Genomic DNA, 144,179 nt, shown 5'->3' with positions numbered 1-144,179 from the left:
CCATATTTCAGATCCCCATAAGTCTCTTTTGTCATCATAAAAATTGTACAGTATTCGTACCATAATAGCAGAGCAGAGCTAGTTTCACCAGACGATCAGACACCATCCAATTAGCCAGAATGAATTATTCTGCCTGCAGTATTTCACCAGTGGAATCTCTTCTAACACTTGTTAGCTTCGTGGACGAGATGTCTGAACACCAGATCATACTGACCTGAGAAGTGTTGGAACAAATGTAGTGTGTGTGTGCATGAAGAGGGGGGTGAATGGACATAAGGTGGAGAAGAGGAAGGTGTGGGGAGTGTACAAGGTGGCAGAACAGGCAAAAGAGCAATGTAGTGGGAGAGATGGTAACAATAAATGACATGTGAGTTGGTAGTGCCCATAGCAACTGTCACCAACAAGCATGTCTCTTTAAGAAGATGCACTGGTTGCAGGGTTCTTAGTTTTTTTCGCATTTGGGAGAGAAAGAGAAAGACCTGTCGATGCCAAAGCTGAAAACCACCTCCACACAATGCAGCGAGCCCAGAGCTTTAACGCTCACTGCACACTGCTCAAAACAAAACAAACAAAAATGAAATGCATATACTGTAGGTCATGTCATCAGCATTAAGTAAGTTGAATGAATGACAATAGTATGCAAATGTATTCAAATTTATTTTATGCAAGTTTGTGATATCTAAGGAACAGATTGAATATTTATAGAACCTTTAGAATAATACTTTTGGACAAAGAGAATGAATCCTATTTATAGATACAATTTTGCATTCCAAATACAAATGTGACAAAGCAGTGCCTTGAAACAAAAAGGAAAAACTATACACCATATACACTATATTATACAGTAATAAAGTACTTATAAAATCATCTGCAAACTTTTATTTTTTAATTAAAACATACTTTATAAAATGTAGTCTCCACATAATAGTGTACATTACATATAAACACACATCACATAGTACATTATGTTGTATATTTTAACTAAATTTTGTGTCTGTATATTTTTTCTGTAAATGTGTTGCTGCTGCATGAATAGAGATACATATTTCTTGTAACATATCTAGGCAGGTGGAGCTGGGGGAGGTGGAGGGTTTCAGAGCACGCTGCAGGACTATCTTACAGCCAACAATGAACCAAACTATATGAATGTTGAGCAAGCAATCTCATTCGCTATAGGATCAGCAGAGGCCAATCAGCTGATGCCATGCGGTAATGATGTGATTGCTGGCAGATTGTAAAGGACCTATCAACCTGAGCCCTCTAGATTTTCAGGACTGAAATAAATATATATATACTGTATATATATACTACTGTAGATATACTATAAACTAGTAGTGAATGAGTTGTTAATGGTTCATGAAAACATTAAACATGTATTAATAGTAAAGAACCATTATGATATTGACATTTTAATTTCTAATAAGGTAGGTTTAAAGCACCTAATTACTGTCAATTTTGTATTTTCTGCACCATAATTTATTTTAGAACTCACTATTAGTTTATAGCCTATTAATGTATGGGACTAAAATGTATAAACTATGAATGAACTCATTTGCAAATGATTGTTATTGTTTCCACCCAAACAATACTTTTGTTTATTTATTTTTAATTTTTTATCATTGTTATTTTTTATTAATTGGGGTGCATTAGAAATAAAGTTAAAATGATGATAAATAAAGTCACAATTACAAGAAATTAAGTAACAGTTGGCTTTTTTTCTCTCTCTGTAAGTGGGCTTCCATAATTGGTTACTGGAAATGCGTTAAAAAGGGCACACAGGTATTAAACCTAACATTCACATGGTTCACACTGTTCAGGAAGTTAACCTACAAATGGCTTCTTTATAGTTGTCTTTACACATTACACTGGGATAGGAGAAAGTGTTTTAACACTGAAAAAAGAGACACTTCGCCTTGAAAGCATGAAAATATTACATAATAAATCATCACATTTTGAGCAGAAATTCACTCTGCGTATGTGCCACATCTGATGTGATCTGATCAACTGTGCCTTTAGGGTTTTCTGTACAAATGAAAGTTGCTGAAGTCTTCTTTAGATGTACCCACAAAAGTGCAAATTTGAACAAAATGATTATTTTCTTTGGGAGAGGAAATATGGAGAGGGTGAAGATGGCAGCATGTGAAAGAGAAGGATATGCTGAAGTAGCAGTCTAATAGACTTGAAACGGTTTCCTTGCTGAAAGCTTGTCTGTCTGTATCGGCTCTCGTTTTGAGCCATTTCTTGCTTGGTTTTGATGTGACTTGTTTGTTTTGCAGGCGTTTTTTTTTCAGAGATCATGGTTGAAACATGATGCAAGGCAGGGCCGGTCCAAGCCTTATGGGGCCCTAAGCATCATTTTATTTGGGGGCCTCTCGTGCCACCAATACGATTGACTTTTGTCAATTCTTGATAATTCGCACACTAGGGGTGGGACAAAAAATCGATATGCCGATTTATCGCGATATTTCCGGCCGTGAGACGTTATCGGTACTCTGGCTCCAAGTATCGATATTTTTTTAAACTGAATATTTAAATTAATGGCTGGTTACCGCTTTGGCTCACCGGAGTGGCAGTACCCCCAGACTTCCTGTGGTGGCGGCGTGGCGCTTCCCAGATTGCAGATGATCAGATGAACGGAACAGTGAAGAAGAAATACGAGCGCAATGGCGGGCCGACAAAAAAAAAAATCACAAATGCACCGCGTCTTTTAAATCAAAAGTTTGGGTCCATTTTGGATTTTTAAGTGACGATACAAAAAAAGCTGTCTCGGAAAAATCAAATACAATGGCAACACAACCAACATGCATTCCCACCTCGTGCGCCATCAGTGAATCAGCCTACACTGGATGACATTTATAAGGCAAAGCTACCTTTTTCGATAGAACTGCTTGTGCTTGGTTTGTTACCACAGTTATCTGTGTGCTTCCTCAGCGATGAAGTTCCACATTCACGGCTATCTTTTCTTCAACTCCTCATGATCCATCTCAACGACTGCAGTGCAGGCAGATCACGCGCGCGGTTGTGATTCTTCAGGGAGCGCGCGGCCACAAATAAACTGATATGGATTTGAAATTATTTTATCAACTTGAAATACAGGCATATTTTTGTAGATGTGTTCCTAAAAATATGTATATATTTTTTAGAAACACATCTACAATATACATGCGCATATATATATTCGTTTGCACGTGTTTAGACCCGTGTTTCTCCCTTGTCCTACTACCCGACCAGCACCCGTATCCGACACAGTAGGATGTTCCCCTTCGAGGGAACTCGAACTGCGTCATCGTGACGACACTTTGAGGGGCGTTCCCCAAAGTGTCGTCACGATGACGCAGTGTCTCGTTCCCCTTCTCGGGGAACAAGGGTTATAGTCATAACCCGAGACGTTCCCCTTCGAGGGAACTCGAACTGCGTCATCGTGACGACACTTTGGGGAACGCCCCTCGCGTAAAGCGTCTGAAGAAACTGTAAAATCAGCCCAATCCGATTGGTGTTGCGTGATGACGTCGTATGTGACGGCATACCCGGAAGATACAAAGAGACGTCTGAACGAAACAGAGATAGCGTTCTTTGCGATGAAGCGAGCGCTCTGATGATTGGGTCGACACGAGACGCAGTGTCTCGTTCCCCTTCTCGGGGAACAAGGGTTATAGTCATAACCCGAGACGTTTTTCACCCGTGCAGGACTCTGGCACTGTGTACATGTTTAAAAGACAAGTTTATTATTGTACCGCTTGGTACTCAAATGTGACCATATTTTATTATATAAGGTTTTATACTGTGTGTTTTTGCACATTTTTAGTAATGTGCATTTTGCAATTTCCAAATATGAAATGTTGCTGCTATGAATAAGTTAGAGATGTGACCTTTCTTTATTATAAATCATTTAGTCACAGAAACTGTTCTCTCATGGCTGTTTGTAGCTTTATATGCACTTACTGTACTTTAATGCTATTTCAAAACAGATGAAGTTTTAATAAATTAAATACATGATCATATGACTTTTTTGATGCTTTTTTCCATTTGCAAAATGATATCGTGATATACCGTGGGTGATTTTCTTGCAATATATCGTCTGTCACAGAATCGCTGGTATCATGATATATCGTTATCGTTATATATTGTTATAGAAATGTTCTAGAACTCATTCAGTTTGAGTTCTGTTTCAGTCATTGTGTCCACACAACATTCTGTTATATTTGAGTGCAGTGAACTCATTTTTATTTAGTACTAACAACTGTTAGGTTATACAGTGCAGGAAGCATTACATTTTAATTTATTAATTAATAATTTAAAAATTAATTTTAAAAACACATCTTTTATCATTGAACGTGGGTAAATTTCATAAAGAAAGGCAACATTTTAAACAAAAAGTTTAGAAAATCGCATTTTTGTCAAAGACTACTCCTTGATCAGCTTCAGAACGATGATCAAACACAGATGGAGTAACTCGAGTTCATCAACACCTCCAAAGCTTCACAGTCGTTTCCTCTTCATGGGTTTGAAATTTCATTTGGTAACATTAGACGGGTTGGATTGACATGCTGTTTAATGTTTGATGATGCCGTTATTTTACATTTGCATGAGCAATCTTCTATCACTTGTTTCAGCTTCTTCTTCTCCTGTATTTTGATCCGGAGATTCTTTACTAGAAGATGTGCCATAGTAGCCTAGAAATCTAGACGCACCCTAGTGGTAGCAAAACTAATTTACAACCAGGGTAGTCTAGCAACTCTCCGTTGGCTTCAGTGGCGCCACCAGGGGGTGGCCAGGGGTGGCCGTGGCCACCCCTGGCCGACTCCTGGCCACCCCATGGCCAGTATAAATTTTAGTAGCATCAGGGATGCATTTCATCCCTAATGCACAGCCAGGCAGGCAAGCCGCTCTAGACCTTCGATCACACACAGCCCGCCACGCCCCTCCCCCGATGCCGCTGTTGCGCGCTCAGACAGCAACAGTACAGGTCAGCGCGTGCCCGTCAGTCAACAATTTCAAAAGAAGTAAGAAGACGAAGAAGAATACCGTAAATAAGTCAAAAAATATTCTTTAGTAAAAGAAGACGGGGAATTATGTGTCGTGACGTGCTTTTTAAGTGCCAAATGGTTACAGTATACTGTTACAGCAGCTTTTTGATGTGTCTTTGACACGTTTTGACAAGAGTTAACGTTACCTAGCTAACGTCGTTAGCTGGTGCATGTTATGTCAATTTTCAGACAATGAAGAGAAAGTCCACAGACATCTCTTCTTATTTTAAGAAGAAAAGTACAAAAGGAGGAGTGAAAGAGATAGCAGGGGAGCAAGAGAGGCTTAGTAATAGTGAGGATGAGGAGGAGGATGCTTTTATTTGTATCTGCCAGTATCTGCTTTTCCCCAGTAACTGTTTTGTTTGCAATAAATGTACACCTTATGCCAAATATAATTGCAAAATAAAACAGAATTGTTGTGCAACTCAAAATGTTAACTGTACTGTTATTAGTCTATGCACATTATATAATTAGTAACATTAAATATAACACAATAAACCAAAGTATATCAGTAGGAGTTTCCTTAAGTCTTTCTGATAGTTTTCTACAGGCCGGTTTACTACACCAGTAGAATACAATTCTGAAATTATGGTTTCTAGTTTTGGTGTGCCACCCCAAGATTTTAAGTGGCCCCATCTGGCCACCCCTATGAAAAATTTCTGGAGGCGCCACTGGTTGGCTTGCGAGCTGGAAAAACCAAACTCTGTTCAGGCCAATCACATCGTGTATAGAATCGGTGGGCGGGCTTAACACATTGTGTATAGATTCGGTGGGCAGGCTTAACATAATGACGGCAGAGTTGCGGCGGTTCCACGTGCTACTTGTAAAACAAAGAAAATGGCGAACAGCGGTCTTTCGAATTGGCTTTGGCTGTGACTCTGGAAGACTTGGAGTAAAGCTTTTCTTTGAGAAAAGAACAAAGAATGGCACTGAAGTCATTCTTAAGAAAGGAAGATGTGTTCTGAGTTTTGCCGACCGGATACAGCGAAAGTTTAATCTATCAACTAGCTCCGCTTCACCTTCTTCGTTGCTCTGGTTGGTTGTAGCGCTATCCTACTGCGTGTAGAGGGAATTCGAAAGACAACCGTTTATCCCACCCCTCGGATTGAGCCCTGCCAATGGTGTGTTCCCAGACCCAACATCTTGATGTGGGTCTGTCTTGTCAGGCTAGTGTCATAGCGCCCCTACCATATAACAGTGAAAACATGGATAGCTGGAAAATTCAGTCAATGGTGGGGAAAGAGTAAAGTAGATTTTAAGTATAGGCCAAATATACTTAAGACTTTTCCGTCAGTATGAGTCAAGTATACAATACAATGCAATTTTAAGTATATTTCTGAAAAGTACATAAAGTTTTTTTCTGAGAAGTATATAAAAACTAGACTCAAAGTATACTTTCTTATTTTTAGTTTAAAAGAAGTATACTAATAGAACACTTGAATAAACTTCTTTTTCGTAAGGGTTTGGAAATAGAATAAGATCAGATTGCAGTGTATAACAATAATACAGACTCGTGGAAAGTTAGGCAACCTTATCTGTGCTTGAAGTGCTTATCTGTGCTAAGAAAATGAACTGTAGAATAACATTCACATGAAATAGATCAGAAGGATCACTTGAGCTTAAAGGGCTAGTTTCCCCAGAAATGAAAATTCTGTCATAATTTCCCAGAGTATGTTAGCCAAGCGGAGAGACAGCAATTCTCTCCCTCTCACTCAAAGTGCTCTCTAATCACTCTGTTCTAGCTCCACTCCAGGTTTTCCACTTACCACTCATATTTTATGCACGTAATTGTGCAGAATCGGAGCGATCATGGAGCGGATGAGAACACCAACGCTCCGTGTGAATTACTTTCTTCTATGAAACCCAAATCCAGCCCACTCTGGAGCGCTCACTTGTTCCTAACCCTTGTGAATTACTTTCTTCTATGGAACCCCTAAAGGCATGCTTGCGTACATGCCGTCACCGTTTTCACAGACTCGCCTTTTTGGGGGTTTGCGCGGGGAGGATGATGGTATAGTTTCAAAACTATTTCAAACCTATTTCATGGTTTCGTTCTCTGGCCACCAGGTGTTGTTGCTGGTTTTAGTTGGATGGTGTTGTTTACATGCCGCCAAATTAAATAACGAATCAGTTTTTACAACAGAAATTAATCAATCAAAAACTTACTTTTGTTACATGTCTGTTGTTTTCATTGTGTTTTAGTTCAGTCCCTGTGACCTAGGGTGCGTCTCATTCAGCTCCCTAGTTCAGTAGTCAGGGCACTGATCAGGGAGACAGACCATTGACTGATTCCCTGATCAGTGCCCTGACTACTGAACTAGGGAGCTGATTGAGACCCAGTTTTCCCCAGTCTGTCTAATTATTTATTTCAATCAGCTGTGACTTGTTAATTATCTCATTTGCCCTGTGTATTTAGCCTTCAGTTCTCCCTTAGTGTGTGTCCGTCGACGTCAATGTATACTTGTGTAATTTGAGAGGTTCCTGAGGTTTTGGTTAAACGTATTCAAGTTCCTGTTTCAAGTTCTTCCTTGTCTTTGTGAGTTTTGATCAACGCGTTATGTGACAACTTTAGCTTTTCTTCTAAAACTAAATTAATGTCCTATTATCACTGAAAAGCTGCTTTGAAGCAATCTGTGTTGTCTAGATAAATGAAGGTGACTTGACCCAAAAGGACAAATTTGTTTGTGCTGCACTTTCAATACAATGAAAGTATGTATTTATATAATGTTTCCAGCACAAAATTTGACTGGAAGGGTAAAATGTTTATTTTATCTACAGGTAGATATGTAAAGTAGGGAGGTAAGACTACAGTTATTTGAATATAGAGATTTAGCAAGCGAGAGATAATTCACACACGCACTGGGTCCTTGATTCATCTCTCGGCTGTGAGTTTATTTACTTTGAAAAATGGCACTGTTACCATCTCAGTGATAAATATGACGTAGCTTTTTAGTAGTGAAGCTACTTTATTGTGTATATAAAAAATGTCTAAAAGTACGATAAAAGTAGTCTTTTTTTTATTGTTTTCCAAGTCTTCTGACGCCATACAATTATACTGTAGCTTTTAAATCTTGTGTTCACTTACATTAAAATATGCTGTGTGGAATATTGTTTGGATGTTTTAATTGAATGGAAATTCTACAGAAATGTTGTGATCCGTGGAAGGAAGAAAGTCAACAAATGATGATTGAATTTTTAGTTTTGAGTGACATTATCTCTTTAATGTTTTGGAAAATGGAATGAATCACCTTTAATGATTAATTAAGCTGCTTGGTAATTGATTGGTTCATTAAATAAGTGTCTCCAGTCATTCACTGATTCACTCACATGTTCAGTTATTTATCTCTCCCATTCATTCACTGGTGAAAAACATATTCTGTCATGGAAACATGCAGTTAGTCTTTAATGAAAAAATCATTATTTGGAAATGTCTCTGCCTCTCATCATCATTTCCATCGGTCTTTGTAGGATTTGACTTGATCTTCAGCTGATGCTTCATGCATTTAATTGGCTTATGTGCTGTATTCATTTAATTGGCTCTTAGGTAAAGTTGGTGCATGTAAAATTGTTTGTGTGTGGTGGTTTGAGAGTCTACTTTTTGTGTGTGTGTTGTGTGTAGAAGACTTTGAGATGAATCATTAATGAGAATTGTTGCACTTGCAGAAACATCAGACAAAAGAAAAAACATTAAGGAAGATGTGTCATTCATATCAATGAGAGCAGGGTGAAAAGTGGGAGGATGAGAGAAATTGAGAGATGAGAGTAGAGGGAACGGGCCCAGTAATATAAAAAAAAACATTGGAGAGGAAAGAGAAATTCGTTTTTTGAGTGGATATAGTAACATTGAGAGTATGAGTAATGGTCTTACACTCTGAACAGCTGTTTCCTAAAGAATCACATTAGAAAGAAGTATACAGGATCTGGATCTCACACATACTTCACGCTCACATGGATCAGAGTTAGAGTTGAAGTGTGTCATTTTCTTCTATCCCAGCTTAATATGCAGAGACAAGTGTAAGTAAGCCTTTTATAGGCTGATTCCGCTCAAAAAAGTGTAAACACTGTGGGTCTGCGACTCAATCAAACCTTTGCTTAACCAACTGGGTACTGGGTAAACCTGTCACTATTGTTGCTTGCTTGGTGGCGGTAGTTGTGCAGATATTACACACAAACATCGCTATAAAGACCCGAGGTGTGTAACAGTGTGAGTATATTTTTCCTGCACAACAATAATTGAATCTTGAATAATTGAATCTGATGACTGAATAAGGGAATTTCACATTTATTCTACAAGGTGGCAATGTCTAATACACAACGATGAAGTGGCATTTCACAATAGTTACCACAGACAGAAAACAAAAGAATAGGAAGTAGGGGTGTAACGGTACACAAAACTGACGGTTCGGTACGTACCTCGGTTTTGAAATCACGGTTCGGTACAGCAGTTTTACAAAATTGCTTTTTATTTATTTTTATTAAACAGTGGTTTACTGAACTTTTTATAGATTATAACTAAAAGTTTCTTAAAGATAATGCTGTAAACTGGGGAGCCCTTACACATTACTATTAAAGGTTAACAACAGAGCCCAAACTTTTAGCCTAAATTCAGTAGCTATTTATTTTTAGATATAATAATCAACACTCATAAGCTTCACATGAGGCAGTTTTTGCATTAACTTCTAAATCTAATTTATTTATTTTTTTCTCCAATTCGTTGTTGAAAAATAATCATTTATACACAGTGGCAGTCATTTTCATGACAGATTTATTTAAACACACATTAAATAAATAAGACATCACTAACAGGCTAAGTAGAATAGAATGAATAAATGCTAATATAGTGCATATATTTAGCGAAAGAGTTGATTTATAGTGAACTAACAGCTGTGGACACTGAATGACTTCTGAGGTAACAGTTAAATGTGATGCTACGTTTACAAGCTGTTTTATTGTCTTTCCGTGGTTGAAACACAGATTGAGCGATTACACAACACAACACAACATATACATTTCAGTAAGTTGTAATGTATCCTCAACATACCTTAAGAGATATTAATTTATGTTTATTCATTAGGAAGAGATGATCTCGTTCACTCGCGCGCCGCGCTGCCACTTGAAGTTGAACTGACGTGTCTATACAGCACCTATACAGTCACGTCACATTAAAGAGTGTCAAAACGGCATTTATCGTTTGAATTTCATGATAAAATGGACTGAATACTTAATATGTTCATGTGGGAACTCGGATTGAAGTGTGTTCCGCGCTTAAAACAAGCCGACTGTTAACCATTAAAGATTGCATTTGGTACCGTTCAGTACAGGGCTTTCTGTAAAAAAGCCCTGTACCGAAACGGTTCGATACGAATACGTGTACCGTTGCACCCCTGTTGCAGGAAGTATCATCAGCAAAACTGCAGAGCAAGTACTGAACGCAATCAAATATTTGTGTCACTGTCTTGATGGTGGATCTAGTGAAGAAGCTGTCAGCAATCAAAATATTGATTTAGAAGATTATAAGATTTACAAAATTATAGTTTTGAGAATATGTTTGAGATTGCGAATATGAGCCAGATGCTGAATGTACTGAGTAATTAGCTCTTACGAGGACAGTGATTATGATATAAAACATCTGCTTAAACTGAACCCTTTAGAGCCCCAAAAGGTAATAAAATATGCTTTATTTTATTCTTCTGTAATTGTTACTCTAATATCAGGAGAGTTTTATATTATCGTGACAGGTAGAGATCCATCCGTGTTAGATATAGATCCGGGTCACTATAAAGACCTGAATATGTAATAAAGATTGGAAACATTCATGCATTTAAGGGTTAAGAAAATGAGCCGTGAGTTAAAATTAAATCTTAAATTGACCCATTAATCAGTAATTATGAGATTGCAAAAGATAACATTCGCTTAACATTCGTGAGAGTGTGTTTACCTAGTTACATGCTTATGAGCTGAACACCTTCCAGTAAAGCGCTCTATCACACATGCACACATATGCACATGTTGAAGAGGGAGGAGTAAACGGAGCTTTGAAGCTTAATGGGGATTTTGCGCTTGAGAATTGCTGTGACCGCCTTTGAAAAGCAGCAACAAAAAGTCAAGATTGAGAGAGAGAGGACTGAGTGGGTAGATGGATAAGGATGACTGGAAATCCAAAAAGAGGGATAAAAAATGTTTTTTTTTGTAAGTTTGAGCTTTTATGCTGTGATCTGAGGGTTTTCGCTGTACTGGGCTGGATGAGTGTATCAGGGGGAATCTGGACAGCGTTTCAAGCATTCAACATCAAAGAGTGTCGGCATCTATTCCTGCGATACTTGACACAAACTCATACTAAAGCCAAAGCGCGAAGTATATGGACAGGGCCTTGAATCATCAGCCCACTGCACGTTATCACGTTTATTACATGGTTACCTACCAAAGAAATAAAAAACCGGGCATAAGGAGTCCACTGAAGCACTGGTGGTGATGGGTAATACTATATATATTTTTATATAAGTTTGCATCAATATTCAAATGTTTTCCTCTCTAAAAGTATTTCAGATACACCAGACTTGCGTAGATGTTCTCATGGGTAATCAAAATTATATTCCAAATGCAAATGTGAGAAAAACATTTGCTGAAGCAACCATGGCATTTTATCTTGCTTCTACAAGTCTTTTAGCTCTTTTGTTGTGACTCATAGTTCCCAGATCCGTACCCTATAGCGCTACACATCGTAAGAGTGGTTCTGTACCAGGGGAGCTACTGAGCAAGTTTGCTATGTCAGAAAAGCCACACATTTGGAGCTAGTTATGTGATGCACAGGCCTGTCGCGATAGTCAATAAATCAATTAATCGCACAATAAAAAAAATTAGCTCGATAATTTTTCCGGCCGCGATACTTTACAGCGTCCGTTTTTATATCCATTTTTGCAGAGCGTTATGATCACGCTCTTATAAATGCTTCTAAGCGCAACAAGACACAAGAGAATGCGCTGTATGTCAATGTCCTGTCTGTGTCTGCGTCTCATGTCAGCTAATCGAGGGACACTCTGACACACACACACACACACTCGACGCACAGACAGACTCGCGTCAGTCTCCTGCTCACATCGAGTTCTCTTTTGCTCATGAACAAACAATAACAACAACACAGAGAATTTTGAGTATTCTCATATTAGGAGTCTTAAATTAGTTAAATAACGTCTTAAATGAACTTAAAGAGTTGTGAGGAAATGAGATGCGCGGGACAGCGCGTGAGATCCGCGTCATGTTCGGCAGTGGCTGTTCTTAAAGTGACAGGAGCACTGATGATGCCTGTCATTAATGTTCATCAAAGAACAACGGGAACATAGAAAATTGTAGCTTTAATGATGATTAATCAACATTTCATTTAATTTTTATGCAGTTAAGAAAGGTGTTTGATAACTATTACATTTCTGTATATGTCTAACAGGGAAGGCCACAGGTAAATATAACATTTATTATAATGGGGTTATGTAAAGATTGTTTTAAGTTCACTTAAATTAAAAGTATTTTTTTAAGCCTAATAAATGTTGAAATTGGTAGCTTTCAGTTATACTGTAATATAATGTCATTAATGTTTCATAGAGACATCAGTGATACTGGCCTTCATTCATAAAAACACGACAATACAACACATTTAAATTATGTCAATAAATTGTTTCTACATTAATTTGGAGAGTAACTGAAATTATTACAATATAAAAACATTAAAAACGTATTAATCGTGATTAATTACAGAAAAAAAGTGTGATTAATTAGTTAAGTTTTTTAATCAATTCCCAGCACTACCTAAAACACAATCATTCGTTGCAGTTTTCCCAGCTGTTTATTCAGTGCATTTTTTTGTTAACAGACTGAGAGTCCATTGCTTTTTTTGTTTTGGTTGTTTTGTTCATTTATTGTGGATATTTAAAATGCTTTCTGTTTTCAGTGTTAAATAGTCTTTAGAAATAAAAGTTTATTGATCTTTGAAAAGGTGTACCTGCATTATTATGCCATTATCATTATTTTAGATGAAAATGGTCTCAGAACGACAATATTATCGTTTATCACAATAATTTCTTGGCCAATTTATCGTCCAGCAAAATTTGTTATCGTCACAGGCCTAGTGATGCTAACAACAAACCATAGTAAATTATGCACTACTTTATTGTAAAAGTGATTCGAGGACATAACGTAGTATTGTGCAAAGAACCTTGTGAAAATAAAAAGTTGGAATAAAAGTTGTTGCTGTTTTACTGTTTCTAGTGTTCACTTCATCTGGAAACTGCAGTGATTTGTAGGCAGTAGTATGTGTTTTGAGTTTGGCAAAAATGTAGGTAGTGGCATGTTTTTCAAATGAGCCTGTGTTGCAACAAAATGCACCTATGGAAATGTTGTTTCTATATTTCATAATATTTTCTAAATTAACTTTTGTAGAAGTGCATATTACTTACAGTGCATTAATGGCATTTAATGGCTTATATGATCTTTAGCTTGCAAAATGTTTAATCTAGATGCCAAAATGTTCTTAAGACCCACATTGTAGCACCGCCAAAAACATGCAGGTGCCAGAGTCTCTTTTTTACATCTGGTCAGGTTTACAACCTGATCCAAAAGCAGGTTTGTTTGTTTTTTCATCACCTTTCATCACACGTGATGAGATATCCAGAAGGACATTAATGAAGTGCAAACTTTTCAGTATTGATTGTGGTGTTTTAATTTTTACTGAAGCTTAAGATTTTATGTCTGGGTTGTCAAGGGGAAGGCCTAGACTGAAAATATAAATAATTGTAGTAGTGTTCCACAGCCAAAAGAAAGAGAGCTTATTTCAGCCTAAGGTCTCAGGACAGTAGGAAGGTAGAGATAGGCAGAAAGAAAAACAATGGAGATGGAACCAAAGGTGAGGTTAAGAAAGAGAGATAGCAGTTTTAATGATCTTCCTTTTATATCTACAGCTCAATTATACTCTCTACTGCAACTGCAGACACAGACAAGGTGTAGGAGATCATTACATCGCTCGGCCTTAAAGGTCGACCTCCCACAAAAAAAAACACACACAAAACCCCTTGTAATCTCCTCTCATCCTCCATAGCTTCTGCTTCCTGTGGCTTAGAAAGAAGAAGAGGGAGCCAACATAGAATTCATAATGAATACATTAGTGATATAATTAAAAATAAAAAAGCATGCCCTTACACAAAAAGGAAAACAAATCCTTAGATGTGAGAAAGTATTCTAATAAAAAAAATATGAGGCAACAGAAAGGTGATAACAAGGCCAGATCAACTGTGGACACACACATTACCCCGAGTAATTACAGAAAAACAAAGACTAAATGCTAGAATGGATAGAAAATCATCAGCTGCATTACAGCCAGGATGGAGAGGCACTTCAGTAAAAACCATCTAAACCCCAAGACTTCCTGTGAAACTCACATCTGAGAGTGGCAGAAATCCCTGGACTGTGTGCACAGGCGTAGCAAGACTCTTTTGTAGAAATGGAGCATAATTGGTCATTTCATATTCAGCACCCCAAGCATCACCTCATAAAAGAGAGATATGGCGAAGAAGATGTGAAGAATGAACCAAGCATGTTTCCTACTGCCACAGACGGTATTTAGAAAGTGAATATTTATCATCAGTATGTATTGCATGTCCTTGAGGAAAATCATCTAAGTATATTTAAAACATGGCCTGAAATTGCTCTCTAGTAGATTTTGCAAGTTCAGTTTTCTATTTGTACAGAACTATTATGATTTATTATGTGCTTATATTTTAAATGTTATATATTTGGTGTTACTTCCACCCAGTTATGTCACATTCCATCATTTAGTTCACTAGCGTAAAAATAAAATTAGGGTTGTTAAGATTTTGTAAGACGTCTCGGTAACACTTTCTATAAAGTCCATGCTAATAATGAATTAAAGCCCCATTTAAATGTATCTATAAGTAAGTACTGCTATTCTATAAATATATTTATAAAGACTCATTAAGACCTATACTGCACAGAACAGTTATAGCTACATTTATGTTATTTTTTATATATGAGTCATGCATTTGCTTTTTCAATGTGCATGCTCATAATCCATTATACACTGATTTTTAAATGATCAAATATAAAATAGTTGACACTTGTTTGCTGTACCAATTAGTTATCAATTATTATCTTTAATGGCTAATGTTACCATTACATGAATATCTCCTTAGCCATATGCATGGTATTACTTATAGTAGTTTGTTTAAATTATACTTTAAGAAATATTGTTGCAGTGTTTTGCTAGTAAAAAAAACTGTTTGTATTAATGATTTCTGTGTTTTTTATTTCATTACTGGAATTTTTGTTCATTAGTTACATTTACAAATAAACTACTTTTGATTTCTTAGCATTTTTAGATTTCTTAACATTTGTTTTATAGGAAAATTGCATCCTACTGTATGCTTTTACCTCAGTTAAAGCCATCAATGATGCGTTTATAGAGTTTAGTAACTGTATTATTTCTTAATATAATACAATAAGTATTTATAAGAACACAAAATAACATTATATTCACTTATTTGACAGAAATATTTCTTAATTGCTAAAAAAGTCATTGTAACTATAATATAATAACTTTATTGCAATGCTGGTTGCATCTTTGTAAATACATTTATGGAACCATACAACTGACTAATTAATACTTATAAATCAGTGTATAATGGATTATGAGCATGTGCATTGTAAAAGCAAATGCATGACTTAGAAGTAGTTATAAAAAAATAATATAAATGTAACTATAACTGTTCTTATAAAGCAGTATAAGATCTTAATTAGTCTTTATAAATATATTTATAAAATAGTAATACTTACTCATAAATGAATATAAATGGAGCTATAATTCAGCATGGACTTATTTGGATGTTATCGATGTCTCTTATGCTCACCAAGGCTGCATTTATTTTATCAGAAAAATTGTGAAATAATATATTTATTGTAACTTTTGATCAATTTAATGCATCCTTGCTCATATAATACTTTTTTTTATTTTTATTTTATTGACCCTAAATTTTTAAACGGTAGTGAAGTAGATAAAATCTAGAACTCTGCTGCTTAAACTTGTTTTTCAACATGCCAGGAAGTCAGAAAGGTCATTCATGCAAACCATAACCTCTGCATTTCCTTTATGTGATTTTAATATTCTTGTTCAGATTGTATTGCAAAACTACTCAACTCAAAATAAATAGCATTCATTGCTTTCTTTATTTTCAGTGTATATTCTAGCCAGCGACAGATGATAGAAAATAGCAAATACAAGATGAACGTCGTTCTAGCACAACATCTGTAATGTAAGTTTGTAACTAATTAATTTGGTGCCTTCCCAGATGCATGGGAAGTCTTTGAGTAATGCTGTTTTGCATGCACACTTAGGTTTGTACATGACTGCAGATTCACACACAACCCACACATCAATCATGTGTTGTACTGTTTGGGGGGCATGAACATGTAGGAGAGGTTATGGGGCCACAGAAAAATGTTAAATGAAAGAAAAAACCCTGAGACGATACCCCAATGATTGTTGGTGCTTCTGTTTTGCTATGGCTAATTAAATTGATTGCGTTTGATCTCACACTTGTTAATTGTCAAGGCAACAGTTCTTGATTGAAATGGAAATGGGAATCTCTTTCCCTGATTTTTTTTTTCTTGTGGTTTTCATTAACATTCTTCTATAGCATGTTCATCCAAGAATTTACTTCTTTTGTTCTTTGTTTTTTTCTTTTTTTACAATTTACATCCAAATTATTTGTCCTTCTACTCATTCTCTAACTGCTTTCTCTTCTTTTCCCTGTTTTTGTGATTAGTCTTATTTGTATCCAGTCACAGCTGTCGTCTCTAAATGATGTATTTTTGCTGGACGCATGTCCTTGTTTTATTCATTTTCATTTATTTATTTATTTAGTTTGATGTGGCTGCTAAGTGCCTCTCTGTCAAACCCTATGTTATTTGCTGTTAACAAATTACGCTAGGCCTCCCAGAATGCTGAAAGCCAGCACAAACAAACCATTAGCTGACAATATGCACAGTGTGTGGACTTGTAGTTAAGCAGAGGGTTTTGATTAAAGCACCCTGTCTAGTTCCCCCCCCCCCCCCCCACTATTATGGTCACATCTTAAGGCATAAGGGCTGCTGGCATTGGAGCTTGTAACAAAGAGAACGTCTCGGTTACGACTGTAACCTTAGTTCCCTGATGGGAATGAGACGCTGCGTCACCGCTTTGGGAACGCCCCTGCGTGATTGCGTCGTGAAGCACGTATGTCATCAGTCCAATAGAGAGACGGAACGTCATAGGCGGGTGACGTCATAGACCCGGAAGCTATAAAGCACACCAGCAAACACACGCCGTTAGCTTCTGAAGAAGGCCTGAAACAAGGCGCTTGCGGGCATGCGAGGAGTATGGCCGGGTGACGCAGCGTCTCGTTCCCATCAGGGAACTAAGGTTACAGTCGTAACCGAGACGTTCCCCTTCAAGGGAACTCGAGCTGCGTCACCGCTTTGGGAACGAGAATACCCACGTCCCCATGCGAGTCTGGATGCCCGCCTGTAACAGCTACGAGGCGAGCACCCGAGACCCCGGAGTAGCAGAAACATCTAGTTCATAGAACCTGACAAATGTATGCGGCGAGGACCACCCCGCCGCATCACACACTTCCTGCAGGGAGGCCCCTGCCAAGAGAGCTTGAGAAGCAGCCATACTCCTAGTGGAATGGGACCGAACAGCCAAAGGAGAGGGCTGTCCGGCCGCCACATAAGCCAGTGAGATAGCCTCGACTACCCACTTGCTCATCCTCTGCTTTGACACCGGACCCCCACGGGATGGAGGTCCGTAGCAAACAAACAACTGATCAGTTTTTCTCCACAGGGCAGCTCTGTGGATATAGGCGTCTAAGGCGCGAACTGGACAAAGCAGATTTAACTTTTCCTGGTCTGACGTCACAAAGGGAGGAGGACAGAAGGCCTGGAGCACAATAGGTCTCACAGGATTAGTGAGGACCTTAGGAATATACCCGGGCCTCGGAGAGAGAAAGGCCTTAGCCATACCCGGGGCAAACTCCAAGCACGAGGGTGCGACAGAGAGGGCTTGCAAGTCCCCAATTCTTTTAAGAGAAGAAATAGCAAGAAGAAAAATAGTTTTGAAAGTGAGAAATTTCTCAGGAACTTCCTCGAGCGGCTCGAAGGGAGCCTCGGAAAGGCCTCGAAGGACGATGGATAAGTCCCAGGCCGGCACCCTGGTGCGTGTCACAGGTCTCAGCCTCAAGGTTCCACGGAGGAAACGAGTTACTAGAGGGTGTCGCCCTAATGAAACACCACTCAAAGGAGTGTGGTAAGCAGCTATGGCCGCCACGTACACCTTTAGTGTGGAGGGGGCTAACCCAGCAGAGAATCTCTCCTGCAGGAACTCCAGCACCACGCTCGCAGGGCAGTTAACTGGATCCCGCAGGCGATCTCGACACCATAAGGTGAAGAGTCTCCACTTCAGGTAGTAAAGTTTCCTCGTAGAAGGAGCTCTGGAGTGTAGAATGGTCTCAACAACCTCAGTTGAGAGACCGGAACTTATGAGCTGGGCCCCCTCAGAGGCCAAGCCCACAGTTTCCACAACTCCGGGCGGGGGTGAACAAAAACTCCGCCCGCCTGAGAGAGAAGGTCCCTCCGGAACGGAATCTCCAGGGGAGAGCCGTCGAGGAGAGACACCAGATCCGAGAACCATACCCGGCCCGGCCAGAACGGGGCTACTAGAAGGAGACGGGCCCCGTCCCGGCGCACTCTCTCTAGAACTCCCGGAAGCAGAGCGATCGGGGGGAAAGCGTACAGGGGCAGCCTCGGCCACTCCTGTACCATCGCATCCAGTCCGAGAGGAGCTGGAGGCGACAGGGAGAACCACAGATGACAATGAGAGTTCTCGTGAGTGGCGAACAGGTCCACTTGGGCCCTGCCAAACTTCTCCCAAAGGAGCTCCACCACATCGGTGTGGAGTCTCCACTCCCCGGGCCTTGGCCCCTGCCTCGACAGGATGTCTGCTTCCACGTTCAACCGCCCAGGAATGTACATAGCCCTGACTGACAGCAATTTTCCCTGAGCCCAGAGGAGGATAAGGCGCGCCAGCTTGTATAAGCGACGAGACCTCAAGCCCCCCTGATGGTTGATGTAGGAGACCACCGATGTGCTGTCTGTGCGTACAAGCACATGATGGCCCCTGAGATGCGGCAGGAAGTGCTTCAGAGCCTGAAACACCGCCAACATTTCCAGGCAATTTATATGCCATGAACGCTGGTGCTCCTGCCACAGACCCTGGGCCGAGCGACCACTCATGGTCGCCCCCCAGCCCGTCAGGGAGGCATCCGTGGTCAGAGAAGTACGCTGACACGGTGCCCCCAGCGACGGGCCCTGGGTCAGGAACCTGGGGTCCTTCCACATAACCAAGGTGCGGAGACACCGCCGCGTTGCCTTGATTACGCGAAAGGGGTTCCCCCTCGGGGAAAAACCCCTGGTCTTGAGCCACCACTGTAGCGGCCTCATGAACAGCAGGCCCGAAGGAATAACATTGGACGCGGCTGCCATCAGACCCAACAGTCTCTGAAACTGCTTTACAGTGAGCGGCTGGTCTAGCTTCACCCCTTTCACGGCTGAGAGGATTGACCCCACGCGAGGCTCCGACAGACGAGCCTGCATAGCGACCGAATCCCAACTCACCCCGAGATAAGTGATCTTCTGCACAGGAGAGAGAACACTCTTCTTGGAGTTGAGCCTCAGCCCCAACCTCCTCATATGCGCGAGAACAACATCTCGATGCTGAACCGCGAGACGCGCTGACTGTGCTAGTATCAGCCAGTCGTCGATGTAATTGAGGATGCGGATCCCCTGCAAACGCAAGGGGACCAGAGCAGCGTCCACACACTTCGTGAACGTGCGGGGTGAAAGGGCTAAACCGAAAGGAAGCACCCGATATTGGTACGCTTCTCCCCTGAAAGCGAACCTCAGGAACTTCCTGTGCTGCGGAAGGATGGAGACATGGAAATACGCATCTTTGAGATCTATCGTGACAAACCAGTCCTCGGACCTGATCTGAGACACGATCTGTTTGAGTGTCAGCATCCTGAACTTGAGCTTTGCCACGGCTCGGTTCAGGACGCGAAGATCCAAGATGGGGCGCAGCCCACCATCCTTCTTTGGCACTATGAAGTACCGGCTGTAAAAGCCTGACTCCCTGTCCGGGGGGGGAACCCTCTCTATAGCCCCCTTTTGCAGCAGAGTCTGTACTTCTTGAGTCATCACCAGAGCCTGCACCGGGTCCACCACAGTGGAGAGGACCCCGTTGAAGTTGGGGGGACGGCATCTGAACTGAATCGCGTACCCCAACTTTACACATCGCAGGACCCAACGAGATATGTGAGGCAGATTTTCCCACTCTGACACAAAATCTACTAAGGGAACCAGCCCCTCGAGGCTGGTCTCTGATGTACTCTGCACCGCGAGTGCAGCGCCCTGAAGCGGCGAACCGGCAGGGAACGACTGACTCGACGGCATAATTTCCCTCCGAAGAGGGTGCGGGCCATCCTTGAATGACCCGCGGGGCCCCTCCGCGCCCCGGCACTCGGGCGGGGTTGGCGGACTGACCCCGTGAGGGTACCGCGGACGCACGGGTACCGTGTACAGCGGTAAGCACCGTGCGCCCGCGGAGGGGACCACCCTCACTGTCCTGGGCCCAGAGGCGTCAGGACTTCTTTGACGCAGCCTTCCTCGCCACAATGACTGTCCTCAGATCAGCCCTGGGGTTAGAAGGCTGCGCCTGTGAGCGCCGCGCACCCGACGACCCTTTCTGCGGGGGTGTACGAGTGGCGACACTCACTTTTTGCTGCGCCCTGTGCGAGGAGCTTGTACTCGGCATCTGCTGCTCCCGCCCAGCAGCAGACGAGACCTGGGGCTTACGGGGAAGGAACTGCTTGAGCGCCGCTGCCTGTTTTTTCGCCTCCAGGAACCTGTCGGTAACCGTGGTGACAGCGTCACCGAACAGGCCCTCCGGAGACAACGGCGCATCAAGCAAAAAGCTCTTGTCCCTTTCCTTAATATCTGTAAGGTTTAGCCATAAATGCCTCTCCGTGGCCACTAGGGCTGCCATAGAACGGCCGACGCATCGAGCCGTCTCCTTGGTGGCACGGAGAGCGAGATCGGCAGTCGATCGAAGTTCATTAATAGTATCGACTCCGATCTCGTGGCTTTCCCCCAGGTCCCTTAGCAGATCAGCCTGATATGCCTGCACGATAGACATCGTGTGCAGACACGCGGCGGCTTGACCTGCTGCCGAGTATGCTTTGCCCACAAAAGATGATGTCACTTTAAGAGGCTTTGTGGGCAAAGACGGAGCCTTTACGGTCGACGCAGACTCGGGTGACAGATGGCTCGCAAGCGTCTGTTCAACCCGAGGCAGCTGACCATAACCGTGTCTCTTACACCCCGCGATATTACTATACACGGACGTTTGCGGGGTGAAAATGCGTGCAGACACGGGCCGCTTCCAAGACCTCGACACCTCGGTGTGGAGGTCCGGGAAAAACGGCAGACTCCTTCGGGGAGGCTGAACAGAGCGCGCGGGGAGAAAGCGCTCGTCGAGTCTGCTTTTTACAGCAGCTCGCTCATGATGTTCATGTGGCCAGTCAATGTGAAGTCTGGCCACCGCTCTGCTCAGCACCTCCATGAGCTCCTCACTTGCAGGGGAATGAAGTGACGAGTCTCCACCCCCTGCATCGATGCTACAGACATCAACCTCCTCGGAGGAAGATAGCTGCAGTATCGCGGCCGCTCCCCGGGCGGGAGAAGCCGCAGAGCGGGCTCCCGAACCCAGAGAGGCAGCGCTGGATCTGGCGGGTGAAGGAAGAGATAGGGCGGGGCCCGTCTCCATCCCCTCCGTCAGATCCTTTTGCGAACCCCACGACATGAGTCGCCGCTGAGCCTCAGCCGCAGCGGGACCCGTGCCGTGGGGAGCGTTAACCGGGACGCCCTCCTCGAAGAGCGCCCGGCGGGATCGCAGCACGCGAAGAGGCAGAGCCTCACAATGCTCGCAGCCGGCACCCTCGAGTGCCGACTGCGCGTGCTGCTCTCCCAAACAAACAACGCACATCAAGTGTGTATCCCCGCTCGGGATGTAGCGTGAGCAGGGAGGAACACACTGTCTGTAACGCTGTTCGCTCGTCATACTTTTTTTTCTCTTGTATCAATGTGGTGAATAGTGCAAACGTAACAAAACAGTCTGAACTCAGACACAACACAAAGACACTTGGACAGAATAACACAGAGCGCTTGTTGAAGGCAACAGAAGCTAACGGCGTGTGTTTGCTGGTGTGCTTTATAGCTTCCGGGTCTATGACGTCACCCGCCTATGACGTTCCGTCTCTCTATTGGACTGATGACATACGTGCTTCACGACGCAATCACGCAGGGGCGTTCCCAAAGCGGTGACGCAGCTCGAGTTCCCTTGAAGGGGAACAATTGATATGAACGAGGTGGGATATTTCCTTCCAAAGTGCATAAAAAGCTCTAAATCTGGGCATAAATAAATAAAGTTATAAATAAACCTGGTGTTAAGGTTTAGCGCTTTGCTGTCAATCTTTCAGAAATGCTTGAGAGGGAGTTGGAGAACTACACCTCTGAGCCTTTTATATTATTTTATCATTCAGCTGTAAGACATCTTGCAAAGCTCAAGAGAACCTTAAGAGAACATTACATATACGCGTGCAGGATACGCTAACATCTTTGCCTCCAGTTAGCACTTGGCATTCGCAGTGTGAAGCTTCTTGTGTTAGCACTGGCTGTTATCTCCAGTGTGGGCTTTGCACTGCAGGGGAGATGACAAGTGCAGGCCATGCACCACTGAAAGAGATCAAGACAAAGAGTGAAGCTGGGTGTGAGCGTAGAGAATAGAAAGTAGGTAGCAGAAGCTCTCAGCAGGGGGTGGTCAGTGGTTCAAGAAACTAGAACGATAAAGTGGTGCAAAAGTGAACGTTCTTTCTTCTTTTGCTGATGAAATGTGGAGGGAAACAAACGCAGGAACTGAAAGAACATAATTAATTTCTGTGCATATGCCAAGTGGGGTCAAAATAACCTGGGCTCAACCCATTGTGTTTGAAAATAATGTACTGTTTACACTGTAATCAACTGTAATCTTTAACTTTCATCTTAACCAATAGTGTTTTAAGTATATTTTTTTTCCAAGTCATAAAATATGTGCAAGTAACTGTGTAAAATAAGTCTTTATTAATCAATAATCTGCCCATTTAATCATAATTTGTGTGAAAAGGATTAAAAGTTATTGGTGTTTTACTGCAACTAAGTGGTCATTTCTGATGGAAAATATATATATGTACAAGGTTTTTTTTTTTAAGTAAAGTTTTGAGTTTAAGTAAGGTTTTCCAATTCTTTTAAGTAAAATAAAGAAAGCGTATTGCAATTAAAAAATAGTCTTTTTTCCCCTTAACCTCTTGCTGTTCCTGTCGCTTAAGAATAGAATAACAAAAAACTGATGTGACAAGCCATCAGAACCGAACCGAACCGAACCGAACTGAAAACCGTGGTTAAAAACCGAGGTATGTATTGAACCGTGGACTAACTGTATTGTTGCATCCCTAGTGTATATGTATATATTTATATGTGTGTGTGTGTGTGTGTGTGTGTGTGTGTGTGTGTGTGTGTGTGTGTGTGTGTGTGTGTGTGTGTGTGTGTGTGTGTGTGTGTGTGTGTGTGTGTGTGTGTGTGTGTGTGTGTGTGTGTGTGTGTGTGTGTGTGTGTGTGTGTGTGTGTGTGTGTGTGTGTGTGTGTGTGTGTGTGTGTGTGTGTGTGTGTGTGTGTGTGTGTATAAATATATTTTGAAGACTTTCGAAGAATATTTCAATTGTCCATACGGTATGACTTTCTTCTGTGGAACTCAAAAGAGTCCAATGCAGTTGAAGCCTTCTTCAAAACATATTTCTATGTTACATGTAAGAAAGAAAGTCATACGGGTTTGGAACGACATTAGGGTGACTAAATAGATGACAGCATTTTCATTTTGGTAGTGAACTATTCCTTTTAATGGGCCATCAAAAACACTTTTTCTTGAGCACAGTAAAGAAAATGTTCCAGAGGAATACAGTAGAAGCCAATCCCTTCACTCACTCACTCACTCTTCTAAGGTTATCTAGGCCTTTTGATGGGGCGAACCTTCCCTGTGTACAAATTCATGTTCTACCTTTTAATGTTGCCATCCGAATGATCTTCAGATTTGTTTTCATTTCAAGTGGTGGCATGTCCTTATAAATCACTGCAAACAAATCTATTTGTCATTTTGGCTGGGAACGGCTCTTATTGGCTGCCAAAGCCAGGTGGCATTATTTGTTTCCATGCCAACAAGTTGTTCCGGAGTAATTTATTGGCTAGTGTGGCTGGCAGATTGACAGAATAAGTCTGCTAGTATATTTGAAGTTAACAAGAACACATACAACTGATATTAGCTAGTATCGCAGAACATTGTGTACCATTTAGGTTATCAAAGTTAACTGCATTCAGCCTTGAAGGCTCGTCAACTGAGAGGTTTTAATTTGCCTTGAAATCCATTTAGCAATATCATGAATGGCCAAATTGAATTATGGTTCTAGCAAACCCAGTGTTTTGTTGAAGATGAGACTTTTACATAATGAGATGAATTTCTAAATACTATTTGAATGAAGGGTCATCCACTTTCTTGCAAGTTTAATACAGCATGTCATTCCACGATAATTGTAGATCATACTAGAGTAAGAAAATGGTTGGCTGGCGAAATCTTTGAAATCATTTGGACATAAGAAAAAGAATATCTCTGCCACATGCACTATATTGCCAAAAGTCTTGGGATGCCTGCCTTTATTTAATGATTTGAGGGGTAAATCCATGAATCCATACCCCCCAGTACATTACTCTTACTATCCATTATCCGTTGTATTGTCATTGATAGTATATAATTCCGGCTGATTTGCTCATCCAATTACGATTTTTAAATATTTTACTTACCCTTATGATTTCAAACCTGTTATCTGTGAAACGCATGTAATATCATTACTTGTGTGGTTCATACACCTGATAATATCCTGATAAGTTTGCAGAGGCCTGAAGGAATCCTCTGAAATGAGGTGAGAATGTCAAGGATATTCAGCAGCAGCGACATTTCCCTTATGAGACTACCCTGGATGACAAGTTCATTTTTGGACATCCTGTAGCCAGCCTATTAGAGATGAACCAGTTTATGTGTTTGATTTGGCTGAGTGCAGAAACATTGTACAAATAAACTGTGTATGTGTGTATACATCAATCAAACTGGTTTTAATTAGTCAAATTGGGCCATAATTTGCTGCTGACATGTTAAGTATGGATGTCCTTTATATTAGGCCACATCTCTTACACACGCACACACTGGGGGAGAAATAGCACATTTTCTCATCTTTTCTCGACCCATCTCTTTCAAACACACACACACACACATGGTCATGGTCACAATAAGCACTGAGCCAACTTTAATCTTCTGAAATGATACAGACCACAGGGATCTGATTATGTAATACTGATTACTAAGGTTACGGCCATTCAGTCTATAAAACTATTTTTGTTTTTGTAAATTTTGCTGGAAAGAAAGGGCATTTAGAGGGATGGCAATTATGTCATTTACTCCATTTACACCCTTATGTTACTCTAAACCTGTTTATTTCAATATTTTGAAACCTTTGAAATCTTTGTCTATACATTGAAAGTCAGTGGGGTCCAAAACAACACTTTTCCCCCTTTTTTTACAGTGACATGAGGGTAAGTACATGATGACAGAATTTTTATTTTTGGGTGAACTATACCTTTAAAACTACATGCACAAATGAATGTCTGCATGTTTAAGCATTTTCTAAAAAGACTCACATTTTGTCAGAATTAGACATTAATGAATTCTCCCCATTATTCCCAAGTCCTGGATTGGTTTGGCCAAATATAACTGCCTATTGTGTGTGCGTGTTCCCTGTAAGTTTGTCTGTTACCGTGGGTAAATACAGAAGGCAGAGATGTACACAGTGTCTGCAATCATAGATCCATCCATGCACACACAGACACACACACACACACACACACACACACACACACACACACACACACACACACACACACACACACACACACAGGACAACTCATCTGCTCCCCCTCATTTCACCTAAGCTATTCTTAAATGGGCTTTATTGGCAATGAGATAAATTCTGGCAAAGCACTTACATGACAAAAATACAGCTAACACGCACATTACAGACACAATGTCCTCTCTCTTTTTCTCCATCTCTATCCATTGTGCTCACTCTCTTTAGCTCTCCCTCTCTCTGTGTCCCGCATCAGCACTCTTGCAGACAGCGCTGTCTGTCCTATCTCTTTCCCTCAATCCGTCTCTTTCCCTGTCTTTATCTCAGCCTCACACACTGCCCTTCCTCAGCAACTATCTCAAACAGCAGATAGACAGGACATGACAATGGGAATGAGGGAGAGTAATTTAGCAATAAAGTCTCTTGCCCTCTTTTTAAGGCAACAAAAGAAGGCAAAAAAAAACTTAATAAGTAACTTTTTTCATCTTATCTTTGTTTAAAGCGCTTAACAGTGTTATACACTATTGTTTCTTTTTCTTTTAAAATAAATATTCTGGGTTCAATACAAGGTAAGCTCAATAGACAGCATTAGTGGTGTAATTCTGATTAACACAAAATATTATTTTGAGGTTTATGGCATTGCATCGTCATAATTATAATAATAATAATTTGTTACACTTATATAGCACTTTTCTAGGCACTCAAAGCGCTTTACATAGAAGGGGGGAATCTCCTCAACAACCACCAATGTGCAGCATCCACCTGGATGATGCGACGGCAGCCATATTGCACCAGAACACCCACCACACACCAGCTTATTGATGGAGAGGAGACAAAGTGAAGAAGCCAATCACATATATATATGGGCAATATATTTGCCAATGGGCAAATTTGGCCAGGATGCCGGGGTTACACCCCTACTCTTTAATGATTTTAGGATTTTTTTAATGACCACAGAGAGTCAGGACCTCGGTTTAACGTCTCATCCGTAGGATGGGAATGAGATTTTTAATGTCCTTGAAAGAAATCTCTTATGCTCACCAAGGCTGCGTTTGTTTGAAAATACAAATAAAAATACATTAAATATTATTACAATGTAATATAACGGTTTTGTTTAAATATATTTTAAAATGTAATTTATTTCTGTGATGACAAAGCTGAATTTTCAGCATCATTACTCCAGTCTTCAGTGTCACATGACCCTTCAGAAATCATTCTAATATGCTGATTAAGTGCTCAAGAAAGATTTCCTATTATTATCAAAGGTTGAAACTTTGATAAATTTTTTCAGGATTCTTTGATGAAAAGAAAGTTCAAAAGAACAGCATTAAAAAAAATAGAAAGTAATATTATTTAAAAAACATATTATAACAATGTCTAACATTAGAATTTATAATTATACAATTTCTAACATTATACATATCTTTACTGACATTATTGATCAGTTTATGCATCCTTGCTGAATAAAAGTATTAATTTAAAACATCTTAATGACGCCAAGCTTCTGAATGGTAGTGTAACTTTACACAGAAAAGGTTAGTATAAGCATTTTTTTTACACTCTGAGATAATGTTACACACATATTGTTTACATTATGCAGCTATACTATTGAGAAACATAATTGTTACATTTACGGATTGGCACATTTCACTTCCATTATAAGTACCATTCATTTTTATGGTAATCAACATACTGTATTTCATGAATGCTGTCAATTGAGCTTAACTTGTACTGCACCCAGAATATAAAGATTTTGGCAAAATTAGATCAAACAGATATTAAAATTATTATTAATATCACTGGTTCCCTTATTTTCATTTCTGTACTCAGTAAAAAAAAATATTTTAACGCTTGATGACATTGACATTGAGTTTACTCCAACAAAAACTGAACTTTTTTTTCCACTGCTAGTATCATTCATAAAAGACAAAAAGAAACATGTTTCATTATTGTCCTTTTATCCATCTCCAACACAAATGTATTTTAAAACAGAATTTATTCATTGATTCTGTGGTCTTGGAATGGCATTTTTTTAAAATCATATTTCCTTCTATAATAGTCCAGCATCCTTACACCATAATAGTCTCTTGGCTTCACAGAACACATTTTTGTACTCGATGATGGCGGTCACATGGTACAGTAGATCCAGTGGTGTCATAAAATTACTTTTGATTACTTTTTTTGTGCATTAATCCATTCACACTTTCACACACATTCAGCCTCACACACAAAAACAAAAAAAATCAATTATCAGTCAATGCCCATTTAGTTTCTAAAAGTGTTCCAAATCATGCCACAATTGTTCGATTTGTACACGTTCACTTTCCTTGCCGTTTGCATCCTCTACATTCCACATTTGCCACTATTAATCGATCTCTTCCGGCACGAGTCGGCACGTCTGCTTGTTGGCCCTCTCCCTGTATGCACGTGGCTGCAGGAAAACAAACCATCATATTTCCCCCAGGCCCACGTGAGTTAGTAATTACTGTTTCTTGGTTTTTGTTCATATTGACTTTGCATTACAAAAAGAAATATAGTTTGTGGTTCTCCAAGATTCACTGACAAAGTAGTCTTGTATTTTTAAGGAGTCTTGACTGCTGTCTAAACTCTTTCTGCCTCGACTTTTTTTCTTCTTCTTCTTCTTCTTCTTCTTCTTCTTCTTCTTCTTCTTCTTCCTAAATCAATATTATATGAGATCTTCAACTCTTGAAAAAAAAAAGTCTAAAACCATCTTATGACTTGTCTAAGCTGGTTTAACTGGTCTCTCAGCATGGCCAAGCTAGTCTTCAACTGGTTTAGCTGGTGACCAGCTGTCAAGTAGCCAAAACCCCTTTAAAACCAGCAAATTCGACCACCATTACCAACCTGGAATAGCAGCTCAGACCACCAAACCAGCTTAGGCTGTTTTTCCCCTAGGGTTCAGCCCTCTCATACAATAACTTTACCACATTTTTAGCTCTCCTTCAACTTGGTTTGCTCTTTGAATCGTTTCACATCCATCTCAAGGTCCTAACAGCCTGTCTCTTCATTTATCTACTTGTGTGTCTCATCTGTCTTCTCTTTCCCTACACCACACTCTCCTCGAGTTCTTCTCCCTTTTCTTTGTCCTTTTCTTTATCCTTTAGCCACTGGTTCTTTGAATTTGTTGTAACCTCTGCCTTCGGAGGGTTGGAATTCGAGTTGGTGGTGTTGTAGGCACGGATGTATCCACGTGTATGCTGCGCGTGGAAATCTTCACTGCCACTGCTGGTTGTTGAGGTGCTTGTTGCTGAGGTGCACTGGACAAGCATACCATGTAACGACTGGCTCCGTTTGGTCCAGATTACGCTAAATCTCTTGGCATAACTGTAGCAGGCTGACGTGGCGATTTCACCCATGTCGAACGAAGAGCTTCTCTTGTAGCGCAGGGCGCCATGAGGAGGACTCTCGTGGGACAATGCAGGGCTCTGATAGGCCAGTGAGGAATTCCATTGGCTCTCTGGTCCTCCCCGACGGACTACAATGCCCCCTCCCGTGCTGAACCGCCTGTCACAACTGTAATTAGGGGGCGGAGCCAAGCTTAAACTAGCCCGTTTACTTGTGTTCGTGTTGGTAGGTTGGAGTTTGAGTGGTTTAGCTCCTAATTGGCGTGACGGACGCGGCAGTGTGGAGGGGGAATGATTACTGGGGGTATAATACAAAGACATTTGCCCTTTCTCCCGTGTGTACGGTGGAAGAGGCCTGATGGACCCCATCTCGATTTCTAGTCCTGCCCTAAACTGCTCCAGATTCACCTTGGGTTTTGGGAGGGTTTTGGGTTTTATTTTGGAAGTTGGTTTGGGTGGTGACCCCAACCCCCCCTCTGCCACTTTTCGTTTTTGAACAAGCCCATTGGGCAGCACCACCATCATCACATTCCCATTTCCATTACTCTGAGAAAAGACATCAGCTCCCTTAGCAGGAAGTGATGGGGAGTCTGTTCCTGGGCATCCCACCTCTTCGCCTATTTCATGATGATTGTCATGGTTACTGCACACACGGTGACGTACCATCAGTGCCACGGTAAACACCAACAGCGTTACCACAACAACTCCACCAACCAGAATGGTAAGAGTCCCGCCAAGGAAGTGGGCTTGAAGCGAACGACAGTCTGGGTAATTGTCCTTGGTGCTAAACTGGGTGCAACCAAGGACCTTTGTGGCGGCCATGGAAGTGACTGTGTCATCAAAAATGGCTAGAACGCACAAATTGTAGTCTGAGCCAGAGACCAAGTTTTTCAGTAGGAAGCTGTCACTCGTGGGGGGCAGAATCCTGAAAGAGGAGGGAGGGAGGGAGGGAGAGAAAGAGAGAGCGGGTGGTTAGTAACCTGAAGCAATTACCTTCTCCCCATTCCATCACAATGAAACAGTATTTTACTTAGACACTTATTCCTTTATTCCTTGCTTGAAGCACAAAACAATACACTAGCTAATGTAATGGAAATGTACTGGGCTGTTCTTGCACACCACTAGCCAAATTAAGGCCTACCCAAACAATACCTCTAATATTGACACATAATTACAGGCTCTAGTCAAGACCTTGACACATTACAATACCGCTTCAGTCACACTATTAAAACCTTCTTATCCTCCCACACACAGACGTTTTTGCTTTATCTTTCTCTCATGGAAGAAATGCATCAGCTAATGCCTGTCGTCCACTGGTTCTGATGGGTTTAATTTAAGTCTCAGCTAAAAATGAAAAGACACCTTAAATGATTTACATGGAATATTAGCTGCAGACAAACGCATGATTTGCAGTGGCCATTTTTATTGTCATAATTGTATAATTATAGCCCAGAGTTGTTGTTGTTGTTTTTCTTTTTCAATTTGTGTTTTTTATCTATTAGTTTGTTCTAAAATACATTAAAAATACACGTACAGTGACTTAAATACATATTCTGTAATGAGCTTGTTTTTAATTTCATAATATTTTTATATTTATATAACTTATTATTTAGAAATAAGTGTGTGCGTGTGTGTGTGCGTGTGTGTGTGCGTGTGTGTGTGCGTGTGTGTGTGTGTGTGTGTGTGTGTGTGTGTGTGTGTGTGTGTGTGTGTGTGTGTGTGTGTGTGTGTGTGTGTGTGTGTGTGTGTGTGTGTGTGTGTGTGTGTGTGTGTGTGTGTGTGTGTGTGTGTGTGTGTGTGTGTGTGTGTGTGTGTGTGTGTGTGTGTGTGTGTGTGTTAAAGCTGCTTATACTGGCAGCTGAATTATAAAATAACTTTACAAACTTTACAGACAACTTTACAAATTATGTTTTAATCCTTTTATAAAATGCTTTACAAACAGGTTTCCCAAAAAATACCCCCTTTTATTGTCTGGTAAAGCAGGTAATCATGCCTCAGTCTTTGGAAAACAACACAGTTTTCATTTTTTAACCATTAGCTGGCTTGTTTATAGTAGTAAAAATACTCACCACAACTTCAGGTTTGTTCATATATTAAGACTGAGGAATCTAACATTTGTTTTCCTATATAAATGTGCTGGCACAATTTGTTTATTTAATCAATAAGATTAAAAAAAGACTCTCTCCCACTCTTTCTCTCTCTATTGAGCACAAACACACACACACTGTCTGCATGAACTGCTCTGTCATTGGGGTCGGAATCTATTAAGCCCGGCTGTGCTGTAAATTATGAGTTACAGCTCAGGGTCATTCTGTCTGCCCTCTTATAGCTTTGTATTTCCAGACTCTCTGTAGCTCTGTGTGCCCTTGTTGTGTTGTTTCTGGGCACATGAAGCGATTTACTATTAAAATAAACATGAAACAATGTCTCAGTTGCTGTATCCAAGGCAGTACACTGGAGCTGACATATTTTAGAAGTTACTGACCATGCGCTGGTAAGTAAATCTTTTGACTGGGACATAAAGCTAAAACAGGCATTAACAACTAGATATAGTATGTCTGTAGGTGGATTCCTTTTTTTATCCACATGAGTAGGTGCACTAAGTGTGAATGACAAAGCGATAATGATAGCATTTGTTGCATTAATTTGACATGCATGTCAGGTGAATTTGTACTGTTTTTGAAACCGGATCCACAAATGCAAAAACAACACAAAAAAAGTGCTACAATGACTTATTGTGTCCAATGGAAAAAGGATATAGAAAGGCTAGGATACCTGCCAGGAAAATGACAGGTGTCTGTCTGGGTGATAAATCAGTTCTAACTGCTTTGAATCCCAGATCCACATATTGACAAGGCAGATCAGTATTGACTTGTGTCCTGTACAAAGTGGATGTGACCTTCAGCAGTCTTATTCAATGTGTTTGTGAATGTCTATTTTCTTTTCTTTTCTTTCATTTTCTTTTTTGAACATAAATGTTGTAAAGCCTAATACTTGCCTCAAACTGAACACTGAATTTGCTAAGCCATCAAAAGGCAGAAGTTTCAGTATGAACATTTCTTATTGAATTCCCCCAAGACCAAATTATCTGAGCTATGCTATTCACATTAAAGGGAAAGTTCGCCTAAAAAGTAAAATTCTGAATTCCTTCATGTTGTTCCAAACCTGTTTGACATAGGGATGCAGCGAATCCAGATTTTTGGGGTTCGGCCGAATACCGAATCCACTGGTTAAGATTCGGCCGAATCCGAAACCGAATACCGAATCCTACTCCCATCCGCAGTCCATTATCACAGTAAACACATTAATGAAGTAAACAACGTCCACAGCAGTGTAAGGATGCTATTGACCATTTAACTGTTAACCGAAAGTAAGAACTTTGACCGATTAATACTACCAGTTAAACGATTTAAATGTTTTTAACGCTTTTTTGTTTGTTTGTTTTTTGGTGCATGGTTAAGAAAAATATGCTGTATAGCGTTATTTGTTCACTCACGGAGCGCGTCAACATGTGCAACCACAAACAAGATATATCGTTATATCGCAAAATGAAGCAATGGAAAAGCTTACTGTGTGGTACCATTTCGACAGAAAAATACAGCAGTAGTACAAGCTCCTGACTGGTGGAAGGCTTCCCGAGGCTGGCCACTCTAGCGAGGCGTTATCTCTGTAGCCTATTCCCGGGACATCAGTGCCATCTGAAGCCTTGTTTAATGCTTTTAATAGTGTGGTTTTGGTCAAGTTTACTAAAGTAAACATTGTCGTGTATGTTCTTCTCGCCGCTGTTTCCTGATGGTTTATAGAAAAATAACCCCGAGTCGTCCTCTGTCGTTTCAAAGAACAACACAACGGAGAGCGCAGGAGGTGCGCGTTAGGGTTGTGCCGACATTGTGATAGCTGACCGACATCAAGATGGAGCGCCACCATCGTGATGCCACGCCCCCGTTGAGAGTCTGTTGTGTGCGACACACACTAATCCTCTTCTATAGTATTAGTTAAACTAAAAACTTAGCAGGGATTGCTCTGTAAATTAAATTGAGAATGTAACTAATGCATATATGCTATTTTAAATACTGTAGTCTATGCCAGATATATAGCCTACATTTTGAAATCATTTGAGGCTGAAACATCCATAAGCATGCGTGTTTATTTTAGCACTTCTGTCAGTGAAACAACACAGCCTATAAAACAAAAACGATTTTCAGTAAATAATGGTTACCTCAAGAATATATGAAAATTAAATATTAGTTAGAAAAATATTTGATTCATACTATTTCCCTGCAAAGATGCGTCATATACCGCTCTGTGCTTGGAGAGGAATGTGGGACACAATCTGGATAGACACCTTCTCGAATATCTTCGTCTTCATATCTTCTACTGATGTTGCAAAGCAACACTTGTTGTAAAAGGTCTGAAGAGCGGATTTTATCTTCCACAGGGTCAAGACATTAGGCTATGTTTGATTATTCACTGCCAGAGAAAACGAAACTAAAATCACCGGCGTGTGTGAAATGCGCTATTCAAATAAACCAAACTTGACGCGCATTACCAAGTTTAATAACAAGATCAAACTGTGTTAAATAAAATTTGAAGTAAAAAGGTATTCGTCTTACAGTGTTTTTTATACTTTCCCACAGTAAAGGATGTGAATAGTTATAATAGACTTAATTGTAAGCAAAGGAAAGGAAGAAACGTTTATAATCCCCTGCGAACATGGGTGCGACGTGAGTGAAGATTTGGGAAAAGAAACGAGATGTCCATGTCCATTGGGATAAAATGGACTAGGCCTATTGTTCAAATTCACGGAAAATCGAGTGACCAGATCCAGATCGCAAAACAGAATGAAAAAGTGCTATCTGACCAATATTTCCTTTCTAGGCTAAACAAAGCTTTGTGCTTCACTCCCGTGGTTGAATATTCACGTGAAACAACATTCACATACAAAACACTGGGTTAGTAAAATAACGAAGTTATTTTTTTTTAAGTAGAAAATAGTATTTATGTAAAGAGATATATTAAAATAAAAAGAGCTCAACTCTTAAGTGGAAGGAACCTATTTTTTCCCCCTCACGTGCAACCTAGCGGATGAGTCATTATTTTGGTTAGTAAAAATAACGAAATGATAGTTTTAAGAGAATAGTATATATGTAAAGATATATAGTATATAATCTACCTTACTACCCAGGGGCGCGCATAGTGCAAGCCTAGGGTTCGGGTTCGGTGGAAATAAATTCTGAGGTTCGGCAGAAACCGAACACAGTTAAAAAGCCCAATATTCGGCCGAATCCGAACCCGAACCCTGGATTCGGTACATAGTTTGACATTTCCTTTTTAGAACACAGAAGGTACATTTTTGCATTATAACTTGGCCATATTATGAAAGTGAATGGGGACTGGGGCTGTCAAGGTCCAAAATGCGAACAAAATGTAAAACTCATAAAATAGGTCCATATAATGTATTTTGAAGTATAGCTTTGTGTGAGGAATAGACATTAATACTTTTATTCAGCAAGGACACATTAAATTGATCAAAAGTGAAGGTAAAGACATTTAAATTGTTACAAAAGATTTAAATTTCAAATAAATTCTGTTCTTATTCAAAAGAATCCAAACTAAAAAATCACATGAAAAGCAGCCTTGATGAGTTTTTTCTTTTCTTTTCAAAATCACAAAGAAATATTACTGACCCCAAACTTTTGAATAGTTGTGTATGTAATTATTTTAAAAAATCATGTTATTCACTTATATTCTGGTACCCCTTGTTGACCAAATATTTGACTTAGTGAGAACTTAATAATAAATCAGTCAGACTAAATTAGAGAAATTGATTAACTGATTCACTTATTTGTAGTACATTTTTTGGGAATTAGCTTTCATTAAATGGAAAAGATTGGCCAGGATATTTTCAAAGCTTAACCTTTGTTTACTATGGATAAAGGAAAGTCAAAGGGGTTTGGAACAACATGAGGGTGACCATTTTTGTGGTGAACTTTCCCTTTAATTTTATAGCTCTATAATCTTACTGTACCGCATGTCAACAATTTATTTCTCCTCAGTTGATACATGAAATGAAACCATCTTAGGACCCCATTAGGTCTCCTGAGCTATAATAAAGCAACCACTGAGCAATACAATTTTCTTTTGGATTGTCAGCACTCGTAATGTTTCAGAAGAGTGAATTTGACCTTTTCTTCTAATGCCTTTAATTTGTGTGTCTGAATTTGCGAGATGGAACAGCACAAATTCAGATTTTGTCTTGTCATTCACCAACACACACACAGGGAAATGTTTTGAGAAACTGGTGACACAGAAACAGGCAATTATTAGAACACTCTAATAATAGAGAGAAAAAGAATGAGGGAGAGAGGGGAGGGATGGAGCCAGAACGAAAGAGAAGGAGACAGAAAAGACTTTCATCTTTTGTCTCCACTAACTTAATGGTCATAAACAGACTGCTTTTATTCTCTAAACTCAACCCAGCCTTGTTCCTGTCACACACATTCCTCCCATTCTCACCCAGTTAATGTCAGTCTTTCTCTTGTCTGTCTTGTTTCCCTCTACAGTATCTACCTCTTTCTTGCATATATTCTCTGCATATCCACTGAGGCACATTTTCTGCTGTTTCTTGTTCCTGACAAAGCTACACACCCAGACACCAAACCAAAGTCAAGATAAAAGCTTTCCTCTTACCAGTAATCTCTCTCATTCTCCATTTTTCACTCTCTGCTCCTCTTCCTGTTGTTGTGGTGGCCGTCAGCAAGATAGGTTGTGACATACTTATTGGTACTGCAGTTTAAGCTCATTTAAAGACTTCATTATTCTATCCCTTGAGCCCTCTGTCAAACTCTCTATCTCTGTCCCACCCCTCTTCTTTATTTCCCATTCCCTCTCTCTGTCTCTCTCTCTCTCTCTCTCTCTACCAACCCCCCTGTCAGTTTCAATGTCTGTGGTGTCAGTAGCTTGTAATTCTCCCACACCACATACACACATTCACTCCCTCTTGGTCCCTTAATAAAGGACAGACGGCAAGAGGGCATATGTCACTTGCCATAGATAATGTCTTCGAGAGGTGTAAGATGTATTGAACATGCTCCGAAAATGTCTGACTGCAACTAGGCTGAAGCTGCTACTAGAGCCCCAGACACTGATAACATGAGAAAGCAGTAGGACTGCCTTTGCCTCAGGTTCAACATAGAGCTCATTATTATCACGATTCAAGCTGACAAGAATCAGAGCATTGCATATTCATTATTGCAATGCTGTTAAATGTCATATTAAATGGGTTATATAAGCTGGCTCTAAATGGACATAAGTGGATTTCTGAACAATTAGCTTGTAATGTGACAGTAGATCATATTTAAAAGCCTGTTGTTTGAGCCTACTGAAATTTCAATCCATCACTTGAATTTCAGAGAAGAGTTCTTTAAGTCCCAGATTTAGTCAACATATGCTACTCTGGTTAATATAAAAAAATTGGCTTAATAAGCTCAGTGACACGACTCATTTGTGGTGACATCCTCAGTGACCAGATAAATCACTAGAGAGCACAGTTTTTGCAGTTGATGTAGAAGTCTTGGAGTTCATGTTTGATCTTGAAATCTTACACTTGACAGTCACATTTTCTGCAAATTTTCGCTAGAACTTCTTGCAAGGTAATTAATTGTAGGCCAAGACATGTAACTTTATTCTTGAATGGTTACAATTTGCTTTATTGGTACTGTGAAAACTTAACGCACCATTCGGCTGATCAGAAATGCAGTTCATAATGAAAATAATATCTATATATCTGTCTACCTATTTTGTTTATTTGATTGCCTGTACATAAGGCTGATGAACCTAGCTTTTTTTTTTTTTTCAAAAACTTGCAAACAAAGCTTTGTCAAACCAAACATTCTTTTGATTTTCTTGAAACCACTTAAACTCTGCGGACCCGAACAGGGTCCGGAATGACATCATCATGTATATACTTTCAATTTAAAATGTCTGTGGAGGAGCTCTGAACTCATATGTGGTACCATTTGAAAGCTTAGTCTCTTCTTTCTGGAGATATGCATCACTTTGGCATTTGTTTTACACAAAGTAACTTATTTACACTTAATTACTCTGGTACCATTTCCGTCTGGATTTGGCCTACCCAAATTGAAAAGCTTCCCATACCAACATACAGTGGTCTAAATAAAAAATGTTGGTGTCATTATACAGGAAACCCTTTGAAGTTACATAAACCACTGCTAAAAGTGATAACCCCCAAAAAAGAGACGTTTTTAGATTTGTTGGGTTATAAATTCATTATTGAAAGTGTGTAACACCCTGCAGATAGTTTGGCCAGTTTCCACTAAATTCCAGAAAATATTGGAAAAAAGATTTTTGTGTGGATCATGTATGCAAGATTTAGTCAAATGAATCTGAATAGACGAATATTACCTTTTTTATGTCTTATGTAATTTCAGCCAAAACTGAATATATAAAAAAAAATGAAACTCAGGTTTATGAAACTTCAAAGGGTTTCCTGTAAAATGACACCAAAAATTTGAATTTAGACCTCTGTATGTGGGTATGGGAAGCTTCTACATTTGGGTAGGCCAAATCCAGGCATAAATCCCAAAAATGGTCCCAGAGCTGAAGAGGTTCAAAATAAAAAATAGTTTTAGATTTATTTGTTTAGAGTTCTGATTTATTTAAATTGTAATCAGTGAAATGTAATCACACTTTTTTATAGTTTACAAGGCTTTATTCAGTTCTGAATGATGCTAAAACTGACTCATATATTTCCTTTCCTCAACTGAAATCAACTTGTAAATAGTCTGAAATTGACCCTAATCCTGATCGTGTTATGGTTGCCATGGTTGTGGTCTTACTCACCTGTAAATTAGTGTCTCATCGGCAGTGCAGTTATACTGTATTTGATACATCCACACCAGGTTGGCTCCCATTAGGCGGCCTTTTTCCCATCTCACTTGTGCTGATGTGGACGTCACTCCTTGTACTCTCACCAACTGCTCCTCAACCCCTTCGTTGACCACATCTTCACCCTCTGCCTGACCCTCTTCCAGTCCCTCCTGGGGGTCACTGCTAGTGTCCAGGCCAGGGCTTTGCCCACTGGAGGTCTTCCCTCTGGTGATGTCCGATGATCCTGGGTCTCGAGCTAACAATACCGTTCCATTTCCACGATGAGGGAGAGGGATAACCTTCAGGTCAACTAGCGAGGTGGCCTCACCTGCAGCATTGATAGCAATGCAAGTGTACGTACCATCATCACGAGCAACAGTCACAAGTAGCTCAAGCGTGCCATTTCGGAAAGATGTGGTGCGACTGGAATTGCCGATGATGCGGTCATCTGGTGAGACCCAGTGCACCACTGGCTCTGGATCACCAATAGCACGACATTTGAGTGTTGCCCTTTGACCCTCCAAAACCCAGAGTTTGTGTGTATGTCGGGTAATAAGTGGAGGCTCACAGGCAAATTCCTCCTCAGGAATAGACCAGAAGTAGCGTCCCGCTAAATGAAGGGGTGTAGCACACGTCTCCATATCATCACTGCGGATTAGCCTCCTCAACCAAAGCAGTTCACAGTTGCAGTGTAATGGGTTACCCCCGAAATTCAAGTTGATCACAGCATTGTAGGGTGTAGGACTGATTACCCCTGTCTGGGAGCGAGAGAACAACTGATCGGGTGGTAAAGTCTGTAGGCGATTGGAGGTCATGTCCAATCGGGCTAGTTTGTAGAGCTCGCTAAAAGACCCCTCAGCGATCTGGTCAATGAGATTGTGATCTAGGTTTAATGTGTGCAGACTGGCCATGCTCTGAATGGCATCCCAGGGAGCCTTGCGCAGATTGTTATAGGATAAGTCCAAGTCCTCTAGAGTGAGTAAAAAGTCATCAAAGGCCTCAGAGGAGATATTGATGAGTTGGTTGTTGTTGAGAATGAGATGCTGCAAGTTTAGCATGCCTTCCAAGTCTCGTGGGCCCAGCTCTGACAGTCGATTGCCATCTAAGTGCAATGATCGAAGACTTTCCAGATCTGCAAATGCAAGAGGCCGGATATGACTGATGGTATTTCGGGATAGTGTCAAATCCACCAGTCCTGTCATGTTGGCAAAGTCAGCTCCTCCCACTTCTCGAATGAAGTTGTCAGCAAGACGAAGCTCTACGGTTCTCCGGTCAATGTTTGGCGGGACAAAAAGAAGGCCTTTGTCGGCACAAAGTGTGCTTAGAGATTCCGAGAGATTCCTGCAGACGCAGTGGAAGGGACACGCAGAGACTACGCCCCACGTCTCACCGGCTAGAGCTCCTGGAATCTGACCGAAAAGAGCAGGCAGCAAACAGGCACAAGTGAACAGTGCCAGCCAGTGCAGTAATGGCAGTGGCAGTGTCAGTGAGGATGTGTCTGGGGGTGAGTATCTGCTGGTTAACTTTGGCCACAGCGGAGGAGAGGGTTGACGAAATGCTTCAGAGGGCTTGAGGATATTTCGTCTCAGATGGATGGACGGATGAGAGGGGAATGAGGGGGAGTGCGTATTCTTGTGAGGATGGCATAAAATGTGGGACGGATGTGGTTTTCTGAATGGCTGAAGGGGTGGGGAGTCTTGCATGGTAGATAGGGGGGAGTGATCCACAGACCTAGAAAAAGCAGAAAAAGAAAGACATCAGTCATTGTGTTTTAAGTGTCAACTTTGTAGTGCTGATGTGTGTGGTTTCTTTAGCTCTGAATGAACTCATGCAGTTGCTCTTCACAGGGATTTCTACACTTGGGCACCCCGTGCATAACTGCATATAAAATGACAGCATAAACCAATGCCATAACCACACTCTCAGACAAACTATTCGTGGAAACTCTACTATCCACTTCTAAAAAGCTCGGAAAGGCCATATAACAATAATTGTAGTGCTTTTTTGAAAGCAGAAGCCTGTAACTTCACACTCCCACCTTACACCGTGTCCTAACTACACGCAGCCCGACGCCGCAAGGTATCTTTTCCATGTTAATTCGAGTTTTTGTCCTAACCAGCCGCGACAGCGACACACGATGATTCTATTTTAGAAACGGTTTCTATTTCCGCAATGTCAAGGCTGGAACAACAACACAAAACAAAACAAAATCTCAGGTAATGTTTATGTGCTTTATTTAATGTTAAAAGCATGTAATGTGACTTTGATTATCATTTAGTGCTCCCAGCTTTGTAACGTAGTCGTACTAAAAGATAATTCACCTCAGATCTTGAAATTAAAAAGAATGTTCAAACTGTGAACAAACAAGTATATTTTATGACAAAGATTGTTTTAGTGACTCGTATGTATTTTTAGTAATGTTTAAATAGCGTAATATTTGTGAATTTGATTATGTACTTATCCATTTCCTTTTCCGAGTGCCATCAAGAATAATCTCTGGTGCCGTACACTTGCTGCGAGAACCCGCCCACACGCTGTTCTGACTGGCTGTGGTTTTTAATTGATTTGTCGCATCTCGTAGTCGTGTCATGTCTGGTGTGGACAGACAAGTTGCTTGTCGCTGGAATCTCATCGTGTCGCGTGTAGTTAGGACACGGTGTTAGCGTGTGGCAGGTTTTCTTTGGCAGAAGTGCTATTTGCTTCACTTCAGGAGAAATGAGAGCCCCGAATACACTAGTCATTTCCCTGAAAATTAGATTTTGACTCATAATAGACATGAAGACCGAATTAATCAACGCTGATGGAAAAATTCTGCTAAAGATTGTTTCAATCATAATGACATGGGAGCTACAAACCAAATGATGAGGTCAACTATAGTATAACAATCAATACAAATAAAGTCAGAATGCAGACGTTGTTACTTTGTGCAGTGTGCTTTGTGCAGCACTTGGACAGGAGATGAACATGAGGAAACAGGGAGAGAGAGAAGGTCAAAAGAACGAAATAATCATCACATAACATAAAAAAAATGCTAATTACAGGTTTGAGACTGAAAAATCCATAATATCTGTAATTTGATCTCTTGCACCAATTTGTCCCTTGCATTGGTTGTCATCGTAAAATATGGGTTTCAACCCGAAGATGAATCCGAAGAGGTATTAAGTTCTATCAGAGTGTACATCACACTTCTGTCCTGCATTACCGCATTCAGCAAATGCTTTTTAACAGTGTCGCTTAACACTAAGTGCATGTAATAATACAGGTACAAGCCAAGGAAAACAGCTATCAGAATCAGCATGAAATGCTCCATCTCTGTGGAGTGAGAATGTGGACCCATGCTCATCTGAAATAAGTTACAAATAAAACAATCAGCTTTCCTCATTTTCAGTGTTGAGAAGTAAACTACTAAAAATAGTGACAATACTAACTTAAATACATGTATCATTTGTGTGACAGTTAAAATAATGTTTAGCTTTTCCAACAAGTTACTTTTACACTGTAGCGCAACCAAATGATAAATACAGTAGCTGGTTTTAATGTCGATTAAATCGATTAATCGTGATTAATCGCATCCAAAATAAAAGTTTGTGTTTTCATAATATGTGTGTACTGTGTATAATTACTATGTATATATAAATACACACTCACTCATGTATATATTTAATAAATATTTGCATGTATATGTTGTATATATTTCTATATATTTTTATTAGGTATAAATATAAATATTTTATTTATAAATATATAAAAAAAATCTTAAATATATACATGCTGTCACGTTGTGCTCAGGCAAGAAGAGGAAGACAGACAAATTCAATCCAAAATACTCCTATAGTATATTGTACATCAGACTACAGACAGAGTGAACATAACTTAGCATAACAGAGATCAGATAGAGACTGAAGGAACGGGAGGAACTTAAATAGTGAACACAATGAGGATACTGATGACACAGATAACCTAACAATGATTGTAACCAGGGAGACAGATGAGTGGCGGGAAACAGAACAAAGGAACATGTGACAGATACAAACTGAAAGTCTAATCAAACTGAAACTTAAAGTGACTGTGGCACATGCAGGTTTGTGTATTTATATATACATAATAATTATACACAGTACACACACATGCATTATGTAAAAAAACTTATATTTTGGATGCGATTTAATCGCGATTAATCGATTTGACAGCACTAATAGATTTGTGCTCTTATAGCTTTAATGTATAGTTTGCTACCTGTTGTTATTAGATTTTAGTAGCTTTGTTTCTAAGAAAAATAGCTTGGCTGTAGTTTAATTATCTTGGCAAGCTGCAGCTTCAAAGTAACATCCCCAGCACCGCTCATGGCAGACTCACATCTGTAACAGTGATCTTTAAATAACCATTCCCCACCGTTTGTGTCCATGCAGTATTTCCTGTAAATGCACATCATTAGCGGAGTTTGTGCTTCACCCCTCTTCGGTATTATTAAGAGTGCAGTGCAGTAATTATGCAAATTTCAAAATGACAAGATGATAATTTTTGCAAAGTCATTACACTGTAAAATGCAGATAAATATAACCAGGGAACAATCAGACTTAACTTAATTAAGCTTGTTTTTCAGCACATTACTTATTAAATAGTGGCAGATTCTAATTTTGTGGTTATATAACAAAATTCGATGCGTCCTCTGTGACTTTGCACTTGTAAGTCCACAAATGGGAGGAATCTTGAACATTTGTAATGTTCACATAGAAATGCCTGATTAAACCTCAGGATGAAATTGATTACTGTATTGATTGGGCAACCTACTCTGAAAGATTCTTGCAGAGAGCATTAAGATTCTTCTTAGCATTATGGTTTTGTGATAGTAACAATAACATGCTATAGTTTTGACAGAAGTTTTCATGGTAATTTTTTTTAAGAGATTTTCATAATTCTCACCCTCATGTATTTCTAGACCGGTATGGTTTTCTTTCTTTTGCTAAACATAAAGAAAAGATAACAATTTTTTTATCCTTTTTTTTTTGCCATTCCAACGTTCTTCAAAATCTCTTCGTTTGTGTTCTAGAAAGAAAATAATGCCTTTTTATAAAATAATGTTTTTTAACGACAGTAAATTCATTTTGGGTGAACTATTCCTTTAAGTGATGGAATTCAGTGAGGGCATATTGAGAATGTTTTGCATAAGAATGCACCATAAAAATGCATTTTCTACATGTTGGTGGAGGGAGAGAAAAGTGCAACTGAGTGCAATTTTCAACGTGACTTTTGATGTCTTGTAACTTTGCATTCCCAGAAGTCTGTGGGAGATCGAGCGGAAAAACTCAATAGTGCGATGCAAAAGTATCCGCTTCATCTGTCTCTTTCTCTTCCTTTTGACTTTTCCTGTGTGTGGTATTCCTCTGCCCTCCTATGACCTTCCTTCCTTCTCTTCCTCCCTCCCTGTTTCTTCTCCACGCCCCTCTTTTTCAGTTTCTGTCTATTACCCAAGGTTTTGCTTATCACCTGTGTCCACTCTTCCCATCTGCCCTTGAGGTAACTTGAGAAGTGATGCAACATTAGTTAAAATATCCCTTCTCTCTCTCCTTCTCCCACTCTCACCATCTTTAGCCACCTGAGAACAGACCAGCCGAAATAGATCTTGTCTCTCTCCTCCATCGATCCGCCCGCCCGGGATAGATAGCAGCCCTTTCTCAATATTATCAGGCCTCTTCCTCCTTCCACCCTCCTTGTCCTCTACTCATATTCGTTCCTAGGTTCAGGACATGCCTGTGCTTGTCTTGGTCTAATTTTATCTTCCAGAGCGAATAAGCATGTGTGTGTTGGTAGGGCGTAGATTAGATTAGAATAGAATATAAATTCTGGTAATCCTTTTGTAATCCGTAATGTTATTCATGATTCAGACTGAATGAAAAACTACTGCGAATGCCTGGTTTTAGCACATAATAACCCTGTCCAGTGTGTGTGTGTGTGTGTGTGTGTGTGTGTGTGTGTGTGTGTGTGTGTGTGTGTGTGTGTGTGTGTGTGTGTGTGTGTGTGTGTGTGTGTGTGTGTGTGTGTGTGTGTGTGTGTGTGTGTGTGTGTGTGTGTGTGTGTGTGTGTGTGTGTGTGTGTGTGTGTGTGTGTGTGTGTGTGTGTGTGTGTGTGTGTGTGTGTGTGTGTGTGTGTGTGTGTGTGTGTGTGTGTGTGTGTGTGGGTTTTCTCACTCCGAACATCTCTCTGCACTTATCAACTCCCTCAGCCCTCTTTCGCCAACTCTTTCTGTCCTCAACACACCCCTCCTTCCTTCACGAATGCCTTGCTGCCTCATATTAAATCACACACTGAGCTTTGCTGCTGTTATCAGTGTCTCCACATCTTCAGTGGCCACAAAGCAGATGACCATTTGCTAACGATTATCACATCAATTACATTCTGTACTGCACAAGACTCTGAAGAGAGCCGTCACACACACAAACACACACACACACACACACACACACACACACAGTGGCTGAAAGACTAATTGAAGCAGCATTGACTGAATAAGAATCATTAACATCCTGGCTTAGTTTTACTCTTTTCTCGGTACTTGAGTTGCAGAGCAAGATTTTTTTTTCGGGGGAGGATGACATTGTGTAAACAGTGCACAGAGACACTCTTTTGAAATGTTCTCATATTTTTGGAGCTTTACTTGACTTTGTATTATTATTGTAGTCACTAGTATAAACATATTACAATACATTTTATTTTAGATTAATTTAATTGTATTATTTTTGTTTTATTCATATTATTATTGTTTTATATGACCTCACTCGTACAAATTCGTAAGATGTTTGCTAAATCGTACGTATTTTACGAGTTGCTCAATTTGTATAGGAATTCGTATGAATGGCCTTCCCCTAAACCCCGCCCCTAAACCTACCCATACAAATTCATATGAGTGAGGTCATACAAATTCATACCATTTAGCCACCTCGTAAAATACATTGGTCATGAGATAGCGTTGGTTATTCCCATACATTTCAGTAATAAATGACAATGACAACCACATTCTAATTTAAATGGAATTCTGATTTGATTCAATATTGAGTCATTTGGGAATAGTTTAGTCTGAAAATCTAGTAGCATTTTGTTGCATTTTATTTGTGATTTCACTGTGACTTTATTGTTGTGGCTTCTAGCAGCTGAGGAGGCTTTTCTCATAGCCAGACAGATATAAGCAGCACATTTATAAGCAGTGGGTTGTGGTGATGGGAAGAGGAATATAGTGCAGGGTGATGCCCATAGAAATGTTTCCCACTAGGACACAATTTATTGTCAATGAGAGCGGTCAGAATTTAGTGCAGGCGCAATCTCATAAAAGCAATAAGCGATAGAGAAGCGAAGTGCATTTCTCAGACAAGGAAAGTCTATAATACCTGGAGAGAGCTAACCATTAGCGTTCAAGGACAGCCGCTTGCACGCGATTTTGAAATCAGCGCCACATTTGTGTGCCTTTTAAGCCAGTTATCGGACCCGGAAAGTGACTAATCTCTCTGGAGCTGCAGGAAAAGACATCATGACCGATTGGCTGATGGCAACACAAGAACATACACAGTTCTTGTGTTAAGCCCTTAATAACTATCATGAGTCAATTTCCTGTAAATACGAGCCCTCAAAAAACCAGTCATGAGATAAACATCTGCTGTGCTGTAATGAAGTATTAACAATATATGTTGCTTGCAAAAATAGTCCATCAGAAAATTCTTCTTTTTTTTTTTTAAGTGAATGGCTGTCAATGGAGAAAAGATGATATAGTCACGGCATCCACGTGGCTTATTTAAAGGTCCCATGGCATGGCATTTTCTATTATTTTATAATGTTTCCTGAGGTGTACTTATATTGTTAGTATGATTTTTACATCAAAAAATGTCATAATTTAGAAATAAAAGGCATTTTTTTCTATACTGTTATTACCCCTCTGGCTGAATGCCCTGTTTCAAGGGGCATATCTGCTGTGAGACTTCAGTGAAAACGCCCACTGTTGTGATTGGCTGACATCTTTGTATTTTAAATGAGTGTTATGCTGCGTTCCAGGCAGGTTTTTGAGCCCGTAAGTTACAACTTCAAACCATGACTCACGACTTTGTAGCGTTCCAGGCAAAGTCACGCCAAACTGCCTGAGCGCAAGGAATCGTGTGGTAGCTAGATGTAAAAAAAAGGTGCATACGGCAAGAGAAGCTGCTATACCCTTTATTTAACGTTAATTGTATATTTGTTTCATAAATCAGGGTTTTTCCTACATTGAAAATTTTTTGGCGGCCGCCAAAACAAATTTTTGTCCCGCCAAAGCTTTATTTGATGAGTTATTGTGATTCATGAATGATGTAGAATAGATGCTGCGCTTGTAACCGAGTCTCAGAGAGAACGATCAGAGCTCCTCCCCCGCTCGCACACTCTCTGTCTTCAAAATAAGCATTCTTAGCTTTCTAATATTTCACATATTACGTTAATCAAAATCAAAAGGTCGGAAGACCGAATCCATGTTGCACGTGGCACTATCAGACAATATGTTTTCCTTTAATTACCGCTGGGTGTGAAATATGCTCAAAAAACATTGACTGATTCTCTGACCAGCTGACATAAAGCATACTTTCAATAAACGGGAAACAAATCCTATCCGGTTATGAAGTGTTTTCTGTGTGTTTACAAATCTTTCGCGATGTTCTAACAGACGGGATTCGCACACAACACGTCTGCAAATGTCCGATTCGCCACATAATGACTCCTTTGAACCGAATCATTTCAACGACTGGTTAGAACAACTGATCTGTCCAACACTGAACTCACGAATCAGTTTAATCATTTACTCAGAACATCTGAAATGAGAACACAAGTGTGCTTACACAATTTAGCAAGAGTGGGTGTAAGAGTTAGTTTTAATTATCCACAGTCTTTCAGCTTATTTATGTTCACAATGTGTAGTAAAATAAATAGCCTATAAATCACTTAGTTTAGACTGGAGTGAGGTGAACCCAGAACAAAGTTATTAGCTAACTGATAATTTTATAAAATTGTATATGGCAGAAAATAAGGCTATTTGTTCATTTTTTTAATACTACTTTTTAATATTGATATGATTATATACCAAAACAATTATCAGTAAATAGTGTAAAAATGAGGAACAAAAACAAACATCAAGGTATCCCACATGGAAAAGTACTACAGTATATTATAGTAAACTTACCATAGTGTTTTTGAACCATACAATAGTAAAGATACTACAGTAAATTGTAGTATATTGTAGTATATTATAGTATTTACTACACTTTGTTAATTTACTGTAATATATTTACTATAGTACGGTTCAAAAACACTATAGTATTTACTAGAGTAATTTTACTATAATATACTCTAGTATTTTTTCATGTGGGATCAAAATAAGATAAGCAAAAGTTACAAACTTTCTTTGAATTTATTTAAAATGTATTGTCAGTATTGTGCTTGCAGATCACGTGGGTAGGGTACTTTTTAACTGTGTGTGCGTGCGTGTGTGTGTGTGTGTGTGTGTATGGATGACCATGTCTGTCAGCCCCCACCGAAGACCATTTTTGACCCAGGAAAAACCCTGTAAATACCGCATCCGTACGGGCTGTCATTGTTTTTTCGCGAGCTATGTGACGTCAGATCTCGTAACTGGGAGTACATTGATCTAGTACGGATTCACGGGTGGGAAGTCACGGGTTTGACTGCCGTTCCAGTGCACTTTCACGGGTAGAAGGTTGGAAAAACACGGGTTACGGGTTGCCTGGAACGCGGCATTAGATTATGTTGGGGAGGGGGCGTGGTTTAGCGAGGCACTGCATGCATGAGAGAGAGAGACTGACTGGGCACTCGTGAACCACGGAGAGCTGGAGGAACTTTTATTGTACTGAGTTGTTGAGAGCACTGTGCTGTTAGCGCAAGCTTATTTGTATCTGAGAGTTCTGAATAAACAGTCCCAGTCACGTCGACTCTGGCTTCTTCCACCTTATTCTACGAACTTTGTAACACATGTAATGTACCATAACAGCCGTCGAGATGAACGAATCGTCAAAGTGTGGATTATAGCGTTATTTTATGATCTATTCCTATCACATGAAAAGCTGCAGTGATGAGCATTGAGTAGACAGACAGTCTGTTGATCGGGTGAATGCAGTGATCTCGTCATTGCAATGCGTTTTCTCTCACAAAATGCTTTCACCACAGCTAACAGCAAAAACAACGTCGATATGAATACAGTAAGAGCTTCGCTGTGCTGCATAACAGCGTCATTCATTATAACGGCAGTTTGGGCAAGTGTGCAGATACACTCGCGATGTGTGATTGACAGCTCCGGACATTATAAAGAGTGTTCTTTGATTGCTCTCTGTAGTTTTATCACTTAAAAAACGGATTTGTTTCATGCTACTAACTGAAACGATCGTTTTAGTCACTGGCTTGATTCACTGATGCATTACGCTTAGGGCATCAAGACAGTGATCATTAAACGGTCTAGAAAGAAAGTCTGAGTGAACTTGAATGGTTAGCTACACATCAGAAATCACTGATCACAGATCAGTCATTATTGAAAACAGTTACTCACTGTTTGTGGCGGTGCTGTCGAATCCATATCGAAAAGTCTGTTTGTAAAGCCTGTGCTGACATAAACTGAATCCATTTTCTCCGAATGCTCTGGGCGGGCAAAGCAGAGGAAGGGGAGGTAACCTTTCCTGGTATGACGTCATAACAGGAAAATTCAAGATCAGCTTGTCTGAGCTCTCATTTTCTCAAAGGCAGAGAAAGACAGCCAGAATTTGGTTTACACCCATCAAAATTTCTAGCCACTTGAGGACCATATACAGGCTAGGGGAACTCATATTAATGTTAAAAAACCTCCTTTCATGCCATGGGACCTTTAAACATGCTAACCAGCAAAACCTCTATGCCAATCTACAGCAGGTCTTGTGTATAATTTTACATTATAAAGTTGTTTTATCTCATCACATTCAATTCAGATACAAAACCAGAATTCGGCTTATATTTTACAATAACACAGTAGACAGCAGCTGAAGAGGAATAAATAATATTGCTAATCGCATTTTGTAGTTGTCAGGTGTGATATTCTGTTTGTTGAGGCAAAGTTTGTAATATCTTTGTGCGCTAGCTATATTGTGTAAGTGTATGTTTGCACAGGCGAGAGAAGGACTGAGAGAGTCAGATAGAAGGTTGAGACAGGTGGCATAGGTCACAATGAGTTTAAGTCTGTATTATGCTTTTGTGTGGATATAAAAGATGAGCTGTAGATAGGTGTAGCCCCATATATATCATTCATATCATCTGATCTGTGGTATTAAAGACTTCTATCCTCTAATGAAATCTTACTGTGAATTGAACTGGGGGATTTATTATCTGTGCAACAAAGAGAATCAATGATCCTCAGATGTCTCCTGCTTTTATAGGAAATGATCTCCAACACACACACGCACATGATCAAACGCGCATACACACACATACTCTTTGACAAATGGCTTTCATCTTCCTGGTTCTCATCTCATAGTTGTATATCAACTCTCTCATATCTTCGCCATTTTCCATGGTTCTCTCTTTCTTTCTGACTGTGTGCGCGCACTAGATAAAGTGACTTAATGTCATGAAGTCATTAGGATGTAAAGAGAAAAGGCAGAGATGTGGAAGGTGTTCACAGTTTCTTTCTTACACCCAAACACACATACACACTCACATGCTCTAATATGGAGGCGGATGACGATCTGACAGCAGTGATCCATCAAGCATCCGAAAGGGAACTCTCAGAAGAGAAACACAGAGAGAGAAAAACTGGTGGAACGCCACAATGGAAAGTGCATTGTGCATTATGCAGTTGCTATGATGTTCTAGGTGGTTGCTAGAACATTGCTAGGGTGTTCTGTGGTTGCTGGGGTGTTTTGGGTGGTTGGCAGCCCTTACGAAAAAGTTTATTTAAGTGTTCTATTTGTATACCTCTTTTAAACTAAAAATAAGAAAGTATACTTTGTCTAATTTTTATTTACTTCTCAGAAATATACTTAAAATTGAACTTAAGTATACTTGACTTATACTGACAGAAAAGGTATATTTGGCATATACTTATCTAGGAATTTACTTGAAATCTACTTTACTCTTTCCCCACCATTGACTGAATTTTCCAGCTATCCATGTTTTAACTGTTATATGGTAGGGGCGCTATGACATGTCTTCTAGTAAAGAATCTCCGGATCAAAATACAGGAGAAGAAGCTGAAACAAGTGATAGAAGACTGCTCACACACATGTAAAATAACACGATCATCAAACATTAAACAGCATGTCAATCAAAACCGCCTAATGTTACCAAATTAAATGTCAAACCCACGAAGAGGAAATGACTGTGAAGCTTTGGAGGTGTTGATGAACTCGATCTACTCCATCTGTGTTTGATCATCCTTCTGAATCTGATCAAGGCCTTTGGCAAAAATGCAATTTTCTCAACTTTTTGTTTAAAATGTTGCCTTTCTTTATGAAACTTACCCACATTCAAATGTTGATAAAAAAAAGGATACATGAAGCTATAATAAAATGTTTTTAAAATTTGTTAAAGTACAGTTAAAAGTATAGTTCAAGTATAAAAAATCTACATTTGGACATAGTAGTATACTGAAAGTGCAAAAATAATATATAAATAGTAAACTATAAGCAAAAAAAGTGTACTTTCATAAACTACAAAAAATTCTACTTCTTTTAAAATAGAAACCTACTAGTATCCTTATGAGTTCACTTGTAGTACAGATGCAGTACAAATAAGAAACCTAGTTGTGCACTTAAAGTTTACCACTGTTACACTTATAGTACACTTAAACGTATACTTTTATACACTAAAAGTGGGCCAACATAGTCCCAAGCGGTATTGAAATAGTACATTTACAAGTTTACTACTACACATTGATATTAGTATACTTACTACATATAGTATACTTAAAAATATACTTGAACATTACTTGAGTATACTTTATAAAATGAACTTGAAGTATACTTCTTTTTCGTAAGGGAGGGCATTGCTAGGGTAATAGATCTATCATCTATCTAAAGAAGCGAATAGGTTTAAACATTTTTGTTTGTATGTTTTAGTAAATCAGTCAGATTTGAGACTGTTTGACTCTGCAGGATGAATTCATGTTTCAGAAGTCTTATTTATCTGACCCAGCACTGACCCTCTCAGCACTGCACACTCAGACTCCCTACATCGATCCATCTAGGCATCTGATTATTCATCCAACCATGCCTTCATATGCCTGTCCATTTCTCTATTTATTCAGTCATCCATCATCTTTCGATCCACCATCCAATTTGTCTGCCTCTAGAATCTGTCTGTCTGTCTGTCTGCCTTTCTGTATGAATCTTTTTGAGCAGGTCATTCTCATAATTCTCCTCATTTCCTGTTCTTCTGTGTCTGAGTTCACTGTCTCAGAGCAGTGAATCAGCAGAATATAAACTCTGATCCTTAAGCTCTGGAATGCGCTCAATATCCTGTACAATATGATCCTTATATCTGTCAGTCCACATCTTGCATTTTATGTATTACCTGCAGGTTTGTTTATCTGTCATAGTCATTTGTCAACCCCCTAAACCTTATAAAGAAATCTTTCTGCATTTGTATAATGCCATAAACACACGAGAAAACAGTAACAGAAATGAACTTACTGGTTTGCAAATGTTAAGGATGATTGAAGAAATGTACCAAAAAATCTGTCGCTTTGGTACATTTCATGAATCATCCTTAACATTTGCCAACCAATTAACAAGACACATTTTTACGGTCTTTTACCAGTAAAATCACAATATTTTTTTTCACAGTGTTGCCGATTTAGAATTTAATCTTCAAACGGTCCTGCTTCATAAAGCTTAAATTATGAGGTCTGTGAGTCATTGAATTTTAAAACACTAACAAATAAAAATGTCTTCTACATTTAATAAATAACAATTTGCAAAATGATCAAAATTAGCTATCAATTAACTTAAGTCTGTTTTGCCTAAATTAACCATTGTTGACCAATTGACCACCTTTATAATCCTGGTGAACAGCATGTCTATGCTGGTACACCATCTGGACCAGCCCTGCACCAGCATACACCGGCACTGAATTTTTTTTGGCCCGAGCAATTTTTCAGCAGGGCTGGTGAAATAACAGGATAGGTATCACAGTGAAGATTTTAGCACACTGCTTGGTGCTCTGTGCACATCTCTCTTTTACATGATCTGTCCTCCTTCATCAGAACCTGCTGTTCCTGCACAGCTACAAGCTAACTACTAATGAACTCATTCTGTTTATATAATGCTGCTGCAGGGGTATACATTGAAAGAGAGGCAGAGAGAAAGTGTGTTGATAGACATGAAGGTAGAACACAACTGTTTGGGTAGGAAAGGAAAGGAAAGGAAAGGAAAGGAAAGGAAAGGAAAGGAAAGGAAAGGAAAGGAAAGGAAAGGAAAGGAAAGGAAAGATGAGAAGATATATAAGGAAAGGAAAGGAAAGGGAAGATGATAAGATAGATTGGGAAAGGAAAGGAAAGGAAAGGAAATATGAGAAGATAGATAATGAAAGGAAAAGAAAGGAAAGGTGATAAGATAGATTGGGAAAGGAAAGGAAAGGAAAGGAAAGGAAAGGAAAGGAAAGGAAAGGAAAGGAAAGGAAAGGAAAGGAAAGGAAAGGAAAGGAAAGGAAAGGAAAGGAAATATGATAAGATAGATAAGGAAAGGGAAGGAAATATGAGGAGATGGAAAGGAAAGGAAAGGAAAGGAAAGGAAAGGAAAGGAAAGGAAAGGAAAGGAAAGGAAAGATAGATAGATAAGGAAAGGAAAAGAAAGGAAAGGAAATTAAAGATAATAAGATGGATTGGGAAAGGAAAGGAAATATGAGAAGATAGATAAGGAAAGGAAAAGAAAGGAAAGATGATAAGATAGATTGGGAAAGGAAAGGAAAGGAAATATGAGAAGATAGATAAGGAAAGAAAAAGAAAGGAAAGGAAAGATGATAAGATAGATTGGGAAAGGAAAGGAAATATGATAAGAGATAATAAAAGGAAAGGAAAGGAAATATGAGAGATAGATAGAGAAGGAAAGGAAATATGAGAGATAGATAGAGAAGGAAAGGAAATATGAGAGATAGATAGAGAAGGAAAGGAAATATGAGAGATAGATAGAGAAGGAAAGGAAATGTGAGAAGATAGATAAGGAAAGGAAATATGAGACGATAGTTAAGGAAAGGAAAGGAAAGGAAAGGAAAGGAAAGATAGATAGATAGATAGATAGATAGATAGATAGATAGATAGATAGATAGATAGATAGATAGATAGATAGATAGATAGATAGATAGATAGATAGATAGATAGATAGATAGATAGATAGATAGATAGATAGATAGATAGATAGATAGATAGATAGATAGATAGATAGATAGATAGATAGATAGATAGATAGATAGATAGATAGATAGATAGATAGATAAGGAAAGGAAAGGAAAGGAAAGGACATGAAAGATGATAAGATGGATTGGGAAAGGAAAGGAAATATGAGAAGATAGATAAGGAAAGGAAAAGAAAGGAAAGGAAAGATGATAAGATAGATTGGGAAAGGAAAGGAAAGGAAATATGAGAAGATAGATAAGGAAAGGAAAAGAAAGGAAAGGAAAGATAATTAGATAGATTGGGAAAGGAAAGGAAATATGATAAGAGATAATAAAAGGAAAGGAAAGGAAATATGAGAGATAGATAGAGAAGGAAAGGAAATATGAGAGATAGATAGAGAAGGAAAGGAAATGTGAGAAGATAGATAAGGAAAGGAAATATGAGACAATAGTTAAGGAAAGGAAAGGAAAGGAAAGGAAAGGAAAGGAAAGGAAAGGAAAGGAAAGGAAAGGAAAGGAAAGGAAAGGAAAGGAAAGATGATAAGATATATTGGGAAAGGAAAGGAAAGGAAAGGAAATATGAGAAGAGATAGAGAAGGAAATGAAAGGGAATATTAGACGATAGATAAGGAAAGGAAAGGAAAGGAAAGGAAAGGAAAGGAAAGGAAAGGAAAGGAAAGGAAAGGAAAGGAAAGGAAAGGAAAGGAAAGGAAAGGAAAGGAAGGGAAAGGAAAGGAAAGGAAAGGAAAGGAAGGGAAAGGAAAGGAAAGGAAAGGAAATATGAGCAGATAGATAGAAAAGGAAAGGAAATATGAGAAGATAGAAAAGGAAAGGAAAGGAAATATGAGAGGAAATGGAAGGAAAGGAAATATGAGAGGAAAGGAAAGGAAAAGAGAATGCTTTGGTGACAGAGAAAATGTATGGAACTTTTGAAGCAACCTCTCACTTAATGACAAACACAGAGAGAGAGAGAGAGAGAGAGAGAGAGCGAGAGCGAGAGAGAGAGAGAGAGAGGGAGATGGAGGGGGGATACACCAGCTTGAGAGAGGTAGATAGATAAAGGCTGTAGAGCAGTGTAAAGTGTCCTTCATGTGTGCGCATGAATATGCATAGAGAAGCGTGTGCTCTGGGTGGAGAGCACTAGAGCTCTTCAGCTGTTTGTGTGTGAGTGTGTATGCATGTGTTGTCATTATCGCACTGTAAAATCAATCTCTCTTGTGTTGTGTCGCTGCCTTAGCCGCTGTCGAATGCGTGCTTGAGTTTATGTGAAGGGAGAAAGAGGCAAAAGAAGTGGAAAAATAAATGGCCCACAAAGTACCTTGAGCTCCATAAATAACTGGATATACACATCTCACTTTCATTGGAGGGAGAGAGGTGTTTGTGTCTGTGTGTTTGTGTTTGTGTGCAATCATAACCGTTTCTAGAGCGGAATGCTGTTCTCTGACCCATTCATGTGTATCCAGTCAGCCACTGCCAATTTACAGCTGTTTAATTGACTACAAAAGGTCAACATCTAGTCCTGTCTTCAAAACACCACACGACCACCACGCAAATTGTCAGACACTAAGAGAAGCATAGGAAAGAAAAAATAGCAAATGAGATTTCTTTAAAAGTGAAGTGCAGAATGATGCATCAGCAAACAGGAATTCAAAAATAATCTTTCCAGAACTCCACTGACTGTCATTAGTCTGGCAAACAAATAGCCCCGCCTCGAACTCATGCCATTGGTTGAGCCAGTGTTGCTATGGCTATGCAAAAGCTGTTTCAAAAGGGAGGCAACTCAATTAAGATTCCTCATTTTGCCCAAATCCCAGAATCCATTGCAGTCACCTCAGTAAATTCTACATGGCAGACAAAGCGAGATTTTGATTAGAAGTATTCTTACAATGCATTTAATAACAAAAACAAAAACACCAAACTCTTTTGGAATCAATTGTGAGTTGAGCACTATTACCACAACGTTTCTGCCGATGTGGAGCGTTCAGAATCAATAGCGAAATTTCAGGTGAAAAACAGGTGCATTGTCTATTGTCAACAGTGTTGCGATGTATGAAGCACAGAAGTCACTTTTAAACCAAGCAGTTTTCTGTTGGTCAATGCGGAAAATCCATGTGAGCATCTTGAACCCGTTGAACCCCGATTATGTGGATTACTATTGAAAGGACTGGATTTAAAAAAATTGCCTAATAACGGTAAATGTGACTGCACCTTTAGAAAGCACTGCAAAAAAACAGCATATGCTTGTTAGGTATATTTTGAAGCAAGCCAGCTGGTTTGTGCTGGTTTAAGCTGGTCCTTGTCTGGTCATGAGCTGGTTTAAGCTGGTCAAGTGCTGGTCCTAAGAAACTAGCTCCAGCTCAAGACCAGCTTATAACCAGCTCAGGACCAGCATATGCAGTTTTTTCCAAAAGGGATCACTGCAAACAGATCCTATACGGCAGCCATTTGTCTCATTTATTTCTATTTGTAAGGAATTTTAGAGCAAACATCGGAGACAAAGTCAACACTTAAATGAAACATAACTCGGAATGCCATTAAGTCTCCTGGGTTCTGTAAGAGCAACCTCTAGAGATAAAATATTCCACTCTGTGTGCTGAAGGATGTGGAACAGGACTGTGCATACAAAAGCTTGATAAAGATTTTCTGCCTTGCATCTTTCATGTCAGGTCAGTCAATTACCTTGTACATTAGTCTTTAACCATTCCAGTGTGTGTGCGTGTGTGTGTGTGTCTGTGTCTGTCTGTCTGTCTGTGAGTGAGAGTAGTTACCTTTTGTCTGTGTTGATCCCAGGTCAATTAGCTGCTCATTTCCAGGTGTTTATCTGTATGTGTTTAAGTTTCAAAGGTGTTTGCTAATCCAGACTGAGGTGTTTATCCCTTATCAAGGTAGAGAAGTGTCCTCGAGTTTCTGTGTATCTATCCCGTTTCCACGTGCACAATTCAGACATGAGGATTCAACTTGAGTCAGAATATCAATTCCACTCGTATCTCCTCCAGTTTGGTTGGTGGAAAACACCAGGATATGCTCTTTCCTTGTTAAAATGTTCCTGCTGTGAAACATTTTGGCCTTGGGGCCTTCCAGCAGTTTCACATTTCCACTGAATGCGTTTTAAGATTCTCACCATATTCTTCCACTTTTGAGTTTTTCCAGTTGTTCTTCCCTCTATTTGACAGGATCCTGCTGTTTTTATCTTCTTCTCATCTTATTTTCCTGCTCCTTTTCATTCACCTGCCATGTTCATGTGCTCATTTTCCCATTCAACACCTCCTCATCTTGCTCTCTCATTCTGTCAGTCTGTTTATGCTTAATTCCAGATGTGCACCTTGTTTGTGTTCTCCTCCAAATTGCTCTGATTGTTTTCATGTATTCGCCTCTTCAGTTGTTTGTTCCATTCGTCTTTCAGTGTCGGATTCCAGTGAGCTGCCAGTTCTAAGGCCTTTATGTCTCACAGCAAAACAACGTCCCAAGCACAGAGTAAAATGGGATGGTGGGAGAGAGGAATGACTGAATGGGATAGGGAGGATGAGTAAGCAATGAGAGGGAGAAAGAGAGAAGAAAAAATATTAATTTCAAGTTGTCATTGAGAATACACACATACACAGTGATACTTTGATTTAAAATAAATATGATAAAGACTAAAATCTTTTAACCGGCTGAATTTTTGTTTTAGATGTTTCTTCTAAAATTCCTTGGAATAAATACAAATATTAACAAATTAGACAATTGTTGGCATACAATAAGAGCATAGAGCATTCAAATGAATGTGGCAATAGTGAAACTAAATTAAATTCATAAATAAAATAATATTTAAATTGCATAAATAAATAATTTTGCTGAGAAATGTTTGAAATCCTATTGAAATCTCCAAAGTCTTTTGAGTCTTTTTAGCACAGTTTCAATGAGACATTCTTGAGATCTATTCTGATATGTTATTGGGGAGAATCAGGAGACCTCAGCGGTTTCTCTCATTTGCTGCCATCTAAGAGAAACAACAGATGTAAACAATATCTCATTTGAAATTTTTGATAATAATGAGAGATAATAATTATTTAAATGCGTCTTCCGATGTCATTGAACGCTGCCACTCAAAAGCACATGGTCCAATACTACAATGACCCCCCACCACCACCACCACCATATCCCCCGTATAACAGGGGTCAGAACACCCCCCTCCCAGCCCAGGACAACAGCCCTGATGTCAACTCTCCATTTTGCACTTCTAAAAAAAATTCCTCTAGACTGCATATCTCCTCTTGTTTAGTCATCTCTGTCTCTCACTTTTTCCTTGTTTTCTCACCTCGTCCGATTGAAAAAAAACATTGATTCCTCTTGGAAATGTCACCAAAGTGGTTTCCTGTCCTTTTGTCTCTCACCTTCTCTCTCTGCCCCCTCTCTATCTCACATACACACACACACACACACACATCTTTAGTTATTTTTGTGTCCTCTTCAGCTTGTCATTCATCTTGAGTGTGTCTCAGACAGCGCAGAGACAGCATTCAAATTAAACACCTCCTGTGTGTGTGCGCGTGTGTGTGTGTGTGTGTGTGTGTGTGTGTGTGTGTGTGTGTGTGTGTGTGTGTGTGTATGTGTGTGTGCGTTCATGCGTGCGTGTGTGCATGGTTGTGTGCGCGTCATGAGAATCACAGATGCAGACAGAGTGTTTTTTAATCTGTGGGTGCGGTGACAGTGTGTTGTGTGTGAGAGTGACAGTGCTGCTTTGTGTGTGAGTCGGTGACTATTAGTTAGTGTGTGTGTGTGTGTGTGTGTGTGTGTGTGTGTGTGTGTGTGTGTGTGTGTGTGTGTGTGTGTGTGTGTGTGTGTGTGTGTGTGTGTGTGTGTGTGTGTGTGTGTGTGTGTGTGTGTGTGTGTGTGTGTGTGTGTGAGAGAGAGAGAGAGGAGTTAAGCAGCTGTCTTATGGTGTCAGGCATGTCACCATGCAGATTGACAAGCGTCTCATCATCTGTTTCTCTTGTTTTTAAATTCATTATCAGAAATGCCTTTTTTTCTCTTTACTCTTAATATCCATTTTACATCCATCATTTAAATGACACACACACAAACGCATCCACACAAACCTGCTATTCGAGCATTTCCAGTCGAGTAGTCCTGCAGGAAAAGGCGATCCGACTCCTGGCTTCCTCAAAAGCGAAACAAGACCCTCTTTCTCTCTCTTTCTTACTCCGGTCCTCTTCCCTCCCTCTCTTGATTTCTCTCTCTCCGTCTAACACTCCCTCGTTCTCACCAGCTGTGTGTCGCTGAATCTCTTCAGAGGACAAACTCCTCTTTTTTCATCCCTCTTTCCTTCTCTCCTGCCACAGCTGATTGGAATTTAAGTCATTTTTAATCCTGCCGGTCAGGTATCCAGGGAAAGACAGAACAGAAAAAGAAAAATTAGAGAAAAAAAGGAAAAATTACAGATATTTTGTAGTGCTGGATATTTTTAGCAGTTCCCCTCCATACCTCTGTCATTTGTTTCTAGTGCAGTTTTTTTTCTCTGGTTTCTACTCATTTTTTTTTGTCTGTTATTTTTCTTCTTCTCTTTTGCAAGCAGTTGAGATGTTTGCGTGAGCCAACGAGCGAATAAGGAGCGAGTGTCGACTACATGCACTGATACAGGGAGAGAGAATGAGGGAGGGGGCTAAAAGAGACCGAGAGAGAGAGAGAGAGAGAGAGAGAGAGAGAGAGAGAGAGAGAGAGAGAGAGAGAGATGGACAGCCTCCAGCAGTATTGGCTGAGTGTGATGGTCGGGGTAGCGAGGGAGTGATAGAGGAAGAGATGATAGAGAAGCAGAAGGAAGAGCTAAGTATGGAGAAATGGATGGAAGAGAGTGATACGGAGAGGGAGGCGATAAAGTACCAAACGCTGAGAGGATTGATATCAAATGTACAACTGCCTGCTGTTAATAAGATTGAAATTTTCAGTCCTTAACACTCTTACAGTGTTTAACGCTGTTCATACATGACATATACAAGAGATAACGATGTTTTCCGGCGAATATTGCAGCTTATGTTCTGTTTGAATGAATGTGTCTATTATCTATTATTTATGTGTTTGTTTTGCCTACATTGTTAAGATCCAAATGTCTCTGCATGAAATCACCTGTATAAAATAGTCTCCATGAGGAAATCAGCTTATTTAATTTCTGTTTTTGTATAAGGGTTCGATTTAGAGGATAGGAAATATCGTTAGTTCAGTTTAAAAACAAACGCGGTATATCTGTATATGTCTGTGAAATAGATGGAGTGTGTGTGTGTGTGTGTGTGTGTGTGTGTGTGTGTGTGTGTGTGTGTGTGTGTGTGTGTGTGTGTGTGTGTGTGTGTGTGTGTGTGTGTGTGTGTGTGTGTGTGTGTGTGTGTGTGTGTGTGTGTGTGTGTGTGTGTGTGTGTGTGTGTGTGTGTGTGTGTGTGTGTGTGTGTGTGTGTGTGTGTGTGTGTGGACTGGTAAACCCTACGTTGTGTCCCCCCACAAAGATGGCAATTTCTGAAATCCTCATCCTTGTGGGGACATTTTTAGGTCCCCATGAGGAAAACATCTTATAAATCAGACTAAGTGATGTTTTTTGAAAATGTAAAAATGCAGAATGTCTCCTGTGATGGGTAGGTTTAGGGGCAGGGGCAGTGTAGGGGGATAGAATATACGGTATGTACGGTATAAAAACCATTACGCCTATGGAAAGTCCCCATAAAACATGAAAACCCAACATGTTTGTGTGTGTGTGCGACAATTTATCCAGCTGTACCATCATTGGGCACCTCTCTCCATCCCTGTCTGCTGTATTTGTCTTGTCTTATTAGTTATTATAGGAATAGATGAGTTGGGAACAGCCTTCGAATTTACCTAGTTAAAGGCAAACATATAGAGTAATGAGGGAGGGAGAGAGAATATGGAATGGTGTTATCTTAAGAGAGTTTTCGATTTTCATTGGTGTCATTTTTCATTTTAAAAAGGATTTTCACAATATCTTTTGGCTGGCTTATTTCCATAATGATAACGGTGGTCACGTTCTAGCAAACACAAACCAATACCACACCACACTCAAACACATTTAGACAAAGACGCCGCACTGAAAACAGACTCACACGTCAACAACACATCAACACTCCAGACTAATAATAAATATACAGCAACCATGCATCCATAGAAAAGCAGTTTGTTTAGACATGCATGTGTGTTTATTGTGTATGAGGTTTATTAGAAATGAAGACTATTCAGATGTGAGATACCTCATTTGTTCAGTTGATTGGAGGTTGCAGTGGTGTGTAACTCTATTGAAAAACCAGCACTCCTTCCTCATCTCTTTCCTCGTTGTAATTCTTGATTTATAGCGGGCAGGTGGATTAATGTGACGAATAATCTGACAATATTTAAATGACATGAGATTATCTGCATTAGCCAACAAACTGTGTCTAATGAACAGAAGAGTCACTCTCCCTTGTGTTACAGTCTGTTTTTTAGTATTTGTTGAATGGATTGTTATAAAGATTCAGCATTATTTTTCAACATATTTGTGTAGGTCTGAATTGATATAATTAAAGCTGCAGTACAGACGATTTTTGTGGGGTTAAAAATGAACAAAAATCAATTACTGAGGAAGTACAACAGTGTTCAAAACGTGCCTGTTTACTTGCTTTACCCTGATTCACAATGGTAATCTTATAATAATTATTTATAATTTGAGATTTCGGGTTGAATTCTGGGAGAAATGTCACTTTGATGTCATTGATCTTTGATTGGTTAAATCGCAATCATAAATAGAGAGAATTACAGTGTGTGTGCAGTGCGAAGTGTGTTCTGACAGTTTGTAGCCATAACTAAACAGTGTAAGAAAGTTACACACATTATTTATGGATATTCGGAAACTGATATTGGAAAATATAAATATGTTTAGGCATGCACTTATGCATCAATATTTAAACTCTGTAAGGCCGCTGAATTCGCTCCAATGATCGGTAACGAACCGCGGTGAAGGTCGCATGCGCGTTCAGTGTTTCAGCTGGGCAAAATGGATTTAATTATAATATTCTTCATCTGACTCCATTTATCATAGTCGTCGAATTTAGAAGAGAATGCCAATTGGTTGTTTGGTCATTTATATTTGATAGTTAATCATACATTTAATCATTCCAATTTAACCATTTGTTGCAATTATACCGTTCCGTACTGGAGATAGTTAATAATTACAGAGTAATTCAGAAAGGATCAAAATGTAACAATTTATTAACAATCAGGTAAGTGTAAAATGTCAATTACATAATAGACAGAAATCTCTTTTAAAAGGAAACACAAATTCTAGTTATGGTTACACTTAAAATAGTTTCAAATGGATGTAAACTTAAATCCTTAATTGTACTCAGTAGGCCTATGTAAAGAATGTAACCTGTGAGAGAAAGAGCAGCTCTCTCTAGAGAAAGGCAGAGAATCAACGGAGGAAGAGCTATCGTTGCGATCTTCTTTTATCCTTTTCCCTGATGTCACCAAACTCAAATATGACTCATTTAAAACTGACCAGTCAGACCAAAACGTGAGACGTTTGAAAGTAACCAATCAGACGAAACTTCTCCCACTGTACCAAAGGTGTGAAAAACATTTGACCTGCAAGCTTTCCTTTGTCCTTAGAAATTCCAAATGGCCCTTCTGATGAGGTTAAGGGGGGAGGGGGTTGAGTCCATTTCAAATATCTTGGGCACGACGAGGGTTGCCAACAGTAAAGAAAATGATTTTGTTCTATTTCAAATATCTTCGATTATTTTCAACCTTACAACTCTATTTTGTGTGTGTATGTAAAAAGGTTAAATTATACACTAGAATACAATAAAAGCAGTAGTTTTAAATGTTACATATGAATTTAGGCATAATAACTTTTTGCAAGGTACAGGACGAAAATGCTAATTCATTCGAAATATGTTAAAGGTTACATTTAGCAGTGCTATTAAATTATAAGTGTTTGAAATCTTTCAGTGAGCATTGGATGACTTTAAAATGTAAAGATATAGTCGTAAATGTGTACACATATCCAGTATTGGCCAACATTTATGAAATAATAATAATAATAAAAAACCTAATGTGAACGACTGATATGGTATTCATATATTGTGCATCCCTAATTATTTCTTTGTTATCTGCTGCAAAGACATTTATACATTTGTAAAAGTGGCTTAAGTGTCCTAATGCTGTTGGAGCCGCTTTATCGGTTCTGCATTAAGCCATTGAAAAACCCATATTAGTCAACCAGTATTTATTTTCACACTGTGCAGAAGGGCCTCCACCCCCACCCTGTCTGTCTGTGTGAGAGAGCAATGTGTGTGTTTTGTTTTCCTCTATATTTAGTTCCTCCCCCACCCTTATTCACGTTTAGTCATAGCACATTCACACCATTTCCATAACACATGCGAATCAAAAACGAAGACAATTAATCTCGGAGGCAGTGTCACGCTCACCATTAAACTCTTCCTTGTTTTGTCTCGTGCTCACAAACTCGGTTCAGCACCAAGGACAGCGCCTTGCACTGAAAGTTTCTGTCGTACATCTTGAAAGGAATGTTGTTGTCTGTTTACCATCACTGCTATTACACTTTTGCAGTTTAGTAGAAAAATAGAAAGAGATAGATGGATAGATGGAACGATGGATTACTTAACAGGCCTCTATTCATGCACAAATGGCTTCACACATTTAGGAAGAATGTATGTGTGTTTTGTTTGTGCACTTTTTTTCCAAGAACTGTTTGTTTTTGAACAGATGTCAATTATGCTGACAGGACTATACTTTACTTTGTCACGCCCCACTAGACAGACAAATAAAGGCCTTTCATTAAACAGTTTCAGACCTGTTTTTTGCAAAGATTTGTGTGCATTTGTTGTAATTTGTTTATTTGTTTGTTTGTTGCTCTTTGTGAAAATAAAGAGATTGTGGACACAGGGCTGTTTGGAAGATTGAAGTGCTTAACAAATAGTCAGTTACTTTTTTTACTTTTAGGGTCTCTTTTATTTTATAAAAAAATGTGTATAAATATTTTCCTTCGTATTTTTCCTTCATATTTTTTCTGTTTACAATGTAAGATTTTTAAGACAGAAAAACAATATATCATAGACATAAAAAAATTACAATTAAAAACCATTATAATTTATACACCTTAGACTTTAAACTGCAGGTTACCATCAATATCAACTTCACACACGCATGGATTTACTTCCCATTTACATTTAAACGTCTCAAGATTATCAACTGCATATAATAAGCATACTCTATTTTAACACCTGTTTTTTATCAGTCCTTTCAAAATTGATAAAACCTCTTTTGACCCCGTGTCATTCATTTTCCTTTTACGTGAAAACCATATTGCCATTTTTGCCTGTCCAAATAAGAAATTTATCAAAACAAGAACCTCCTTTTTACTTCTGATATATTTAGAGAGAGATTGTGTTTTGAGAGATGTGGTCAGGGCCTGTATTTATCAAGCTTCTCAAAGTGCCATTTTAGTCTTAAAGGGTTAGTTCACCCAAAAATGAAAATTATGTCACTAATTACTTACCCTCATGTCGTTCGACACCCGTAAGAGCTCCGTTCATCTTCTGAACACAAATGAAGATATTTTAGTTGAAATCCGATGGCTCAGAACAATGCACTGTACACTCTCAAGACCCATAAAAGGTACTAAAGACGTTGTTACAAAGTTCATCTCACTACAGTGCAGGTTCTACAATAACTTTATGAAGCAACGAGAATAGTTTTAGTGCGCAAATAAAACCTAAATAACAACTTATATAGTGATGACCGATTTCAAAACACTGCATCATGAAGCTTCGAAGCGTTATGAATCAGCGTTGAATCATGATTCGGATCGCGTGTCAAACCACCAAACTGCTGAAATCAGGTGACTTTGGCGATCCAAACCGCTGAATCATAATCAAGATTTGTAATCAAGACATGGTGGCTGGAAAACAATGTTTCTCTTTCCTTTCCAGTGTGTATATCATAAAGTATTCTCTTGAAAACTCTTTTTAGGAATTTCACCATTCAATGTGAATTTATCTGAGAATATTCCTAAATTAAATAAGGAAATCTATTCCGTGATTGGTCCATGCCTATGTCGTCATCCAAAATCCCGTTTGTGATACAGCAAAGTGTCGTGAATCATCTCTAAGACTGGCACTTAAGATTTAGTCCTACACTTCACTTAAATTATGACTGAGATGCTTAATGACTAACTTTTAAGCGCAGCTTTGAGCCAATAATAGAATTTTTACTCCTAAGTCAATTCTTAGCAGTGTTCTTGTGAGTAATTCTCAGAGGCTTGATAAATACGGGCCCAGATCCTTATTGGATGTCTCTAATATCAGTTTTTAATATATAATATCATTTTTGGCATTAGCTCCTAAACTCAGAACAGATAGACAGCTGGAGATAATGGACTTCAGTAAGTTTTGAGTTATCACTAGCATTTCCTAATTCTCTGTAGATTATAACATGTGCTCAATTTTCCTTTTCGAATCATTAGAATTTGTCTTTTTTGTTATACATATACAAGTCTACACTAAAGATTTCATTACATACACTCACCTAAAGGATTATTAGGAACACCATACTAATACTGTGTTTGACCCCCTTTCGCCTTCAGAACTGCCTTAATTCTACGTGGCATTGATTCAACAAGGTGCTGAAAGCATTCTTTAGTAATGTTTGCCCATATTGATAGGATAGCATCTTGCAGTTGATGGAGATTTGTGGGATGCACATCCAGGGCACATCCAGGGCACCACATCCCAAATATGCTCTATTGGGTTGAGATCTGGCGACTTTGGGCGCCATTTTAGTACAGTGAACTCATTGTCATGTTCAAGAAACCAATTTGAAATGATTAGAGCTTTGTGACATGGTGCATTATCCTGCTGGAAGTAGCCATAAGAGGATCGGTACATGGTGGTCATAAAGGGATGGACATGGTCAGAAACAATGCTCAGGTAGGCCGTGGCATTTAAACGATGCCCAATTGGCAGTAAGGGGCCTAAAGTGTGCCAAGAAAACATCCCCCACACCATTACACCACCACCACCAGCCTGCACAGTGGTAACAAGGCATGATGGATCCATGTAATCATTCTGTCTAGCCAAATTCTGACTCTACCATCTGAATGTCTCAACAAAAATCGAGACTCATCAGACCAGGCAACATTTTTCCAGTCTTCAACTGTCCAATTTTGGTGAGCTTATGCAAATTGTAGCCTCTTTTTCCTATTTGTAGTGGAGATGAGTGGTACCCGGTGGGGTCTTCTGCTGTTGTAGCCCATCCGCCTCAAGGTTGTGCGTGTTGTGGCTTCACAAATGCTTCGCTGCATACCTTGGTTGTAACGAGTGGTTATTTCAGTCAAAGTTGCTCTTCTATCAGCTTGAATCAGTCGGCCCATTCTCCTCTGACCTCTAGGATCAACAAGGCATTTTCGCCCACAGGACTGCCGCATACTGGATGTTTTTCCCTCTTCACACCATTTTTTGTTAACCCTAGAAATGGTTGTGCGTGAAAATCCCAGTAACTGAGCAGATTGTGAAATACTCAGACCGGCCCGTCTGGCACCAACAACCATGCCCACGCTCAAAATTGCTTAAATCACCTTTCTTTCCCATTCTGACATTCAGTTTGGAGTTCAGGAGATTGTCTTGACCAGGACCACACCCCTAAATGCATTGAAGCAACTGCCATGTGATTGGTTGATTAGATAATTGCATTAATGAGAAATTGAACAGGTGTTCCTAATAATCCTTTAGGTGAGTGTACACTTAAGGGATGTTTGACCAAAAAGATATGTTACATCAGAAAAGTAATCCATATGAATCCAATGGTTTAATCAAGACTTCTGATGAGACATGATTGCTTTATATGATGAACAGGTTTAATTTAGGCTTTTATTCATGTATAAACATTGCTGAACACACATACACTGAGTACTTCAAATTTGGAAAATTAAAGCTCTAACGTGTTCTCGTGTATCATGCAACTTTTTTCTTTAGCTATCGTGTTTACCATATTTGATGAGCAGTATGTGTGTTTATTGACTTCGAAAGTAATCAAATATGAAATTATTTGCTGTGAAGACTTTAATGGATAGACAATACTGATGAAGAGAAGTTTTATGGGTTTCGAATGACATGACTATGAGTAAATTATGGCAGAATATTTGGAAGAACTATCCCTTTAGATTAAATAAATGGTCAGCAGTTTTGGAATAATAAGTCAAGTCGAACTAAACTTGAATTTAAACAGTGATGAAGTCGTCAAACTAAGTCAAACCAAACAGAACTCAATTGCAATCAATCATTGATCAGGAAAAATATGTCAGTAAATGAGTCAAGTTGAATCAAACTGAATTGAATCAATGATCAGGAATAATGAGTTGAATCAAACTGAATTGTAATCAACTGAAATGGAATCAAGTAGTAGAAATAATGAAGACCAAGAAACATAGATAAATGAGAGACTTCTCTATCAAAAGGCTGACATGATTAAACAGAAAACAATTTGAAAGAAATAGAGAGATAAAACCGCTGTGAAGGCCGATCTGTTAAATGAGAACAAAAAAGAAAAGACAGAGACTGAATTTGACTCTGCAGGACTTCACAGGAGTGAACCACAGCCAAATTAGAGCAACAATGACATGGGGAAAAAAAGTCAGAGAAAGCAAGATATTTCTTGATTTATCTCAACCAAACTCTTCTTCTCTCCAACATACATGTACAAGACCAGTAACCTTCATTTTCCCAGTCCTTCTCTCATTCAGGACTTTTCTGATCTTTCCTCAGCACATCATCTGTGTTCTCTCGTACTGTTCTTTTCTTAACTGTTCATCACTCATCACATTAGATCCAATCAGGAGAAGAATAGGATGGAAAACTACATTAAATCCTGCATTAACTCTTCAGCTTCCATTGGAATCCTCTGGAGAAATCCCCTATTTTCTCTCAAGTTTTGCTGGGTAATTGGGTTTTGATCTCTTTGTAGAACACAACGTGTGATGCATGTGAGTTGAGGGGAACCCTCTGTGTGTGTGTGTGTGTGTGTGTGTGTGTGTGTGTGTGTGTGTGTGTGTGTGTGTGTGTGTGTGTGTGTGTGTGTGTGTGTGTGTGTGTGTGTGTGTGTGTGTGTGTGTGTGTGTGTGTGTGTGTGTGTGTGTGTGTGTGTGTGTGTGTGTGTGTGTGTGTGTGTGTGTGTGTGTGTGTGTGTGTGTGTGTGAGTGTGTGTGTGTGAGTGTGAGTGTGTAGGGATATTGACAACATAGAGACAAAGTGTCAGTCAGCGTAGTCAACTTTGAAAGGGATTGAATTCAGATCTACCATCATTGCTTTTTCTGCAAGATCCTTTTTATATTCTTACTTTGACACATCTGTCTCTCCTGTAGTCCCTTAACACTTTCTAGATCTCTTTCTGTATGTCACATAAAACGCACACAAACCCCCATCTCTCTTGTTTGTACTTGTTTCTCTGTCATATGACGCACACATTCCTGTCTCATGCCCCATTGCATACACTAAAACAGTGTTTATTGGTGCAGTGAGCGGTGTGCACTGCTGTTTTGATAGCTGCAGTCTAGGGGCCCATTCAAGTGCAGGAGCTCTGTTATGGTCTGAACTGCAGCTGTCTCAAAATGCTAATGCATTTATAGCAGCCATCAGGAAAGAACCGAGTGCTTTCAGACAATACAGATTACAATGCAAACTTCCCACGCCCTGTGAGAGTACTAAAAAGCAGTCACTGAAGTGGACAATTATGGGCCAACTTGATGCTTTGTTCTTTGTTAGCATCTAGATTAATGTTCTGCATTGTATTTGTTTGTTCGGGGTTTTTTTTCTTGTCAAAAGTGGTGCTTGCTAAGGAAATTATAACTAATATTGCTCATACTTAGGATTAGATGGATGATAAAACAGGGTGAAAAAAGAACCCCAAGCCATACCAAAATATCATATAGACCAGTGAAGGATCTTTTGATTTGGGCCAGTATGCAACCACCTAGCAAGCACACACACTAAGAACACCATAGCAACACCCTAGCAATGGCATAACCACACTTAAAAACCACTAAAACCGTAGCAACTGCATAGCAAACAACACCCTATAACCACATTCTTAAATTACTCAGAACACCCTTTGCAACTGCATAGCAACCCCCTAGAAGCCACAATCAAACCACTAACACTTCATACATTTTATTGCAACTGCACAACCACATTCTAAACCCATTCAGAACACCTTAGCAACTGCATCTATAACAGGGATGGATAATACCATCCTAGAGGTCCACTGTTCTGCTGAGTTTAGCTCCATCCCTAAACAGACACGCCCAACACACAACACAAAAATCTAACCAAAGGTCTTCAAGATTACTTTTTAACAGGCAGGTTATGATTGACTAGGGATGGCGCTAAACTCTCCAGGACCGGAATTATCCATCCCTGCCCTTATACCACTCAGCACATCTTAGCGACTATACAACAACACTCTAGCAACCACATAACCACGTTTTGAAACCACTCGGAACACCTTAACGACTGTTTAGAAACACCATTGCAACCACATAATTGCACTCTAAAACCATTCAGAACAATGGCCAGTTTTGCACATGCAAGCACTATTTACATATTTCCCCAGGAAATTTGGTAATTGTTGGAATTTACTGGAACTTGCTCTTGTATTACCTATTTTTATTTACATATAATGTGATGGTGGATTCAATTCAGTGTCATCAGGTCTTGTTTTGCAAATGGATAACGTATGTAATTTCAGGACCAAAGGTATATTAATTAAGCAAATGAATTAAAAATAAAAATGAATAAAATAAGTGGTTGTTGGTTGCTCTTAGTTTGGCCATCCCAAACTGATTCATCATCTGACATCTTGCACTAGTTAATGTGTTCAGCTGCCACACATATTGAATAAATGCATGTGTTGTGACTGTCGGCTCATTATCTAAATCTCTCCTTTCTCTCTTTCAGACTAATATCCCCTTCTTGCAGAATGTATTGAGCAATAGCCAGTTCCTGTATGCCACAGTTGACACCCAGTTTATTGATGAGAACCAGGAACTTTTCATCCTCAAACCTACACAGAACAGAGCCCAGAAACTCCTACATTATCTGGGTCAGTGTGTGTGTGTGCATTTATCATTGTATTGCACCTGTAATGGCCTGTGTATGTGTGAATGTGTGAGAGTGCATTTGTGCTTAAACATCTGCTGTATTTCTCCACAGGTCACATCATGGTAAATGGACCCATGACTCCTATTCCAGTTAAAGCCAAATGCTCATCTGTTGATCCAGTTGTTCCTGTTTCTATGGGTATGACACACACACACACGCACACATGTTTGTTTTTGTGAAATGTGAGGACATTCCATAGGCGTAATGGTTTTTATACCGTACAAACCGTATTTTCTATCCCCTTACACTGCCCCTGTCCCTAAACTTAACCCTCACAGGTGACTGTGCAGTTCACTTTCTGTGAAAAAAACCTTGTTCTGTGTGATTTATAAGCATTTTGAAAAGTGAGGACATGGGGAACGTCCTCATATTTCACCCTCTTTTTGTAATACCTATGTCATACCCATGTCATTATACACATTTGTGTCCTGATATTTCACGAAAACATGCCCGCCCACACACACACACACACACACACACACACACACACACACACACACACACACACACACACACACACACACACACACACACTTGTATGTTGTGTAAGGACACTCTCCATAGGCATAATGGTTTTTATACTGTACAAACTGTATTTTCAGTCCCCCTACACTAACCCTATGCCCCTAATCCTACACTTCACATAAAACTACTGCCATTTTTTGAATGTCAAAAATGATAAAAATTATGTTTAGTATGATTTTAAGCCTTTTGGGTTACAAGGACACAGGAAGTGTCTTTATAAATCATTGTTTACATTGTAATACCCATGTCATCATGCATATTTGTGTCCTCATAAACCATATATGAGAACACGCACACACACACAAGTTGCTTGATATAGTAAATAAGCTACGCTTCTTAAAAATACTTTTTTAGCATACTTGCATGCTTGTGCTTTTGAACACAGACCAGCTTACAACTTCACTGTACATCAATGAATTATATACTGATCATTTACTAATGGTTTTCTTTATCATTTGTTCATGATTAACCATTGTTTATTAAGATAATTATAAAATTTTGACACATATATCAATGATTTTAAGTGATTAATAATATAATAACTAATAACTTATTCTACTAACAACTTGTTTATTTTGTGATTTACACATTTTTTAAGATAACTTACAACACATTTCTTAATAATTATAATACCACTTATTAATAATTTATGAACACATATTTTGTAAATGATTAGTTTATGATTAACTAATAATTATATAAATAAATTATTTAATAAATGATTTATAACTGAATTAACAAAACATTCATAAAATATTACCATATCACTTATTAATAATTAATGAATGTATAGTCATGTTTTGTAAAGGATTAGTTCCTCATTAACTAATAACTTATAAATGACTTATATCTGAACATTATTATAAAGTGTTACCAAAGATTTTATTTCTCATCATGTACCCTTTAAAGAAACCTGAAAGATTTTTTTTCTCATTCCACCAAAACTTTCAAGTTTAAAAAAGTTCATAAATGAGGTTTGTTCTTGTACGTCAAGCATGTTTGAGCTTTCATTTACCATATTTAATGCACACATTGTCTGTGCATTAATCATTGTTTGTACACAAATAAAAGCCTAAATTAAACATAAATAAATCAAGGTAACACTTTATTTTGATGGTCCCCTTTAAACATTTTGACTATAAGTAATATTTCACATACATGCCAACTAACTCTCATTAGAGTATTAGTATAAGTATTAGTAGACTGTATTCTTAAAGGGGTCATGAGTTGAGAAATCAAGAATATCCTGTAAGTTTCAGACCTGATAACGTCCTTGTTTTATCAAAGAAAAGCTTTTATTGACACCAGGTCCAGCAAACGATCAATCTCAGAATATGCCACACCTTGACGTCATTGTGTGGTGAAACACCGCCTCAACAGAATAAGAACAACGCCTAATTCTGTAGCCCCGCCCACCGACTCGTGCCTGACATGACATAGGCCTACATAGAGCTAAAGTGGATCGAGCTTCTTATCAATAAACATACCGCATAAGCTTCATTCGGATTCCAATATTATGAATGCATGGATGAACTTTATTTTTAATGAATATCCAGCTCACGTGGGGAAGACATTACGTGTCTGTTCCTTATTACACCACGGATTCGTTTGTAAACAAGAGGCTGGATTTGCAGACAGGATGAGATTACATTTATGAATGAAGCAGCACACTTATGTGAGTAAAACAATTTTTTTTATATGTGATAGTATTGCATTGTTACAGATTTTGATATCTATTGATTATGTGTACGTGACTAACTGAACATATCTTAGCACGCTGTCACAGGCTGAATAATCCTTTATTTGTGGTGTTGTTGGTTCATTGCGATTTGGGATCAGACTCTGACATGTATGTCGCAAAGCCCAACGTCCCGGGGCTATGTGTTTTTCAGACGGGCTACCAAAACGTAAGCCCAACGTCCCGGGGCTATGTGTTTTTCAGACGGGCTACCAAAACGTAAGCCCGGCCTTACGAAGGGCTATCTTAAATAGTGAAATAACATTCCTTTCTTGATGTGCGTTGTTCACTCTCTTGACTTGATATTTGAAGGATGCGCACGCACGTGTGTGTGTGTGTGTGTGTGTGTGTGTGTGTGTGTGTGTGTGTGTGTGTGTGTGTGTGTGTGTGTGTGTGTGTGTGTGTGTGTGTGTGTGTGTGTGTGTGTGTGTGTGTGTGTGTGTGTGTGTGTGTGTGTGTGTGTGTGTGTGTGTGTGTGTGTGTGTGTGTGTGTGTGTGAGTGTGTGTGTGTGTGTGTACGGTTCGCAGTTTTATCCACAGATCGGGTGGGCCAAGTAATACAAAAAGAACATTCCAATCAATCGCAGGTGGATGAGAGATAAATCATTGTGTTTGATAAAAATATTTTGCGAGCCCTGTGGGCAATTCATTCCAGTTGCCGTTTCCCCACACGCTTACAAAACAATTCCCACATGTACTGACAGGGGAGCTGAAGCTCATTAAATATGCAAATCTTATCCAATCCTAGCAGTGGGCGTTTACTTCCAAGTCTTCAGTGCGGCACACCCATAAAAACAGAGCGTTCCAGGAGAGAGGCTCAAAACCAGGGTAGAAAATAGCCTATTACTTATTCATTATGATGTTTTTTTAATGTAAAAACCACGCAAACGTCATAAGTTGACCTCAGACAACAGTATAAAAAAATAAAAATGCCAGTTAATGACCCCTTTAATATCTGCTAACACTGTCACAGCTTGTTAAAAGGGATCTAAATGCAGCAGCTTTAAACACTGAAACAAACCAATGAACTAAATTAACATCAGGTGCAAAGCCAATTAGAAACCATAGAAACTAATGAACACAGACAAAGGAAACTGATCTAGAAACAGTGAAAACCAAAGTCAAACTCAAGCTACCACAAACACAAAAATGAAACATAACCCTAACAAACACTTTATTTTTATGTTCCCCCAAAAGACATCCTACTGACTATACAGAAAGTATATCAAAAAGTTGATTTATTTCACTAATTCCATTCAAAAAGTGAAGCTTTATATTTAATTCATTAATTACACACAAACTGATATATTGCAAATGTTTATTTCTTTTAATTTTGATGATTATAACTGACAACTAAGGAAAATCCCAAATTCAGTATCTTGGAAAATTCTTAAGACCAATACAAAGAAAGGATTTTTAGAAATCTTGGCCAACTGAAAAGTATGAACATGAAAAGTATGAGCATGTACAGCACTCAATACTTAGTTGGGGCTCCTTTTGCCTGAATTACTGCAGCAATGTGGCGTGGCATGGAGTCGATCAGTCTGTGGCACTGCTCAGGTGTTGTGAGAGCCCAGGTTACTCTGATGATGGCCTTCAGCTCTTCTGCATTGTTGGGTCTGGCATATCGCATCTTCCTCTTCAGAATACCCCATAGATTTTCTATGGGGTTAAGGTCAGGCGAGTTTGCTGGCCAATTAAGAACAGGGATACCATGGTCCTTAAGCCAGGTGCTGGTTGCTTTGGCACTGTGTGCAGGTGCCAAGTCCTGTTGGAAAATGAAATCCGCATCTCCATAAAGTTGATGACATGGCACCCCAAACCATCACTGACTGTGGAAACTTTACACTGGACCTCAAGCAACGTGGATTGTGTGCCTCTCCTCTCTTCCTCCAGACTCTGGGACCCTGATTTCCAAAGGAAATGCCAAATTTACTTTCATCAGAGAACATAACTTTGGACCACTCAGCAGCAGTCCAGTCCTTTTTGTCTTTAGCCCAGGCGAGACGCTTCTGACGCTGTCTGTTGTTCAAGAGTGGCTTGACACAAGGAATACGACAGGAATGAGACATGAAACCCATGTCTTGCATAGGTCTGTGCGTAGTGGTTCTTGAAGCACTGACTCCAGCTGCAGTCCACTCTTTGTGAATGGGTTTTGTTTCACAATCCTCTCCAGGGTGCGGTTATCCCTATTGCTTATACACTTTTTTCTACCACATCTTTTCCTTCCCTTCGCCTCTCTATTAATGTGCTTGGACACAGAGCTCTGTGAACACCCAGCCTCTTTTGCAATGACCTTTTGTGTCTTGCCCTCCTTGTGCAAGGTGTCAATGGTCGTCTTTTGAACAACTGTCACGTCAGCAGTCTTCCCCATGATTGTGTAGCCTACATAACTAGACTGAGAGATTTAAAGGCCTTTGCAGGTGTTTTGAGTTAATTAGCTGATTAGAGTGTGGCACCAGGTGTCTTAAATATTGAACCTTTTCACAATATTCTAATTTTCTGAGATACTGAATTTGGGATTTTCCTTAGTTTTCAGTTATAATCATCAAAATTAAAAGAAATAAACATTTGAAATATATCAGTATGTGTGTAATGAATGAATATAATATACAAGTTACACTTTTTGAATGGAATAAGTTAAATAAATCAACTTTTTGATGATATTCTAATTATATGACCAGCACCTGTACGTTACTTAGCAAGTTCATGTCAACTTATTCTACTAACCCTTACCCCTTATTCTACAAAACCTAACCCTACCCCTAACAGTCTACTAACTCTTCCCTCTTTTGCTCAAAATGTTGCTTTTTTATGAAACTTACCCACAAGTGTTGAAAAAAAATGCATGAAGCTAGAATAAAACGTTTAGTTTTTTTAATTATTATTATTATTATTATTTAAAAGCATAGGCTCTGAGTTCTTTCTTTTGATATATTGTGTGTTCATATATTCATACAACAAACTGGGGGCCATGATATTTTTGTGAAAATTATGAAAAACACTGGCGGTGACTAAAAAAATTAAATAAAAAAAATGCTGGTGGGGAAAGAGCTAATACTCAACTAATACTCTAATGAGAATTAGTTGACATTTATGTGCAAAATTACCTATAGGTAACAGAATGTCTAAAGGGGACCATCATAATAAAATGTAACCAATAAGAATTTAAATTTAGTAGCATCATTCTTTTAAGATCGTTTGGTTACTCCCCAAAATCAGTACACAGGTAACACACTTACCACATCAAAAGTACCACAACAGATGTATTCGAATACACACTCTTGTTTATAGCTGCCCTATACATTGGCAGCACTCCCCCAGACTCTTCTCTCTCTCTTTCGCTCTCTGTGGATGGACTAGAGTGTGATAATGCAGCTTTAATCCTTCCCTTCTCTCCTTCCCTCTGCCAAATGAAAGAGGGATCCGGTCACATTAGAAATCTCATTACAGGGGTTTAGGTGTGTGTGAGCCGCATACCATGCTCCCTCTGAGTGTGTGTGTGTGGGTGTGTGTGTGTGAGAGAGAGAGAGAGAGAGAGAGAGAGAGAGAGAGAGAGAGATTCCTGAGGGATAGGTATGTGTGTGCAATTAATTTAGTGAACTTTCTCACATTCTCATTGGCATACCTTTTTTCTTGTTTGTTGAACATGATGTGTTGAAAAAAAAAAACGTCTCGGTTACGGATGTAACCCTCGTTCCCTGAGGAGGGAACGGAGACGTAACGTTAGTGACTAACGAATGGGGGTTTCGCTTAGAAGCCTATCAACTTCGAGTTTTGAGAAAACGCCCAATGGCGTGCCAATGCCATGGGGCATGCGGAATTTGCATACGTAGCTCCGCCTCACTGCGTGAGTATATAAGGAAGTACGAGGCAATATCGCATTATGTTACCTGCTTGAGGAGCCAAGACTGAACTCCTGCGTTCCAGGCAACACAGCTGATGTGGCAAGGGGACGTTACGTCTCCGTTCCCTCCTCAGGGAACGAGGGTTACATCCGTAACCGAGACGTTCCCTTTCGTTCAGTCACTACGACGTAACGTTAGTGACTAACGAATGGGGGTCCCAATCTAATCCCGCCACTCAGCCGTCTTCCAGCGCCCTGCGTAAGTGTGAGTTCCCTGTCGTAAGACTAGTACGGACGAAGGACTCCCACTTAACACAGGATTACCAAGGTACACTGGGAAGCATATCCCAGTGAGGGAATGCCAAGATGCCTACCCGTGGGGAGGACTTAAGAGACACATATGACCCGGAGAGGGTTGCATATGGAAGATCTCTAGGGTACCAGCCGAAGGTGGATTTTTAACCCTAGGGGTGGCGGGGACACGCCAAGGGAAGAAACCCGCTCACTGCGGAGACTTACGGTGAAATACACATGTGGGGGTCGCCGGAGGGAACCATGCACATGGGGCACCTGGCCGGACATGAGGGTCTGGGCTCGAGAGGGCAGACTGAACTGATGTCGGCGTCGACAGTGCTGGAGGAGCTCAGGGCTCTCGGGGAGCTCACCTGAGGAAAATATCGCACGTATCCAGTCCGTGGAGTGGAGTGGCGAGCAAGCGAAGACACCTGAGCCTGGTCCATCACCGGCCCCTCGGGGGGGCGAGTACATAGTCGGACACTGGCTCCACTCGGAGATTGTAGAATCTGGCGAATGTGTTGGGTGTCGCCCAGCCTGCAGCTCTGCAGATGTCTGCTAGCGAGGCGCCATGCGCTAGAGCCCAAGAGGAAGCCACACTCCGGGTGGAGTGTGCCCTCACACCAAGGGGACATGGTCGGCCTTGCTGCTGGTAAGCCAAAGCAATGGTGTCCACTATCCAGTGAGACAGCCTTTGCTTTGAGAGAGCACTTCCCTTCCGCTCTCCACCATAACAGACAAAGAGCTGGTCTGAGGTCCTGAAACACTGCGTCATGTCTACGTAGGCGCGGAGAGCGCGTACTGGACAGAGCAATGCCAAGGCTGGGTCTGCCTCCTCCAAAGGCAGCGCTTGCAGGTTCACCACCTGGTCCTTGAACGGAGTGGTGGGAACCTTGGGCACATATCCAGGCCGGGGTCTCAGGATCACGTGAGAGTTAGCCGGCCCGAACTCCAGGCACGCTTCGTCAACCGAAAATGCCTGCAGGTCCCCGACCCTCTTGACTGAGGCCAATGCGGTCAGCAGAGCCGTCTTCATAGACAGAAACTTAATATCGACCGACCGCAAAGGCTCAAAGGGAGGTCTCTGCAGAGCAGTTAGTACTACTGCGAGGTCCCAAGAGGGTACGAGAGGAGAGCGAGGAGGATTCAGTCTCCTAGCTCCCCTCAGGAACCTGATGACCAGGTCGTGCTGACTTACCTTTTTGTTCTCCAAGAGATCGTGGTGGGCAGATATTGCGGCCACATATACCTTGAGGGTGGAGGGAGACAGCCTTCGCTCCAGCCCCTCTTGGAGAAACTCAAGCACGGACCCGATCGGACATTTCCAGGGGTCTTCTTGGCGGGAAGAGCACCAGGTGACGAAGAGGTTCCACTTCAACGCATAGGCATGCCGAGTGGACTCTGCCCTAGCGGAAGTGATGGTGGCGACCACCGTAGGTGGTAGGCCACTCAAACCTGCCGGGTCCCGTCTAGGAGCCACACGTGGAGGCTCCAAAGGTCGGGACGCGGGTGCCAATGGGTGCCCCGTCTCTGAGTAAGGAGGTCCGGTCTCAGAGGAATAGGCCAGGGAGGGGCTGTCGCAAGGAGAATGAGTTCGGGGAACCAGGTCCGGCCGTGCCAGTACGGGGCGACCAAAAGGACCTGCTCCTTGTCCTCCCTGATCTTGCACAGAAGCTGTGCGAGTAGGCTCACTGGGGGAAACGCATATTTGCGTAGGCCCCGCGGCCAGCTGTGCGCCAGTGCATCCGTGCCGAGCGTGCCCTCGGTCAGGGAATAATACAGGCTGCAGTGGGAAGAGTCGTGGGAGGCAAACAGGTCTACCTGTGCGTCGCCGAACTGTTCCCAAATCAGCTGAACCGTCCGGGGATGGAGTCTCCATTCTCCCGGGAGAGGCTGAAACCGCGAGAGCTCGTCGGCTGCGTGGTTCAGGACTCCCGGAATATGGACAGCACGAAGGGACCTCAGGCGCTTCTGACTCCATAAGACGAGATGGCGGGCGAGTTGAGACATGCGGCGGGAGCGTAGACCGCCCTGGTGGTTGATGTACGCTACTACGGCCGTGTTGTCTGTCCGGACGAGCACATGTTGACCCTTCAGCAACGCTCGGAAGCGGTGCAGGGCGAACCGTACTGCCAGCAACTCGAGGCAATTGACATGCAGGAGGCGCTGGGGTCCTGTCCAGGAGCCCGCGGCTGCTTGTCCATTGCACATGGCACCCCAGCCCGTGGCAGAGGCATCCGTCGATACGACAACATGCCTGGAAACTCGTTCTAAGGGCACACCGGCCCGTAGAAAGCTGAGGTTCGACCACGGGGTGAGTGTCTGTAAGCAGGCCCGAGTCACTTGGATCCGGAGCGTGCCAGACTGCCATGCCCATCTCGGGACTCGATCGCGAAGCCAGTGCTGAAGCGGTCTCATATGAAGCAATCCGAGCGGCGTTACCGCGGCTGCAGATGCCATATGCCCCAGGAGCCTCTGAAAAAGTTTCAGTGGAACCGCATTCTTGCTCTCGATTTGTCGGAGGCAAGTCAGCAGAGACTGCGCGCGCTCGCTCGAAAGCTGCGCGTACATGGCGACCGAGTCGATCTCCATACCGAGAAAAGAGATCCTCTGCACTGGGCAGAGTTTGCTCTTCTCCCAGTTGACCCGAAGGCCCAGACGGGTTAAGTGGTGGAGAACCAGATCTCTGTGTCCGCAAACCTGCTCTCGAGAGTGGCCTAGTATGAGCCAGTCGTCGAGGTAGTTCAGGATGCGGACCCCGTGCTGCCAAAGGGGCGCAAGGGCTGCCTCGGCGATCTTCGTGAAGACGCGAGGGGACAGAGATAACCCGAATGGGAGAACTGCGTACTGGTATGCCCGCTCCTCGAAAGCAAACCGTAGGAACGGTCTGTGTCGAGGAAGGATGGAGACATGGAAGTAGGCGTCCTTCAGGTCGATCGCTGCAAACCAATCGTCCGGACGAACGCATTCGAAAAGGCGTTTCGCAGTCAACATCTTGAACGGAAGCCGGTGAAGGGATCGGTTCAAGATGCGAAGGTCCAGGATTGGCCGTAACCCACCGGTTTTCTTGGGTACAATGAAGTAGGGGCTGTAGAACCCCGACCTCATTTCGGCTGGAGGGACAGGCTCGATCGCACCCTTCGCCAGTAGAGTGGCAATCTCCGCACGCATGACGGGGGCATGGGCCCCGGTCACGGTATAGCGGACTCCCCTGTAACGGGGAGGAGCCTGCGCGAACTGAATCGCGTAGCCGAGCCTGACGGTCCGGGCAACCCAGCGGGACAGCCCCGGAAGCTGAAGCCAGGCTTCCAGAGACTGCACCAACGGGGTCATACGGACAGTAGGCGTACCCCGGGTGGGGCAGCGAGGCAGCGTTACCGGCGCGGACAGGGGAGGCTGTTGGGCGTCCCCGGGTCGGAGCACGGTTAACGGCTGCGCCCTGACAGAGGAGACCAGGGAAGGACTCGCGTTCCACGGGGGTCTGCTCTGCCAGGGGGCTGGCGACAGAGAGGGACGAGAGTGGCGTGACCCGAGGGTGGCGCGCACTGCCGTCACCGATCTCTGGGGGCTCAGGGATGGGTTTGTCAGTTCTTTCTTTAACCACATTAGGGTGCTGCTGACCCGGGGGCCAGCAGCTGAACAAAAGATTCTCCCCCGGCCCTCCACCGGGGGAAGGAGCGGCCCTGCCGCCGTCTCCTGGAAAGAACTGCCCATCCCTGAGCCGTCCGCATCAGGAGCGCCGCTTAGCCTGGCGTTTCTTCGCGGGCTGCGGGGCTGGAGCGGACTGGGACGCCTTCCTGCGGCTGCCTCTGCGCGGCCCGGGTGGAGGCTGCTGCTTGGGTGGCGCAGAGGCGGAGGAAGCCGCGGGAGGACGTCCTCGGCGGCGAGCAGGCTGAGGCACCTGCGCGGGCGGTGGGGTGGAGGCAGCAGCTGACCGCCGGGGCAGGATATATTTTATTGCCTCAGTCTGCTTCTGAGCGGCCGAGAACTGTTGGGCGAAGCTCTCGACCGCTCCGCCGAATAGCCCATCCTGTGATATGGGGGCGTCGAGGAAACGTGTTCGCTCGGCGTCGCGCATATCAGACAGGGTGAGCCATAAGTGTCTCTCCTGGACCACATTTGTGGACATCACCTGACCCAGGGAGCGCGCGGTCACCTTCGTCGCCCGGAGAGCGAGGTCGGTGGCGGCTCGCAACTCATTGCTGAGCCCTGGATCAGCCCCTCTCTCGTGCATATCGCACAGCAACTTGGCTTGGTAAGCCTGAAGAGTTGCCATGGTATGCAAAGAAGCGGCGGCCTGCCCCGCAGCTCTATAGGACTTCGCCACCAGAGATGACGAAAACCTACAGGCCTTGGAGGGGTGCTTTGGGTCACCACGCCAGGACGAAGCGCTCTGTGGACACAGTTGCATCGCAACAGAACGTTCGACTGGGGGGACCCCAGTGTACCCATGAGCCGCGGCTCCATCGAGAGAGGTGAAGGCGGAAGAGGCCGCCAAACGTTCACGGGAAGACAACGGGGCCTTCCAGGAACGCGCGACCTCTTCATGCACCTCGGGGAAGAAAGGTATTGGAGGAGCGGCCGGACGGGTGTCCGAACGCGCCGCCCCCAAAAACCAATCATCCAACCGCGAACGCTCGGGCTGAGGCGGAGGGTTCCACTCCAGTCCAAGCGCTGCGGCGGCCCGAGAGAGCATGGCTGTCAACTCTGGGTCCGACTCGGGCAATGCTGGGACACCCGAAGGTGGCAGCACAGCCGAATCCTCATCCTCAGATGACTCCAGCCCACCTTGTGATGCGGCGATAGACATCACTTCCTCCTCCGCCGCGCCAAACGCCACAGTCGGGACAGCAGGAGCCGGCCCCGATGTAGACGCCTGAGCGCGGGCCGGGTCAAGTGCCTGAGAGGGGGGTGTGGGCCGAGGAACTAGCGTCGGAGCTTTATTCCACACCGTCACCCTCAGATCACCCTGGTCACCAGCCAAAGTGCCGCCTCCAGAGGAGACCGCAGATTGGGGGGGGACGGAGGGGACTCTCGTTCCGGCATCAGCACGGAATTCACGGAGTCTCGATCGTAGCACTGAGATGGCCAGTTTCCCGCAGAGAGAACATGAGTCATCCACGAGCGCTGCCTGAGCGTGCTGAAAGCCCAAACACGTCACACAGCGCTCGTGCCCGTCGAAAGAAAAAAGCGATCTACCGCACCCAGAAGTGCACGGACGAAACATCCTGAAAAGGACGCGTCACGTGCAAGCTCTTTTATGAGAGGAAACTTCACAGTCGATGCCGAAGCGCCCAGGGAAACACACACCAGCTGGATGCAGACCACTGCACAGATCAGCAGGCAGGAAGTATGCGATCACTGGAACGCGCCGTCACACCAACACCGACTGGAAAGCTGCTCGTCTCGAAGAAGCTGACAGAGTCTCAGAAGGCTGTAGGAGTGAAGAGGTAGGTACTCTTGGCTCCGAAAGCAGAAACATAATGCGATATTGCCTCGTACTTCCTTATATACTCACGCAGTGAGGCGGAGCTACGTATGCAAATTCCGCATGCCCCATGGCATTGGCACGCCATTGGGCGTTTTCTCAAAACTCGAAGTTGATAGGCTTCTAAGCGAAACCCCCATTCGTTAGTCACTAACGTTACGTCGTAGTGACTGAACGAAAGGGAACATGATGTGTGATTCCCAAAGGACCCCTGATGGATTGTGTGCCTATATGTATGCACATCCAAAAAAAAGTTTTCCCACTTTCTTCCTGCTCTCAGTGCTTTAGCTGAAAGTTCTCTGTGGAACTGGTTATAGTTTGTAGAGCATATACAAAATCGTCCCCCTACACAATTTGACCAAATATGTGCCATGTATGTAGGTGTGTGTATGGAAAAGGTCTTTCATGGGATAAAAAATGCATGTGTCTGTGTAAGTAGGTCACATCTGTGGTAGGTGTATCCCAAGCCTCATGAGATGGTCCTCAGCATTGTGTGTTTGCATGTGCGTTTCAGACACACAATGAGCGATAAAAAGGCTTTGGCCTTCATCTTTCCTTTCATATGGCCGCCAGCATTCCATACAGAGAAATTCCCACAGAGGCACATACATTTAAACTCATATGTGGGTGTATTTATGCCTTGAAATATGCAAATCTATGCATCAATGTCTTACTTAATGCATTTCTATCACCGGTCTCCCCCGTCCTTTTTTCATCTCATACTCCCTCTGTCATTGGACAGCATGATTTACTTTTATTTACACTTGAATAAGCTTGTGGCCCACCTGTTTTTATATAGTTTTAGGTGTTTACCTCATTTGCATTTATAGAGAGGATCGGTATGTCTGACTTTATTTGTAATGAAAGTTAGTGGCACCACCACCTGCCTGCTGGGTTAATGCCCCCTCAAACTGCCACAACTGAAAGGCTGAGAGGCTATGAATAGTAGGAATTTCCCTTGACTGAGGTTGTAACTATGCTGTGAAGCAGGGGAGTCTCAAGAGAAGCCAGGTTTTCCCAGTATATTTTTCTGTTGATGTAGCCTGGTTAAAACCAGACCATTCTCAGTAGTAACTGAGTTATGGTCTGGCAAAGCTTCATAGACAAATCATTTCCAAAGGGGCGTCACCAACGGGCGTTGCTCAAATGCCTCTGGGCGCAATTGGATAGACCTCAAACCAATCAGAGCGATGAGGGAGATGACGTATGCAGAGCGACGGAGAAACATCTGAGACTCTGGCCGTTTCTCAATATGCGTTCTTGTCTGTACTTGTGTTCTCAAATAGGAAATGTCCCCGGTTTCCATTTCAGAAATCTGGTCACCTTACCTAAACCACATGTTAATGTTTAATATATTATTTTTTTAAATGTAAACGAAAAGAGGCAACGTGTTTTATACTTAGTTTTATTATAAATATATAAGATAATCAATGTAGGCCTAGCTACGCGTTGCCTGAACCACATTCGTGTGGCTTTTATGTTTTTTTTTTTTTATTTTTTTTTTAATGAAATGAGGCAGTGGTGTTTTATGACATATTTCGTACGCGAACTTCTGACTTGCGTCCGTGACTTGCCAAGTTTGACTCCGGAGAACGAACTCCCGAGGACGGGACTAGTCCGCCTACTCTGCTAATGGACAAGCAGCGTTCTTGACAGTATCACTCAGTATATATTTGTATATGTAGTGCAGGCAATGCATATTATCTTAAATGCATGTTTATAACAAAACGAAATATAAAAAACCCAGCCTCTTTTCGTTTACATTTAAAAAACACACACACATAATATAGGCTATGATTATCACTGTAATAAATTAAATATGACACAAAACACAACCCAGTCTCTTTTTGTTAAATGTCAGTTTATGTGTGATCATCAATAGCAATTATAAAAGTATAAGTAAAAGGTATAAGAAGCTATACAATAAATAAAGCAATTCAGTCAAAGTCAGCGCTAGGAGACTACAACGGTAAAGTTTAATATCTTAAAAATATAAAGTTATGAAACTTTGCCCTCAGACAAAACGATCTGTCTAGGAACAAATTATAGATTAATGAGAGCAAAGATCAGCCGTTAGATCTACACAAGACGAGACGGTTTGACCACTATAGAGACATCAGAGCCAGCGGCAGACGGCAGAAGGACTGGCCGAGGAAAGGCGTCTCTCGGCGGGCTCAATAATCGATTGAGCGTCGCTGAACCACTGGAGCTCACAACTAACGGCAGATCAAATTTTAAAAAAGGCGCTCTCTTTATAAATAAACCACAGATTTGAGCTTTAAACAACTACATTCACGCCTGAAAAGGACTTAAAACTATATTTTGTAAAGCATTAACACTACCAGAGGGCTCTCGCTAAGACCCATTCGTTTAGCCACCAAAGGGCCAAGCTGGTATCAGACTTTTGCCGAATCCAGTCGGTAAGACAGCGATAACATCTTTTTTAGATATGAAGGCTTCGAGTGTTGTTCTTTGCTCGGGTTTTGACAAAAAGGAAAAGTTTAAATCGCTTTAAGCAGACGCGATAGCTGATTCGAACGAGTGATGCTCCACAAATCTACTTCAATGTCGCTGCGCTGTCGTCATCGTCTAAAGTTAGGGGGTTAGGGGGGTTAGGGGGTTATATATCCCACCCCCCTGTTAGGGGGTGGGATATATTAGGCAGCATGTGAACATTTTATATTCAAAGTTGATGTGTTAGAATCAGGAATGGGGCTGAATAGCCGCAGACCAGTCAGGGTGCCCATGCTGACTCCTGCCCACCGCCAAAAGCACCAACAGTGGGCATGTGAGCATCAGAACTAGAGCACGGAGCAATGGAAGAAGGTGGCCTGGGCTCTGATGAATCACTTTTTTCTTTTACATCACATGGATGGCTGGCTGCGTGTGCATCACTTACCTGGGGAACACATGGCACCAGAATGCACTATGGGAAGAAGGCAAGCCGCCAGAGGCAGTCTGATGCTTTGGGCAATGTTCTGCTGGGAAACCTTGGGTCCTGCCATCCATGTGGATGTTACTTTGACACGTACCACCTATCTAAGCATTGTTGCAGACCATGTAAACCCTTTCATGGAAACGGTATTCCCTGGTGGCTGTGTCCTCTTTCAGCAGGATAATGCGCCATGGGCTAAAGCAAAAATGGTTCAGGAATGGTTTGAGCACAACAATGAGTTTGGGGTGTTGACTTGAGCTCCAAATTCCCCAGATCTCAATCCATTCAAGCATCTGTGGGATGTGCTGAACAAACCATGGAGGCCCCACCTCGCAACTTACAGGACTTAAAGGATCTGCTGCTAACATCTTGGTGCCAGATACCACAGCACACCTTTCGGGGGCTAGTGGAGTCCCAGCCTTGATGGGTCAGGGCTGTTTTGGCAGCAAAATAATGACCAACTCAATATTAGGAAGGTGGTCATAATATTATGCCTGATCGGTGTATATGTTATGATGAACTATATGCCTTTCTCCACTGACGTTCTATGATGTTCAAATCGTTTCAAGGATACTTTTTAGACGGCTGACTGAGATGGCGAGAAACAAGAACATGGTTTGTTGCTGAAAAACACTAAAGCTGGTTTAAGCTGGTCTCCCAGGCTGGTTTTAGAGGGGTTTTGGACACTTTTTTAGCTGATGATGTCGATCTTAGGCCAGCCTGGGAGACCAGCTTAAACCAGCTACTTCCAGCTTAAACCAGCTAGAAGTAATAGCCTAGGCCTTAGCTGTTTTTTTTTTCAACAGGGTAGCAACACATTATTTGATTTGGTTATTAGGTTTGATAATGTAGTCAAGCAAAAGGCTAATCATATTAATTACCGTTATGTGTCCAACATTGTAAAGAGTGATACATATGTGCAGAGTTTACTATAGTAACTTAATACAAGTTGACAGAGTGGGTCTCTGAGCTGGTGTGAGTGAGTGGAGGTGGGGATAATTTGCATATTCATGTATTCATTTTCCAGAATATCAGCACAATTGTAAATGTAATATTGATTTTATTCAACAGTTAAATAAGCAAGAAGTAAATACTGTGCATGTTAGTACATGTTAGACACAATCTTGTCAATATTGTCTGTTTTTGCTATATTTCCCCTACTAAAATAGATCTAAACAAAGTTGGAGCAAATTGACATAATCTTTATGAAATAATCAGGTCAGTGATTTGTTGAGTCCGTAATTATGACCCATGCATGAAGACAATCACTTGCTTCTTTCCAGAATGAATCAGTGAATGGCTCAATGATTGCTGGCAGTTTTAGATTCATATTTAAAAAAAACAATATTTCATCTCATTATCTTTATCAACCAAGTCCCAGAAAATATTAAAGGGTTAGTTCACCCAAAAATGAAAATTCTGTCATTAATTACTCACCCTCATGTCGTTGGACACCCGTAAGACCTCCGTTCATATTCGGAACACAAATGAAGATATTTTAGTTGAAAGCTGATGGCTGAGAAAGGCTTCACACAGGCCTCCATTGGCATTCAGTACATTGACACTTCCAAGATCCATGAAAGGCACTTAAAACGTCGTTACAAAGTCTATCTCACCACAGTGGCTCTACAATAATCATACAATGCGACGACAATAGTTTTTGTGCGCAAAAAAAAATCAAAATAACACCTTTATCCAACTTGTTCTTGTCTTCCGTGTGCGCCTCCACGACGCATGCGCGAGAATATGACGTAGCGCCGGTGTTCGGGAATCGATGAAATACACACTTAAGCCCCATTTTGAGCACTACGCCGAGACCTAAAGCACGATCAATGTAGAATCCAACAGCTTAGACACGCGCGTCTTCCTCTGCTCGTAAACAAATCGCTTCTGGGTCATATGTCCGAACGCCGGATCTGCGTCATATTCTCGCGCATGCGTCGTGGAGGCATACACGGAAGTCGAGAACAAGTTGGATAAAGGTGTTATTTTGATTTTTTTTTGCGCACAAAAACTATTGTCGTCGCATTGTATGATTATTGTAGAGCCACTGTGGTGAGATAGACTTTGTAACGACGTTTTAAGTGCCTTTCATGGATCTTGGAAGTGTCAATGTACTGAATGCCAATGGAGGCCTGTGTGAAGCCTTTCTCAGCCATCAGCTTTCAACTAAAATATCTTCATTTGTGTTCCGAATATGAACGGAGGTCTTACGGGTGTCCAACGACATGAGGGTGAGTAATTAATGACAGAATTTTCATTTTTGGGTGAACTAACCCTTTAAGATATTGTACACCCCTAATAGTCCCCTACTTTTATCAAGGTCTTTTGTTTGAGTTTGATCAGTTGGCTTTTATATGTGTGCTGTCACTGTGTAAACAAATCACTTAGTTTTTTTCTGTCTAGGTGTGCCACCCAAAGGCTTCCGTGAAGTCCTGTTGAAAGAGGGTCCTGAGGGTTTTGCACGGGCAATTCGACAGCACCAGGGCCTTCTACTGATGGACACCACTTTCAGAGACGCCCACCAGTCCCTGCTGGCAACTCGTGTTAGGACACATGACCTCAAGAAGATTGCTCCCTTTGTGAGCCACAACTTCAATAATCTCTTCAGCCTGGAGAACTGGGGAGGCACGTGACATTCACAAAATCTTTAGTCATTTCTTAATACACATACATTCACACAGAAGTGGCGAATTAATTAAACAATTACTCTATTTCAAATCAGCAGTAAGTGAATGTTCATGTTCTGGGTCACTAAGCTTATTATCTGTGTATTTCAATGATTTTAGATGTTCCTCAGCGCTGTGTGTGTTTTGGCTTACTGAGGATCAATTCAGCCTTTGATATCACTTCAGTCCCTGGCATGACCTTAAAATCTCTCTTTCTGTCTCTAGGAGCAACTTTTGATGTAGCAATGCGTTTTCTGTCGGAGTGTCCGTGGAAGAGACTCCAGGAGCTCAGAGCTCTGATTCCCAACGTCCCATTTCAGATGCTACTACGTGGAGCCAATGCTGTGGGATACACAAACTACCCTGATAATGCTGTGTTCAAGTGAGATCACACACACACATCTCTGTTGGCCAATGTTATTTATCCCCTACTCATAATCCTTCCCTCACAGAAACCTTTCTGCATATTTAAATGTTTATTAAGATATTATTTGGTATTTTTATAAAGCTTGTAAGGGCTGTTGGCTTGTCCACACAATTTAGGTGATTACATTTGTAGGCACAGCAACATGAACACACACAATAGAAGGCAGTGCCTGTATTGAGAGTTAGAGCTGATTCTGTTGCAGCAGTAAACACAGTGTTCCTAACATTAATTTTACTTTTTTATAGTAGCTTGAGTATTAAGCTAATACTTAATGCTATTTTTGCAGTAATCTGCATGTAATCTGTCTTGTACTTTCATTATAGGCAAATGTACCAATACATTTGTAAAATAAATGTAATATATATATATATATATATATATATATATATATATATATATATATATATATATATATATATATATATATATATATATATATATATATATATATATATATATATATATATATATTCAGTGTATAAACAGTATATACAGAAGTGCATTTGCTCTGAACTCTTTAGCAACCTTATAGCAGTTTGTTAAAAAAGTCAGACCATTTTAGCAACTGCACAGCAACACCATAAAACTCACAACGTTTTTCCAACCACAGCAACACCCCAAACTTCACTCAGAACTCCTTAGCAACCCAATAGCAACACTCTAAAACCACTCAGATGACCTTGGTAACTGCATAGCAACACCTGGTTAAACAACTCAAAACACTTAAACCTCATTACAACACACACACAAAAACATGCAGAACTGTAAGTGCAAAACAACACCACAAAACCACTCAGATGGCCTTGATAACTGCATAGCAACATGCTAAATCCACTCAGAACACCTTAGTAACCACATGGCAATGCTCTTGCGACCACCCATAACCCCCCTAGTATCATGGCAGTGACTTTCATCTTAAAATGTCCACTTTCCATAGTAAAAACAACATAGCCTACTGATTGTACCTGTTGTAAAGTACTCTTGCAGGCAACACAATGTCTGATGTCAGTGGCTTGACTTGGATGCGCATTCACACAAATGTCTCTCTTTACTCTTATAAACCATAAATGTCGGTTTTGAAGGAGTTGGCTGTAGTGCAGAGCTGCAAACATTATTTTCATTGATCTCCACTCTCTCTTTCTCTAGATTCTGTGAGGTAGCCAAAGAGAACGGAATGGATATCTTCCGTGTTTTTGACTCCTTGAATTATATTCCCAACATGCTTTTGGGGATGGAAGCAGCAGGGGCGGCGGGAGGCGTGGTGGAGGCGGCCATTTCTTACACGGGAGATGTGTCTGACCCCATGAGACAGAAATACTCACTGGAGTACTATCTGAAGCTGGCCGATGAGCTAGTTAAAGCTGGAACACACATACTGGCTATTAAGGTATATCACGTGTACATGGAAAACACACTCACAGCATTGTCCTGACAATCATATGTTCAATACTCACAAAAGCATAGGTGAAGGATTTGCCGATATAACCACTGTTTTTTGTGTCAAGACTTCGGAAATAGCAGGGTATTTTTTGGCAGTTACTCAAGGGTGTAATGACTGAAGACATTGACAGTAATATTCGTTCTAGCTCTGTTATTTCTGTTTCTTCTTTCTTTTTGCTTTGTTGATCTGCTGTAATGATACAGTGATCATCATAATCTGATTTTCTTTTCTGTGTGGTTCGCTTGAATGGCTAAAAACTGCTCTTCTCTCTTTTCTTCTCAGGACATGGCTGGCCTGCTGAAGCCTGAAGCCAGCCATTTACTAATTGGAGCACTGCGGGACCGTTTCCCAGACATCCCCATCCACGTGCACACTCACGATACAGCAGGTGCAGGAGTCGCGGCAATGTTAGCCTGTGCACAAGCAGGCGCAGATATAGTAGATGTAGCAGTTGACTCAATGGCAGGCATGACCTCTCAACCAAGCATGGGTGCTATCGTAGCCTGCACCAGAGGAACCAAACTTGATACTGGTGAGTGGACAAGAATCGTATAAAGATCGACTACATTTCACAAGCAGAAAGAAGCTCCCATGTCCATTGTCAGTAATGTAGCAATGCACAGCTCACCATGCACTTTTCTGCTGATCAGTGCAGCAAATTCACTTGACCAACTTGAACTTGAGCGAAATGTTGAGAACTTTAATAGCAGTTCAACTTTAAAGAACATGTCAGAGCCTTAGGCTAGTAGGCAGCACTCTTGACATATCGCACATCAGTGTTAATTTCGTTAATGAATCATTTTCGTCAACAACCTTTTTTCACTGACGAAAACAAGACGATAACTAAATAAAAACTAGTCTTGGATGACAAAAACTATGACGAAAACTTACTGTCATTTTCGTCTACAAATAAAAACGAGACGAAAATGTTAGGGAGGGATGATTAGGGAAGAGATCCAGTAACTGATGTCCTGTGTAACAGATACGCACATTTGTTTCAAACGTGCTGATCTAACCGCTGGAAAACACAGCGCTGTTGCACGCTCTACACTACAGACTCACGCATCCCCGAATACAACGCTCCAGGGCGGTTCACAATCGCACATTTATGCCAGGAAATTGTTTATTAACTAATGCTGATGAATAATGACAATGTTTACTTTACGATGTTTATATAGTAATATGTTTTAGACAGTTGTAACAATGCATATTTTATCTCCTGAACTTGAATGAGCATCCTGCAACTGCAATAGTAAGGCGCAGACATTTCAAAATAAGAGTCAATGTGTATTTCGAGCTTGTTTATAATTAAAAGTCACACATTATATATTCGTTTTTGCTTACACAATAAACTGTATTTAAAGGGTAACTAAACCCTAAACCAACTTTTTTTAGTTAATGATCTGTAATAGTGGGGCTTTATTAATGCTGTTCATTGATTCGAGTAAATGTTTTGACATTTGAGTATAAAGTGTTTTAATTCTATAAAATATGGTGTAAAACCGCCAAAGTGCTGCCCTCTTAAGGTTGAACGGTGGCTACTGCAGTTGAATTTTCCTATTGGACGTTGTGGTACATCGTGACGTAGGATGGTACCTCCAACGGCTCACTATCCTCGCCCCTGGCACGAGCTCACCACGGCCTCGAAATGTTCCCCCAATCACACGATGAGAATGGCTTCACTCCAGTATGAACTGTCGTGTTACATGAAGTAAACATTATGAATGAAACTGACTTGACACTTGCTTTAACATTGTATTGAAGAAAATATGGTTAAATAATGCAGTTGTCAGTACACGTCAGGCTTTCCTTGCGATATTATTGCCGCCCGTCATGTGTACAGATAATTTTCATACATGAGACGCGCTTTCAAACCCTGACAGGCAAGTGGTTGCCGCGGACGCAGATAGATTAGGTCAGTTCTCTTGCGCGGCTGCTTCACTAGCATTGTCTGCATCGGGAGTTAACGCAGTTTGAGCCAGCGGCTCGCATTGATAAGGCTCCGGGTTTGTGTCTGTTAAAGACAATCCACCCTCCTCCACTTCAGGTGAAGGTAGGAGAAATTACCGCTCTGTTGCAAAGCTGGCGTCACTCCAGTCATTCTCCATCTTCTTTGCGACTCGCGAGTCAGACAGCTGTCAATCAACCCATCCCCGCGGGTCTCAGGTGCACGCCCTCCGCTCAGCCCCGCCCTCGGTTCGTCCCCTCTGTGTCCGCCGGGCTCTGCCCACTTTTCCAGCATTTTTTGAAAATTGCCAGTGGGTGGAGTTAAGCTCTGAGCAGGGGTTTAGTTACCCTTTAATTTAATTCCCATTTAATTCATAGTCAGGTGGAAAGACCAGTATTTGACACATATTCAATTAAGTATCAGGGTTATAATAGTTAACTAAAACCATTACAAAAATCTTCATTACTTGAAATTAAATAAATATTGACTGAAATAAAAAAAAAATAAACAAACTTATTAGAACCTTTAGCTTAACCTGATATGGCCTACTAACTAAAACAGAAATACAAAGTTATAAAACTGTATTGATGTTTTTTTTTTAAATAAACAAAAAAGTGAATTGAGCTCTCTTTCGTGTATTTTTAATGTCAAAAACAAAATGATGTCAAAATGTCAGTTCAAGTGACAGTTGGTTATGCAATGCTTAAATGCTTAATGTATTACAATTTAACTAAACTCATTAGATTTTAGGAGACTAAATCTATTGTAGATTTAGTCAACTAAAATTAGACTAAAACTAAAAACAATTCAGGTGACAAAAATATGACTGTATTTTTATTTTTTAAAATATGACTATAAAATATGGCATTTTAGTCAAAAAAACTATGACTAAAACTAAATCAAAATTTGCTGTCAAAATTAACACTGTCATACATACAGCGCAGGGCTCGCGCTCTTCAGAAACAAAGGGTTAGTTCACCAAAAATAAATAATTCTGTGATTAATTATTCACCCTCATGTCGTTCCAAACCCGTAAGACCTTTGTTCATCTTCGGAACACAAATTAAGATATTTTTGATGAAATCCAAGAGCTTTCTAACCCCTTATAGACTGCAACGTTATTACCACTTTCAAGGCCCAGAAAGGTAATAAAGACATTGTTAAAATGTGACTACAGTAGTTCAACCTTAATGTTATGAAGCGACTGTCAAATACTGTCAAATTACTGTGTAATAGATGCACACATGCTGTAACATGCTCATCTAACCATCTAACAGTGGGAAAACGTGGAATTACTTAAAATTCTATAAATGTTAACTGAAATAAAAAATTTAACAAAACTTATCTGAAGCTTTAGCTTAAAATGATTTACTAACTAAAACAGAAATAACAATTTATAAAAACTATATAGATGTTTAAAAAAAATAAATAAAAAATCCTTGGGGAAAAAAGTATGCATCAAGCCCTGGACAAGTACTGAATTGAGCTTTTTTATGTATTTTTGCACTTGAACCGTCAAAATCAAACACAATTATGTCAAAATGTCCGTTTTGGCATGTGTTCAAGTAACAGTAAGTTATGTAATGCTTAAATGCTTAATTAATGCATTACAATTGAACTAAACTAATTCGATTTTAGTCGACTAAATCTACTGTAGATTTAGTCGAATAAAATCTTATGATATTTAGTCAATTAAAACTAGACTAAAACTAAAACAATTCAGGTGACTAAAATATGACTAAAACTAAATGGCATTTTAGTCAAAAGACTAAAACTAAATCAAAATTTGCTGTCAAAATTAACACTGCTTCCGTGTCAGTCTCCTACGCTGTTCACATTGCAAACACAGTGCAGCGCTTATGGGTTCTATGGCAGAATGCTGGCTCATTATTGGCTGACTCCTGCCTTAGCAGCACACGCATTCGTGTAATTCTCACATGTACAGCGTCAGAGACTCACACGGAAGAGAAGAAATTGTTGAATAAAGTTATTTTTGGGGGTTTTTACACAACAAAAAAGCATTCTCGTCACTTCAGTTGAACCACTGTAGTCACATGGACTATTTTACTACTACTACTAGTACTACTACCTTTCTGGGCCTTGAAAGTGGTAATAATGTTGCAGTCTATTGGGGGTCAGAAAGCTCTTGGATTTCATCAAAAATATCTTAATTTGTGTTCTAAAGATGGAAAATAGGTCTTATGGGTTTGGAACGAGATGAGGGTCAGTAATTAATGACAGAATTTAAATTTTTGGGTGAACTAACCCTTTAACTAAATTAAATCAATATTTGGTTTGACCACCCTTTGCATTTAAAACAGCTTTTGTACTAGGTACACTTGCACAGGTAGTTTTTCAGGTAGCTTTGGAGGTAGGTTTCTTCAAGCGCTTTGGAGACATTGCAGCAGTTCTTCTGGATTTAGTCTGTCTCAGTTTTTGTCTCAGACTTGATGATGGTGAGATCAGATCTTCGTGTGAATCATACAGGCTGTTGTCAGACTCTTTGTGCATTCAAAAATCTCTGTGGATTATTACAATTAATGGCAAAATGAATGTTTAGACATGTAAACTGATATTCCTACTTACAAACTACAGGAAAATATATAAATCACTTGGCTTGTTTTGGGGGTGAAAATACTAACGTGCCTAAGACTTTTACATGTATTTACTGTCGATATTTATTGTTAAACTTTTGATTGGTATGTATATATATATTAGTGGTGGGCATAGATTTTTTTTTTTAATCTAGATTAATTCCAAGATTAATCTAGATTAAAATGGCTCATTTGAATTCTGCCGAAGGCATTCAGAATATGTGTGCTCGTAAGTGATCGTTTGTCTTTTTGTAGTTTGAATAATAAATAACTTCTGTCCCTTTAAGACCTGAAGCACGCATGGATCCCAAACACTGTTCCTGTGAGCTGGTTACGACTGTGTTTACGTTAAAACTCACCCAGATGGGCATTGAGACATTTTTGAGTGTATTTGACCATTAATAAGCTGGAAAAAGGAGCTCATTTTTGCACTTGTATGTCAGAGCCGGCTTTATTACGGTATGTGTGTGTGTGTGTGTGTGTGTGTGTGTGTGTGTGTGTGTGTGTGTGTGTGTGTGTGTGTGTGTGTGTGTGTGTGTGTGTGTGTGTGTGTGTGTGTGTGTGTGTGTGTGTGTGTGTGTGTGTGTGCGTGCGCTTCAGATGCAAGCGCGAAATCTGCGGGAATTAATAGAATTAACGTTATGTGCAACCCCGCGCAAAATTCAGACCGGTCACACCAATACTAACAAAAGTCCAGCAGAACACCCGTTCGCCATGTTCAGAGGGTTAACTGGACTGAATGAGAGGAGGCGGGTGCGTGTCAACTCGCTGTCGGTCGGAGAGGAGAGTGCAGTTGATATCGATACTGTAGAAAATGAGTATTGTATCGTTTAGACCCAGTTTAGTATAGACCCAGCTCCCAACCCAACTTTGAGAATAGATTAACGGCGATATTTTTTATCACCTGATAAGAGTCTCACGTTAACGCAGCACATTAACACTGATAACGGCCCACCACTAAAATATATATATATATATACAGGTGCTGGTCATATAATTAGAATATCATCAAAAAGTAGATTTATTTCACTAATTCCATTCAAAAAGTGAAACTTGTATATTATATTCATTCATTACACACTGATTTATTTCAAATGTTTATTTCTTTTAATTTTGATGATTATAACTGACAACTAAGGAAAATCCCAAATTCAGTATCTCAGAAAATTTGAATATTGTGAAAAGGTTCAATATTTAAGACACCTGGTGCCACACTCTAATCAGCTAATTAACTCAAAACACCTTTAAAGGCCTTTAAATCTCTCAGTCTAGTTATGTAGGCTACACAATCATGGGGAAGACTGCTGACTTGACAGTTGTTCAAAAGACGACCATTGACACCTTGCACAAGGAGGGCAAGACACAAAAGGTCATTGCAAAAGAGGCTGGGTGTTCACTGAGCTGTGTCCAAGCACATTAATAGGCGAAGGGTAGGAAAAGATGTGGTAGAAAAAAGTGTACAAGCAATAGGGATAACCCTGGAGAGGATTGTGAAACAAAACCCATTCACAAAGAGTGGACTGCAGCTGGAGTCAGTGCTTCAAGAACCACTACGCACAGACGTATGCAAGACATGGGTTTCATGTCTCATTCCTGTCGCATTCCTTGTGTCAAGCCACTCTTGAACAACAGACAGCGTCAGAAGCGTCTCGCCTGGGCTAAAGACAAAACGGACTGGACTGCTGCTGAGTGGGCTGCTGAGTCTGGAGGAAGAGAGGAGAGGCACACAATCCACGTTGCTTGAGGTCCAGTGTAAAGTTTCCACAGTCAGTGATGGTTTGGGGTGCCATGTCATCTGCTGGTGTTATTCCACTGTGTTTTCTGAGGTCCAAGGTCAACGCAGCCGCATACCAGGAAGTTTTTCATGCTTCCTGTTGCTGACCAAATTTATGGAGATGCAGATTTAATTTTCCAACAGGACTTGGCACCTGCACACAGTGCCAAAGCAACCAGTACCTGGTTTAAGGACCATGGTATCCCTGTTCTTAATTGGCCAGCAAACTCGCTTGAACTTAATCCCATAGATTTTCTGTATTGTGAAGAGGAAGATGCGATATACCAGACCCAACAATGCAGAAGAGCTGAAGGCCACTATCAGAGCAATCTGGGCTCTCATAACACCTGAGCCGTGCCACAGACTGATCAACTCCATGCCACGCCGCATTGCTGCAGTAATTCAGGCAAAAGGAGCCCCAACTAAGTATTGAGTGCTGGACATGCTCATACTTTTCATGTTCATACTTTTCAGTTGGCCAAGATTTCTAAAAATCCTTTCTTTGTATTGGTCTTAAGTAATATTACAATTTTCTGAGATACTGAATTAGGGATTTTCCTTAGTTGTCAATTATAATCATCAAAATGAAAATAAATAAACGTTTGAAATATATCAGTCTGTGTGTAATGAATGAATATAATATACAAGTTTCAATTTTTGAATGGAATTAGTGAAATAAATGTACTTCTTGATGATATTCTAATTATATGACCAGCACCTGTGTATATATATATATATATATATATATATATATATACACACACAAATTGTCAGCTTTGTATTTTTGTCGGTTAATTCCACTACTGCAACTTTAAGTAGATTGTGTTTTTGGCTTAGGTCAGTACATATACAGTTTTCATTCAACAGGCAGCCCATGGTCAGTTAATGCTGCCTAAGTTACAGACAGGCTCAATTGATTAATGATGTCTAATTAGTCAAGTCGCTGAGCTCATTAATCAAGGGACTCAACAGGGACTGTCGTCATATATCATTACATTTGGTACTTTTAAACAGTTTGTGTGCTGTAATGTATGTGCGCTGTATTGTGCATGTGAGTGTGATAATTGCCATTTTCTGAGAGGTGTGTTAAACAAAAGACCTGCAGAAGCAGAATAGGGAATGTGTTGACACACACTGGACAAAGACTAATGACGGCGAAAAAAAGAGAGGTAGAGAATTTTACCTTCCCTTTCCCCCATTTTGTTTTAAACCGCACTTACACATTTATTTCACCGTCCTCCACTTCATTACTGTCAAAGTTAAATCATACCTTCTCTGCCCAGCCTTTCCCTCCCTCCTCTATCCCCCCAATACGGTTCCTTTGAGGCAGAGTGGTTAGGTAATGGCCGCTGCGCTTCAGTTTCAAATTCTCCAGAGTCTAATCTTATGGTCTTGGACGATCTCTCATGTACCCACATCATACACAACAATCTCTTAATGTCGCTTTGTAAACATGGAGATACCAATTTTAACCTGATGGGTGAAAGATGAAAACAGAGAAAATGTATTAAATAAATTAAGTGAAATAAGAGAAAATTCTTTTTTTGACTAAGTGGAAAATCAAAAAAATAAATGATATTATATGTGGATAATATGAATGGTCCTTGCTTATGTTGAAGTTCTGGGAGGTTGCTATGTAGTTGCTGAAGTGTTCTGGGTGGTTGCCAGAGTGTTGCTATGTGGTTACTAAAGTGTTATGGGCGGATTTCTGTTCTCACAAAAAATTGGGTTGCACTTTTTGGGTTACTTACCTAAGAAAGTACTGGTTAATATAAGGTAAATGCATGGGTTAAGGGTAGGTTTAGGGTTCGTACCCATTACCCAGTTATTGGAATTGATATAATAAGTACATAGTTGAACAGGTCTGTAAAAGAAAGTGCTACCAAAATCTGTTCTGCACAAATTTTCGGTCCAATTTCCTGTGATTTTTCTGTTTAGAACGATGCATAAAAAAACAGCAGACAGGCTGAACAAGAAATGTAGTTTCACCCTGCACTTATAGAAAAGCAGAATACCCAGGTTAAAGGACTGTCAAACTACACTTTTTGTTCCATTGACTTCCATTCATATGCATGCGAATGCTGGAGACTTAAAACTCAAGCTCATACGAAGAAAGACTTTGCATTTCATTGCATTCCAGAATTCAAGTTTGGTAAACTCTCACCTGTGAATTCGTATCACATGAAGATGTGTGACCAATAGAAGAATGATACTGTAACGTACTGCTCTGAGAGAGAAGGTTCAGGTAGGGATGGCTGACGCGAAACTGACGTTTCGGCGCTTTGCCGAGATCCCGAAGAACAGATGTTTCGAAACACTGCTCCGAACAGTGATTCGAAACACCCATGTCACGTGACTATGGCTAAATGAAGCTTCGAGGTGTTTCATCAGGTGGCGCCTGTCGAAACTGCGTTTGATTGAAAGGGGCAGGAACAAACCACAGAGTCAGTCAGTCACACATCTGTATAATTCCCCACAGTTTAAAAGTTTAAAAGTGAATCCATCTTCACCTTGTGGGTTTTTGTGAGAGGAGAAATATTTTGTGATAGCAGTGATTTTCTGATATAGAGATTTATAGTGCGCTTTGGTTAGTTATATTTAGACTAGATTTAAATGAGATATATTGACTGATAGGTATAGACAGTGACATATAGTTAGGATAGATATAGTGACACATTAATATAGGCTAAGTTAGATAGTGACAGATAGCACAGCATACGTTAGAGATATATAATTTATATAGATATAGATTAGGTAATATATAGATATATTAATAGAATAGATAAAAATGGAGGCTCCACGTAAGAGATGTCGTACATTTGTGGTGTCGGAGCATTTCCATTTGGAGACACCAAATAAAGTGAGATGTGTGTATTGTGATAGGCAGCTAGCCTACTGCAACAATACATCATGATGTGCCATTTGAGGGCACAACCATTTTGGAGGGTGTAGAGGATGGTAACATTCTCCCTGTACCTAGGCCTTTTTTATGGGAACTGTTTGATAGTAGTATCCCAGACGACACACAGTGCTACAGCTGATGCAACAGTAGAAGTGAAAAAGTAAAAGTTTTTGCCCAAAACGCATGATCCATTAATTTATTGGAAAGAGAGAGCAGTAATTTTTCGGCTAAGTCCTTCAACAGAAGAGTAATTAATAGTTTTCAATAAAAATGTTATGTAACAAATGTGACACATTATGGCTTTATTTATTTTTATTAATGTTCATTTTTCATGACCAAAAAAAACCCTATAGTTATTCACAATGAGGAGGCAACAGGTTACAAAACCAATATCATTGTCAAGGTTATTTCAGATCAGCACATGCAAGTGGCCACTAGGTGTCGTCATAGAGACAGGTGTCGGATTGATTCGAAGCTTCGAAATAATATTGCAAATTTGCTTCAACTGTTTCAGTGCTTCACGAAGCCTCGGTCTGCCCATCACTAGGTTAAGGATCCAAATGCAGCTTTATTTTAAAGGGTAATCCACACTCGTAGTGAACAAAAAGGCAAGAGGTCATAACAGGTAGCCAGTCCAATCAGGCAAACAAGACAGGAGAGACTGGCAAACGGGTAATCCACAGAACAGGCAAATTATCCAAAAACCGACAGACAAGAAACCAGGGAAAACGCTCAGAAATGCAGTTATACAACAAACAAGACTTCGCAATGAATGACTGAGATAACCAGGGTTATATAGGGTGATGTGAACAGGGTAATGAGACACAGGTGGATGTATTCAGAGATGATGAGTCCAGGCAGAGAGTATTATGGGTAATTGTAATCTTTGATGGAATGACAGTCCGGGGTGGCGTGCCCTCTGGTGGTAATCACAGGGCACTCTCATTGGCGATTATGACAGATACGTCATGTCGTAACCTTTTAGCTGAACTAAAATAACAAACTGTAAAGCTGCAGGTTTGCAGTGTTGCAGGAAAGTGGAGTTGACTGTATACTTTTACATTTATTATTTGTTAGATGTAGAAGTAATGTTTTTTTTAAATGCCACTTAGTGTGGTCATATCACAACAACATTTTCAGAAGAAATTTTGCATGCTAGTGTGAACGCCCCTTTACTCTGCGACATAAAGTGCTGTGCAAATGTCTATTTCTGACACCCACTTATCACAGTAAAAGGTGAAATGTGAAAGAAAATCAAAACAGTATTTATGTTTCTAAACCACCGCTCAAATTTTACTGTTCAAATTCTAGTTTCATGAAAATCCCTTTTTCCGCCTCATCACTCTCTCTTACTGTCATTGGTTTTCTCTCTAGTGTATTGCGCTGGTTAATTTAGTTGCCAGTGTAGCAGGCTTGCACAGGTAAAGCTTTAGCTCACTGTCTCTGCATGAGCCGTTAGAGCAATTTGTTGTTAATGCCACACACACATTTATTGTACCACGCTCAGAGCCTCTTACTGTACATGCATCTTGTTTTCATTCTCTGTGTTCCTTGTTTTCTTTTTTGTTTTGCTTTTTATGTTGTATAGTATTTCTGTCTGTATAGCCCTGACTAGTTGCCCCGCCCTTGATTTGTGTTCTAAAGCTGAGCACCATATTTGGTGTTTCTCTCTCTCTTTTGTATTTGGAATTGTGTTTATCAAACAACACCAAATACAGAAACAAAAGATTCTTCCTCTGCTAATTCCAGATTCATTCTCTGCTATGCACTGTTGCTTAGCAAAATAGTATGTTCATGAGCGCCACAAGAACAGTATTATTCTTTCTATTTAAATATATTTTTTAATGTAATTTTTTCCTACGATGGCAAAGCTGAATTTTCAGCAGCTAATACTTACTTCAGTGTCAGATGATCCTTTAGAAATCATTGTAATTCGGTGCTCAAGCAACATTTCTTATTTTTGCTTAATGTTTTTGTGATACATTTTTTTCCAGATTATTTGATGATAGTTCAAAAGACCAGCATTTATTTGAAATAGAAGTATTGTTGAAACATTAGAAATATCGGTAACACTTTATTTTACCATGTCCTTGTTACGTTACATGTACTTGCCATAGTAATAACAGTAAATTATGCATAATTATATACGTCTAACCCTCAACCAAACCCTAATCCTACCATAATCCTATAGTAAGTACATGTAGTTAATTCATATTAATCAGTACTTAAATATATAATTACACTGTAACAATGTCTTTACTGTCACGTTTGATCAATGTAATGCATCCTTGCTAAATAAAAGCATGAATTCATTTCTTTTCTTTTTTTTATCTTATTTACCACAAACTTTTTGGTAGTGTATTTACAAAAATATGAAGCAGCACAACTGTTTTCAACCTTTCAATTCAATTCAATTCAAATTTATTTGTATAGCGCTTTTCACAATACACATTGTTTCAAAGCAGCTTTACAGAAAGTGCATTTCATAGATGTACAGTAAAAATGTTAGAAAGACAATGTTAAAGAATAATGTTCAAAAAAGTTAATCAATCGTGTATTAATTTAGGCCATAACAACGCTGGCGTTGAGTCGTCTCTTCACAGGCGTGGAGTCGTCTCATCACAGGTGTTGGGGCATCCGAAGTCTCCATGAGAGGCTGGATACAAACTGGAGCTGATGAACTATTTACCTCGGGACTAGTGTCCCGAGATAACAACAGAAAAGCAGATGGGAAATGATTAGCGTAGCTGCTGTTCAGAATATTATATTAATGCTTTTGATCCGATTTAACTGTAGTATAAAAAGATAATTATAATGTGAATGCTTGGCTAAAGAGATGCGTCTTTAATCTAGTTTTAAACTGGGACAGCGAGTCTGAACCTTTATAATAACAATAATTTTTCCTTATGAACCAATTGTTTTCTTGAGAAACCAAGCTTTTTTATACTATAAACTAGTAGACTAGTCAGTTTTAATGACCCATCCAAAATAATTAGAAATGCTAGAAATTGTGTAGAGATATACACGCATATACGCGCCCATATCTTTTGTTATTTTCTAGCACATGAGCATGTGTGTTTGTGGGTTAAGTACACAGCTTTTTATTCATGAGAGCATCTGTTGAGGTAATTGGTCATGGTAGACCTCTAGTTTCACGAAGATCCCTTTTTCCGTCTCATCACTCTCTCTTACTGTCATTGGTTTTCTCTCTAGTGTATTGCGCTGGTTAATTTAGTTGCCAGTGTAGCAGGCCAGCACAGGTAAAGCTTTAGCTCACTGTCTCAGCATGAACCATTAGAACCATTTGTTATTAATACCACACACACATTTATTGTACCACGCTTGTCTGACCCTTTTACAAATAACTTGTTTTCATTCTCTATGTTCCTTGTTTTGTTTTCTTCCCCCTTTTTTATATATATTGTATATTTCTGTCTGTAGCAGCCTGACTGGCTGCCCTACCATTGATTTGTGTTTTCTAGCTGAGCTCCATTTTTGGTGCTTCTCTCTCTCTCCCTTCCCTTCTCCCTCTTTTCCCTTTTCCCTTTCTAGCACGCATTGCCACTTTCACATATTCTCTCCCACTTTTCCCTCCCTTCAGGCTTTTTCATTCACGTCTTCTAATCTTTCCCTTTATTTCCTGTTTTCACCCATTCTCTTCCGCCTACACTCATCTGTCCCTATATGTTAGTTTTCCTTCTGCATCTGTAAGTTCTGTTTCTTCCATATCCATGTTTTTCTATGCAGTCTTCAAGCCTACCGCTTCCACTAACGCTTCTCTCTCATAATCCATCTGTCACTTTTTCTCTCCATCTCTTGATTAAGTGAAGAGACAAGTTCAGACTCAATTTCACAATCAAAACTTGTATCCCTGTACAAGCCCTTTATGTGCACTTTTAAAATGCTCTCTGCTTTGTCTTCAGTCTTCTCTCTTGCGCGTTTTCTATCTCCCTCTCTTACACACACACACACACATTTTTCTGCCTTGTTGAAAATGATGTGCCAGTCTACACTGATGTTACTCTAAATTCCATCATAATATGAACAAAATGTTCTGACCTCTGAACTCAACACAAAATGCAACACTTTTGATTGAAAACGCTTTTGATTGAAAACAATTTAGCTTTAGCCTTTGCTTTGGTAGCACTTATAATAAGTGTATAGTAATAAAGTACTTACAAATCATTAACAAACTATAAGTAGTTAATTTATAGTTTATATACTGTAGTCTCTACATTGTTAAAGGGTACATAAAACCCACAGTTTCTGCCAATCTCATGTTAATCTTGAGTACCTATAGAGTAGTATTGCATCCTTCATATCTCCGAAGAGTCTATAGTTTTTATCATATTTATAAAAGACGGCTACTCTGTGCCGATTCTTTACAAAAACAGCCGAACTCATGAAGGTGTGCAGTGGGCGGAGCTAATGAGTCATGAGCACACACACACACACCTATGACACACACACACAATACATCATGGCATTATCCCTGGATAACTAAATATGCACTTATGTGCCGATTGCCAACAAACACACTTGCAGAACTCCGTTGCTGCTCCAGATAAACAAACTGCATCCACTGTTTCCTTAACGCTGGGTTATTTGGGAAGCTGAACAAGGTTATCTTTCCCTCACAACCAAAAACACACTTCTTTAGTGACATTGTTGATTTTGTGTTCTAAAAACAAAATGACAGCGCTGCCGATGGCTTTCAACCCGAATGAAGCTCGTTGATGGGTGCACTCTTGCTCTCACTCTGGTTGATGTGTGCACCCGCTCATCCGGGAGAAGTGCCTATACAAGCAATTCTGCCCTTTATGAAGTCATACAGGGCCATACTTAGAAAAAAAAAAAAAACTTGTTGTGTGTCATATGTCCAACTTGTTTTGTAAAAATTGGGCCATGTTTAGCATGAGAATCCAACTCTTTAATAGTGTAAATAAGTCAGACCCCCCCCCCCCCCACACACACACACACACACACACACACACAGTTAACATATTAATTTGCTACATATAAATAGAGAATTCTTCATTCATTGTCACTGTAATCACGGAAAATGGGAAAATGCCATTCATTAAGTGCTTTAAACCAAACTTTAATTTAATTTATTTTCAGTGTTCCTTAAAATGTTTACAAAAACATTAAGCACACACAAACACACATTTTTAAGGAGCACTTAATACTAATGCAATTAATGTCCAATAAAGGTTGGTTTAAAGCACATTAATGACTTTTTCCCATTTTTCTTGACCTAACCTAAAGTGAGAACTATTTACAGTTAAAAAGTTGTTAAAGCATAAAAAAACATTTTCTATACATATGAGTTAATTAAACAATAATGATTGTATTAATTACAGTGACAATGAATGAATGATTTTTAAGTACTTTATTACTGTATACTTTTTACAAAGTGTTACCCTTGCTTTTGTCTGAGAACATAATGTATAGAATTATGTATTATAGAATCGTTATTGTTCTACTATGTGTTGTCCCTTCTGGAAAAGCATCTCAAACCAACATATGGTTTGCTTATTTTAGCTAGTATAAAGCTAGAATCACGATTTTGACTTTATATCTCACAATGTGATTTTTCAATTGATCACACAATGCAACTTTATGTTTCACAATCTGACATTTCTGTATTTTGAGCTTTATCTCGCAATTAACTTTTATTTATTCTGAAATGGAAACAGGCTTTCATACTTATCCAAGTTGGTGTTATGTTAGCTGGTCGGCCAGATGGTATCCCAGCTGAGAAGTACCCAAAACCCCTCTAAAACCATCAAAACAGACCAGATTAACCACGCTTGGCTAGGCAACCACCTTAGGCTGGTGGGGTTGTGAAAGAGAATGCCACAATTTGTTTTAGAGCCTTGTCTTAAATCCTGCTGTAAGCATTTATCATGCATAGAATATCATGCATAAAATATTCCTAATACCTGACAGATATCACTGAAATAGGTACCTTGGGAAATCATACTTGTCTCTGTGACAGCCCAAAGCTCTGTATACCATTCAGAAAACTGGTCCATATTATACTGTCATTTATAGCTCATGCAAGCACACATGCATACATACTTGTTCATAAATACAGTCATTTTAGGGGCATTTAGGGGCATTTATCTAGTGTAGTGACACATTAGAGAATGATAGAGTTCAGCACACGATGTACATTGACATCACTTAATGGACTGGTTACTATTGGTTACTATTGGATTGATACAAACCCAGCAGGCACATTATAATAGCAGAGAGCTTCTCACTTATTTGTGTGCTTGTGTGTGTATGTTTGTATGTGTGTGCGTGTGCGTGTGCACGTGTGTGTGTGTGTGTGTGTGTGTGTGTGTGTGCGCGTGTGTCTGTGGCCTGAAGACAGGAAAGATGACTCTTGTGGCATCAGGCTTAATTAAATCCACATTGATTGTTACAGTCTGACTCAATGCAGGGTCTTTATTGATGGATTGATGGTGTGTTTTGAGATGTGTCAGATTAGGGCAGCAGTATATGTCAGTCAAATATTCTACTAAAAAAAGAGGCCGAGCTACTAACACTAACACTTACATGTATCTGAAAGGACAGGGTGAATAATTTCACTAAATTGATTCTTTTTAGCCTAGCCATTTCCATCTTTAATATGTTTTTGTATTTCCTTTGAAAGACAACTCACGAATTACTATTAACAGATTTGAAAAGGCAATCTTATGTCACAGTTTGTGTGAATATGAAATTCATATTATAAACATGGAGTAGTTATTGTTAAATAATTGATATAGCCAAACCTGTGACCTGTACATCATTTGCATGATTTTTGAGCATTACATTGCTTGTAAACATCCTACACTAAGGCTAAATAAAGGATAATATACAGTCAATACAGACCCCTGGTCTGCGTAGGGGCGATGATAACCCTGTCTGGCTGACTGTACAGTACATTTTCCTGCTAATTATATGTCTACTTATACCAAATAAATGAATAAATAAACATGATTTTTTAAAATATGATACAAGAACCAGCACCATTACCACAGCTATGTTGGATTTTTTTTATGGTAAAATTTAGTTACAAAAATTATAATTTTATACATTAATTAAATATTTTATAATGTATAAATAATGTATAATATTTCATTTTTTAAAAATATATTAAAATCGAGCATTCCAGATAACCATGTAATAGAGCTGAACAGTGCCCATCCACTTTCTAAATTGTGTTGGTTTCAATAATTATTTCTATCAATTTTGACTATAGGGTTTAAAAAAAAGAAAGAAATTAATTCAGACAAAAAGACAACACAAAGCATTTTTTTATTGTCATATATTGAAATATATACAGATATGTAAGTAGTTTGAGAGTATAGTGAGATATGCAGTGCTTCATTGGAGTGGGCGGTTGCTGCAGAGCTCTTTTATTGCATTTTGTTTACTGCAGTTTTCTGATTGTTCAATATTTCTCTGTGGGATCTCGGGTAGTGTAGTTCTTCCCCAGTAATTATGCTGTTAAACACAATTTAAAAAAAATTTTTTTATGAAAATTGGTGTCTTACATCACTATATCATGTTTTATGAAAGCAATAGGCAATGTGAAGCCATATGCCGTATATATTACAGTGACAATGTGGCATTTGTAACACTTCTTCTGTCATGCAGGTGTTTCTCTGGACAGAGTGTTTGACTACAGCGAGTACTGGGAAGTGGCTCGTGGTCTGTACGCTCCCTTTGACTGCACCGCCACAATGAAGTCTGGCAATGCAGATGTTTATGAAAATGAGATCCCAGGGGGCCAGTACACCAACCTTCACTTCCAGGCCCACAGCATGGGCCTCGGTAACAAGTTCAAAGAGGTGAAGAAAGCCTACACTGAAGCCAACAAGCTGCTGGGAGACCTTATCAAAGTAAGACCTCCAAAAATCTCATTTTGATTCCAAATGCATCACCCTCTCTCTCTGTCCCTCTCTCCTCCTGCCCTGTTTCCACATTCTGAAGAGTGTCCTTGAAGGCCAGTGTGAAAAAGTGACTTTTTTCTTTTCTATTGGATTTGCTGTCATTTAAATTCCACAAGTATATAGTGACTTCTCTGTAATTTGTGTTCCTGTTGGTCTAAACCTAACAATTAACTTAAAACATTGAAATTATCTGCAGTGTACCCTACATTTTGCGTGTAGACTAAATTACAATTTCATCATGGGCACACTTCATTCTATCCTCTGTTCAGATTAAAATAATTACATATTTCAAAATTGTTTTAAAGACTTTGAATGTATATTTCTCAGTCAACAGGATGAGCATCCAGAATCTCTGTTACTAACATGAGAAAAACTTCTGCCGCTTTCTGTCAGAGGAATAGTGTGATAGTGAGAGTTCTGGATATCAGCTGATCTGCCTTATAAACTGATACCAGCAGTCAGTGTCAGCTGTCAATGCTGGCTTCTGCTGTGTTACTGTACATTCTGTCTCCTAAGGCAGAATTAACTGATCAGCTGAAATGTGTCTGACATCACTTGCTTCAGTCTTTCACTCAATGCAAACAATTATTGGGGTTCTCCTAATAGAAGTTTCTGTTTACCTACAGTGTATCTGCATGTGATTGTTATTCAGTTCACACACTTTATCTTGTTTTTTATGTTAGTGCATTCCTGCCTGCACTCGTTTTTATTGTTTTTCTTCACACTATCTCTCTCCAATTTAGTTCATGGGTTTGGAGGAAATGGGCTGGACTTTGGGATCTTGTGGTGATATTCCATTAATATTCCTTTTGCTATTGCCACATCTCTCTCTCTCTCTCTCTCTCTCTCTCTCTCTCTCTCTCTCTCTCTCTCTCTCTCTCTCTCTCTCTCTCTCTCTCTCTCTCTCTCTCAAATTCAAATTCAAAAGAGCTTTATTGGCATGACATTGGCATGGGTGGGGGGGGGGGGTGTATGTACTTTAAGTGGCGTGTGTGTGTGTGTGTGTGTGTGTGTGTGTGTGTGTGTGTGTGTGTGTGTGTGTGTGTGTGTGTGTGTGTGTGTGTGTGTGTGTGTGTGTGTGTGTGTGTGTGTGTGTGTGTGTGTGTGTGTGTGTGTGTGTGTGTGTGTGTGTGTGTGTGTGTGTGAATGAGTAAATGGACGCATCACTGTTTGGTCGACTCTTCCCCCTTTTTGTGGCAGGAATTAATGTATTGTGCTGCTAGTGAAATGCAATCTCTCTTTGCGCCAAGTAAATATTGAGCTTGTGCATCATTCTTCAACATTTTGAAGTTGGGACAAATAAATTCACATTTGGGAAAGAAGTGTTTTCGAATGTCATTATAATTAGGGCAGGTGGTTATGAAGTGCAGCTCTGTTTCTGTTTATCCTTGGCTACTGTACAGGCATAACCTGCTCTCTCTGGGCAGCCAGTTCTGTCTGTATCTGCCGTTCCCTTTCGTTCAGTCACTACGACATACGTTAGTGACTAACGAATGGGGGTTTCGCCTAGAAGCCAATTACCTTCGAGGTGTTTAACAGCGCCCAATGGCGTGCCAATGCCATGGGCATGCGGAATTTGCATGCGTAACTCCGCCCCACCGCGTGGGTATATAAGGAAGTACGCTGGCAACATCGCATTATGTTTCTGCTTTGGAGCCAAGAGAACCTCTTCACTCCTTCAAGCCTACAACTGAGTCTTTGTCAAGCCTTCGAGACGAGCAGCTTTCCAGAGGCGTTGGATTTACGGCGCGTTCCAGTGATCGCATACTGCCTGCCTGCTGATCTGCGCAGTGGTCCGTCTGACAGCTGGTGTGGTCCCTGGGCGCTTCGGCGTCTCTGCGAAGCTTTCCTCTCATAAAAGAGCTTACACGTGGCACGTCCTTTTCAGGATGTCTCGCCCGTGTACTTCTGGGTGTGGCCGGTCGTTGACTTCTTCTGATGGGCACGATCTCTGCTTGGTATGCTTGGGCGTTCAGCATGCTCAAGCAGCGTTCGTGGATGAGTCATGTTCCCACTGCGGGAACATGACCATCGCGGTCCTGCGGTCAAGACTCAAGGATCTTCGTAATGAAGTGAGAGTCCCCTCAACCACACCCCGATCTACCGTGCCCCCCGTGGCCGGTACTTCGGCTGGTGGTCAGGGTGACCTGAGGGTTACGGTGTGGAACAAAGCCCCGACGCTCATGCTTCGGGCCACACCTCCCTCTAGCGTTCCGCAACCCGTGAGCGTTCAGGCTGAAATTGCAGGGCCAGCTCCGGCTCCCCCGCGCATTTCGTTTGGCGCTCCAGAGGATGATGCGATGTCGGTCACCGCATCACAAGGTGGGCTCGAGTCCTCTGAGGATGATGACTCGGCTGTGCTGCCGCCTTCGGGCGCGCCAGCATTGCCCGAGTCGGACCCAGAGCTGACAGCCATGCTGTCTCGGGCAGCCGCGAGTCTAGGGATAGAGTGGAACCCTCCGCCCTGTCCCGAACGCTCGCGGCTCGATGATTGGTTTTTGGGGGCCCGCGCTGACTCACGTCAGTCCCCGCCCTCAATACCTTTCTTTCCCGAGCTGCATGAGGAGATTGCCCGGTCCTGGAAGTCCCCGTTGTCTTCCCGTGACCGGTCTGCAGTCTCCTCCGCCTTCTCCATCCTTGATGGGGCCGTGGCCAAAGGGTACACTGGGGTCCCCCAGGTTGAACGTTCTGTTGCGATGCAACTGTGTCCTCAGAGCGCTTCGACCTGGCGAGGCGACCCTAAGCACCCCTCCAAAGCCTGTCGATTCACATCAACCTTGGTGGCGAAATCGCACAGAGCTGCGGGGCAGGCTGCCGCCTCTTTGCATGCCATGGCGATCCTCCAGGTCTACCAGGCCAGGATCCTCAGGGACATGCACGAGGGTGGAGTTGATCCGGGGCTCTTAAATGAGCTGCGTGCCGCCACCGACCTCGCTCTCCGGGCGACGAAGGTGACCGCACGCTCCCTGGGTCAAGTGATGTCCACAAATGTGGTCCAGGAGCGACATTTGTGGCTAAACCTGGCCGATATGCGGTACACCGAGCGAACACGCTTCCTCGATGCCCCCATATCCCAGGCTGGCCTCTTCGGCGGAGCGGTTGAAAACTTCGCCCAACAGTTTTCAACCGCCCAGAAGCAGACTGAGGCTCTAAAACATGTACTGCCCCGGCGACCAGCTGCTGCTTCCACCCAGCCGCCGGCACAGTCGCCTCAGCCTGCTCGCCGCTGAGGACGCCCTCCTAAGGCTCCCGCCCCTCCCACTCTGTCCATTTGATTCAGTTCGCGCAGGTTCCTCCCTGTTTCCGGGGAGTCCGCTTTACTATGGTCGGGGCCAATGCCCCTGTCATGCGAGCGGAGGTTGCCACCCTACTGGCGAAGGGTGCGATCGAACCTGTCCCTCCAGCCGAGATGAAGTCCGGGTTTTACAGCCCCTACTTCATTGTACCCAAAAAGACCGGTGGGTTGAGACCAATCCTGGACCTGCGCATCTTGAACCGTTACCTTCACAAGTTTCCGTTCAAGATGTTGACAGCGAAACGCCTTTTCAAATGCGTTCGTCCCGGCGATTGGTTTGCAGCGATCGACCTGAAGGACGCCTACTTTCATGTCTCCATCCTACCTCGACACAGACCGTTCCTACGGTTTGCTTTCGAGGGGCGGGCATACCAGTACGCGGTCCTCCCATTCGGGCTATCTCTGTCCCCTCGCGTCTTTACGAAGATTGCCGAGGCAGCCCTTGCGCCCCTACGGCAGCACGGGGTTCGCATCCTGAACTACCTCGATGACTGGCTCATACTGAGTCACTCTCGAGAGCAGGTTTGCGAACACAGAGATCTGGTTCTCCACCACTTAGCCTGTCTGGGCCTTCGGGGCAACTGGGAGAAGAGCAAACTCTGCCCCGTGCAGAGGACCTCTTTTCTCGGTATGGAGATCGACTCGGTCGCCATGTGCGCGCAGCTTACGAGCGAGCGCGCGCAGTCTCTGCTGACTTGCCTCCGTCAAATCGAGAGCAAGAGTGCGGTTCCACTGAAACATTTTCAGAGGCTCCTGGGGCATATGGCATCTGCAGCCGCGGTAACGCCGCTCGGATTGCTACATATGAGACCGCTTCAGCACTGGCTTCGCGATCGAGTCCCGAGATGGGCATGGCGGTCTGGCACGCTCCGGGTCCAAATAACCCGGGCCTGCTTACAGACACTCACTCCGTGGTCGAACCTCAGTTTTCTACGGGCCGGCGTGTCCTTAGAACGAGTTTCCAGGCATGTTGTTGTATCAACGGATGCCTCCTCCACGGGCTGGGGTGCCATGTGCAATGGACAAGCAGCCGCGGGCTCCTGGACAGGACCTCAGCGCCTTCTGCATGTCAATTGCCTCGAGTTGCTGGCAGTACGGTTCGCCCTGCACCGCTTCCGAGCGTTGCTGAGGGGTCAACACGTACTTGTCCGGACAGACAACACGGCCACTGTAGCATACATCAACCACCAGGGCGGTCTACGCTCCCGCCGTATGTCTCAACTCGCCCGCCATCTCGTTTTATGGAGTCAGAAGCACCTGAGGTCCCTTCGTGCTATCCACATCCCGGGAGACCTGAACCGTGCAGCCGACGAGCTCTCACGGATTCAGCCACTTCCTGGAGAATGGAGACTCCATCCCCAGACGGTCCAGCTGATTTGGGAACAGTTCGGCGACGCACAGGTAGATCTGTTTGCCTCCCACGACTCTTCCCACTGCAGCCTGTTCTATTCCCTGACCGAGGGCACGCTCGGCACGGATGCACTGGCGCACAGCTGGCCCCAGGGCCTACGCTTATATGCGTTTCCCCCAGTGAGCCTTCTCGCACGGGTACTGTGCAAGATCAGGGAGGACAAGGAGCAGGTAATGTTGGTCGCCCCGTATTGGCACGGCCAGACCTGGTTCTCAGAACTGCTACTCCTTGCGACAGCCCCTCCCTGGCCCATCCCTCTGAGACCGGACCTCCTCTCTCAGAGACGGGGCACCCTATGGCACCCGCATCCAGCGCTCTGGAAGCTCCACGTGTGGCTTCTGGACGGGACGCGGCAGGTTTGAGTGGCCTGCCACCTCTGGTGGCCGCCACCAAGACTTCCGCTTGGGCAGAGTCTACACGACACCTCTATGCGTTGAAGTGATACCTCTTCGTCACCTGGTGCTCTTCCCGCCAAGAAGACCCCTAGAATTGCCCGATTGGGTCCGTGCTTGAGTTTCTCCAGGAGGGGCTGGAGCGAAGGCTGTCTCCCTCCACCCTGAAAGTGTATGTGGCTGCAATATCTGCCCATCACGACCTCTTTGGAGACAAAAAGGTAAGTCAGCACGACCTGATCATCAGGTTCCTGAGGGGGGCGAGGAGACTGAATCCTCCTCGCTCTCCTCTCGTTCCCTCTTGGGACCTCTCAGTAGTTCTAAGTGCTCTGCAGAGGCCTCCCTTTGAGCCTTTGCGGTCGGTTGACATTAAGTTCCTGTCGATGAAGACGGCTCTGCTGACCGCATTGGCCTCTCTTAAGAGGGTCGGGGACCTGCAGGCTTTTTCAGTTGACGAAGCGTGCCTTGAGTTCGGGCCGGCTAACTCTCACGTGACCTTGAGACCCCGGCCTGGATATGTGCCCAAGGTTCCTACCACTCCCTTCAGAGATCAGGTAGTGAACCTGCAAGCGCTGCCTTTGGAGGAGGCAGACCCAGCCTTGGCATTGCTCTGTCCAGTACGCGCTCTCCGCGCTTACGTAGACATGACGCAGTGTTTCAGGACCTCAGACCAGCTCTTTGTCTGTTATGGTGGAGAGCGGAAGGGAAGAGCTCTCTCAAAGCAGAGGTTGTCTCACTGGATAGTGGACACCATTGTTTTGGCTTACCAGCAGCAAGGTCGACCATGTCCCCTTGGTGTGAGGGCACACTCCACCCGGAGTGTGGCCTCCTCTTGGGCTCTAGCGCATGGCGCCTCGCTAACAGACATCTGCAGGCTGGGCGACACCCAACACATTTGCCAGATTCTACAATCTCCGAGTGGAGCCAGTGTCCGACTATGTACTCGCCCCCCCGAGGGGCCGGTAATGGACCAGGCTCTAGGTGTCTTCGCTTGCTCGCCACTCCACTCCACGGACTGGATACGTGCGATATTCTCCTCAGGTGAGCTCCCCGAGAGCCCTGAGCTCCTCCAGCACTGTCGACGCCGACATCAGTTCAGTCTGCCCTTTCGAGCCCAGACCCTCTTGTCCGGCCAGGTGCCCCGTGTGCATGGTTCCCTCCGGCGACCCCCACACGAGTATTTCCACCGTAAGCCTCCTCAGTGAGCAGGTGTCTTTCCCTTGGCAAGCCCCTGCCACCCCTAGGGTTAAAAATCCACCTTCGGCTGGTACCCTAGAGTTCCCATATGCAGCCCACAGCGGGTCATATGTGTACTCTCTAAGTCCTCCCCACGGGTAGGCATCTTTGGCATTCCCTCACTGGGATATGCTTCCCAGTGTACCTTGGTAATCCTGTGATAAGTGGGAGTCCTACGGCCTTAAGTGGCGGGATCTCACACTTACGCAGGGCACTGGACGACAGCTGAGTGGCGCGGTTATATTGGAACCCCCATTCGTTAGTCACTAACGTACGTCGTAGTGACTGAACGAAAGGGAACGTCTCGGTTACGTATGTAACCCTCGTTCCCTGAGGAGGGAACGGAGACGTACGTTCCTCAGCCACGTCAGCTGTGCTGCTGGAACGCGGAGTTCAGATCTTGGCTCCGCAGCAGATACATAATGCGATGTTGCCAGCATACTTCCTTATATACCCACGCGGTGGGGCGGAGTTACGCATGCAAATTCCGCATGCCCATGGCATTGGCACGCCATTGGGCGCTGTTAAACACCTCGAAGGTAATTGGCTTCTAGGCGAAACCCCCATTCGTTAGTCACTAACGTACGTCTCCGTTCCCTCCTCAGGGAACGAGGGTTACATACATAACCGAGACGTTTTCTGTCGCCAGGCTGTGGTCACTCAGTCTGTACCTCGTCAGTTTGTGGTCTCTGACTGTGCTCAGGTATTCTGCTGTCATGTAATCTCTCTTTAGGGCCAAATAACATTGTAATTTGCTTTGTTTTTCTGTTGTTTCATTCCAATAAGATTTTATTTTTGTGCATTAATCATTTGGTTGGGCCGGATTCTGTGGATGAGGGTGTCAGTGTCCTGAGGCTGATTATTGTTAGTTGTGTTAGTCCGTTTGTGGACCAGCTGAATCAGGGCACTCTTCTCAGTGTTCGTTTTTAACAATTTTTTATCTCTCTCTCTGCCAGGGTATGTTCAGAATACCATGCCACATTCTATTTTTAAAAGAAAGTAGTAGGCTAATGCATTATTTATACTTTGTACAGAATATGAATTGTCTTTATGCATGGAATATCTGCATTGCCTAGTACATTTGCCAGAATGTGCTGTTTAATATCAATGAACCAGGAGTGATAACCTTTGCCAACAGTTGAGGCAAAGATTTTGTTATTTGCCAAGATTTTTTTTAAAGAAATTAATACTTTTATACCATATAATTTGTTCACTTTTATTTTAAGGATGCACTGAAGTGATCAACAGTAAAGTGACACTGAAGACTTTACATTAGCCGCATTTCCACCATCGTGCCAAACCCTTCTCATTGCTTAACCGTTCCATTCTGTGCCGATCCAGCCCAGCCCGTATGGACATGGTTTTGTTTTCCACTGTGGGGCTGATAACAGAGCTCTGTAATACAAATGTGTCAGTCATTGCCTTGGTAACGCAAGAGTTTACAGATGGTATGAGATGTAAATAGCGACCTCGTTATGGAGGATGACCAGAGGTTTCTTTTAATTTTATTATTAACTTGTGTATGCGTCGTTCAAATAGCGCGCTTGGCCTGCTACACAGAAACGCCCAGGCAACAGAGTGGTGACGTCACTACACATTTTACCAGCACTGTTATCTAAGCGTGCTGAGAATTCTGGGCAGTGAGCGGTTTGTATTCGTTATGTGCCAAACCAAGCTCGAGTAGAAATATAACTGGAACTATTCCTTTCCATTCTTAGAACCATTTGGCCCAACGATGGAAAAGCGGCTGTTGTTAAATTTTCAAATAAAAGCTGTTCTTTTAAACTTTCTATTCATCAAAGAATTCAAAATTGATAATAAGAAATATTTATTAAACACCAAATCAGAATGATTTCTGAAGGATCAATGGCTGCTGAAAATTCAGCTTTGCCATCACAGGAATAAATTGAAAACAATAAAATAAAAAAAGTTTTTACAGTATGTTTGCTCAAATAAATTAAAAAAATCTATTTTAAAACATTTACATAGTAGGCATCATAGGGTATATGGTGCACAGTAAGCATTATGCTAGTTTTCCATTCTGAACACAACCTTCATGCCTTGCACTTCCTTGCAAGCCTGGGATACACACCAACACACACACACACACACTCTACTAATTCTGTTTCTTTTGAAGCAGCAGCAAGCACTGACAGACACAAACCGTTCTCTTGAGTTCAAAGCGCTCTCTGTCCATGCCGATGGCCAAACAGATGTATTCTGTCAGTTAGCCAGAGATACCCTGCACAATAACACCAGAGAGAGTAAACACTTCTAGACCTGTGTGTGTGTGTGTGTGTGTGTGTGTGTGTGTGTGTGTGTGTGTGTGTGTGTGTGTGTGTGTGTGTGTGTGTGTGTGTGTGTGTGTGTGTGTGTGTGTGTGTGTGTGTGTGTGTGTGTGTGTGTGTGTGTGTGTGTGTGTGTGTGTGTGTGTGTGTGTGTGTGTGTGTGTGTGTGTGTGTGTGTGTGTGTGTGTGTGTGTGTGTGTGCATTCTTACATTATGATGGCAGTAATAGATGCCAGTATCTGAAATACTTATCCTTGTGGGGACATTTTTAGTGCTCATGAGGAAAACAGCTTAGAAATCATACAGAATGGGTATGCTTAGGGGTAGGGTTAATATTAGGGGATAGAATATACAGTTTGTACAGTGTGAAAATCAACTCTGTGTATGTGTGTGTGTGTGTGTGTGTGTGTGTGTGTGTGTGTGTGTGTGTGTGTGTGTGTGTGTGTGTGTGTGTGTGTGTGTGTGTGTGTGTGTGAGACAGAAGCAGAGAGCAACTGAGATGTACACAGAAGGGATTACTGTATGTCAGAAAAGCAGTAAGAGGAGACACTGACGGGCTTGAGGATTACTTGTGTGTGTGTGTGTGTGTGTGTGTGTGTGTGTGTGTGTGTGTGTGTGTGTGTGTGTGTGTGTGTGTGTGTGTGTGTGTGTGTGTGTGTGTGTGTGTGTGTGTGTGTGTGTGTGTGTGTGTGTGTGTGTGTGTGTGTGTGTGTGTGTGTGTGTGTGATTGATCCCCTCTTAATCCTGTCTCAGTCTCATCTTATAACACTTTCCCCGACAGCCTCCATCTCAGTGGCTTGGTCTGACCGAGTTTTGCATTGTGTCTGGGTACTTAACAAATCCTCTACTTAATTAACAACCCATTGATTTCTCTCTCTATTCAAACTAAAGGCAGAAGTTAAAGGATTTTTAAGTAACTGAGGGCGGCTTTCTTATAATTTGAATCTTTTACACGAAAACATGCTTTCTTTTGGCTTCAAACAATCCTGCTGAGCATCGGTCCAACAATGTAGCCAAATAGTTAAGATTGGAGGGAGTGGGGACCAAATGTAATTCTTTCTCTCTTTTTTTTGTAATTATTTTAATTGATCAGCCACTATTCTGGATTTTCAGATCGTTTTAATTAGTGTGTATGTGATACGCAGTTATTAAATTAAGTTAAATTTTTTTAGGTATTATTTAACTATTTTTATTCACCTGTTTCCCAGCCAGTTTTGATGTAAGTTAATGGTGCATATCATCATGGTTATATTAAAATGGATAGTGTTAAAGTTGAGAGAATGCACTGTAAAATATAAATGATAAATAAAACAAAATTTTGAGAGAGGAGACCTTGCTGCAAAATCAGTTGTTATCATTCATGTATGAATACGTATGAATATGCATATAAACAATCAGATGGAAACAAACGGAAATGAAATCAAAACTGGCTGATGATGCAGAGAAAATAGTTGTACGTCACAGATGGGATTGTAGGGAGAGATGAAGATGGGAAATATAACAGGTGTGCTTTGAGAATGATGAAGGGTGCTCTTTATCTCGCAGCAGAGTAGCTCACAGTGCCTTTTTTGTTTTAGATTTTGTTTTTATTATACATTTTTTAAATGTATACTTTTATTGAGCAAGGATGCATTTAATAGATCAAAATAAAGATATGTATAATGTCAAAAGATTTATATGACAAATAAATGCTTTGGAAAAAATAATCAAAGAATCCTGAAAAAAAATTGTATCTAAGAGCACAAATGTTTTTAACATTGATAATAATAATAAATGTTTCTTGCCGACCCCAATCTTACAGAGCCCAAACTTCTAAATGGTGGTGTACATTATTGTATATTTCACAAACTGGGTATATTTCTGGGTATATACTGGTATATTTCACAAACTCATTATTCACATTTCTAAGGGTTTAATTGCATTGTATCCAACCAAACGCTGTCTGATAGAAGAAATATATTGATTTGCTCATTGGTGGGGGTTCATTTATTTATTTGAGAAAAATCTCATAATAGGCCTTATATGAGAATAGTCATAACATTTGCTATTCTGTATAATACTATGCTATTCTGAACACAATGGTCTCAGATACTATGAGTCTTTAGGATTTGATTTAACATGAGCTCCAGCGTCTTGACTTCAAATGACTGTGGCAGGATGAAGGAAGCGTTCACGCTTAATTTAGTGAAATCACATTTGATTATCCAGACAGTTAAGTTTTCCTGTTACGGAGAGTCATTTCTCTATGAACAGTATTCCCCGGCTGAAATTTCTGAGTGCCAGCATTTTAACATTTTTCAAAGAAGTTGAATGTTGACATTTATATGCATAAGAAGTTTTATAATTGGACACATTAGGGTTTGGAGGTCTCCACTGTGTCATCCACTACAGTCCCAGCGGTGCTAGAGTCACTCAGGATTGTTGCTAAACCCTTTGCTCTCAAAAAGTCTTTGTACATGTCATGTCTGTGGCTTTGTATTTAAACAAGGATATTAACCTTGCGTAACCTTTCTCTAGGAGTCTATTATAAAACTTAATCCTAAATGTCACTCACATTTATTTAGTTCTTTTTTTGACCTACTCCCAACCATCCAGCCCAGAGTGCTTACAGGTTGTTGTTTTTTTTTTATACCATGTTAATACAGTGATATCCTTTTGAATTAACTTTGAGCGCCATGTTAAATTATAACCACTACTATGGCACATATCAAAATATTTGATACCATTACTGTACCACAGTGGCGAGGCCAGAAATTTTAAAGTGAGTGGTCCTTGGCAGAATAGTGTGGATAAATGGCTACTATCAAATTACAACATTTAACAATACATGGGATAGAAAATATCAGTTAAATGTGGTTTATTTCAGCCATGAAAACTACAAAATCCATTCATAAAGAAAATAGCCAATGAATAGAATAAAAACAATGAATTAAGATCAATAATCATAAGCGGAGATGTTTGTAAGGCTGGGTAAAGCTTAGCCTTCCCCTGGCCACGGACTAGAGACTAGCGTGAAATTTTCTCACTCAAAACCACTGCATGCTGCTGCTTCTGATTGCATTTAGAGGGAAAAGCTGACCATATCTGTTGGTCTAGGATAAGTTTTCTCTTTAATAATAGCATATTGACCCTATGCGTATCTGTGTTTGCGCTATGGAGAGCGCCAAAGGTTTCTATTTACAATGTGTTGATTTCTTGAAAACAGTGGCCAGAGGTGATATTAGAACCCACTCACCGCTCAAAACAAACAGTTTTAACTCTCATTATAATAAACCAAGTGTGAGCATTATGTAAACAAGAGATTCATTACGCAGTGTAGACAACTTGAAAGAAACATGGTGTGACATTTAACTTATTATTCTTCTCCTTAATCTGTCTTTCCTCCTCTCAAATCCTCATGGATCTCTCAATTCTATGCAGTTCTCTCACCCTCTTGTTTTGTTCTTTTGGTTTCTTTGGTAATTTTCTGTTTCTCTCCTGAAACCCGTACTCTTCATACAGTCACTTTATTGTTTGAATCTGAATGACCTTTTGAGGATGTTAAAATAGATTTGAAGTATTTTTTCGAATTATTTTGAGTTGTTCGCATTTAAAGGAATAGCTCATGCAAAAAAATGAAAATCACTCAACCTTATGTCGTTTCGAACTCGTATGACTTCCTTTCTTTCGTGGAACAATTAGTGAAGTTTTAGAATATCCTGAAAAGAATGACCAATATTATGAAACTGAATAATGGTACATACAATTGGTAATTTGTAAACTAATCTTTCTTTTGATTCTTTTCAAAATGTAAGTCATACAGGTTTAGAACAACATGAGTAAACGATGGCAGAACTTTCATTGTTGGGTGAACAATCTCTTTAAAGAATATCCTTTTTTTGATTCTATTTTTTTGTTGTTTATTTTCTTAAAGTTTATGTTCGTTTTTGGTGGTTTGTTGCATTGTAATGTGAATCGATTATTATGCTTGATTTGTCAGTAGAATCATGGGTAAGCGTTTCTAGCTGAGGGGGAGAATTTTCAGCATGTGGATGTTCAGTTTGCAGTACACTTCCCATTGAAATGTGAATTTGTTTTAAAAGTGTCCAGAAAGGAATGGCTCTATTTTGTAAAAATCCTGTGTCTGTATCTCACTTTGTTTCTCCAGGTGACCCCCTCTTCTAAGATTGTGGGTGATCTGGCTCAGTTTATGGTGCAGAACTCTCTCTCTCGGGCTGAGGTGGAAGAGAGGGCAGACGAGCTTTCCTTTCCTCTGTCTGTTGTGGAGTTTCTGCAGGGACACATTGGAATACCACACGGAGGATTCCCTGAGCCCTTCAGGTCAAAGGTGAGATCACACTGTTTAATGAAAACATTAATGTAAACATTTCATGTTTTTCTGTCACTGAATATATTCTAAAGCATATTTTGTTAGTAAAATTTTGATTTGAGAAATTATAAAATTAAGAACTATTAAGAGTATTTTTTAAATATTAAAATAGATACAAATAAAAATCGAATAGATAGATAAAATAGATAGATACAAATCTAATTTAAAAATTGGAACAAACATACTGTATGATTTACATCCTTTAAAATTGTAAGTTTAAAGGGTCATGAAACTCCAAAAAAAATTTTTGAGACATGCACAGATATGTACAGGCTGCACATAGCTGAAAACACTAAAAGCACTCATAAATTTTACAATTAAGTGGATTTTGCGTTTTTCTGAGCAATTTCGTTCTTCCGGGTTGAAAAGCGAAGTGGAAGCAACGTCACGGAATGTGAGGTAAAAGTGTGCCTTCGGAGTGTGTGACTGGCTGCGGGCACGATTCTACATCAGCCAGCCCTCTACATTTATTCATGAGTATGAGCACTTTTAACCCAGTCACTGCGCTGTACTACGCATGAGAGCGGTTTCTTCGCAGAACGCCACAAGTAGTTTAACAACGCTCACCATGTGGATCATATAGATCAGATACAGACCAGAGCAAGCACATTTAAAAAAAAATATATTGACATAGTTCATATACAGTGCATCCAGAAAGTCACAGTGCTTCACTTTTTCCACATTTTGTGTTACAGCCTATTCTAAAATTGATTAAATTAATTATTTGTTTCCTTAATTCTACAAACAATACCCCATAATGACATAGTGAAAGAAGTTTGTCTGAAATCTTTGCAAATGTATTAAAAATACAAAATTTAAAAAATCACATGTACATAAGTATTCACAGCCTTTGCTCAATACTTTGTTGAAGCACCTTTGGCACCAGTTGCAGCCTGTAAGTCTTTTTGAGTATGATGTTACACGTTTGGCACACCTATTTTTGGGCAGTTTTTCCTGTTCTTCTTAGAAGGACCTCAGGACATCAGGTAGGATGGGGGAGCGTTGGTGCACAGCCATTTTCAGATCTCTCCAGAGATGTTAAATCGGGTTCAAGTCTGGGCTCTGGCTGGGCCACTCAAGGACATTCACAGAGTTGTCCCGTAGCCCCTCCTTTGTTATCTTGGCTGTGTGCTCAGGGTCGTTGTCCTGTTGGAAGATGAACCTTCGCCCTAGTCTGAGGTCCAGAGAGGTCTGGAGCAGGTTTTCATCAAGGATGTCTCTGTACATTGCTGCATTCATCTTTCCCTCGATCCTGACTAGTCTCCCAGTTACTTTCCGGATGCACTGTACTCTAGTGCTCTAAACATGGACCTGAATATTGAATTACGTTGTCTTCAAATGAAATATATGTGCAAATAAGGACAATGATATAGCGATGACTACACTGATGACTACTTCTGATACAGAGAAGACAATGATGTAGACCGAAAATTCAAAGAAGAATGGGCAAAAACAAATCTATGCCTTTATTCTTTCTGTGTTGAACTGAAACGTGTCGTTTGTTTAGAGACTGTAGTGCTCTTAAATGTACTGAAAATATTATTAGACATTTTAAATGTTCTACCACGTTTCTCCATCGTTTGATGTTATATAGGGTTAGATTTTTCAAAATAGAAGGACCCTCCCCTCTTCCCCCCTCTACAATAAAAAGAATAACTTTGTGTGAATCCATCACAAAGTTTGTGTATGTGTGTGAAAGACAGGATAAGAGACTAAAGGTTTAAGGCTGAGTAAAGCTTGTCACCTCCTTGAAGCTCCTCAAAGCTCCTTGTCACTAGTGACTGTGGCGTTTCCGCCTCCTTGTGCTGAAAGACTTGCTGAGAAAAGAAACCATGCACAAGTCAGAATTATCCACTATAATGCACAAACACACACATATCTACAGTCATATGGTCACAGGAATAACTTTTGCTTTATGTTTTTAAAATGGAGTGGTTACCGAGGACAGACATCCTGCTTTTGCAGTGGAGGGCAAATTTAATTTGATTTCCTATTTCTCTGGCACACACAGAGACAGACAGACAAACCCTTTTGAAGCACCAAAAATGAAAGATCAAAAGCTGTTTATCAGCACTGGCAGTATTTCCATGTAAGAGAGCTCAGCATGTGGCCTGACTGGAACATAGAAAAAGGGACCACTGTTAAAATCTGTCTCTGTCTTTAGTAGAACTTTGTATCTTAGTAGGTCAGATAAAAATATAATAAAGTCTGAATGAAGTCAATTAAACTGTGTAAGTGTGACTGACATTTGCAGACTGCTTTAATTAACCTTTTCTCACACAGAACCATGGGGTCACTTACTTTCACTATTTTTGAGTAGAGACAAAAATATAACTGACTTGTCCACCAAGCAACAAGGATATTTCTGATATTGGCGTCTAAAAGTGTGATCATTGACATAAATGTTCCAGTAATTACAACAAATCTACCACATGTACTTCCTGCCTTGCTCAAGTTGCTAAGTAACTAGAAAGTTTGTTGCGAGCAGTGTTGTATAAAGTATCCAATCGCCATACTCAAGTAAAAGTACAGTAACCATTATGGAAATAGACTCGTACAAGTTAAAGTTGCTCATTAAGTATTGATATTAAAAGTACGTAAGTATTAAAGTACAGTTTTTATATAACTCTGATTGTATTCGTCTGAAAGAAGAATGTAATTTACACCTAGGATGGTTTGAGGGTAAATTATGGGATTATGGGTTCATTTTTGGGTGAACTATCCCTTTAAGCCCAAAACGTATTTACCTTGTAAACAGATTAAAAATGACATGAATACTGTCTTCAATTCAGATCAGCAGAGCCATTACGCATTGCTCGGTGTGCCTGCGCTTCTCAAGATTTAGATTCTTGATTTGCAAAACAAATCAGTGACAAATTCAAAAGAACCAAACTGATCAAAAGATTAATTTGCGAACTGGTAGTTCCAGTAGTATTTATTAGCTTTATAGCTGTAATATGACAAAAGTACAACCATATGTTATTCATTCAAGATCGCCATTATGAACGTTAAAGCAAACAATGGCACTACAATCTGCATTAAATAAAAAGTGATGATAGTTGGTGATGTAAAGTTTGTTCTCAGATGTGTATCCATTTAAAATAAATAAGCACTGATTACTTCAATGATGTGCACTTCATCAGTGGCCATTCCAATCAGGTGTACAATGGTACCTGGTACACGTGTTGAAGCATGTTTCTTCACTTTTTAGTGCCCACAAGTAATTCGGCTGATCCGAATACCATACTAAATGGTAAATGGACTGCATTTATATAGCGCTTTTAACAGACCTATGGCCATCCAAAGCGCTTTACATTTTTGCCTCACATTCACCCATTCATACACCGACGGCGGTGTCAGCCATGCAAGGCGCCATCCAGCTCGTCGGGAGCAGCTGGGGTTAGGTGTCTTGCTCATGGACACCTTGGCACTTGGTCAGGTGGAACCGGGGATCGAACCACCTTCCAGTTTGTAGACAACCTACATGAACCACTGAGCCACTGCCGCCCCTAAATCAGTTGACTGTGATATCAGCATTGGTACTTTCATATCTACCCTCATATGCTGCATATATTACTTTACCTGATCTTTCATTATAGATGTGAAAGGACATATAACTAATAACATGAGATGATTCTGGAACCCTTTATATTTTGGAAAAGGGTCAGCCAAGCTTGGAAAATTATGCCTTTCCCATATCTCGTATGTAAACATGAAAACATTGCTTTTACATTCATCTCTTTTACATTTAACTAAATGCACAAACACAGACATGTGCCTTGTCACAGTCTTTGTGAACACAGCTTTGTTTCCTGGCAGACTGTTGAAGACTTTACACACTAGGCTTCTGGAAATCCAGTAGATATCAGCCAGTCAGATTTAGACTTTCTGACTTTACGAAAGGGTTTCCAGTTAAGTGTGTGCCGTCCCTGAGCATGACATCTGAATCCCAACTAGATATTACATAGAAAAGCAACAATCACTATGGACTATGATTGACATGATATTTTGTCTTGACAGGACATGTTGGTTCGTATTTTTGTGCTGTTATACTGGGTAGCCCCGCCCAAACTGAAATCTCATTGGGCCACTCAGTACAGTTGAATATCAAACACCAAATATGAAACAAATTGTTGGCTCATATATCATGACAATAGACCTTAGTCAGGTTAATGCTGTATTTAATTTTTGACAGGAATGAAAATGAGGCTGTAAGGGATAGCATTGCATTGCATTCAATGGACTGTTCAGCTAACAAACGGTCTTTCAAAAAAAAAAAAATCTTTCAGTAGACAAAAACTCGGTAAAACAGTATTGAAAGTTGTGAATTTTGAACATTACAAGATCTAGGACCTTTATACAGTGCGTGCCATTCTAAACTAGACTGTAAGTCTATTCATCACAGCCTTGGGTTCATCCTCATTAAATTCAATATAGCGTCTAACCTGACTATGGTCTATTGCACATAGTTAGGACACTTTCTCATGTTTATTACTTAGGAGAATAAGAATAGACAGCACTGTTATATAGTTATATACTGCATTAATGCTTCATCTCTAAACATCCTTAGGGTGCCATTGTTGTTCTGTCACCAAGGAGGCTCAAATAGCTTCCTAACACTAACTTGGGGCATTACCCATAAGGCATTTTTAAGATGGCTAATGATACTAATGTCCTCTGACCTGGGTATACATACACCACCACAGCCCCAGGAATGGTCAACATATGTGTCTGTGGGTGTGTTTGAGATACATTCGTCATAATTGGTTGGAAAGGTTTGTGCTGCAGGGCCTGCAGTGACTCACACATCCGTGGCTCTATCTCTGCCAATCAGCTCACCCAGATAAACTCAGGTACGTTACACACCACTGGACAAACACTGATAAGAGTGGGCAATCTTCTCCCACAGCCGTACACGCAAACAGGTTGAGATGGAAGAAATACAACCACAGTCTTAATGATATGATCAAAACATGTCATCCGCCATCATGTCGAGCAGTCTGTGCTTTTGCAATTGTTTTAAATGGAAAAACAACTCGGGCTTCCCTATAAACATCCATCATTTCTTTCTAAATGTTTAAAGTGTGTATTTATGTCTATATAGTCAGTAAGAAGCAGCTTGAGCGGATAAAACTCTTTCCCTATACGCATGCGGTTTAAGTGACGTTAGCAGACACTTCAATTAAACATCTCTCCAGTCTCAATCCTAAGGGCAATTAACCACTCTATCTTTAGAAACCCTTCCTACCACACACACACACACACACATTCCTGGCTTATAAATGGCCTCAAAAGCTGTCAAATTAATGAAGAGTGACTGAATGAAGCATGGAGCATCTTTGAACTGCAGCCGCTGTGACTAATAGAATTGGTGAGCCCTCTTTTGTGTCTCATGCCTCCGCCAAGGGAAAAGCCTCTAAACCCTTTCCCGGCAATCCTCAGGGAGCTCCTCCATACACTAATCAGCATGTTTTATGTATTATTTAAAATGCATTAGCTTGGCTGAATGTGCTAATAACTGGCTCATCTAGAGCAGAGACACTTCAGCACTTAATAGAAGGAGCAGGGCGATCATGGGAGGGTATATCACATTTAAGATGCGCAAGTTTAAGATGGCGGAAAGGTCTGGAGAGCACTGGCACGACATGCTGATGACGTGAGCCGCTCATAAGACATGATTGTACTGTATATGATGTAGACACTGATGCCGGAAAAAAGTTTTAGAGTGGCCTGGTTATGACGTCACTATATAAAACAACTGAGCTCATTAAAACTAATTAGTTGCATAGTAGCTCTGTAATTTGTAGTTTGCCATGGTACTATTTATGAATTGATGACCTGTGCAGATATGCTTGCATGGGCTTAGACATTTAGTGTTGATTTGACATTTTGGGCCAGATTTACTAAACAGGGCAAATTAGTGTGAGAGCGCAATCCCATAAAAATGCTGAGGGGAAAGTTCTGTACGTGATCTACTTACGATGCACACATTAAATAACACATTTGCACAATAATTTCCATTATGACTGACACAATCTACCAAGAGCAGTGCAAATTAGCTGCTGATTTAAAACGCAGCAAATGCCAGTAAATTGAATAGCGCAAACCTTTGTAAATCACCTTGCGTGATCATGTAAATATTCTTCTCCCATACATTTTGCGTCTGAAAGGGAAACTACTACAAATCCATATGCAATAAAGTCAGCTGCAAAAATAACTATCCACACCTTTTCATTGCTAATGTTTCACTGTGTGTCTTTAGTAAATCCTGACACCAAAAGAGGTGCTGGCACAAGCTCTTTGTAAATCTGGCCCTTTGAGATTTAAGATTCTTAAACACACTTAGATATTTTTGTATAACATTCTTTAATATTAAGTGATAAATTAACCAAAAGAGAAATTTTGACTAATTTAACATCAAAGTACAATAAGAAATAAAATAATGTTAACAATTAACAGTCAATACTAGACCAGAGAAGTTGCGCACTTATTGGATATTTGTCAACATAAAATGTAAATTTGTTCTCCAAAAATCTCCCCGAGTTGCTTCTTTACACTCAAAATGCTGACTGCATCAGTTAAATGCTGCAGCAATTTAGTAGGTCATAAAATAAAGAGCTGAATAAATGAAAAAATGCAGTCCAAAAGCTTTCAATTCCTTTTTCTTGTCTTACGATCAAGACTAGTAGGTGAGTCACAAATGAAATATCTGTCCGACTTTAAGGATAAACCATGGACTATGTACTATCACATGGGTTCTTTATCCGTCTAGACTGATCATACTCCTCTGCACACTTCAGATTGTGGCAGATGATTGATCGATTGATGGACAGCAAGCTTATTTACATCCCTTTCAACTCGCTGAGTCTGCCGGACCATTACTGTCACAGCCCATAGACTCTTCTGTACACTTCCCCTATAGGAACCTGTCAGGATTTCACCTCTAAAGCAGTGTTGGGGAATGACAAACTAAAAGCAGCAACACTAGTAATTTAACTACAATTTTCATTAGCAGCTGTTTTTAATACAATGAGCTTCTTTTACCAACAAGTGGACATGCTACATCAGTACTTATGTCTCGCCTAAATTGTGCACTCTCGCACTCTATAAAGCATTGGGAATTCCAATAAATTTAGCTGAATAGTTTTTATTTAAATTATATCATCTTTTAAAATGTGTATTTACTGATTCACATATTATTTTGAGTCCCAAAATGGCACTATACAATATAATACTTTAATATTTTGAATAATTAGACAAAATAATATGCATATTCATTCACTGTTTAAAAATTTGGAGTCAGTTGTTATTGTTGTTGCTGTTTTTTTTAAAGAAGTTATATTATACAGTGCCCTCCACTAATATTGGCACCCTTGTTAAATATGAGCAAAGGCAGCTGTGAAAATAAATCTCCATTGTTTTTCTTTCATTCAAAAAAATCACAAAATTCTGACCTTTCATTGAAGTAAAACAATTGAAAGTGTGGGAAACTCACATTATGAAAGAAATGTGTTTCTCCTCAATTATTGCTGTCCCAAGAGAACAGCTCTGAATCTTGTTGTATAATGCCTGATGAGTTTCAGACAACACCTGACAAGAGATCAGAGATCATTCCTACAAACAAAATCTCTCCAGATCCTTCAGATTCCAGCTCCATGTTGGTGCTTCTTCTCTTCAGTTCACCCCACTTATTTTCTATAGGGTTCAGGTCAGGAAACTGGGACGGCCATGGCAGAAGCTTAATTTTGTTCTCAGTAACACATTTTTGTGTTGATTTCGATGTTTGTTTTGGATCATTGTCCAACCATGAGCCATTATAAGATATTTAACCATGGGCATGAGGTACTTTTTATCCCTGTTTGGGTTTTTTGTCAAAAAGCTCTTTTTTTTATTTCTTTTTTTTATCTGACCACAAAAACCAGTGTCTGACAACTGAATATGCTAAGTTTGTTTTTGGATGAGCGAGGATAATTTTTCTTGAGATCATTTGTTTTTAGGTTTTCTGACCCCAAGACTCTAAGCTCTGCAATACTCCATCTGTGATCCTTGGAGAGTCTTTGGCCACTTAAACTCTCCTCCTCACCGTGCATTAGGATGATATAGACACATGTCCTCTTCCAGGCAGATTTGTAACCTATTTGGAATTATTTGGAATTTCTTAGGAATTTGGCCTTTGTGTTTTCTTATGTTTATACTCCTGTGGAACAGAAAGTCGAGCCTGGACAATTTTATGCTCCTAGTCACCCTGGTAAAAACATAAATATGAAATATGGAATATACTCAAGAGATATGTCACGCATAAGAATTTCTAGTGGTGCATATAATTGTGGCCAACATGCATTGGAGAAAAACATTTATTTCATAATGTGAGTTTCCCCCCACTTTCAATTGTTTTACTTCAATGAAAGGTTATAATTTTATGATTTTTTTTTGTAATGAAAGATCAAAAGGATAAACTTCTTAAAAAAAAAAAAATTGTAAAATGTCTTACTGACCCAAACTTACTGACATGTTGTTCATTACTGTTTTTGTTATTTAAATGTCCATGCTTTTTAGTTATATTTAATAGTATGTAGTGTAAACTAATTTTGTTGAAGGTGTGTATCATAAGTAATTTTCGGTTGCATTTTGTTTTACAGTATGTACATTTATGTGTACTTACAGTTAATTAGAAAGTACTGGTTAATATTAGGTAACTACATGGGTTAAGGTTAGGTTAAGGGGTAGGTTCAGGGTTAGTACCTAGTTATTACCCAGTTATTGTAATAACTATAATAAGTATATAGTATGTACATGAGAAACAGGACTGTAAAATAAAGTGCTACCTAATTTTCTGTATCGATAATCTCAGTCTCTGACCTGTACTTGACCTGTAAGTCAAATATCTTACCCGTTTACTGTTCTACAAGATATTAAATGGTATTCACTCTGGGTCAGAGAGGATAGAAAGGAAGTGTAGTCGAACACGCATGCGCATTAATGCTAACACAATCACACAGAAAAGTACCTGCCTCGGTTAAAAAGCTTCTGTGATTTTCCTTCATGTTTCTATATATGATCTGACAGTTACTGCGTAAACATACTCACAGTTGGAACAATTACACAGCTCCCTCAGAGGCTCGACCACAGGAAGATGCGTTCAGGTCAGAGAGCGAGGAGCTTCATACTGTTTTATGGCTACATGAGTTCCCATTACAACCCACTGCTTTGTAGTCGTCTCTCCTGTGGATCCTGTGAGGAAAGCAATGGACCATCACGCCTGACGAATTTGATTTGGGCCAGTGAAATGAGTCTCTTTGTTAGCTAAAGTGCATGAGAGCACTCACAGACAGATGGAGAGCAGAAAAATTCCTAGTGGATTTTCAGACATAATTAAATGCAATCCCTTTATGCCCATTTCAATGGAAATTTAGGAGGATTTTTGTGCAAATATTCCTAAAAAAGTAGAAATCAAGAAGTCGGGGGCATATAAATGTAGATTGCTTATTAATTGATGTATTCAAGTAAAGCACCAAAAAGAACTTAATCAGTTTAGCTCTTCATAAGTCGCTTAATGTCTTTTAAAATGTAATTAAGCATCACTTGACTTCTTCTCTTTGTACTGACAGACAGATGTCTGATGACTAATGGTCATAGAGACGGGTAATATTTTGGTGGCACCTTTTTTATCCAGGCTTATTGATCTTTGCAGGAGGATTGTTTAGCCCATGACACCACCCCAGTGATATTTCCAGCCAGGCTGTGACAGTACAGAATGACAAACAGCCTAAATGCACACACTTGGATGGGGACAGATGATTCAGGAGAAAAAAGAGCAAATCTCATCTCCTTCCAATCTGTGTCAACAATGTCAAATATCCCCTTTCACCCAGCACAGAAAGCAATGTGAGGGAAACAGAAGCTCTCCTAGCAACTTATCCTGCCTTAGACGTCTGATATAGTAACTGCAGTTTTCTGAGTTATGAAATTATATAACCTCTGACAAGAGTCCATAAACAGTTTCTCTGCAAACCGCCTAGTAATCCATATAGCATAGTTTTCGAAAGCTTATAGCAGAGAGTCTTGAGTGCAGATGCCAGCAGTCTTAGAAAGCATCTTTCTCCACAGTACGTGTAGTAGCACAATTGCTCTTGCAGTAGTTTATGGTAATGACAGAGCAGATAAGGAACACATAATGCTATGCTTTAACTTACTATGAAATAAATGCAGTTCAAGCCTTCTCCTTTAGCTCTTTACCTTACCTCAGGCTTGGAAAACTAGCTTTGTAGTTTTCTCAATGCCTTTGCACTGCTTTACCTTCTTTTTTTTCTAGGTTCTGTGCTTAATGTTTCCACATTGGGACTGTATGTACATTTCCTTGAACAAGATGCTAAATGTGGCGAAGCAATAGAGACCTTCCATAATACTTAAAAGGATACCTAACTCACCTAAAAAGGAAAATTATGTAATAATTTACTCTCATGTCCCTCCATGGCTTTTTTTTCTTCTGCTGTCCATACAATAAAAGTCAGTGTTGCCCAGCTTTATTTCTGGATCTCATTGACTTTCATTGTATGGACAAAAAAAGTTGAAATATTCTTCAGAATATCTTCTTTTGTGTGCGTGGAAGAAAGAAAGTCATACAGGTTTGGAGCAACATGAGAGTGAGTAAATTATGACCATTTTAATCCTTTTAAATAGCCTAGAAAACCACACAATCTAATTTGCCGCGAGTGTAGTCTAGCAACTCTCGGTAGACCTGCCAGCTGGAAAAACCAAACTCTGGTCCGGCCAATCACATTGTGTATAGAGTTGGTGGATGGGCTTAACATAATGACGGCATGTCACGGCAGGTGTTGCAGCGGTTCTACGTGCTACCACGTGCTATTCGTAAAGAAAGAAGCTTGCGAACAGCGGTCTTTCGAATTGGCTTTGGCCGCGACTCTGGAAGACTTTGAGTTAAGCTTTTCTTTGAGAAAAGAACAAAGAACGTTCTTAAGAAAGGAAGATGTGTTCGGAGTTTTGTCGACCGGATACAGTGAAAGTTTAATCCATCAACTAACTCCACTTCACGTTGCTCTGGTTGGTTGTAGCGCTATCAAGTTGCGTGCAGAGGGAATTTGAAAGACAACCGTTTGTCCCACCCCTCGGATTGAGCCCTGTCATGACCCAACATCTTGATTTGGGTCTGGCTTGTCAGGCTTCCTTTTAAGATTAGCTGTGGAAGAGTTTGGTAGAAAAAGGCTATGCTTGTACATCCCGTGTGTAATGAATAAAACTTTATAATATAAAATATTATCTTTTATGTAGATATTTCGGTCTTTTAATAATTTAAATGTAGGGTGGGCAATTTGTTTTATAAACACTTTTTGTTGTAGTGGTTGAAACTCTCTTCACATCCTGATAGCAATCAATAATAGAAGCGGTCTAAATATAAAAACATGTACATACACCGATCAGGGATAACATTATGACCACTGACAGGTAAAGTGAATCGCACTGATTATCTCTTCATCACAGCACCTGTTAGTGAGTGGGATATATTAGGCAGCAAGTGAACATTTTGTCCTCAAAGTTGATGTGTTAGAAGCAGGAAAAATGGGCAAGTGTAAGGATTTGAGCAGTTTGACAAGGGCCAAATTGTGATGGCTAGAGACGACTGGGTCAGAGCATCTCCAAAACTGCAGCTCTTGTGGGTTGTTTCCGGTCTGCAGTGGTCAGTTTATATCAAAAGTGGTCCAAGGAAGGAACAATGGTGAACCGGCGGCCAAGGCTCATTGATGCACGTGGGGAGTGAAGGCTGGCCCACATGGTCCGATCAAACAGACAAGCTACTTTAGCTCAAATTGCTCAAGATGTTAATGCTGGTTCTGATAGAAAGGTGTCAGAATACACAGTGCATCGCAGTTTGTTGCGTATGGAACTGTATAGCCACAGACCAGTCAGGGTGCCCATGATGACCCCTATCCACCGCTGAAAGCGCCAACAGTGGGCACGCGAGCATCAGAACTGGACCACAGAGCAATGGAAGTAGGTGGCCTGGTCTAACAATTTTTGCATCACATGGATGGCCGGGTGCTTGTGCATCGATTACTTGGGGAACACATGGCACCAGGATGCACTATGGGAAGAAGGCAAGCCGATGGAGGCAGTGTGATGTTTTGGGCAATGTTCTGCTGGGAAACCTTGGGTCCTGCCATCCATGTGGATGTTACTTTGATACCACCTGCCTAAGCATTGTTGCAGACCATGTACACCCTTTCATGGAAACGGTATTCCCTGGTGGCCTCTTTCAGCAGGATAATGCGCCCTGCCACAAAGCAAAAACGGTTCAGGAATGGTTTGAAGAGCACAACAATGAGTTTGAGGTGTTGACTTGGCCTCCAAATTCCCCAGATCTCAATCCAATTGAGCATCTGCGGGATGTGCTGAACAAACAAGTCCAATCCATGGAGGTCCGACCTCACAACTTACAGGACTTAAAGGTTTTGGTGCAAGATACCACAGCACACCTTTAGAGGTCCAGTGGAATCCAGGCCTTGGCGTGTCAGGGCTGTTTTGGCAGCAAAAGGGGGACCAACACAATATTAGGAAGGTGGTCATAATGTTATGTCTGATCTGTGTATATCTTCTGTGAATGTCTCAGGATCAAAAAAATTCCTCCAATCATTGCATTTGGTCCGAATTACCTGCCTGTCAAAATATGTATTTCCATACCTCTGCGCAGACATCACATGTCTTTAGCGCGTTGTAGACAAACAGCAGTCATCTTTTACAGTTCCTCGTGAACCAAAAAAAAAAAAACAAGCTTATGCTGTGTTCACACCATGTCATAACTGTTATTGCGCGATGGCAACCCGTGACGTTCTACTCGTAGCTGTTCATGTCCTCAGACTCGAATTTATGCGTTTCTATGTCAACACCATCAATGCTGAAATTAATCTGCAGCAGATAGGTGGTACAAATCAGCACTCTGTAAGTTGTTTACATTCATTATTATTGTAATGCTATGTGCTTTGAGAGGTAATTTAATGCCATATCTCATCTTGTGACGCTTTGCAGACTGTGTGCGTTCATGTGTTTTGAAGGAGGCGTGGCTTTGGAGATGCTCTGAAGGAAGGGTGGGATCTCATGCTTTCATAGCTAGCTTGCTATTGATAGCCTCTCTGAAATTTCCTACCCTACCTTTAAGAATGAATTTGCAATGTCTGCAACTGACACATTCAGAGAGGAATCTTGAGACATTACTTCTATTGCTAAAAACAAACAGCACCTCAGTTCTGATATTGTTATACTGTATATGAATCATCAACTTCACAGGACTAATGCCCCTGTGTAATCTCAAGTGATGGAATGATGAGGGGGAAAAAAGATTAGAACATGTGAGCTTCCGTACCCCACAGCTAGCCTTGACAAATAAACTTGCATACAAATATTCAGACGACATGAGTCACAAAACGGCTAAAATAAACCTATAGGATGCATCAAACAAAAGGGAGCCCATATGGCCTAAAATTATGACTCAACTGCTATTAAGTGGCAATTTATTCAAAAGTTAGGTGGGTTGGGACTCCAGGCAGCCTTTTCTACTATTTTATCTGAATAACAAAATGGGCTGCAGAGTGTTTTATAAGCTGATCTGTTTTGTTTTCCCTCTCTTTTCTCCACTAGCTCTTTTGTGTAGACTATTCACTTTGCCCCAGTTAGAAACCAGGCTTTTTCTCAGTGCAAGTCCAAGAACCATTTTTCAATTCATTCTCACTGCTGTGAAACAAAAAGGAGAAAATAGTGTCACTTTGCTGTTGCCTTGCCAACACCAAGAATTTTTTGTACATAATAAATTGAGTCATTTTAATGGCATATTGATGGTGTAGCTTCTCCTTTGCAATTGACCTATTTGTCAAAATGTTTGTGCTTTTGTTCATTAACGCCCACTCTGACAGCACTAATGATGTATTTAGTATGTTTGAGCTTGCAATGTCAGTCACTAGCCAGAGGACAAAGACATTGTAAGATAGTGAATGGTACTGTTGATTCATTTGCTAAATATTTATGCTTTTAGTGACCTAAAGACTGACTTTCATCACTCTTTGGCTCTCTTGTTTTTTAAACCCCCAGCAAGCAATAGCCGTCATTTCACTGTCTGGGTTAACTATAGACCTAATATATTCCGGCTATGAGTAGCCCAGTTCTAGCCAAAATAACCTTCAATTTGGTTACATGGGTTTTTACCAAACTAACTTGCAAGATGTATGATATTCCATCATGTAAGCAAAGTCAACAGTGATTACAAGGTGTTTGGTTTCATTTCTTTGACATGTTCTTATGGGGTTTAACCTAATGGGGTTTTGGTTTCCTTGCCACTGTTGCCTCTGGCTTGGCGTGCCACTACATTTTTCAACTAAACATCGAAATAAATCTAATTAATAAACTAAATTAACCATATAAACTAAATTACTGATCTAATTATTGATCTAAAGCCCACACTGTCACTGTATGATAATTGAAATGAACTGATGACATCAGCGTTTTCTCCAGAATGGCTATACAGCTGAATAAAATTATGCTGCTTTATTTTCCTGTTTAACACTGTAAAGCTGCTTTGAAACACTCTACATTGTTAAAAGCGCTATATAAATAAAGTTGACTTGACTTGACTTGTTCATTAACTAGATCAGTGGTTCTCAAACCTGTCCCAGGGACCATTTTGCATGTCTGCCTCATCTAACACACCTGATTCAACTCATCAGCTCATTAGCAGAGACTGCAAGACTTGAATTGGGTGTGTCTGATGAGGGAGACATACAAAATGTGCAGTGGTGAGGAGTCCCCGGGACAGGTTTGAGAACCACTGTTCTAGATGACTAGTCTATTCTTGGGCTTTGGTTAGACGTCTATTAAACTTTCACTGACAGGCCAAATGTTGCCCTGTTTTAGCCTAGACATCTAGGCTGTGTTTGGACGGCTCTTAGATGTCTTTTAAATGCAAAATCGCTTGCTGGGCTAACAGCATCTGAAACCTGGATTGGTTGTCATGAGGTGGATTTCACTCGAGACATATTCTTAGCAATTCTTCAGTTTTATTAAAGGAATAGTTCTCTCAAAAAAGAAAAATTTAATTGTTTACTTCGTCAAGATGAATTTGTGTAGAATATTCTTTCTACTTTTTTCCATGTAATGAAAGTGAATTAGGACAGTGACTGTCGACCTCAAAAAAAAAAAAAAATCACAGATTCATAAATGTGGTACTAAATTTTCAGAAGCCATCGTTTTTGTGTGAAAGAATGGAATATAAGCCATTATTCACTAATAATCTTCTGCTTCAGTGGGCTGATAACCACTGCAACTGGATCATTGAGTCAGTGAGTTGAACTTGAGAACTGAATCAGTCCAATGACCGAGAATTGTACCAGCAGATTCATTGAAAAGAATGATTGAAAAGAATGATTGGTCCACAAATCAGACATTGCTTCTTCTTTAATAAACTCTTATGAGAGTTTGTATAATGGCAAACTTAATGTTCAACAATATTATTGATCTGACTGCACTGACACTGTTGGATGAGATGATAACTGAACTGGACGATGACATCACTGCAGAACTGCTTTATAGATGAAACGAACTAATTTAGCAATTGATGATCTTTACAATGGAACTGAATCAACACTGAACTGACTTCAGCTGAATAATGGCACTATTTTCTTTTAGAGCTGCTGTACAGCCGATTGCATCATTGAACTATTTCCCTGTTATTGTATAAAGCGCTGCTTGACATGTCTTAATGATGGAACTTAACATTTTGGGTGAACTATCGCTTTAAGAGTTAGTTCAGTTGTGCTCAGCTGGTACTCTGTTTGTTCCACCACAGTTTATGCCCATAACAAGCTAAATGTTTGATGTTTCTCAAAGGTGCTCAAGTCGTTGCCTAGAATCGAAGGTCGTCCGGGGGCTTCACTTCCACCGATGGACTTTGAGGCTCTTGAGTCTGGTCTACGTTCGGCACATGGGGATGAAATCACCCCTGAAGATGTGATGTCGGCAGCTATGTACCCCAAAGTCTTCCAGGAGTTTAAAGAGTTCACATCAAACTTCGGCCCGGTGGACTGCCTTAACACTCGCCTGTTTCTGGACGGCCCCAAAATTGCAGAGGAGTTTCAGGTGCGTTGCTATTACACTATGAGATATGTGAGGACATGCAGCAATTACATCAATTGACTTAATTTACTTGTCACTGTGCCTCATTTCTTCTATAACAAATTTTTCAACTATATTCCACTCTGTTAAATTTATAACACCACGGGATTTGACCTTCTAAACTTTACCCTGACTGCTCTCTCACCGGGAGATTTGCAAAATTAAATTTCCTTGTGTCCTCAACTAACCTACACTTTCACAAAGTTTATTAGCATGCTTTATTGCAACAGTGGTTGTAAAAATTGATTAGCATAGTAAGATTAAATAGCACTTTTGTGTTCAAAATGTATTGCTTTGAACATCTAGGCTCTCTTTGTGAAGTTGCTGTGAAGTCCGATAAACCATAAATGCTATTTTACAGCTCTAATTTCACAGAGAGTTTGACTTTGTGAAGTTCAATGAGTGCAAGTTTTTTTTTTAGCTTAATCTATGCTAGCTCCTGAATAATCTCAAACTGGTACAGCTGCATCTCTATCTAGCTGAGCCCTGAGGTGTTTCTAAATGTGTTGATTGGAGCTAAGCCGTGTCTTTGGCACCTAAAACCCCATTATGAGTTAAGTGGGTGTTACCTGGCAGCCATGAATGTGTCTCGGAGTCCTACTGCAGGCACCACGAGAACTGAGAGCACCAGATACAGGACTCGCATAGCTGATCACGCTCCGAGACTGAGCGAGAGCCAGCCAGGTATCAAACACACCTACAAAGTCATTTTACTTTGAAAACACCAAATCTGTTAGATTGAAAAGTTTGCTTGCATCTCATAATCATCTGCTGGCCTGATTCTTCAAACCTGGTCTCTCTGTATCCTTCCAAAACGAACCAGATTTTCCTCGGTTAACATGCGTAATCGTAAATTTCTCAGGGACTAAAGTTATTTGTCGGCGTGTTTCTCCACCCAGTTGAGCTGTCCAAATAGGATGTTAGTCGTGGCTGATTAGCGTAGATTAGCATGAGCTATATTAAGCTGTCACTGAGGCAAATGCAAGCGCACCCCAAAATAGCATCCCCTCCACAGCCAAACAGCACATGGTACAGACCTAATGCCTCCCAGAGGCCTGTGCTAATCATTCATCCCTTTATCTGCCTTAATTCTACCCAAGATTTTTTTTGGCCTATTGTGCTTCAATCTGGTTTTATTGTTTGTTTGTTTTTGTGTGTTTTTTTATAGCTGAATGACTGCTTTTCATTTCTCATAACTAGCTGTTCGCTGTGTTTTTATGTTTCTTGCTCTTTCCTCTCACAGGTTGAGTTGGAAAGAGGGAAAACATTGCACATCAAAGCCTTGGCCTTGGGTGACTTGAACAAGTCTGGTCAGAGAGAAGTGTTTTTTGAACTCAACGGCCAGCTGCGTTCAGTCTTGGTCAAGGATACGGCAGCAATGAAGGTAAGTGTTTGCTGTTTATTTTCATCCCTAGATTGGTTTGTTTCATCGCTGAAAAGCAATTATCCTGATGCAAACCGTACACTCAATCATTCAGACATGTTTTGCGAATGTTCCATTTTCTCTCTCGAGGTGTGAATAATTTCTGTCATAAGCTAAAAATTATCTTGTTCTTGATGTCATGTGCGTTTATCACTTTGAGGCAAAAGTGTTAAAAACATCTTTTAAATTATTAGGGCACACAATGTATGTTTTCATTACAAGTCAATAGTGCTGTGTGGGAACTTTATGTCAGCTGTTTGTAACTGCTCCACACTACTTGTAAAAATACAAACATTTTGGTGGATTATAGCATGATTTAAAAAAAATGAAGATATCACTTTCATTGCCCACATAACACATCATGTTTAAGATGATACATTCATTATAAGATATTCTCTCTGGTAAAAAAGAATATTCATATAGTCTGTCCTAGTCTGGAAGATGGTTTCCACCCTCTGTAAATGCTCTTTTGGTTTATTATTGTCTTGTTTGGCTTAGTTTGGCAGGATGTAAGATGGTCCAAACAAATTTAGTGTAGACATAAGTCAGAGTGATGACACTTACTCAGCATATGTTCAACAGAGCTCTCCTTCTGCCTCAACACAATTAGCAAGAGCATTTCTCCTCATGACACATAAAGTTCATTTTTGCAGGTCCAACATTTTTCTTCAGCTGTCTTAACGTTTTTATACCTTTGAAATGAAACTTAAATCTGATTTATCTCCAGGCTGTTTGTTAAAAGTTAACATGAATGGCATATACTAACATAATTGCTGGTTTCTGCCTTATTCATCATTGCTGTAATAGTTATGTAACACTAGATGTGAAATAAAATTGAATCACTACACAATACACTATTATTTCTAATTAACACACACATATTATATATATTATATATTTGAAAATCTGGAATCTGAGAGTAGAAAAAACTAAATATTGATAAAATTGCCTTTAAAGTTGTTCAATTGAAGTCCTTAGTAACACATATTACTAATAATAATACATTTTTGATATATTTACAGTAGGAAATTTACAAAACATCATTTCAAGATCAACATGATCTTTACTTAATATCCTAATGATTTTTGGCATAAAATAAAATAAGAATATATTTGGCAATATAAAGAAATAACAATATAATTGGCAATATAAAGAAATAACAATATAATTGGCAATATAAAGAAATAACAATATAATTGGCAATATGAAGAAATAATCTAATTGACAATATAAAGAAATAAGATGATCACAAATATACCCGTGCAACTTATGACTGGTTTTGTGGTCCAGGGACACATATTAATGATTTTATACTATTCATTTATAATTGACATATAAACTGGGAAAGTGTGTGTGTGGGGGGGGGGGGGGGTCTCATTGTGATATTATTTTCTCCAAAACACACATTAGCCACAGTTATTGGCACCTCCAAAAGTATATTCTCATTCATATTTATATTTTTTTGCACACCAGGGTGACTAGGAACATGAAATTGTCCAGCCATGACTTTCTGTTCGACAGGAGTATAAAAATTAGGAAATACAAAAGCCAAATTTACTTAATCATTCATCGCAATGAGTAAAACCAAAGAATGTAGTTCTGATGCACAGCAAAAGATTTTCGAGTTTCACAAAATAGAAAGTGGTTGTAAGAAAATCCTCATTTACACCATCAGGGTAACAATTAAGACGCTCCAATCAACTAAAGACTTTACAAATCTGCCTGGAAGAGGACATGAGTCTATATTGTTCTAATGCACGGTGAGGAGGAGAGTTTGAGTGGCCAAAGACTCTCCAAGGATCATAGATGGAGAATTGCAGAGCTTAGAGTCTTGGGTCAGAAAGCCTAAAAAAATGATCAAACACAAGTTGTTTGGGAGGGTTTCAAGAAAAATTATGCTCACTCATCCAAAAACAAACTCCAGCATATTCAGCTGTCAGACACTGGAACTTCAAAACGACCTGTTTTTTGTGGTCAGATGAAACAAATATGGTACAGCAATGCTGGATCTTTAATGCTGTGGGCCTATTTTTCTGCCAGAGGTCCTGGAGGTTCAGATGCATGGCATCATTCTAGCTAATGCCAACAGATAAAAGCTTCTGCTAGAAATCTTATAATGGGCCATGGTTTGATCTTCTGTCAAGACAATGATCCAAAACAAACATAAAAATCAACGAAACAAATGTGTCACTAAGCATAAAATGAAGCTTCTGCCGTGACCATCCCAGTTTCCTGACCTGAACCCTATAGAAAATAAGTGGGGTGAACTGAAGAGAAGAAGCACCAACATGGAGCTGGAATCTGAAGGATCTGGAGAGATTCTGTATGAAGGAATGGTCTCTGATCTCTTGTCAGATGTTCTCCAAACTCATTAGTCAGTGAAGTCAAGTTACCTTTATTTATATAGCACTTTTTACAATGCAGATTGTTTCAACGCAGCTTCACAGTGATAACAGGAAAATAATGCAATAGAATTTGATTCGGCTGTACAGCCGCTCTGGAGAAAACAGTGATGTCATCCAGCTCATCAGGCATTATAGAACAAGACTCGGTGTAACGATTGGTTGGAGCAGAATCCAAGTGCAGTTGTACATTTATTAAATAAACTCAAAACTTCACTCGTACAAAATCATAGGGGACAAAAACAAGGCTCCGGAACAGGAATAGAACAACCAACATAACGTAATGATAAGAACTGACAAAGAACAAGACTGAACACAGGGTTTAAATACACAGGCAAACAGATCATGGAAACGAGACACAGCTGACAAGAATAATAAGACACCTGAATTTAAAACTCAAATCAACATGAAAAACTACAAAGAACAACAAAATAAAGCACAGGAAACACTTCAACTTAAAAGTCCAAGGACAGCCAGGGAGCACATGTGACACTCAGAGCTGTTATCTTGGGAAAAAGACGTTGCAAAAAATATTGAATAAAAGGGTGCCATTAATTGTGGCCAAAGTGTTTTGGAGAAAATTATTTATTTCAATTGTTTTACTTCAGTGAAAGGTTTGATTTTAATGAACATTTGAAATTCTAAAAGACTATATGTTATTTATACATTTTTACACTAAAAAGTATTATTTATTTTTTATTTCAAGTTTTTGAAAGTCAAGGCTGCATTTATTTGATCAAAAATACAGTGCAAACAATATTATTGTGAAGTATAAAAATGTCAAATATTTTTAGCACAGACTAATTAGTAGTATATTAATAATATATATTACTAAAGCAGAAACATTTGTTTGGGGTGTGCATAAATTCATTATGCTCTCTTTCTCATTGTAAACATTTTAAAGGGTAACTAAACCCCTGCTCAGAGCTTAACTCCACCCACTGGCAATTTTCAAAAAATGCTGGAAAAGTGGGCAGAGCCCGGCGGACACAGAGGGGCCGAACCGAAGGCGGGGCTGAGCGGAGGGCGTGCACCTGAGACCCGCAGTGACGGATTGTTTGACAGCTGTCTGACTCGCGAAGCGCAAAGATGGAGAATGACTGGAGTGACGCCAGCTTTGCAACAGAGCGGTCATTTCTCCTACCTTCACCTGAAGTGGAGGAGGGTGGATTGTCTGTAACAGACACAAACCCGGAGCCTTATCAATGCGAGCCACTGCTCAAACTGCGTTAACTCCCGATGCAGACAATGCTAGTGAAGCAGCCGCGCTAGAGAACTGACCTAATCTATCTGCGTCCGTGGCAACCACTTGCGTGTCAGGGTTTGAAAGCGCGTCTCATGTATGAAAATTATCTGTACACATGACGGGCGGCAATAATATCGCAAGAAAAGCCTGACGTGTAGGCCTGACAACTGCATTATTTAACCGTATTTTCTTCAATAAAATGTTAAAGCAAGTATCAGTGAGTTTCATTCATAATAGGTGTGTTCGACATCGGCTGCGGCTGGATGCGACTGATCGGCGAGAGTAGCCGCGTGCAGGCGGGGAGGAGCTGCAAACACAGACGTGAAGTCGGACACTTTCTGCTTCCCGCGGTGACGCTCGCGCTGTGTTTGCACACTTTATCAGCTGAAGTGAAATAAATGCAATATTTGGCAATACACAGATGTTTCAGATACATTATTGTCATGTAATACTTTATGCACTGCTTAATACAGCGTGTGTTTTTACAAGAATAAAGTTCAACATATAAGCCTACACTATCAATGAAGTGGGGTCTATGTTTTTAATCAGTTATATTTTGATAAACATGACAATATAACATCGCGACTACATGAAAGGAGGTTTTACTGTTATAAAAAACAGATTTGTGCGCATTAGTGGAGCTGAAGGTTATAGAATAAACACGAAACACACGTGATCGCTGTCATGCGGTGAATCTGGCCAATCGTGGAACGGCTGTGTCGTCATCAGAGCCCGTGCAGCCTCGAGCAGCTGCTTTGGAGAAACTGCACCGGCTGTATTCGCCGGCTGCTCTCGAATCGCTCTCGCGGCACTTTGTTGACATACGTCACTGTCACGTGGCGTCGGCGCTGCCTCAAGTCGGACAAAATTTCTAACCGGCATGCACTGCTTCAAGTCAGCCGCCGATCGGTCTGCGCATCGCTGGGTGAAGTCGAACAAGCCTAATGTTTACTTCATGTAATATGACAGTTCATACTGGAGTGAAGCCGTTCTCATCGTGTGATTGGGGGAAACATTTCTGAGGGCGTGGTGAGCTCGTGCTAGGGGCGCGGATAGTGAGCCGTTGGAGGTAACATCCTACGTCACGATGTACCACAACGTCCAATAGGAAAATTCAACTGCAGTAGCCACCGTTCAACCTTAAGAGGGCAGCACTTTGGCGGTTTTACACCATATTTTATAGAATTAAAACACTTTATACTCAAATGTCAAAACATTTACTCGAATCAATGAACAGCATTAATAAAGCCCCAGTATTACAGATCATTAACTAAAAAAAGTTGGTTTAGGGTTTAGTTACCCTTTAAGTCCATTTAATCATGTTTCTCATAGCTGAAGATGACAGGCAGTTTGGAAATAGTTGTGAGGGAAAATGTGTCAAATGATTCATTGCCTCTGGTCTCTCCTGTAATCATCTCATTCTGTTTTCTGCTCCACCAGGAGATGCACTTTCACCCTAAAGCCTTGAAAGACGTGCGGGGACAGGTTGGAGCTCCCATGCCCGGTAAAGTGGTGGAAGTAAAGGTGAAGCCAGGCCAGAAGGTGGAGAAAGGTCAGCCTCTCTGCGTCCTCAGCTCTATGAAGATGGAGACCGTCGTCAACTCGCCAATCTCAGGCATCATATCCAAGGTGCATGTCAATGCCGACAGCAGCCTGGAAGGGGAGGATCTCATCTTGGAAATAACCGAATAAAATTCAAAAGCTACATAGGTTAAAGGTTGCTTTTCTAGAATTAATTTTTAAATTGATCTTGTAATTTGGTGGACTGATGAGATTGTAATTGCTGATGATTCTAACATGGTGTTAAACTCTTCTGAGCTTTCAGAGTCAAAATAATTTTTTGCAGTTATTTGATTAAAAATAGAAGCAAATAGGTGAAGTATTTGTAGCCCGTAACCAGAAACCATAGAAGCTTTTGTGATTCACTTTTTGGTATTATCGCTTTGTTAATACTGTAATGCTGGGTAGAACAAAAGCAGGATGAGGCGGATCCACATGCAGATTTGGTTTATTAAGAAACATGGGTAAAGACAGAGTTTGAGCACACCAGGAAACCAGGAACAAGAGCGTCTACAGTGAAACTTCGACTGACACTGAACAGGGTAATCACAGTGGTATAAATACACACAGGGAAACAAGGTTAACAAGATAACAAGAGGCAGTGGCTAAATGGGAAACACCTGGGAGAACTAATCAACATGAAAAACTACAAAGGACTACAAAACATGACAAGACAGGACAGGAAATAACAAAAGAGTCCTCACAAGACAGGGAAACAGGTTGGAATCATGACAAATACACTGAGGAGAGTGAGTCTACTAAAGGAGAACACATGGCACATACATACAATTCATTCCAGTTTTATTATTTTATTAATAACATATTAAAATTAACAAGATTCATTATAAATCTAGATGATTACTTGTCGAATCAGCTAAACTCTGTAATTTAATGATCCCTGCCAAGGCCTTCATAGAACTATTTAACTCTTTGGTGACATTGCAGGTGTGCAGTTGGCAAATTGTTTTATTTGGACCTTTCCAAAATCCTGCCATTGCTGTAAGTCCTGAAATTAATCTTTAGGTTTTTTTTAACTCTTCCCAAAAAAACACACTAAATTAGTATTGAAGTGCCAGTAATCACTATGTGGTTTAATTTGATTTAAAAAGAAAAAAAAACAATACCATATGATGATCAGAAAAACTAACCGGCGAGATGACAACTTTTAATAATACCCAAATGATGTTTAAAAACATAAAAACGGTCTAATCTATCAAGAGATAGAACATTGTCACGAGCATGAGCGCATGCGGCTGGAAACCTCACTTTGTGACAACGTAACACTTGATTCAGATAACTCACTGTCACTCTCTGAATCAATCGGATCAACAACATCTTCAAGATATCACTTTTTTAGTTGTCTATAATCATGAACTTTATCTGACTTCCTTTTCAAAGGCACTTTAAACACTGCTTGTACTGAATCAATTATATTCGGCCGAACGTCAACCTTCCGAAAATCCCCCGTAACAATTTCTGAATCTTTTTTTTATGGCTTGACTCATCTTTGTCTCCTCGCTGTCAACATTTCGATTCGATTTCTTCCCCCACTGAAACCAAAGCATCCTTCTTCACAGCCCCAGTGCTCTGAGCTCCATCATGATCGCTCGCCCGCGCCTCCACGGACTCTGCCCCGGCTGAAGCTTCACCGGCCGGCTGCACAGCGCCATTGGCTGCGCCTTCCATGTCAACTAAACGATTGTCTTCCTCTTGTTTGCTGGGACAAGCTCAGACCAAATGGCCAACTTTACCACAGCCGAAACATTTGATTTTGTATACATAATCAAAATCATCCACACGGAAGTTCAGCGTGAGGTCTAGATCAGCGTCATTGTTTACGATCATGTAAACGGAGCGTCTGAAAGACACAACATATTTT

At 40.6% G+C, this 144,179-nt stretch overlaps 3 protein-coding genes across 3 annotated transcripts; 2 read left to right on the top strand and 1 right to left on the bottom strand.

Moving 5' to 3' along the window:
- Positions 1-28,105: 28,105 nt before the first annotated feature.
- On the bottom strand, positions 28,106-59,375 carry LOC307122650 (leucine-rich repeat and fibronectin type-III domain-containing protein 4). Its single transcript, XM_079810803.1, has 4 exons — positions 58,869-59,375; positions 56,559-57,294; positions 38,389-40,146; positions 28,106-30,451 (listed from the first exon to the last, which is right to left on the bottom strand). Exons 3-4 carry the CDS (start codon positions 40,116-40,118, stop codon positions 29,227-29,229), a joined length of 2,955 nt encoding a protein of 984 aa, XP_079666929.1. The 5' UTR covers positions 40,119-40,146; positions 56,559-57,294; positions 58,869-59,375; the 3' UTR covers positions 28,106-29,226.
- Positions 59,376-69,538: 10,163 nt separating this feature from the next.
- Positions 69,539-123,339, top strand: LOC307118113 (pyruvate carboxylase, mitochondrial-like; the record flags this gene model as incomplete). The annotated part of the gene is made up of 10 exons (XM_079803538.1): positions 69,539-69,547; positions 69,771-69,915; positions 70,026-70,112; positions 87,208-87,429; positions 87,696-87,852; positions 89,044-89,284; positions 89,621-89,870; positions 106,210-106,454; positions 119,275-119,454; positions 123,316-123,339. 10 exons carry the CDS (start codon positions 69,539-69,541, stop codon positions 123,337-123,339), a joined length of 1,560 nt encoding a protein of 519 aa, XP_079659664.1.
- Positions 123,340-135,390: 12,051 nt separating this feature from the next.
- On the top strand, positions 135,391-142,569 carry LOC307139982 (pyruvate carboxylase, mitochondrial-like). The gene is made up of 3 exons (XM_079839213.1): positions 135,391-135,633; positions 136,913-137,053; positions 142,181-142,569. Exons 1-3 carry the CDS (start codon positions 135,439-135,441, stop codon positions 142,430-142,432), a joined length of 588 nt encoding a protein of 195 aa, XP_079695339.1. The 5' UTR covers positions 135,391-135,438; the 3' UTR covers positions 142,433-142,569.
- Positions 142,570-144,179: the final 1,610 nt, after the last annotated feature.

Source organism: Gobio gobio (assembly GCF_949357685.1).
Source record: "Gobio gobio genome assembly, chromosome: 2".
Classification (NCBI taxonomy): Eukaryota; Metazoa; Chordata; class Actinopteri; order Cypriniformes; family Gobionidae; genus Gobio; species Gobio gobio.
The sequence above is the reverse complement of the archived record's forward strand: the minus strand, read 5'-3'. Positions and strand labels throughout refer to the sequence as shown.

Excerpts from the sequence above, each read along its gene's own strand:
- LOC307122650 (XM_079810803.1), bottom strand. The coding sequence starts at position 40,118 with ATGCAAGACTCCCCACCCCTTCAGCCATTCAGAAAACCACATCCGTCC. Across the intron at positions 30,452-38,388 it reads GATGAGACACTAATTTACAG|GATTCTGCCCCCCACGAGTG; the intron begins GTGAGTAAGACC and ends CTCCTCTTTCAG.
- LOC307139982 (XM_079839213.1), top strand. The coding sequence starts at position 135,439 with ATGGACTTTGAGGCTCTTGAGTCTGGTCTACGTTCGGCACATGGGGAT. Across the intron at positions 135,634-136,912 it reads AAATTGCAGAGGAGTTTCAG|GTTGAGTTGGAAAGAGGGAA; the intron begins GTGCGTTGCTAT and ends TTCCTCTCACAG. Across the intron at positions 137,054-142,180 it reads AGGATACGGCAGCAATGAAG|GAGATGCACTTTCACCCTAA; the intron begins GTAAGTGTTTGC and ends CTGCTCCACCAG.